Source organism: Liolophura sinensis, chromosome 4 (genome assembly GCF_032854445.1).
Source record: "Liolophura sinensis isolate JHLJ2023 chromosome 4, CUHK_Ljap_v2, whole genome shotgun sequence".
Lineage (NCBI taxonomy): Eukaryota > Metazoa > Mollusca > Polyplacophora > Chitonida > Chitonidae > Liolophura > Liolophura sinensis.
The window spans coordinates 17566238-17687129 of NC_088298.1; the positions used below are offsets into that span (position 1 = coordinate 17566238).

Sequence of the window (120892 nt, forward strand, 5' to 3'; positions counted from 1 at the left end):
ATATTCAGCCTTACTTCATTCTGCAGCCCCTATGTTCACATGAGTTTATATTCAGCCTTACTTCATTCTGCAGCCCCTATGTTCACATGAGTTTATATTCAGACTTACTTCATTCTGCAGCCCCTAAGTTCACATGAGTTTATATTCAGCCTTACTTCATTCTGCAGCCCCTTGCCCCTCGATGTTCCCGCCAATGCAGTCATTTCATCCTCTTGCACCTAAAAAACAGTTATGGTTATATCTTGTTAATTTATTTACTGGAATGGGGCTGAATGCCATGCTCCCAGGAATACTGAATACATTTGTAAGTCAATCATTACATTAGACAATCCTGAAAAAAATCTTTGCTGGCGGTATTAAACCTAAACCTATTACAAAAATAGGATAGGCCATTAGAGATTTTTTTCATTTTGACAATCAAATGATAAAAAAGGAATTGTAAAGAAATTAACACTGGGAGAGAAATAAAAAAGAAAGGAATTCCATGGAATGCCCCAGAAAAACTTCACAGTAGAGCCATGTACTTGTGAGAGTTGGGACGAATTTACATGTATTCTGAATAATGGTCTTACCATGTATGTCAAGACAGGGCATGTACCAAAACTACACATTATGCCATTCCGCGTGTTCCCAATACTACACATTATGCCAATCTGCGTGTTCCCAAGACATGTACCAAAACTACACACTATACCAATCTGTGTGTTCCCAATACATGTACCAAAACTACACATTATGCCAATCTGTGTGTTCCCAATACATGTACCAAAACTACACATTATGCCAATCTACGTGTTCCCAATACATGTACCAAAACTACACATTATGCCAATCTGTGTGTTCCCAATACATGTACCAAAACTACACATTATGCCAATCTGCCTGTTCTCAATACATGTACCAAATCTACACATCATGCCAATCTGTGTGCTCCCAATACATGTACCAAAACTACACATTATGTCAATCTGTGTGTTCCCAATACATGTACCAAAACTACACATTATGCCAATCTGTGTGTTCCCAATACATGTACCAACACTACACATTATGCCAATCTGCCTGTTCCCAATACATGTACCAAAACTACACATTATGCCAATCTGTGTGTTCCAAATACATGTACCAAAACTACACATTATGCCAATCTGTGTGTTCCCAATACATGTACCAAAACTACACATTATGCCAATCTGCCTGTTCCTAATACATGTACCAAATCTACACATCATGCCAATCTGTGTGTTCGCAATACATGTACCAAAACTACACATTATGCCAATCTGTGTGTCCCAATACTACACATTATACCAATCTGCCTGTTCCCAATTCATGTACCAAAACTACACATTATGCCAATCTGCCTGTTCCCAATACTACACATTATGCCAATCTACATGTTCCCAATACATGTACCAAATCTACACATTATGCCAATCTGTGTTCCCAATACATGTACCAATACTACACATTATGCCAATCTATGTGTTCCCAATTCATGTACCAGAACTACACATTATGCCAATCTACGTGTTCCCAATACATGTACCAAAACTACACAATTATGCCAATCTGCCTGTTCCTAATACCTGTACCAAAACTACACATTATGCCAATCTGTGTTCCCAATATGTGTACCAAAACTACACATTATGCCAATCTACGTGTTCCCAATACATGTACCAAAACTACACATTATGCCAATCTGTGTGTTCCCAATACATGTACCAAAACTACACATTATGCCTATTTGTGTGTTCCCAATACATGTACTAAAACTACACATTATGTCAATCTGTGTGTTCCCAATACATGTACCAAAACTACACATTATGCCAATCTGCCTGTTCCCAATACATGTACCAAATCTACACATTATGCCAATCTGTGTGTTCCCAATACATGTACCAAAACTACATATTATGCCAATCTGTGTGTCCCAATACTACACATTATACCAATCTGCCTTTTCCCAATTCATGGACCCAAAATACACATTATGCCATTCCGCGTGTTCGCAACACTACACATTATGCCAATCTGCCTGTTCCCAATACATGTACCAAAACTACACATTATGCCAATCTGTGTGTCCCAATACTACACATTATACCAATCTGCCTGTTCCCAATTCATGTACCAAAACTACACATTATGCCAATCTGCATGTTCCCAATACTACACATTATGCCAATCTGTGTGTTCCCAATACATGTACCAAAACTACACATTATGCCAATCTATGTGTTCACAATACATGTACCAAAACTATACACCATGCCAATCTGTGTGTTCCCAAGACATGTACCAAAACTACACATTATGCCAATCTGACTGTTCCCAATACATGTACCAATACTACACATTATGCCAATCTGTGTGTTCCCAATACATGTACCAAAACTACACATTATGCCAATCTGTGTGTTCCCAATACATGTACCAAAAATACACATTATGCCAATCTGTGTGTTCCCAATATGTGTACCAAAACTACACATTATGCCAATCTACGTGTTCCCAATACCTGTACCAACACTACACATTATGCCAATCTGTGTGTTCCCAATACATGTACCAACACTACACATTATGCCAATTTGCGCATTGCAATGAAATATTTTGGAGTACGGCAGAGAAACATCAATCAAATAAATCTTTTGCTTTCAAGGCAAATAAATGCCAAGAAAAGACACAACCCCACTGGGAGAGGTACATGTAACAAACAAACATACTGAATGTCCAAGTGTCCAACTAAATGCAGGAATGGGGTGGGAATGAAGAAAAAGTTTTGCTCTTAAAAATAGTGATACAAGTATTAGTACATTTTGACCTCCAGTGACCTGTGCTCCTTGATAAAGCTTACGTGAATACTGATGGACAGATCGCTAACTGTTCCAGAATCCTCTTTTGGCATCTCAGGGTGGATGTTTGGAGCGACGCGAACACGAGGGGCAATACAGCACAGCGACATGAGAGAACCCGGCAGGATTACCTCCCCTGATGCACATGTCGCCATGACACAAAATCTACATATACAGGGGAGAAAACCTTAATGAAAGTCACCTGGCTTCCACACTTTCTGATACATAAATCACAACAATGATGTCCTAGTACAGTATACAAAGATAAAATCCATTCACGAAAATACATTCATTAAAAATACTTCAAGTACATGTGCACTAGAATACAAGTTTGCAACCTCCAAGGTGTAAGTACATGTATAATATTTAAATTGCACGTGCCACCAGCTCCACAATTGATCAGAAAAGTTCTTCCTGCAGATGTAAAACTAAATCAAGACTTGACAATCAGAAATTATTCCCTCAATGTATCCAGCTTCAGTTGTACAGATGAAGCATCTAGGGCTTATTACCGGAATAGGAACACTGGAAGGCAAATACAGGTATATCCATGAAAACGATGAGAGAGTATTAAAAACTGCATGGAGTCGTGGCCCTTTGTACAAGTACTATACCATATTGCATGACACAGGCACTAAGACTACTGCACTGGCCTATTCACAGTTGGTATATACTGCCCACAGAAGTCAGAAACACTGGCCTATTCACAGCTGCTTTATACTGCCACCAGAAGTCAGGAGCATTAGCCTATTCACAGTTGGTATATACTGCCCACAGAAGTCAGGAGCATTGGACTATTCACAGTTGGTATATACTGCCCACAGAAGTCAGAAACACTGGCCTATTCACAGTTGGTATATACTGCCCACAGAAGTCAGGAGCATTGGCCTATTCACAGTTGGTATATACTGCCCACAGAAGTCAGGAGCATTAGCCTATTCACAGCTGGTATATACTGCCCACAGAAGTCAGGAGCATTGGACTATTCACAGTTGGTATATACTGGCCACAGAAGTCAGGAGCATTAGCCTATTCACAGTTGGTATATACTGCCCACAAAAGTCAGGAGCATTAGCCTATTCACAGTTGGTATATACTGTCCACAGAAGTCAGGAGCATTAGCCTATTCACAGTTGGTATATACTGCCCACAGAAGTCAGAAACATTGGCCTATTCACAGCTGCTGTATACTGCCCACAGAAGTCAGGAGCATTAGCCTATTCACAGTTGATATATACTGCCCACAGAAGTCAGGAGCATTGGCCTATTCACAGTTGGTATATACTGTCCACAGAAGTCAGGAGCATTAGCCGATTCACAGTTGCTGTATACTGCCCCCAGAAGTCAGGAGCATTAGCCTATTAACAGTTGGTATATACTGGCCACAGAAGTCAGGAGCATTAGCCTATTCACAGTTGGTATATACTGCCCACAAAAGTCAGGAGCATTAGCCTATTCACAGTTGGTATATACTGTCCACAGAAGTCAGGAGCATTGGCCTATTCACAGCTGCTGTATACTGCCCACAGAAGTCAGGAGCATTGGCCTATTCACAGTTGGTATATACTGCCCACAGAAGTCAGGAGCATTAGCCTATTCACAGTTGGTATATACTGCCCACAGAAGTCAGAAACATTGGCCTATTCACAGCTGCTGTATACTGCCCACAGAAGTCAGGAGCATTGGCCTATTCACAGCTGCTGTATACTGCCCACAGAAGTCAGAAACACTGGCCTATTCACAGCTGCTGTATACTGCCCACAGAAGTCAGGAGCATTGGCCTATTCACAGCTGCTGTATACTGTCCACAGAAGTCAGGAGCATTGGCCTATTCACAGCTTCTGTATACTGCCCACAGAAGTCAGAAACACTGGCCTATTCACAGTTGGTATATACTGCCCACAGAAGTCAGAAACACTGGCCTATTCACAGCTGGTGTATACTGCCCACAGAAGTCAGGAGCATTGGCCTATTCACAGCTGCTGTATACTGTCCACAGAAGTCAGGAGCATTGGCCTATTCACAGCTGCTGTATACTGCCCACAGAAGTCAGGAGCATTGGCCTATTCACAGCTGCTGTATACTGCCCACAGAAGTCAGAAACACTGGCCTATTCACAGCTGCTGTATACTGCCCACAGAAGTCAGGAGCATTGGCCTATTCACAGCTGCTGTATACTGCCCACAGAAGTCAGAAACACTGGCCTATTCACAGTTGGTATATACTGCCCACAGAAGTCAGAAACACTGGCCTATTCACAGCTGCTGTATACTGCCCACAGAAGTCAGGAGCATTGGCCTATTCACAGCTGCTGTATACTGTCCACAGAAGTCAGGAGCATTGGCCTATTCACAGCTGCTGTATACTGTCCACAGAAGTCAGGAGCACTGGCCTATTCACAGTGGGTATATACTGTCCACAGAAGTCAGGAGCACTGGCCTATTCACAGTTGGTATATACTGTCCACAGAAGTCAGGAGCCGGCTCAGAGACTCATCCTTCTGCTTGAGTCATGATAAATAAATATAGTGGCCCATACACCAATACGGCACAGTCAAAATCAGACCACTTACATGATGTGTGTATGTGAGTTCACAGAGAAACACTGATAAGCTACATGTATAAAGTTTCCAATTCTCAGCACATTTAAGTGTCTTCATATAAAACAGTCCCACAGGATGATACATGCAGTAACTCACACAGCTACTTTATCAGATTGCATCCATACACATTGTTATGAAACATGAGTTCGGAGAAAGGCAAACATATATACATATATTTAATGCACAGTCTGGGCAGTATTTATGGTTACATGTAAGTATATATATACATGTAGAGCTGCAGCCATTTTCAAAGGAAATCACGGCACTCTCAGTTAGTCCAATAGGTATCAGTACACAATCAAAAAATGTGCTCCCTCCAAGAAGTAGCACAAAGTGCTTAATTTAGCTGACCTGCATCTTTGAGACAGAGGCTTGGTATAGTACCATCTGGAAACGATCTGTTTTTATGTCCCATGTTAATTCAGTATAATTCCATGGTTCACATACATGTTCCTAACTTACACCAAACAGTAGAATCCAAGCATCTTTTCAAATATACACACTGTACATGTATATGTAGAAATCAAGGTTTAAGGTAAAGAAAAAAGTACAAGACTGCAGAAATAAAACTTCAAAATAAACTGAAAACCAATGATCCTTCCAGTATAGTATGAAAAGCCTGCATCATGTGTAATAATACATCTTCCTTTTCCAAACTTCATCTTCCCAAGTCAGTGAGCAACAGAAAGAAAAACTATCCACAACTTCAACAACCTGCATGGCCCCTATATCCCCTATAACTCCCACTCTCTGCACAGTGGCGTTTGAAGGCATACATACTGTACATTAAACACAGTTGTGTGGAGAATTCAGGTCAGTGTGAACAGAAATAGCCTCTGCACAGATATGTACCTCTGTGCTTACAAGTATGCTCACCACTTCACAACCTTACAAAGATATGCACGTACCAAGTACATATAAGTATATATGCTTACACATCTTAGGCTATCTGCTTTGTTAAATACTGCTAGTCATGTACAAAGTAAATGTATGCTGTTTTTTTTTTTTTTGTTTTGTTTTTTTATTCACTTTTTTTTTTGTCTGAGCTACGGAACATAATTAAATCTTTTGAGGCGTGAGATTCTAGAGTCCCACATGGGTGATTTTATCTGTTTATATTTCACTATCAAGCACACATACAGTGCATTCTCCACATATATACAAACACACACAAATAATAAATAACATTACTTCTATTCGTTTATTACAAATTTTATTTATCTATTTTGGACATGACTTTCGACACATTCTTTTCCGCGTCATTTTGGATGACAGCTGTATGACATATGGTAACAGTGTCTCTTGACTTGTATATTTTGCTGCCTCACTGGAACACAATGCTGAAGACACCAGACATGACACCAAATTTATTGTATATTTCATTAATGACTACAGCAAAGTTACTAAATTCACCTGATTGGAGAGTTTTATTTCTGTAATAGAAAGGCGTTTTCGGATTTATTTAGATGGTACATGGAGAATGATTTCAGTCTCAACAGGGAAAGTAATGTGTCATTTGGTTCTAAAAACGCATTTTTTGCTGCAGATTTTTGAGGCAAATACAGATAGTATCCTCAAAAAAGACAAGAACTGTGTTACCTTTCCTAAGAAAACAGCAAGAAGTCATATATTTGGTGTCTTCGACATGATTTCTTCAGTGGTGACATGGATTCGCCCTGCCACAAGAAGACACAGTAAATGCACACACACCTAATGACTCCTCGCCGTCACATGACTAACAAATTGTTTACTAAGACATTAAACCGCAAGCATGCATATATACATACTTATATATTAGTTATATGATAACAGAGGGGCCTCCATGGCCAAGGGTGTTAGTGCATCAACACGGTGCAATCACCCATGAGCCTCCCCCAACGCGGTTGAAGTCAAGTTCAGAGTGAGTTCAAGTTCAGCTCTTGGGAAGGTGTTCCAGCAACCTGCAAATGGTTGTGGGTTTCCATCGGGCTTTGCCTGGTTTCTTCTCGCCGCCGGAATGTGAAATATTCTTGAGTACGGTGTAAAACACCAATCAAATAAATAAACATGGTGACAGAATACACTGTATGTTACCCACTTTAAAATCTTGATATGGAACTACCTAGGCTTGGAATTGAACCTGGGTCTCCATCTAATAATAATTAGCACTCAGAATTAATTCTTGTGTAACATTTTCCTTCTGTACACATACAAAAAGAGGTCACTTTTAGAAACCAAAATTTTGGGATCTGCTCAGATTCCAGTAAAAAAAAAAAAGGCTCATTCAAACTCAAGTATATATTGCAATATTTAGAACATTGTTTAATTCATATGTTTCAAAGCTATGAACTTGAAATTCCCAAAATCTATTCACATTTATACACACATGTATTAAAACCTTTCCTTGGAGCAAAATCAGCCTTGTGGGGCTAGATTTAAACTAGATTTTTGTGGAATTTTATAAGACAAATGTAAGAGAATCCATTTAGATTCTGGAAAAAAACAACGAAAATGAAGGCTTGAAAAGGAAGTGCGACACATCATAATACACACGTAGCTCAGTGGTTGAGGCCATAATTGGTTGATTTTTACAAGTTTCTTGTCATTCACCCTGAATAGATTCAGAGGTTTTTCTACTACATAGTTTTGTCACACAAACAATTTGCAGACAAACGGTAAGCACAATTATGTCTGGTAAAATGATCTTGTATTGTGTTTGCTGTAAATGCTGTGGTTTCAGGGCCACATGTAATGCCATTTTAGTTCCAGAAAATGTCTGGGCCTCCAAACTGTTGGACACCCAAACTAATCATGTAAATCACACGTACACTGCACAAAAATATGGTATGCTTTCATGCATATTTCTTACACTGACAGATTTAAAAACTGTTACAAAGCATCATTTTGAGTTTCATTTTATAGACTTGTTTCATAATGTTACCTTTAAAGTTTGGGATAAGGACATTCAGTTTTTTTCAAGATATGACACTGGGTTTCTTTAACCACCTGTGCTGTTGATACTTTGAAATATTCTGAGAGAACTGTAGGGGGTAGAGAAATAGTATACACAGTCTTATGAAGCTTGTGTCATTCATGATACAAACAAATCATTTTTAATATCATCACTTTCATAATAACTGTACACGTAAATTCCATTGATAAATGTGATTTAATTGTTGAAAAGGTTGAAGACTTCCAGTAGTCACTGAATAACGTCAAGGAATACAGTTCTCATGGACAAAAATTTAGGTCAAATACACATGCAGCATTCAGACAACCTTGCCAATATTGCTTGTTTAAGTGACACAGCTCTTAATTCAAACTTCTAAATCTGAGTATATCTACAAGCCACAGACTTGGATATTGTATGATATGATTGCTGCATGATGTGTTGAGAGCAGGTTACACCAACATCTAGGAAGATTTGATTTGTATAGATTACTGAACACCATACTTAAGAATTTTTACATGTATACATGTCCAATGGTAGTCAGTTTTATGGGTGGAGGAGACCAGAGTGTCTAGCTAGCGCAATCCTAGCACAAGCCCTCCCAGCCTGGCTTTACAACCTCGCTATGGTTTAACCTGGTGGAATGGGAGATCGCAATGAAGCGGTCGCCGCCCTCTGTTGACATTATCTTCAAAGTACTCCCCCATGTATTCTTAGTAAATCCCACATATTGTTTGGCTGATAGCCTTCCTTGTTAGAAAAAGTCCCAAAGATAAAAATCAAAACTTTAACTTGATTGACTTTTTTTCCATGACCATGTTTAGCCTCATTTTGAACTGTGATAGGGTCTGGCAAGTTACTGCACAAACAAACTTTCCAATGTGATTACATGTATAGATGTACACATCATGCTGGTGGAAGACAAGTGGTCTTGATTCACACTGGGTGCAGTTGTAGAAACACCAGGGCTAAAATGAAGGTAGTGTGAGATGACTCTGATGTTTGGTTTGGCAAAAGTTCATCTGGCCAAGGATCAATCTCAGAGCGCACTCCATTCAAAAACTTGATGCAGTTATTTTGTCACATATGTCATACAGCAAGTCATTTTGAGAAACACCAAGGAATCTTGGGCCCACGAGGCCTAGGAAATAAACAGGAAGTGTCTGCAAAATCAGGGTTTTGGAGACATGTTTGATGGGTAATTTTTGTCTGAAATGCCACAAAATCAAATGCATCTGGTTTTTAAATGGACAAACAAAATTTTTGAACATCTATGACTATGGCAGTTGGTAGACAGGTTAGTTCAATAGCCATTGGAAAAGTTGCAGGTAAAAAAATTAGGTACGGGTGAGCCTCCTTTTCTTATATTGGCCTAGTGTCGTTGGAGTCTCGACGCTAACAGTATTAATTTCATACTCAACAAAGTCCAGGCCAACTGTCTGTTTTTATCGAACAAGTCTCCTGGAAGTTAAAGATAACAACCTAAAGATCAGTTTTCCGCATCCACTGCACCGCTACCAAATGTCCCTACTCGCTTTAGAACAGATTTATTATAGCCATAAGGCTTCCACGACACACGCTCCTCGGCCATGGCCGCCATGTTGAGCAGCTACATGTAGGCGTACGTGCATGTCCTGCTTCATAGTGGAGCAGTAGGAAGATGGCGGCCATGGCCGAGAAGCGTGTGTCATGGAAGGCTTCATGGCTATAATAAAACGAAATCAGAAATCGGGTTTTTAGATAGGTGTCACTTAATTGCACGAGACTTGCTCGACAACAACGAGAATCGGCCTGGACCTTCGTTGAGTACAAAATTAATACTGTTAGCATTGAGACTCCAATGACACTAGACCAACATAAGAAAATGAGTTGTAATATGTCAAGGCTAGGTAACGGTAAAGCACGCTAGCAATAATTTAACTCTTTTAACTTGAAGTGTTTTTGCTTCCATACAAATTAAAGTTGGTTTAGCACCTGTCAAACTTGTTAGCAAGCATCAAATTACACAAATGGAGTGTAATTCTGACAACTACATAATTCTGACACCACATAATTTTACACCAGCGGTACCGAAGGGCACCCAGCCGAACTAATCCAGCTGTTGTTGTTGTAACTAACTATTCAGTTCTACTACCAAAGGGGAAAAAGTTTTTGTCACGTACTTACGTCAACAGGAACTGGGAAAACAATTAAACGTTTGATCCATTTGGCTTGAAAGTTAACAAAACATTAATTCACATGATGATCCAGTCATTGGTATCCTCTAGTTGGTCCAAAACTTTCTTCTTGTTCACCACACCAAATGTCACTTTGTAACTTATGTTGTTGTTGTCGTGCTGTTTTGATGACTCGTACCTTATCACTCAAGCAAGGTACGAGGTCGGAAAGCGCTAAACGCTATCCGAGAGCTTACATGTGAATGGTCAATTTATTGTAAGTTTGATATTATCGAGTGTTTTGATTGGATTTTATGTTTCCGAATTACATGTGCGGGTTTGACCTTTGACAGTGGACAAGACATGCCGAAAGCTGGGACTATAACAGTCTCAGCCGAAAGTTAGAATTTTTGTAAGAACATACCGTATTACCCATAGTTTTACATTTACTTTCACTAATAAGCTGTTGTGGCAGTTTGAGCCATTAAGTTGTCGCGGAAATTTATAGGAGCATGGTGAGATCTGTCTGAATCGCATTCATAAAGGTTGCATAATTTTTATAAAAAAAAAAAATGGGGGAAAAATTCACTGAGTACAGTAGATGAATGAGTCTTATGAATGCCCATTAATATCTACTTGTAAGCCAGAAAAAACAACGTACCTAACAACAAGTTTTCAGTAAGGCAAGGATCTCGTGATCTTTTAATATGGGGTCGGGCGTAGAGGCCAGTGGTCCCTGCGTATCAGTATATATGGACCGAGGTCTCAGGCAAGTTTTCAGTAATTTTTTAGACAAGTTACGCAAAAGTTCATCATAATGCACCATGAGTCCAGAATTGAATTAGAGCTTTTAGATATTAGGAATATTGTACTTAGACAATATTTTCACCTCCGTTTTCATGCACCTTTGTTCAAGCAAAACAGCAAATGCCTGAAGGTTTGTATGCAGTCTCAAAAATGTTAAACATAAAGGTTAAAGATAGTTATGAGACTCACATACATGGTAAGGATTTTTCAGTATGGTCAGTATAGGGTTGTAGGTTTCCCCTGTGTTATGAATGTTTTCCTTCCATTCTGGCTGCCGTTGTAAATTAAAGTGAAATATTGTTGAGTAGGGCAAAAAACAAAAAACACCAATCAAATAAATAAATAAATGGTCAGTACATAGAATACACTTGAAAAATTTGCCAAAGTAAAGATGCATGTAAGAAAGCTGATAGCTCGCACAGACTGTGAAAAAAATTATTTTATTCTTGCCCATCATTAATTAAGATTTGCACCAACAGGTTTAGTTGCTCCCTGAAAATTTCTGCAGATTGCATAATAGTGTGTTAATTTTTAAATCCAGATCTTCTTGGGACGTAAATCTGAATGTCTGGCAACAACCTGCGGATGGTTGTGGGTTTCCCCCGGGCTCTGCCTGGTTTCCTCCCTCCGCTGTCACTGTTGTACAAGTGAAATATTCTTGAGTATGGCATAAAATACCAATCAAATAAATAAAAAAATAAATACAAACAACCAACTAAATACATAGATTTGACTTTGGAATTTTGAAGCAGTAAGCCCATCATTCATGTTAGCATCAAAGTAACCTAAAGCTTATTATTTTTAGGAATATACATGTAATTATATACATATATACATGTACGTGTTGGAGAAAAACATGAGACCAGCCTTGATGGCTCAGTTGGTAGAGCATGTGCTTCAGGGGAGGTAGATCCAGGGTCAATCCTGGGTCGAGTAACACCTAACACCTTAAAAGGGGTAGCATTAAAGGGATAACCGGTGCAACAACTTGTGGACCCATATCAGTATAATGGCTCAGGTGGGGTGGCTTACTTGCCTTTGGTAAATCGCCTCAGTGAAGCAGCACTGGATAAAAGAGCGTTGAAAATCCGTCCTGCAACAAGGAGGCACATTACATGCACTCTAAGGACTCCTTCTTCATCATCAGACTTAAAAATTGTTAAGGATGATGTGTTTTAACCCCCAAGCACTCACTCACAAACATGAAGCTTCAAAACATTTCGAGCATATATTATAATGTTTTATCAGAGTATGTAATAATTACATGCACCATTACCTATACAATATAAATCCCAAAAATTGAGCTTAATATCAGTAATTTTTTTTAAGTGATTAAGGGGAAGTTTGTCTGATATAGAAGTATTTGAGAGCGCATGGATGTACCTGTTTTAAGGTAAATGGGAGGTATATGCTCCCAAAACATAAACACAGCAGGTGTTTACATATTAAACAAAAGGTGAACACTTCCAGGATCATATACGGTATGTCATTTTTGAACTTTCGCATTATACCTTTTGACAAAATTCTTGTGGAATGCATTGGTTCCATTTAAGTATTTATTTGATTGTTAAACGTAACTTCTGATGTAATATACGTGTGGATGCAGGCGTAAATTAAGGTCTTAAAAGCTGACATAGGCTTTCTGTTCTAAAAAAAAATGACTACTTTTTTCCTTTAGTGATCATTAGTTTTCCAACTCAATAAAATATAGTGTGTGCACTTACCTGGATGATCTCCCTTTCTTAATGGCCATTTTCACCTGTGATTGAAATATGTCAAGTATTTCACAAGTGTCTCAGATGTGATCATCTTCTGCGGTTAAAATTCCTGACCTATTTAATCTTGTGTAAACTTCTCAGATCACATTAGTTGTGGGCGTCTTGTTTGTTCTTCAAGGCAGAAAACGTGTCAATTGCACCTTTTTTTTTTTTGCCCTGACCTAGAAAAGCCATTCTACTGCAGTAATAAACCAAACAAACAGATTAAACTCAGCTTTTATTTGGCCCTGTACGGAATGTGATAAACTCTGAAGATGAACTTTATTTTTATCTGGCAGGATGTTTTGTTGTACCCACTAATGTCCAGTAATAGAACATTTAAAGACTGCTTATCTAGCTATAACTTTATTCGTTTTCCAAAACAGGCCCTCTAATCTTTGAAAAGCTAGGCGAAAACTTAATACATAAGATGATTGTGGATTTTCCGCGAGTTCTGCCTGGGTTCTTTCCATGGCATGTTGCTAGCGGCTGTCGTATACATGTAAGTGAAATAGTCCAGAGTAGTATCAGATTATTTCTTTACAAGTATGAGTTGGTGTACTGTTTTTCACCTAATGTTTAGCATTTTTCACCTGACAGATATAGGTTTATTCATCCTCCTTATAGGGCCATTTATAAACTTTATGTATACGGTATTTGTGACATTCTTTTGTGAAGTTTTAAGAAAAACTTAAGTGTTGCCATCAAAAGTATCATTTTAAGGCCTTTATCTGCTTTGAATGAAAGGCAGTAATTTTGCATTTGACTTTAAAGGATTTATTTATTTTATTGGTGTTTTACACCGTACTCAAGAATATTCACTTATACGATGGTGGCCAGCATTATGGCGGCAGGAAACCATGCAGAGCCCAGTGGAAACCCACGACCATCCACAGGTTGCTGCCAGACCTTCCCACTTACGGCCAGAGAGTAAAGGATTTATGAAATACATGCTGCATGTATGATTTTCTCGTATTCAATTGTCTGGTGCCATACAGGAGTTTCCTGTTGGGCTTTAAGTGTCCTTCACAAACTTATTTGCAGCACACCTGGTTTCTTCTATCCACAAGCCAGGCCGCCATCATATTTTATTGGTTGATCTCATCACATTTTAATCAGGAAAAATATTTCAATTTATTATATAAGCATTAATTTAATTGTTTATATAATTTGCACGTCTTTGACTCCTGTGTTTGATCCATTCTTTCTCGGACAACTGAATAACTGTTTTCAAAAACACATTCATTGTTTGAATAGTGCAATTCACAGTACACATGAAAAAAAGAAAAGAAGAAAACATGTAGATGAAGGGAAATGTACATATATACACTTCTGTACTGTTGAAAACAACACTAGACCAAATAACTCACAAAAAGTTTAAAAAGAGATCTTGCAGTTCAAATTAAACCCATGTTTAAGGCCTTGTTAGAATTCCAGGCCAGGTTAAAAGTTGATTTATAGAGTTACTAAACATGAAATGACTGCTTGCTTAGGTATGTTTTGATCCATCTTCTGGAACTAAGATTATGTTATTTGTTATCTTCTGTTATAACAACTGAATATGTCTCTCAGCTTTTCAATTTATTCCAACAGATGACAGATACTTTGTTTACTTCCACAGATTACCATTTTTTATTTCAGCTTTGACAGACTCATGTGAGGAACACAGCTGAGCCTTCATGCCTGCTCATAGCCATGAAATAGCACCAGAGCAGTGGAAGAAACCCGACACCCTGAGAGACCACTTGTTCATTTTTGTTGAAGGTGGCTGGTGGTTTTCCCTATGCGGCACAGCTCTCACTACTGAAATACTGGCATATCCTATAACCTCTGCCTGTGTTAGATATGATATATATATATAGAGAGAGGCCTGGAAATTTGGCGTTTTAGCTCACATGAGTAGAGTTAGTTGGATAGATAGATGCATGGACAGACAGCATTGTGGTTGATAAGCAAATTCAACATATGCACAAGACTGAAATGTCAACCGAAATAGCTAACGGCTTTTCTCATAGATCAGAGAATTGACATTTAGGGAAGCGCATCTTATGATCCATGGTTGTAGGCCACAACTACTGCCTGTCTCCCTGGGATCTTGCAGTTGGCACACATCAAATGGCTTGGTCTGGATCTATAGGCTTAGAGACACAAGACTGTTATGTCAACAAACGATGTGACAGAGAAGAGAGCAAACTTGCACTCTTACGTAAAGGCAGTAAACTTCCCCTGTGACTAGGTGGTAGTGTGAGCTTTGCATAAGGCAATGCACCGCTCAGACAGGAAAGATGGATCCAGATAACTTGCCAGAATTCGTAAGTGTTTTTGTTGTCTTCCTGATACCTTGATAACTTCTTTGTTTTGAAACCTCATTGCAGTTTAAATTCTTACGAGATAGACAGTATATAATTGCCGTGTGAATGTGTTGTTTTGGGAAATCTGAAACATATTGAACAGCATTTTCATTGTACAGCCTGAAGTTGTACAGCTCTACATATTTTATATAACATACATAACACATTTCTACATATATGTTACATATTATGTAACATATTTATATATGCACAAATAGTTATTGTACATTACTGTAGATGTATACTTATATGTATTATACCTGTATTTGTACAATCTCACTGTACAACCAGACGCTGAACATTTAAAACCCAGACTTCACATGTTCTCGGGGGGCCTCCGTGGCTCAGTCGGTTAGCGCGCTAGCGCAGCGTAGTGACCCAGAAGCCTCTCACCAATGTGGTCGCTGTGAGTTCAAGACCAGCTCATGCTGGCTTTCTCTCCGGCCGTACGTGGGAAGGTCTGCCAGCAACCTGCGGATGGTCGTGGGTTTCCGCCGGGCTCTGCCCGGTTTCCACCCACCATAATGTTCTCGGTGATAAACTAGTGTAGTTTTGAAAATGAACATGTCAATAATGTATTTATTTATTCCATTGGTGCTTTACACCATACCCAACAATATTTCCCTTATATGAGCATTATGGCCGGCATTATGGCGTGAGGAAACTGAGCAGAGCCAGAGGCAATCCCACGACCATCTGCAGGTTGCTGTCAGACCTCCCCATGTATGGCCGGAGAGGAAGCTAACGTAAGCTGGACTTGAACTCACAGCGACCGCAGTGGTGGGAGGTTCCTGGGTCATTGCACTATGCTGGCGTGTTAACTCCCTTGGCCGGGGAGGCCCATGTTATCAATTTAGACATGCGTGTGTACATGTATGAAGTGTATATTTGCACATATAAATTCCTCATTGATGAATCATGTATAAAAAAGTATTTTTTTGATGTATTTATTTGATTGTTGCTCAGTGCTACACTCGGCAAGTTTTCACTTATGAGATAGTTTATAAACATACTGTGTGTAGTTTGATATGCACATGGAAGAATCAAGAGTGCTGAAGTAATCCGACATGTTGATGCAACACATTCAGCATGTTAAGAGATTTACACGTATTCTGGCTCAGAAAACTTGTGATTTTTTGTTTGCAGAGGCCTCCGTAGCCTAAGGGTTAGCATGCCAGTGAGGCAAAAAAATTTAATGACCCAGGGGCGTCTCACCAATGCAAATGTTGTGAGTTCAATTCCAGCTCATGCTTGCTTCCTTTTGTATGTTGTATGTAGTAATTAGATACATATTCCAGAAACCTAAGGGTGGTTGTGGGTTCCCCCTAGGTTCTGCCCGTTTTCTCCTAGCTTCCAAAATAAATAAATATTTCTGTTTTGGAGACATTAACAGCTGTTCATTTATTTGCCATACACCACTGTTTTAAAGTTTGTACTATTAGCCCATGTGGCTGCGTCCTTTCATAGCTAGATATATTGAAACTAGATAATCTCTACCCCATAACTGTGACACAGCTCAACTACATGTAGTTACTGTGGAAAGAAATATACTCTATACTGCACCATTGCAAACGAAGTTCAGTGTTCATTATAAAGTAAGTATAAAAGTTTAATAAATACATGTAATAATTAACACAAAGTGTTGATTGTGTAATATATTATACCATAACTTACAAGTTACACAATACAAAAAGTAATACTATATTATATACTATATCACATTTGTCACATTTAAAACAATATAGTAAGCCTTTATATATAATTATATTTCATTGGTGTACTTGTAGGAAGAGTTTATTAATTTTTTAATACAAACGTATACAGAGAGAAAACTATATGTACAGCTATGGAATAAAACTGTATTGGCCTTGTTAATTGGCTGTGATTCAGGACTAGGAATAAAGTTGTACAAGATCATATAAATCATGGCTCTGCAAATTGCATGTGTGAAATTGAAAGTAATACAGGGTTGTGCCCCCTTGATTGGTGGTATTCCAATTTGGTAAGTGCAGTATGCATCTTTTGATGTGTTCAGTAGTATAAGTAGGTGTATTCTTTCTGTGATTGTGTAAATGTGCATGTATTCTGTTTTTGTGACATTGTTGGAACATTTTCACCTCAGTCATTGTTCATAAAAAAAATTATGAAATTTGCATTCATGCAGGTAACTATTTTTTTGGTTTTGGGCAACTCTGGTGAAAAACAGCATAGAGGATCAATATGATATTACTGTGGATTAATGGGCGTTCCTGGGCACCCTTGGGGCATTTCACCTACGTGTAATACTATATAAGATGTTGCATATTTACATTAACAGGTAATCGCAATAAGGTTCAACAGAAACTTTAGGAGTAAATTATTCTTCCATCAGATGTGTCGTTTAAAATACACGTAAACGAAACAGTGAACAAATCCTGCAGATTTTTGGAATTTGTCAAACCAACATGCAAAAAGTTTCATTGTGCCGTGACATGCACGGATCAGAGCTCTATTTTGCTCAATGTTCGCAGGGCTGTAGAATTTTGTAGAGTTGTATGAAACCCTCACTAGGATTGCATTGGCTATAAACTTTCAACACGTACAAAAGAAATTCATTAAATTTTTATGTTTTGGGACAAATAATGGGCATAGTTTTACTATGTAGCTCTTACAAAACTGTGCAACCACTTTAATCTGCCCCATCTATGTATTTTTTGTTGGCATGTTTTTCACTGAACGGATTTGCACAAATGTGTGCATGCAGAGGTACATGTAGCGAGTCTTACCATAATTAGTCTACCATCTTAGTTTCACTTTCACTTCTTCATCTAGCATGTCTAGGTGTTTACCTTTACATGGACCACAACATTTTCACAATTGCCTTAATTTTTGCAAATTTATATTTTCCCAAAGAATCTGTTTAATCCTGCATGTGCAGATATTTAGTACAAGAATTGACAAAATATGGCTTTGGTGAAAATTTTAAGACTTCAAATATAGAAGGTTTTATGGCATTGTGAGTGTTAAAGGATACATTAAAATGTACTAGAGAATGAATGGTTTTGAGGACAGTGAAAAAAGGTATGTCCAAGAAAAAATTTCATGTTTGAGACATGTGTTTATCTTCTATTTTTATACATTTCGTCTGTCAGTGATCAGAAATTTTCTCAAATGACTTCATCAGTGAACTTACTGGAAAAGCAGGACAAACTCAAAGCCCTCAGTTCGGGCTCTTCCCACCAATAAATTTGTCTTGTCAGCTCTTATCACCACTGACGTCACCATAGTAGACTGATCATGGGGGCCTAATGAGAACTGTAGTTTACAGCCATTTTTATGCCTTAGGAAGAGAGCTGAGAAGCTTAATATAGGAGCTGAGACTACTTAATATACTCCGTATTAAGATATAAACACCAAGCATTTCATATATCCTTATATATAATTAGGCCATATTTAAAACATTCTTTGTTGGACATAACTCGACAGTGTCAAATTACAGAAGGGTCAGTCGCTTTTCTCTTTTCATTTTGGCTAAACTAATGGAAAAAAAAAAGGAATTTTACAGAAATTATTCACATGGAGAGATAAATAAAAAGAATCTTCCTGCACTATCCCCAATAAAAACTTTGGAGTAGTGCCCTTGTAGAAGGCATTTCACATTAATACGCCCAGCAGGCATATTTTTAAGGGTGGCCTTACTCCAGGCATATCGGTTTCATGAACCCGTAAACGTGACGGCTATCGTCATGTAGCTGAATAATGTGTGAGAATTGCATTATAATTATTAATGATAATTATTGCATTATTACTAACCAAATAAATAAGTAGATAAATACATGTATACCGAAGTTATTAGGAAAATATATAAATTATCAGTGAAAAAACAAGCAATCTTCATCTTCGCTTTATCTTCATTAATCACGTTAGGTGTGTTTCGGAACACATGCACTGTCTTATATCCTAGACTTAGTCCACAAAAACAGCATCAGGTAATTACATGAGGTTAAAGTAAGAGAAAAATAAGCCTTCTATCTAATTTTTTCACCGTTAGAGGTCTATAAACTTAATAAGCTGTCGGAAGGGTTTGACATTTGCTCTCAGCTAATGCAGTCAGTATTTTTTTGTCTTTTTTTCTTACCCAAAACCACTTAAGCTTAAGTAGTTTTTCAATTTTTTTTTGCAGCTGTTTATTTATTTGTAAACACATTTTTGTTGTGTTGCCTTGGATAACAGCCAACTCCCATACACCTGTGTGTGTGTAAATATAAAACTGAAGGGTATTCAAGCCTCCGGATATCAAGTTAAAAGATGTCAGAGTGATTTCGCGGTATACAAACTGTACATACATATATCTAATCTACGTATGTATAGTTCAGTTTACTGGAGAAGGATTTGAAATAGGTTATGTTTACCCAGTGCAGTTTCACTCCAGCAGTAGCTGAAGCAGGCAGAATGGTGGATAACTTTACGTGTGCATATGTTCCGGCGTAAGGATGTGTAAGGATGAATGATATCAGAGATATCAGCGTGGGAGACTTCAAGTTGACATTTCTGTGCAGTGTGTATAGTGTCACATACATGTATGCATGTTTATAGTGTCACATACATGTATGCATGGGTATTGTGTCACATACATGTATGCATGTTTATAGTGTCACATACATGTATGCCTGGGTATAGTGTCACATACATGTATGCCTGGGTATAGTGTCACATACATGTATGCATGTGTATAGTGTCACATACATGTATGCATGGGTATAGTGTCACATACATGTATGCATGTGTATAGTGTCACATACATGTATGCATGTGTATGTGGCTTTTTGACTCTCTTGTTTTCTTCATGAGTCACATAGATGTTGACTCCGGATTCAGATTCTGATGGCTCTATTGTCATTTGTGCTCTACAAGATCTACATGTAGCTTCCATTGTCAAATCAATCTAGCACGTCCTTGTAGCACTTTGTCTCGACAAAAATCAAAAGTCCTGATTCTAAATTTTGAAGGTGACGTTGTTCATTTTAATTTTAGTACGGTATAGTTAATATAGCCAACCAACAGTTTTGATTGAACGTTTTTGGAAACTGAAGTCCCTCAAAATATGGCCCAGACTTGTGACATTGTTTGGGGCTCTTTTGATTTGATAAGATTTCATCGGACTTGGTTTTGATGTACTTCCATGTGTGGAAAACCATTTCTTGACAGATAGACAAACTCATGCAATGTTAACATTGACCACAATGTTTCAGTATCTCGTTACCTACATGTACAAGTATTTCTTGTTCAATTGTAGGCTGCATTTTTATTTCGTGCTTAACGAAAGCTGAGATGAACATTGTACGCTAGCTTGGACCACAAGCCATTATTCTCCCAGCTGTCAGAATCAAAAACTTCCTGGTCATGCTTCAGGTTTACCCTTTTTTGTAGAAGGATTAGGTGACTGTCAATTAATGTCCACAAATCAAGGAAGTCAGAAAAAAGTGTCGGCTGTATTTATAGAAACATCCTGATGTGACTTGTGAAAACGCTCAAAACCTGTACGATCAGACGCTGAGTCAGTGTTTCATACTATAATACTCACAGTGGTGCTGTTGTTGTTTTGCCTGGAACATACTGTACTTTGCTGTAATGCTGAAGATCCCAGTTCTAGCATTCTGTCTGAGAATGGTTTGAAGCAGGAAGATTCCAATGTTGGATTCCTTTGACAAGAAATTTATAACTTTTGGAATTTCAACCCATCGAAATGTCTTTTTGTTGCCGAGCAATTGGCTCACCTCCAGCAGACATGTCATCCATTGGTCAGGATTATGTTGCTGTAGACAGAAAAGTAGGTATTGTTAACGTTTTCTCTGCACTAAAACTTGGTGCAATGGTATTGTCCAAAGGGATGAAAGTCTTAATTTCCCTATAACAAACCAAGTGCATGTATATACAGGTGCAGTGTTATAAAATGAGGGGGCTTCTGTGGCTCAGTTGGTTTGCGCGCTAGCGCAGCATAATGACCCAGAAGCCTCTCACCAGTGCATCGCTGTGAGTTCAAGTCCAGATCATGCTGGCTTCCTCTCCGGTTGTACGTGGAAAGGTCTGCCTGCAACCTGCGGATGGTCATGGGTTTCCTGCGGGCTCTGCCCGATTTCCTCCCACCATAATGTTGGCCGCCGTTGCGTAAGTGAAATATTCTTGAGTACGGCGTAAAACACCAATCAAATAAATAAATATAAAATGAAGTTTTACCGCATAATTTCTGTCAAGGGGGATGGGTGCATTTACTATAAAAATTACCCTATTTCTTCCAGTTTTCGGGACACCTGGTCTGCTGATTTTAGCCAGTATATATGTAATTGTAGCAGGAATATTGAGTTCCTTTTTTCTTACATGTTTAGGCAATCTAACGAACAACATACTCATATCTTTACTTTTCCCCAAGGCTGGTAAAGAAATGTAATATTCTATTTTCCACACTACCAATATCTGTTCCAAATTGTAGAAGTAGTAGGGTAATCATTGCTGCCATGAAGCAATTACACTGGTAACGTTGTTGTGTATATGTAATTAACATGTTCATTACCATTAATTTGTAACGGTTGAGCGATTTTACTACACGGATCACATCGGGATTTGAACTCTGGTCTCAGCATCCAACTGAGCTATTAATGCTTGTGTAAGCACTGGAACGTTGCTCCCTGTACACATGTACAAATGGAAAGGGATATTGACTCCATCTTCTTTGACGATGCTTAATTGTCTGTCTGTTTAATTGATCAGGTATGTCTAATGAAAGGTCAATACATGTATGTGATTGATTTTTTATTGCTGCATTAGACCTCAGATAAAATATTGTCTTATTCTTAGAGTTCTGTTGGTCTTAGAGGTTCCTTGACAGGCATTATGTGTAAATCATGTATACAAGATCGCACAGGTTTGGTGCTACTGCACAAATGAAAGTTAATTATAGGACAAAAGTAGTGTTTTATGACCTTTGCCTGCATTTGCTGCCTACAGTTACATGCACTTTTCAGATTAAATTTCAGCATTTGACTGTTATTTAGTCAAATAAATACAATTTGCTCTTCCCTGGAGCCCCTTTTACGACAGAACCTCTGACAATAAAACACGTAAATAATAAAGCTTCTGAAAGAGACCACCTTTAATTTTTGTCATAAAAATTGATCAACAGAAATCCAATCAGATTTTTCATATTGTTTCAAAATGGCCCAAAAAAAATTACCTCAAATTCAAAAATATTAGATTCATCAGTGCACAAGTTTCATTTCAAAATCGGTAATGAAGTAAAATATAAATTTTCGAAAAGCTTGTCGCATTTTAACTTTTCAAACTTTAGAATCATTTTAAATATTAAATGTTCAAGTCTGATATTTACTTAAAGGCAATGATTCGATCTGCTCATGGTGAACACAGAAAATTTGATGATGGAAATATGGATTTTTTTGCCAGAAACCTTATATAATCTCAAAATTGTGATGGAGATGATGCATGACTTTGTAAGTAGACCGGCCCCGATAGCACAGGTGGTAGAGCATCCACTTCGGGAGCAGTAGATCCAGGGTTGAGTCACACCTTAGATCTTAAAAGAGGAAGTTGTAACTTCCTCGCTTGGAAGTTCAGCATGAAGGGGACAGTGCAACAACTGGTTGACCCGTATCAGTATAATGGCTCAAGCGGGACGGCTGGCTTGCTTTCGGTAAGGCCTCTCAGTGAAGCAGCACTAGATAAAAGATCCTTTATCTTATGATTTAAAATTGTTAAGTACGATGTTAAACCCCAAGCACTCACTCAGTCACTCACTTTATAAGAAGTTATATCGTGTCTGATGGAAAGGGATACTGTCTCTCATATATTGGGCTAGTTTAATAATTTAATACATTGTTAATAGCTTGTGAATACCCTAAATAACCTGAAATTTCATCCATCACCAAGTTGCTCATTTTTTCAGATTCTGGGAGTTTTATTGATTTTTAGACAGGTGCTTTAACAGGTGTTTGGAAGGTGGGACAATATCCTACTGGGAAAATGTAGATCTAATTAGCACCAAAAGTAAGATCTCATAATATTCATTTTCCTCCAAAAATGCTTTTCTGTGGTCAGATTTTTAGGTCATTTAGGGTAGTTCAAGGTATTGTAATGTGTAATAATGACAGCTGAGTACTCTAGTGTATATCTACCATATCTACCTGTGACATTAATATCTGCAGTGAGTTTTGGTACATTTAATCTGGGATTAAGATGGACGTGTAAATACAGCAATTTGCTAACTTGGCTATTAAGCATAATTCTTCTAAATTATGCACCTGTTCAGCCCTTGACCAGTGAGTATGTTGCACTGGAAGTACAGCTATTGGTGCAGCTGCTGTCATGAGTTCGAAGGGTTATTGTCAGATACTTGGCAAAGGGGTGTGGTTTTTGTCAGGGTAGCATGGTTTCTTCCACCCATAAATCTAAAAGCATTTGTGTGAGTGTAGATTTAAATTGCATGCATGGGTACACCCATCAACACTTGTAATCAAGTAAATAAATATTTTGAAATATACATTTATTAAAGCGTTTAATAATAACTAACAGTATTTTCGTTATCATAGATGGCACAGATTTTTGAGTGCTTAAAATTGGCCAATCCGGTTTTGAACCAGAGACCTGTAACCTTGCCTTGGGGCGAGGCAGCAGGTTAGCTGTCACTAACATTAGGGGATGCTAGGTTGTAGGCAAATAACTGATATCAATCACTGATTACGAATTTCTTCCCCAAAATCTTTAAACCTAACGCATCAGTGTTGCAAGAAAGGCGGGAAGCCAAATTCTAACTGTAGCCTTACTACACTCAGATTCACTCAGGCTCACAGAATCACAAGCAACTTCCAGAAACTGTTCATACTGTGACTTAAAACCACTTTCTGAATGGTGTATTTGTGTACCACTTTGTTTCTGCAGTTATACATGTACGTCTATTTATTAGCTTATCATTTGACTTGTAAAAAACATGTTACAGCTGTGAAGTCAGTATAATGGACTGTTTAGGGCACTCATTTATAGTATGTATAGGTTTTTTTCAACATATAGAAAACATAAATAGCTGTCTTAGTCAGGCCTGTGTAGAGAAAACTGATATTTGGTCGATACATATATTAACAAAAACAAACATGTTATACTGTGGACAGATCTTATGTTTTGCTTTTTCTTGCTAACATCCCTTTGTGGTCTGTGCATAAATTTAGATAAATAAAAAATGTATCTCATTGTGGTCAGTAAATGTACATGTATAAAAAAGAAGAGCAAAATGTATCACCGTTTATTTTATACTCTAATAACTTTTTGTTCCCCCTCAATCTGAAGCCCTTGAGAAGGGTTCTTGAGAAGGGTTATAAGGCTTTGTGGTATACGTATCAGTAGACCCTCATTGCATCTTGCAAGAACATAGTGAAACAGAACTTTTCTATCCCGTTATCATATAACATCTGACGAGCCAATCAAATTAAAATACAGGTACAGTGGATTGTGTTTTGAAAAAAAAACCAAAAAAAAACACTTGTTAATTGTACTGAACAATATATAGAGTTGCAGTTTTTCTGTAAGGTATCATTTCTTCATGTGATTTAAAATATTCAGCCTTTATTCTCTCTGATTTGGAATATTTGATTACTTCTTTCAATCATACTGGATCATTTTTCACTTTGCAAGATGGCTGTCAGTCATTTGCATGGGTGGAGAAAATTGGAGTGTCCAGGGTTAACCAACAACCTTTGGCAAGCCACCATTGAGCTTTCTCACTGACTTGTGGCTTACAGCTACATGTAATACACACCACATGGGTGGAAGACAAGTGGTCTTCAAAGAACAGCTTATTTCGCCGAGGTGGGATTTGAACTCTTAACTGTTGGTTTAAAGTCCAGCATCATTAACCACTCAACCATGACCTGCACTAGAATCTGCAGTTGTCAGCTAGCTGTATATATAACTGAATATGTTTAAGTTCACTAATGCCCTCCCTGCCGCCTAAATTGCCCACCCACATACGTGTAATTAATTTATTCTGACATATGTTTATGCAGATTTAATGTCCCATAATCCCCCACCACACCTGTCAACATGGTCCAGTAACCACGACAACTACATTTTCTCGGATACTTAAAAATTCAAATCCTGTTTGTCCCGTGAGACGGTGAAAGATCTCACAAACTGTTTTGAATATATTTATTGTTTCCGGTTAAATTGATATTATTAAACTTTTGTGGTTTAGCAGTGCTGGAAAAGTTTACACTGTCCACTTTGCCTGCATAATGTATGCGGTTAATTTGCATATGATTTGACCTGAAGCTACATTGACTGTGTAGCACCATTATTTACCGTAAGTTTTATAATAACTTGTCGGCAGTCAGACTCCTATTAAGATACAAATATAATTTACAAATGTTTGTGAAAGTGTAGTTTTAATTTATTTTGAAGATTATTGTAGTCTAGAACACATTAGGAAAATAAAGAAAATAACAAAGGGATTGTTTGTCAGATGTGTTATTTTAATTTACAAAATGACAAACTTTAGACTACGTACGCTATAGGGAGTCTCATCCCTGATATTATCATCAATGGCGGTAAAGCTGCACTGGAATAAATTAAATTAACCCACCCATTCAGGTGGAAAGAATTTGGGGATGGTATGCTTCTTAAGACAACAGTTTTTATTCATCCGTCAACCGATGAGCTTATAATGGTGAACATGACGGAGGGTCCAGTGGCTGGGGCCTGAAAATAAAACTTTAACATTTACTATGAAAAGCACACATGTACTTGTGCATGTATTAGTGCTTAGAGGGAATTAAACATGGACACTGATGTTCAAAGAAATAATTTTTTCAAGCTCAGGTACATTGGGGAAGAGATGGCTTTTAATTGTAGAATTGACATCTTATTTTCACAGCCCACCACTAGTGACCCTCATCTTACCTACAGAATTCAAAGATCTTAGATAAGTTGAGTTGGGTGTAGAAAATGTGTATCTAGGTTACCTTGGAGTCAGATGAGGTGGTTAAAGGCCTTGTGTGTGTATGTGTGTTGTCATTTGATAATAGCTAGGGCAGAAGATTTCAATCCTTTAAGCACACAAGAAAAACGTGGGATTTTAGAGGCATGACAGGCTACCACTGATCACATGAGGAAATCTTGTTAGGATTTTGTGGTATGATCAAACTGCCAAAGCTGCCAGGTATCACCATGGGGAAACAAGGGGATAAGGTAATTGTTTTCCTAATTATGTCCATTTGCTGAAAATCTTTGCTGAGAATGACGTAATCATGTGTTTAATTGCTATGTGAACGCAGTGAGTACATACGCATACCCCTAATTACCTAAAATTTCGTCCACAAAAGTGCATTTTAAGAAGCAAATAAATGTCACTAAATATTATTTTTGGTGTTGAAAATTTTCCAGTAGAATATGATCCCATGTTCCATGCAAACCTGAAAACACCTTTCTAAAATCAATAGAACTGTCAGAATTAGGAAAACGGGCAAGTTAAGTCTTGGACGAAATTTATGATCATTTAGGGTATTACATATACTAACTATAAATTACCGTAATTCTTCAACCGTTTCGCAAATGAAAGAGCAACGTTCAGTGCAATTTATAAAAACATTTTTAATTCGATTTTGGAAACAATTACTGCATCAGTTGGATTGGCCAATTTTAAGGCTTCTCAGAAAGTATTATGTTTTCAGTCTACACAGAAGAATTGCCCTCGCAATATGCTTGAATAAATACCTTCTAAATATGCAAAAAGGTTGAAGAAATAGGGTATTGAATATAGTATGTAAATTAATGAATATTGTATATACATGTAAATCAGTGAATATTGTATATACATGTAAATCAATGAATATTGTATATACATGTAAAGCAATGAATATTGTATATACATGTAAATCAATGAATATTGTATATACATGTAAATCAGTGAATATTGTATATACATGTAAATCAATGAATATTGTATATACATGTAAATCAAAGAATATTGTATATCTGAAAAGTTAGTTACTACAGATACATATTCATATAAGACTTTCACATTATCTGGCTGTTGATCTTTTAGATTGATATACATTAGGACATAGCATCCAGTTGAAGTAAATTACTTTTAATTAACCATTAAATTAGGTTATAACAGTGTCCCACACTCTACGCATTAACACATGGACTTGAGTGTTTTTCAACAACATCACACAGTTAAGGTGGGTGTTCAACCCCAGCCCTGGACAGGAAGTTTGCGCTCTGACTTTTTGTTGATGATGTCATTATAAGTAGTTGGCAATGCTTGTGCTGCCGTTCGTGTATTCAAACGTTTTGTGCCATTCTGTATGTCACTCATGAGAAATTATTCACAAATTGTGAAAAACAACACTGTACCAAAAATTTAACTGGCTCTCACCAGGTGTAAGTGAAAAATTCTTGGATACGGTATTTCCTCAAACTTTTCGCATATGAAAGAGCAATTTTCAGTGCGATTTATACACATTTGTAATTTGATTTTGGAAACAAAACTACATTGGTTGGCATGGCCAGTGTCTGGGCTTCACAAAAAGTATAATTTTATCAGCCTACACAGAATGATGCCTTCAGAATATGCTTGAATAAAAAACTTGCAAACATGTGAAAAGGTTGGAGAATTATTTATTTATTTATTTATTTATTTGATTGATGTTTTACGCCGTACTCAAGAATATTTCACTTATACGACGGTGGCCAACATTATGGTGGGAGGAAACCGGGGAAAACCCACGGCCATCCGCAGTTTGCTGCAGACCTTCCCACTTATGACCGGAGAGGAATGAGCTGGGCTTGAACTCACAGTGACCGCATTGGTGAGAGGCTTCTGGGTTATTACGCTGCGCTAGCGCGCTAACCAACTGAGCCACGGAGGCCCCGTTGGAGAATTACAGTATGGAGTTAAATACCACATGATCAGATAAATAAATAAATAAAGGTTGTAATTGAACACACTGATATAGTGACAATGAAACTAGGTACAAGTATCATGCTCATAAAATGTGGAATGATGGAACATTTACATGTGTACTAATTTAACATCGATTTTTTACATCTGAGCATACAGTCCTAAACATGTATCTTGCACAATTTTGTATATTTCATGCTTATATGAACACAGTTAACTTAAATGATCTGAATAAATGAATATGGGTGTTAAACGTATGGGTACTGAAGTGGAAAAGTATTTTTAATAGCTTAAAGAGGATAACTAGGTTGTCACAAAGTGCAAAGGTGGATATATACATGTATGCATGTCTCTGTATGTATGTATGTATGTATGCATGCTTGGAATTTAATGTCAAAGGTGTATGAAGTACGACGTTAAACCCACTCATTCACTCAAAGGTGTATGAAGTACAATGTTAAACCTACCCATTCACTCACTCAAAGGTGTATGAAGTACAACGTTAAACCCACTCATTCACTCACTCAAAGGTGTATGAAGTACGACGTTAAACCCACTCACTCACTTAAAGGTGTATGAAGTATGACGTTAAACCCACTCACTCACTCAAAGGTGTATGAATTACAACATTAAACCCACTCATTCACTCACTCAAAGGTGTATGAAGTACGACGTTAAACCCACTCACTCACTCACTTAATGGTGTATGAAGTACAATGTTAAACCTACCCATTCACTCACTTAAAGGTGTATGAAGTACGACGTTAAACCCACTCACTCACTCACTCAAAGGTGTATGAAGTGCGACGTTAAACCCACTCACTCAAAGGTGTATGAAGTACGACGTTAAACTCACTCACTCACTCACTCAAAGGTGTATGAAGTACGACGTTAAACCCACTCACTCACTCAAAGGTGTATGAAGTACAGCGTTAAACCCACTCACTCACTCAAAGGTGTATGAAGTACAACATTAAACCCACTCACTCACTCAAAGGTGTATAGATATAGGCTACTGTGCTGTGATCTTTTAGGCTAAAGGCATTTGATTCCTTGTGTATATAATATAACTTTGAGATGTACCTGTACCGATTATGTTTATGGTACTTAAACAGGTGAATCATAATAACTTGATAAGAACTTTCCTAAACATCAGGCTGAAAATCCCTGAAGAACAACATGATACTCTGTACAAAATTTGTTCTACTTTAGAAATTCTTGATGATTGATGTACATGTACAGTACGTATCTCTCACAGGATCACAAATGATTTTTTGTGTGGTACGATGTACATGTACAGTATCTCTCACAGAACCACAAATGTTTTTTTTTTGTGTGTGGTATGATGTACATGTACAAGCACAGTATCTCTCACAGTACCACGAATGATTTTTTGTTTTGTACAATGTACATGTACAGTATCTCTTGCAGGACCACATGATTTTTTGTGTGGTACGATGTACATGTACAGTATCTCTCACAGGACCACAAATAATTTTTTGTGTGGTACATATGCATGAAGGCCTCTTGATCTATCCTTCATTAACATAAATGTACATGTGTATCTCTATTATACAGACATGTGCTGTACTCATATACATGTATGTGTTCAAATGTATTTCTGTATTTCGTGTTCTTCTTTGTTACATGTACTTTTGTGTTACATTTGTTTCTACATGCGTGCCTCTACACCATGTCTACACCATGCACCCTAAATGACCTAAAAATTCGACCACAAATGAGCATTTTTGGAGGCAAATAAATGTCATGAAATATTACTTCTGGTGCTAAAAATGTACATTTTCCCAGTAAGATATCATCCAACCTTCCAAACATTTCTCAAAGCACCTGTCTAAAATCAGTAGAACTCCCAGAATCTGGAAAGATGAGCAAATTTTAGGTCATTTGGAGTACAGTAGTTTACCTTTATGATATAATACATGTGCTTCTTTTTATACACGTGTTAAGGTATTAAAATTGTTATTTTTTTTTTGTCGAGAGCAGCATGACATGCAAACATGTACATGTATGTGTGAACTAATGTGCAGGGTGTACAGTGAGTACAATGATGAATTAATGTTATACTTTTGGAATGTGTTCTGTCTAAATTTATTAAAGACCCTGCACACTGAACAGTATGAATTCGACAACCTTTCGTTTAATATTGCCATGTACTCTACAGGCTTGCTTGCAGCACATGACGAAACACAATCCAGGTGATGTGACACAGCTATGGCGAAATTATGCTGGGTATTAGACAATATGGCCATGATTGTACAAGTATTACAAATATATGCACTTGCATGTATATGATTTCAGTTAATTTGTACCATTTACAAGTTGGCTACATGCATACATGCAGTTTAATGTAACATTATAAACTTTTAGTCTAATACTTTAGCCTTGATGTATGATTTAGGGCTGGCCATATATTGAGGCGACTAGTTGTAAGATTTTGATAACGCAATTATGTTTTTTTCCATTGCTCACAGGGCGGTATTCGGGTGGTGTGCAGTTCAAGGATTACAGGCACCGATCTGGGCACAGTTGCCCTCGTCATAAGCAGTTTTACCACAGCAACTGATCTGGTTGCCATGGTAATTACAAAATGCAAAGTGATAGGAATCAACGCAGAGGATTACTGTGTTGTCATGGAAACAGGCTACAAAGAGAAAGGTAAGCCAATTAAAGTACATCCCTCTAAAAAAACATGATCTGTACGGCTCAAGACATTAATTGTTGTTGTTGTTGTTGTTGTCATTCTTGGTGTCTTTCTTGAATGTGGGTGCTGCTTTACACTGCATATTTTTTCATTTTTTCTTGCTTTATGATCAGCTCTTAGAGGGTTAAACACCCCATAGTAGTATGTTATTTTATTTATTTATTTATTTGATTAATGTTTTACACTGTACTCAAGAATATTTCACTTAGACAGTGGCAGCCAGCATTATGGTGGGAGGAAACCGGGCAGAGCCCGGGGGAAACCCACGACCATGCGCAGGTTGTTACCAGACCTTCTCACATATGGTCGTAGAGGAAGTCAATATGAGCTGGACTTGAACTCACAGCAACCACATTGGTGATAGGCTTCTGGGTCATTACACTGCACTAGCGTGCTAACCAACTGAGCCGCAGAGGCCCCAAAGTAGTAAGTGTAGTCGTGTTTGTAACAATGGCATCTGGCTGATCATTAATTACACCACTTGAGGCGTTCTTATCGACCAACTATTGCTTGTTAAGGCCATGTTTAGATGGGTATATTTAATTATGGCCTGCTCACTTTAATACCTGAGCATTTTTACTTAAGAAGTGTGCCACTCCAGGTAAAATGTTGACTCAGTGAATCCAAAAATTAAAACTTTATTACAATGCTTTGTATATGGTTGTTAAACTTCTAAGTAGTATACAGTTAAGTTACCTGGCGAACTGAAGCCGTTTGCAGATCAGGTGTATATATATATACATGTAATTCTACGTGCTCCTTTTAACCTGTGAGAAAAAGAGGTCATCAGATCATGAACAGAGGGAAATGAATCGTGATGACAAACATTATGAATGTTAAAAATGGAAGTCGTGTGAATTAAAATCTAAATTCGACTGGACTCTTTGATGTCCGCTTAATGGATGACCAACATCTTCTGAGCTCTTTTACGAATGTGGAACTGCTCTGGCTTTACCTCCGTTAATTTTTACTCCTAACAGCCGTGTTGACTTGTGTTTACCGTAAACTTTGTAATTATACGTTGTAAGGGATGAACGTGTATACATGTATATTCATTGTTGTTGGATTGATAATGATAAACTTTATTTATTTATTTATTTTAAAATATAAATTACAGATGTAGTTGTACACACTATTAAGCCAGGTATAAATAGTTTAAATATTTCCAGCTTCTGGGAAATGACACTGTCAGTTTTGGTAATATATAGCAATAAATGAGCAGTGCTCCTCTGCGCGGTTTTACATGAATTTCATTGATCATTTGCCTTCCAGTATATGTACATAGTATGGTATATACACATATACACATTATCAATTAGTTTTGCATCAGTTGATCTAGCTGAATAGTTTAGGCACTGATATTTGATTCACAAAACTCTCGGTTTCACCATTATTATACATGGAAATAAGACAAGTTTATCAAAATTGTATTAAAAGAAGAATTTGTAACTTCCTTGTGTGGCGTTCAGCATGAAGGGGGTAGTGCAATGACTAGTTGACCCTTATCAGTGTAATGGCTCAGGCGGGGTGGCTTACTTGCCTTCGGTAAGGCGTCTCAGTGAAGCAGCATTGGGTAAAGGAGTGGTGGAAATCCGTCCTGCAACAAGGAGACACGTTATATGCACTCTAAGGTTTCCTTCGTCGTCATATGAGTGAAAAATTGTTAAGTACAACGTCACACCTCAAGCACTCACTCATTCACTCAAAGTTGTAACATTTGGTATCCCAAACTTCTGACACTCAAAAATGTCATAGATCTGGTCGAACTTGGTTTGCGGATGAAAACATGTGTGGATGAAAGCGTGTGTGCTTACATATTTAAGAAAGTTGCCTGGTTTACTTTCAGCCCTCCGTTATCTATATTTTTAGAGATTGCACACGTGTATTTGTTTTACAAAGATACATGTACAAGTTTTCCCAGCAATTTTATATCTTGCGAAATAATCATGTTTTGATCTTAAAAATGCAGAGTGAAAATTAGAAGTTCTGTTACATCTCTGATTTGTATAATTATCTTTTACACATGTTTGCACGTAATTCAGTGTCATACATACTGTACCAGTAACAGTAGTTTTCTCTTGTGTATTTTTAAGCTTACAAGTTCTGCCTTTCAAGTTAGTCTCACATGAAGCATTACAAAAATGGATATGACTGTTACACTAGTCTAACCACAGTACATGTAAAACCATGGCTGCGTCATACATTTTAATATACTACAACAATAGCTGGACTTACCCTGAATATATTTATTTATTTATTTGATTGGTGTTTTACGCCGTACTCAAGAATATTTCACTTATATGACGGCAGCCAGCATTATAGTGGGTGGAAACCTGGCACAGCCCGGGGGAAACCCACGACCATCCGCAGGTTGCTGACAAACCTTCCCACGTATGGCCGGAGAGGAAGCCAGCATGAGCTGGACTTGAACTCACAGCGACAGCATTGGTGAGAGGCTCCTGGGTCATTACGCTGCGCTAGCGCGCTAACTGACTGAGCCACAGAGGCCCCACCCTGAATATAAATGCAAATTAGCAATAGCTACAACAACCCGCCAAAGAAATGACTTGGTGTCATCTTGTGCACGGTCTTGCGTTGAAAAAATAAAATTAAAATTGAAAGTAATATGTCAAAGAATTTACGAATTGACAAACTAAGCAAGTTATTTTAAATAAAACAGTTTGTTTATATTTACTTGATTGATGAAGTAATCAAGAATACTTCACTTGTATGACGGCATTATGGTGGGAGGAAAGCAGTGGCAGAGCCCACGGGCAACCCCGGAGGAGAAGCCAACCTGGACTTTTAACTCATCAAACAATTTCTCGAAGTAAGCTAAAATTGGCATGCATGAATGTCTCCTTTTTGTAATATTGAAGACTTGGGTAGAAAACCTCCATTTTTCAAATAATACACTATGTGTCATTTTTTTATCATATTTGGAGGAATTAATATGCAGCTTTCCATAAACAATTTTCTATTGACATTTCAGGTCTTTTATTGTTTAACTATAAACAAGTGGCTGAATTTGTGTACACTGTGCATGTTTATCATGGCTGTATGCATTTTTAACTTAGTCTTCCGATCAAATAAAAACACAGTCTGCTTGATTTCCTGATCTTTTTTCATCCAAAGTCATGATCTAGTCATTTTTTAAAATACAGCTTGAATGAAGATCAAGAACTCTTGTTTGTCAAAGAGCTTTTTGATTCTTTTTGATTCTGACTCATGGGTGGATTAAAGCGAGTTGTCATTTGTACAGACATCAACTGTTGTGTGCTGTTATCAAAGTTGTCCAATACGAATAAAAGAGATCTGTTTTCTTTGTGTGTCAGACTGACATCTGTAGTAGGAAAAACACAATCCCATGTACTTTTAAATTATATACCTGTTTTGACGCACAGGTACGCGTAATCTGTTTGTCCTTGTAAAAGCCATGTGATCAGGTAGACTAAGTTTCTGTTTGTCCAGTGCCAATACGGTCAAATTAAGACAGGAGAAGCTCTGTTTCGCACAATTTGTACATTTTAGCGAAAATTAATTGGGCACAAGACTACACCAGCAGTTGTGCTTAACAAATTTCAGTGCAAGCCAGACTCAATAACTCTCTTCAAAAACCTGTATAGTCACTATCTTTGTACAAGTGAGAAGAAGAAAAAAAAAACATACAAACAGACATGGAGTAAAATACATCAATAAAGTCTATTCATCGCACATAGAAAAGTTTGTCAGTATAGCTTAACTGACATGACTAAGGTCAATAGTTGACCTTACATGGAGACTCTATCCTGTTTCCTCCGCCCAAAAACTGACTGCCGTTGTGTTTAAGTAAGGAATTCTTGAGTGCGTGGTGTACATGGAGCGACATCCAATTACAGTTTATGACCAAATATATTATGCAGATGCACAGCTCATTTTATTGAAAAATGATGACACATTTACAATGTACGTGAGAAAAGTTAAAGAGGCTATACCAAAGATTTTGGGCCAAAAATTTGTATTAGCTAATCAAATCCAACTCTTTGTCTTTAACAACATGAGCTCAAAGTATTACCTCTCAGAAAACATCAGACTTATATTATTTATAGTTTTGAAATAATTCTAAACTTATGATGCAGCCTGCTTTTGAAAATTATAGGAGCTTCATTACCGGTACTGTTTTGGAATGGTAATATATGTATAGGCGATGCTGATATTTTGTGAAAAATAATTATTTCAGCTAATTTCTGAAACAATATGCTAATTCTTCAACTTTTTCAAATGCCTCTAGAATTAATATTATTCTGAAACATTCTGAGAGAATTATTGAGTGTGGAGACATTATTGGCACACTTTTATGAAGCTTGCATCTTTAGTGATACAAAAAGTATATTTTTCATGTCATTTTTATAATAATTGCATGCATAAATTTCACTGAAAGAAGTGCTTTTGAGGTCGAAAATGTTGAAGATTTTCAGTAGTAATAATTCCATTGAATTTGTGGTGATCGCATTTTTGCCAGAAATATCTGAAATAAATATAGCCTCTATTAAACAATCCAGGTATAATAATGATGGATATGGTACTGATAAAGGCACAGTTGGTAGAGCGTCTACTTCGGGAGCGGTAGATCCAGGGTCAGTCCTGGGTCGAGTAACACCTAAGGCTTTAAAAGAGGAAGTTGCAGCTTCCTCGCTTGGCACTGAGCATCAAGGGGATAGGGCAACAAGCACTCGCTCACTCAATGATAAAGGTTGTAGTGTTGCAGTTGATCAGGTTGATCAAGATGTTATGCCAGATACTGTTATCTGAAGTTTGGTTCGTTGATCACAGGCTATATGTGTACCTTATAGACAAAAACGCGCATTCCATGCATGAGTCACAACTGATCGACGTTGTGATGCTGTACAATTATGGAGAAACGTGACACTTGTTATAACGTGGTAATATTTTGCCACTGTTGCAGAGATGCAGGGCCTATGTTTTCTAATTTTAACATGGCACCTTCTCAGCAGGGTGAGAGCTGTTAAGAATATACTAGTATACATACCTGTGTGAACTTCTAGTATTTAAAATTACCACTAGCCCTTCACCATTGAGGTGACTTGCTTGACACTTAATTCCCTCTGGACTTTATTGTGTTGACTAGTAGCTTAATAAATGTCACAGTCAGCAAAAAAAAAAAAAAAAAAAACATTTGGGCACCCAAAGTCTTGGCCAGCAAAAATCATTAGGACAACCTTAAAATTCAGGCACCAAAAATCTTGACCAACAAAAAAAATACACATATACACACACAAAAATATCTTGGCCAGTATAAAAAAAGACTGGGATCACCCAAAATCTTGACCTTCATGAAACATTGGGAAAGTCTTTTTTTAGTTCGTTAATTTTAAGTTATTTAATATAAGGCGGAATAGATATAAGGTGAAAGTGTTCCATGTTGGCTCACAATTTTTTTGAGAATTAAAATGCATGTACTATTTTAAAGCTATCCTCCTGCACCTGAAAATAGTTTAAGCTTTTTCGGTGTACATGTATGCCCTTGTCTTTATGAATAGTTCTTTATAAGTTTTTATCACCAATGAATTAAACTTTTTTGTATCATATCTTCTCACCTCTACATGTATCAAAAGACAGGATACCAAGAAATACCAAAAATTTGGCCCACATTCATTATTACACATGAATTAACTCAGCAGTAATAATGACTGGGTACTAAATTTTGAGTATGTGTATCTTGTCCTTTTAAAGTAAAAAGTAGGCTTACAAAGTCAAACTACACATACACGTTCTAAAAAAATTTTCATTGAACCTTTAATTAGCTTCCTGTAGTGATAATGGCACATTATGCTCCAACAATACAGGTATTTATGGTTGGGTCTGGGTTTTTTTTTTACAGTTATTAAATACTTATCTAGCGATTTGTTTCCACCTGATACCAGTATCACTATAGTAACAACTTAAACGGAAATCTGGGTTATCAGCAGATAGTTACAAGTAATTAAAGGTAGAAATAACATGGCTCTTGTTATTTCAGTAATACAGTGTCATTAATCTGTTTTCTGAGGCATTTAATTGAGTAACAATTTAATACTATGATGTCTATGTACCTGATACTGTTTATAGGCCTATTACTGTTAGCGTATAAATGGAAATTTGAGCTATCAACATTTACGTAATTGTTATACTAAACCGTTCTAAACGTTTACCCATGGCCATTATGATTCCATGACCGACATCTAATTATTGTCTGAACATTCATGTATATTCATGTGGATAAAGCAGAGATATTGGAAACATCATTACAGCTGGTGTGTTTATATTGCATCTAAATACATGTACATGTATGTACAGTTTATATGCACTCTGCAGGTGTAAGTTTGTGAACATGTATAGTCTTATCTCTTATTCTAGTAAGTATATACTTTGTTTCTTCAACCTTTTCTCGTGTTTTCAAGGTGTTTATTCAGGCTTATTCTGAAAGCATTACTTTCTGTGTTGACTGATAAAAGTATACTTTTTGCGAAGCCCAGAAATTGGGCATTCCAACCAATGTAGTTTTGTCTCCAAAATCAAATTATATATATGCATAGAATTCAACTGAAAGTTGATCTTTCATTTGTGAAAGGGTTGAAGGATTAGGGTGCATATGTTTCTTTAACTGTGTTTGAATTTTTTTTATTTATTTGATTGGTATTTTACACCGTACTCAAGATTATTTAACTTCAGCATTCAGGTGGGAACGATGTTATGATGGATGAGGTATTATTTAAGACCCCAAAACATTTTCTGGTTTTCTGCATATACAACCGTTTTTTTTCTCAGAATTGTGAGAGCGACTTCCTCCGATTTTTAGTTGTTACATCTTGGATTGCAACTCCTAACCCGTCACACCAGATTAGGGTTGAATCTTGATGACACTAATTATTTTACAGAGTTTCCGTAGATTCCCTGCTCTTGCTTGTGAGAAAGTTCTTGAGTATGGCATTAGTTTAGCACACTGTGAAATAAGACAAATTATTGCTCTTGACAGCTTGATGACAGTATTAAATGGGTTCAGTATGTATGCCGCATTTCATTTTATTCTGTGTTTTGTCAGTTTGCACAATTCGGGTCTGAAGTGGCTTGAATTAAATTAACACAGCTTATTCCATTCACTGCATTCCCAGTGTAGCACAGTATGTTTGCAAACTCAACTACATTACAGTCACATCAGTTATGAGTGCGAAATTTAATTCAGTCAAATTTGTGGGGAGCACATTGGCAAACAGAATGATCATGTCTTAGCGACGAGGTAATTAACTTTTCTGAACTGGTCACCCACTGACCATTGTGTCGGTCACTCGTTGGTCAATATAAGTGACTGCAGGAATTTAATTCAGTCCAGTTCAAACAAACCCTTCTCTTCAGGTGTAAGGGACCATCTTAAACATCCCACTTCTTATGTTCAATTCACTCATGGAGTCTGCAAGCATGGTTTTTAGAAGGACCTGTAGTGTGTGAACCTTCCACATTTTCACATCGAGTGAATTTGTGATATTCATTAATTGCGATATGACTAGTTTTCTACTGGTAATTATGGAAAATAATTGTAACAGGCTTCATAAGACGTTTTCACAGTCTGAATCCAGCTGTTGTGGGTTATTAGTCTTCACCAATTGTGCGTGGGAGGGTCTGCCAGGAACCTGCGGAGGGCAGTGAGTTTCCCCCAGCCGATTTTCATCCACCATATAATGCTGGCCGCATGCATCAATTACACATGTACGTGCCATTTGGGCCGTAATTAGCTGTGTTGGACAGCAACGGTTACATGAGGGACGTGTATTTTTCTGTATCCTGTAACTGTGTCCATGTGTCTGTTGGCTAGTTTATCTCCCTTTGTTCTGCTGTGAAGACAATAATATTACAAAAAGTGATTTGCAGGTCCATAGACATTCAATGCTGAACCAGTGATGGTTTTTTTGCAGGATACCTTTGTTACATGATTATTCATTGAGTGGATATGGACATTTCTGACTACTGGTTAATATGAGAGTGACTGGCAGTGTATATTTCCATATTCCCTCACTGAGTAACCATGCAAATATATTATCCACCACACATGTGTGCAGAAATTTGTAATTTTCAACAAACTGTTTGATCCAGAGCTGCTCATGTACATCATATGATTTTCAGCTGAGATCATACTTTAACATTTTTTGTTGTAATTAAGCTCTTAATTATTCTTATTAATTGGAATGACGATGTGTGCTAATTGAAGCGTTGAATATGAGTTTTGTGACAAGCTCGTCACGTGTCTCTAGCATGGCTGACCATGCATGCAGTTGTGTAGGGAATAAGAAGAAAAATCTCACGGGATTGACTTGGTAAGCTAGCTAAGACACAGTGACAACATTAACTGTTTTGGCATATTAATCATAAACACTGTTGATCTCCAGTTATTATAGTGTCTCTCACGGTGCCAACATATACGAAGACTCTTTGCAGTACCGTTTTCTAAGCTTTGATAAATTTCTGTTTTTGAAAATATCAGATTAAACAGACATGCAGCAGACAAAACTAAATGGATAATTGAAAAGGGAAAGTTCCAAAGTCCCTCAAGCATGGTGCAAGCAGGGCAATTATTCGTTCAACAAAGTTATATATGTACAGCAATTGCTTTAACTATTACTCGTACAATCAAAAAAATAAATAATATTTATATCTAAAGAATATTGGTTGGAAAGACACTGCCAATATAGCTTTTATTCTTGGACATAATTTAAACATAAACATTGTTGTCCTATTTGTCTGTAGTTTGTTTGATGCATTATTGTCATTTGGAGATGGTCCCTATGATTTTAAGGAAAATTAGGCTAAACTCCTTCAGGTTTGTGCAAACAGTGCTGTACCCCACCCATTATCTGTATCACAAACTCAGGTAGTTTAACACCGTGTACCTGCACACTCAGACTAATTAGTATTTCCCTTGTTGATCTTCCTCCTAGGTATTGGTGAGCAGGTCAGCTGATCAACTTACCTGTAATCAGACCCTCCGCTCAGGTGGGCAGGTTGAGAATAAACCACTCTGGGTGTTCACAGTTGCACCGAAGGTGTCGCCTAATCTTGTGATAATAATCTAATGATCCCAGCTTTCTGTTTACTATATCACTGTTTTGAGTTGACATCCATGCAGTGATACTGTACAGATCATAAGATGCGTAAGATTGAAGGAAAGTTACCTAAAGTATTGACGTCATATATACTTTATATTTGTACCATTGTGTAGGTCAACTATGACTTCAGTACTCAATATGACTTCAGTAGTTACTTAAACTTCCTTCTGTTTTTGAAGTTAAATTCATATTTGTGCCTGTAAACTATTCATGAGAATTGATATTGTACAGTATATGACAGTTACTTGTACATGTATATGACAGTTACTTGTATGTGTATATGACAGTTACTTGTACGTGTATATGACAGTTACTTATACGTGTATATGACAGTTACTTATACGTGTATATGACAGTTACTTGTACGTGTATATGACAGTTACTTGAAGATGTATATGACAGTTACTTGTACGTGTATATGACCGTTACTTGTACATGTATATGACAGTTACTTGCACGTGGATGTGACAGTTACTTGTACGTCTGTATGACAGTTACTTATACGTGGATAGGGCAGTTACTTGTATGTGGATATGATGGGTACTTGATATGACAGCTTGTACATTTCCGGTAGAACTCTTCTTTCCAGAAGGTAGCGAACAGTACAGTTCCTTTTTCGCTTGATGATTGGGAAACGCGTATGTTGGACATAGGTTCCTAGTTTACACAAACAAGCCGGCAGTTTTAACGACTCTTATTGGCTGAGAGGCAACACACCCCCAGCATAAATTACAGGGTATTAAAGATGGAGGATGCGATGGACTCAGAGATTTATGCCAGCTTTGCCGTTTTCAGGCTCTATGTGTATTGCAAGGAAAAATGGCAAAATTATGCAGCAGGCACCACCAGATTTGCTCTTTTCAGCTTATAGTGTCATTTTTTTTTAAATTTTCTTCTCCTTTAAGTTACTCCACTGAGGATTGAAGTTATCTCCATGAGATATCCCCTAAAGTTGATGCTACTCTTGAGAACTGATGTATATGTAATCAAAGGAATCAAAGTTACTCGTCAGAATTGTAAATTTGTACTCCACTGAGAACTAAAGTCATACCTACTGAAAAAGAATTGAAATAATTTCAGTTGTAAATACTGTTGACTTTAGGAAACAGCGAGTATATATTTGTGTTATTCTATTTAATTCATCGCCACGACATGGCTGAAAAATTGTTGATGTGGCGTAAAGCCATAATCATTCATTCTGTTTTATTCAGACAACAGTTGCAATGAACTAATGCACATATAGAGATATTTCTTTAATTCATTTGTGTTTTATGTTTTGATGAATGTTTCAATAACGGGGACATTTAGAAAATAAATTTTTGCAAGGTTTGAATCCACAACTGAGATGTCTGTACACACAACTACAGATGTTACGTATGAAGGCACGCTTATGCATATGTAGTGACTGGGTATTCTTAAAGCCTCTGAGAATCAAAACAACATGTTGTCTAAGGTGTATCTGTACCATACTACTTGTAATTAGGTCACCACAAATGCGTTCAGCCATAATCATTCTCATTAGGATAAGAACCTAGCTAATACCACAAAACTGTCAATAATATGAATAAATCTGTCTGAAACTAACCAAAGACTTATTCTTTTGTCCTATAATTTTATATTTTTCTTTTTTTCCTCTAGCTACTTTACTCCAGAGTTTTAATTTTTATATATACAGGGTATCCTAAATCTGTTAATCCCCTCAGTGGGGATTAACACGATATAATTATAGATAGAATGAGATTTTGTTTTCCCCTTAATGTTTGCTCTTAACTGCCTAAACTACTATTTATATGGATACGTACAGTATATAGACTCTCAGCCATTTACATGTAGATTCATCTAAAATACACGTATTTGGCGATTCATTTTCAAACCTATTTAATTCATTTTTTTTAGCCATTAATATATTATAAAATACTTCATTACCAGGTGATTTATTCAAAGCCAATTGATCTGGAGATAATTCTCCCCCTGCCTTCCTGCCTTCTGTAATCATAAATATAAATATGCCCTTAATCTTCTTGTTAATCTTCATAATCCACCCCCTAATGTTATGCGCTTTAGGGGGGTCTTAGCTAGGCAGGGTCTAACATGCTATATGGCATGTCAGCGTGGCTACCGCAGATCTGCATTGTTCAGCCCTGTGTGAGACTCAAAACAGTCACTGGCTTAGAGAGTATGTTGACTAAGGGCCAGTTTTGGTTATATTGTTGAGGTTACCTGTTATCTGTGATAATCCAAGTATACCAGTACCTGTCCCTCATGACAAGGCTGTGTAAAGCAGGCTCAGGGTCGGGCTGACTCACTGGTACCAGTTAGAGCTGTATGGACAACGTACCTGTGGTTTTCACATGTGAACAAGTTTACCTGAGATTGTGGACTTCATTTTCTTGGTAACCTTACGTGGATTATAGCGGTTGGTTTTTGACATCTGAAGCTGTGATCTATATCTGTTCAAGCCCCATGTAGATTTGTATATTCAGCTGTGCATTTGTGGTTTCTTCCTGTGGTGATTTAAATTTAAATATTTTTTAAGCGAACAGTCTGTTCATTGACCAGCTGTATTAACTACTGTACAGCACACCTGTGGACTTCAGAGACCTGTTAATTCTTAACTCATCTAGATTCTTCTGATAGCTAGATTTTCGGCCAAAATTTAAGCTCGTTGACAAGGCTTCAGAGCAGTTGCATGATAAGGTTTAATAAATAAGTTTCTTTTTGTGTGTTGTTGTTATCATTAATATTGGACGTATCATCCATCGTCTGGAAATAGTTGGTGACCTTTTTAAAAGAGAGGAAATTCAACAGTACCGGATCATCTTCTGGTGTTCTTCTATGAGAAGTGTACGGTAAAGTGTTAAATTCTGGATGACTTTGGGCACTGGTGACAAATGCAACGATGAGAATGTACTTTTGTTCCTAGGACATGCTGATAGAGTGCTTATTTCACCTGGAATTGTGTGGATTTGAACTTTGGCCAAATGTTGAAAAATTTCTTCCGATTGCTTTTCAACAAACATGACAAAGGCCAGTGTGTTCCTGACAAAAACAAAGACAAACCTGTCAAGCCTGGTAAGTCCTTGTGAACAAGAATGTATATTGCGTATGGACTGTGTTTAATCTGACATGAATTTGATGTTTTTGTCGAGTTTTGCATATACACTATATACCTGTACACGAGAAGAAAAATGGTGTCAAAAGCTTTAAATTTTGGTACACCCTTATTCTTTAACCTTTTTAAGCGCCTCTGCAACCAATATTTTGAAACATTCTGGGGGGGTGGGGGGGGGGGGGGGGAAGAGAGCTAATTTGCACAGTTTTATCAAGCTTGAGTCTTTAGTGACATAAACACATCAGTTTGGCAGCATTTTTGTAACAATTGTATGCTTAAATTGCACTGAAAAAAAAGTGCTTTTGTGGTTGAAAGTTGAAGATTTACAGTACATCTTCAGGTCATTTGACAAAACAAGTGGTTTTTGAGTTGCATGAGGCTTGTATATGTATATATGTAAAATCAGCAAGAAATATTTCTTGACAAGAGTAAAAAAAATTAATATCCAAAAATGAATAATTGGAGTATCAGTGCTTTATAATCATATTTGGGTGCTTACAACATTCAGTAATTCAATGCTGGAGGGAATCTAGATGTGGCTCATTAAGTTTCTTAGATCATAACTTGTGTTTAGGGGTGGCTCCGCGGGCTCAGTCTTTCCCACCTCTACATTCCTTCACATTCTTTGAAGGCAGTTTAATTGTCTTCCACCAGTATTGTATACATAGCTGTTCATCAGATGTGTAAATGAGTAAACTGCCAAAGGTTAGTGGTTTATGCTGGACACTCTAGTTTGCTCAACCCATAAAACTGACCATCATATGAACGGAAAATGTTTGAGTATGGTATTGAACAACCATCAGATAATGAATACAAAAAAAAAAATTGGATAGCTGAATTGCTGTATGTACATTGTGTTTGTTTATGGCATATTTTGAGGTTTTAAAACCTGAGTGCATTAGATGAGTCACTGTGAACGTTTTAGAAATCCACCTTTTAGAAATGATTTTAAGAAAAAAAAGCCAACAGCACAGCGAAAAAGTTTTGTGGCAAGTTTAAGGCGTTTTCTTTGCCAGATTGTATAAAATCTATTTGTAGTTGCGTGGGAAAATCAGTTAACCACATTTGTAGAGAAGTCTTAACATGCACCTGTAATGTTCAGACTCATTGATCTGTTAAAATGTGTTTCAGTGAGTCGGCATTTTCTCATGACCCCATGGATGTTTACATTTATATCTGTCAACACAGTATAAGTACATATTATCTTGCTCATTGTTGTTTGAGTATTTCAAATTTGCACAATATGAAAAGTAGCATTGGTATACCTCTTTGCTTTCTGTGGTGAGATCATTGTGAGTATACTTGAGGGATAATAAAAGCAGCTGTCCATAGAAATGGGTATAACAGTACAATATAATGATATCAGAGGTTATACATGTATAGGCAGATGTAATAGACCTTTACGGTGGCCTCATAGTTAGATTATCTGCCTTCAGACCCTTCAAACCCACTTCAAGTCACACCAAAGGCATGGACTCACCCTGCCATGAGAAGACGCAGCTGTTGCAAGTCCATGTGCACACACCTATAATGACGGCATATGACTGAAAAATTGTTAAGTAAGACATAGAAACCCTAAGCATACATATACCCAAATATAATATTTTGGGCCCAGCTTTTCAAAAGTATATAAGGACTTAACGTTTTAGTTCAATACCGACTTTTAAGGTTGGAGTAGCAGGATCATGGCCAAGTGGCGAAGATGGGTGTCATTCATTGGGTAACATTACCCATGGCAAATTAACAATTGTTCAGCAAGAGTGAGTGAGTGCTTGGTGTTTAACGTTGTACTCAACAAGTTTTCAGTTATTTGACGATGAAGGAATCCTAAGGGTTAATGTAATGTGCCTCCTTGTAGCAGGACAGATTTCCACCGCTCTTTTATCTAGTGCTGCTTCACTGAGATGCCTTACTGAAGGCAAGTAAGCTGCCCTGCCCGAGCCATTATACTGATATGGATCAACCAGTCGTTGCACTATACCCTATGCCGAATATCAAGCGAGGAAGTTACAATTTCCTCATTTAATGTCTTAGGTGTGACTCGATATCCCTATAGCAGTGGCCAGGTTGGGGTTCAATCCCTGCATTTGGCAGAGAATTTGTAGATTTTCGTAATCTTGCTGTTCGATGGGTCATGGTGACCATAAGCATATGACTATATTCACGTGTGGTATTCTAGCTGTTATTCAAGGTCAAATGTTTTCAGCCGTAATTAAGTGTACATGGATCTGTATGTTACGCTTGAAAAACTTTGTCGCGAGCATACCAAAGGTCGGGTAATGACCCAGGAGTCTCCCACCGATGGGGTCGCTGGCTTCCCCTCCGGCAGTATGTGGGAAGGTCTGTCAGCAACCTGCGGATGGTCGTGGGTTTCCCCCAGGCTCTGCCCAGTTTCCTCCCACCATAATGCTGGCCGCCTTCGTATAAGGGAAATATTCTTGAGTAAGGTGTAAAACACCAATCAAATAAATAAATAAATAAATACCAAAATCATTGGTTTACCCCTGGTACTTTTACCACTCTTTCATTATAACTGAAAGACTTGATCTTAAGTATGACCTAAAACAATAATCGAATAAACAAAGTAAATATTAACTTTAAAAATTGGAATTAAAATTCCATTGGTGTAGATATCTCTATGTGTTGGATGTAATGTTGCATGAGACTGATATTAAGATTTTCCACCATTGTATTAATTAAATTAAACTGTTTTTTTTCATTCAAACATATTCATTTTTTTGTAATTGTGAAAATGTAAATATCCGCGCTGTTTAATAATCTTAAATCTATACACTGTCATAGTTCAGACGCATCTTGATTTTAATAATATGATCCAGATAACACCAATTCAAACACCAATTGAAGCGCAGATACAGTTTGGTACATGTAAATCATTAAGTGTCAGGGTGTCAGAACCTATGAATATTCATGAAATGCAGTTATACACATGTTTGATACGGCGGCTATAGCGTAGAAAGATCCTTATTTTGGATCACTTTTGACCTTATCCTAACCCAGTTCACATGTCAGGTGTAATACACTGTATGGATAGGGTAAAAGATGCATTTAATTCATTGTCTCTAAAGCGACATTGAAAACACTCCTTTGTGTACATAAAAAAAGTTGACAGCTCAATTTCAAGATTTGCTCTAAGATTATGAAAAAAATTTACTGAATGGTTTATGTTGAATGAAGATCCATGCATTGTATTGTACAAGCTGTTTTCAGTTATATAAATTAAAGTTTCCCAGGGGCCTCTATGACTGAGGGTACCCCGAAACCTCTCACCAATGCGGTCGCTGTGAGTTCAAGTCCATCTCATGGTGGCTTCCTCTTTGGCCAATTTATGTGGGAAGGTCTATCTGCAAGGTGCGGATGGTTGTGGGGTTCCCCGGGTTCTGCTAGGTTTCCTCCCACCATAATGTTGGCCTCCCTTGTATAAGTGAAATATTCTTGAGTAAGGTGTTTTTTTTTTTCTTTTTATTGCTGTATAATGATTACAAAGTTGTTCCCTCCTTTTTATTGTTGATAATGAGTACAAAGTTGTTCTCTCCTTGTTATTGTTGTATAATGATTACAAAGTTGTTCTCTCCTTTTTACTGTTGTATAATGATTACAAAGTTGTTCTCTCCTTTTTACTGTTGTATAATAATTACAAAGTTGTTCTCTCCTTTTTACTGTTGTATAATAATTACAAAGTTGTTCTCTCCTTGTTATTGTTGTAAAATGAGTACAAAGTTGTTCTCTCCTTTTTACTGTTGTATAATGATTACAAAGTTGTTCTCTCCTTTTTACTGTTGTATAATAATTACAAAGTTGTTCTCTCCTTTTTACTGTTGTATAATAATTACAAAGTTGTTCTCTCCTTTTTACTGTTGTATAATAATTACAAAGTTGTTCTCTCCTTGTTATTGTTGTAAAATGAGTACAAAGTTGTTCTGTCCTTTTTACTGTTGTATAATAATTACAAAGTTGTTTTTTAAAGTTTTTTTTATTGCTTTTTAACAAAAATACGAAGTTGTTCTTTGACTTGGTTAACTCTGGTTTCGGTTTCGTACACTTTTTCATATTTTCCAGGCTACTTGGAATGTAAATTGACCTTTATTAGTTAAACTCTGGCTTTCACTTATGCCTTAGGCACTGTATAAAGCAATTAGAAATATACGCATTCTTTTACCTGTAAAATGTCCTTTGTTCTTTTCCAGACTGAACAACAACAACAAAAAAACCCCTAACCCTGTTAGTTTTGCATTTGTGGAATTATCAATTGCATGTTGCAATCTACATGTAGATATACTTGTATAAATGCCCAAATGCAGGAAAATGTACTGTACAAATCAGTCTGACATTTTCCCACTGCATGTCACAGTTGGTAGAGCATCCACTTTGGGAGCCGTTGATCTAGGGTCAATCCTGGGCCAAGTCACACCTAAGACCCCTTAAAAGAGAAAATTGTAACTTCATAGCTTGGTGTTCAACATAAAGGGGTGCAACGACTGGTTGACCCATATCAGTATAATGGCTAGGGCGGAGTGGCTTACTCGTCTTCGGTAAGGCATCTGAGTGAAGCAGTACTAGATAAAAGAACGGTGGAAATCAGTCCTGTAAAAAGGAGGCACATTACATGCACACTAAGGATTCCTTCGTCGTCATATGATTCAAAAATTGTTAAGTACGACATTAAACCCCAAGCACTCACTCACTCACACACTCATGTACTTGTAAATAAAATTGCATGAAAAAGGGTAGTGCGGAAAATCCAGATAAGCTGTACCAATTAGAGTAAGCATATTTCTCCTTAACACATGTACCATAAATGATATCAAACAGCATTAACTATAAATATCCATGTTTCCGACACTAGCCAGCTCTTACTGCCTCAGACTTCGGCGCCTTTCAGTATATACACCTGTATGAGTTCTCATCCAATTGATTAATTAAGTTCACCTTGATTAATTGCTATTCTAAGAAGCACAGGTATGTTGACCAGGGTTGATCAGTGCTGTAATTAATGCAGAAAAAGACATGAAAGAATGTGACCATGGCGTGTTCAGTATATCGAGTTATCATCAAAGTATACACTGTAATTCCAGTATGATAAAAACTCCTTAGGAATAGATCTTATTGGATGATATTGAACCAGTGTACTCACACGCACAAAGGTATACCCACCTGTAAATGATTACAAAAGCATTTGGAGACGGCATTGATCTGGTGTGTCAAAGGACATTGCAATACGGATAGGAACACATACGCATACCTGCCATGCAAAGTTTCTGAATACAGGTAAAAGTTTAATGACATGCCTTTGAACCTGACATCTTTATAATCCGGCACAGATAGGAATTTGAGTTTGACTTTAACAGATTGCTCTTTCATCAGGTCTGATAAGAGATTGTTTTGTTTGTGTATGGATGAACAGGTTTTTGATACTTTCTTTGCTTTATACTGCATATGTGCACGAATATAAATCATTGCTGTGTGAGCTGTACACAAAAATTGTCAGGTATCGGTACACATGTACTTCAAAGGGCCACATCAGGTGTCAAGGCCTGTATGTCTTGAAAGCAGGGTTAAATGATAAAAATCGAGATGGTCTGAATTGCTTTGCTATATCTTTCAAAAATTGCATGAATTATGATTACTGTTAATATAGTTTTCAAAAATGATATGGAAACAAAAGTTTTCTGTCAATTCCAATTTTTCCGGACGTGACCTCATGCAGGAACTCTTGACATCACCCATCGCACAAAATTAATTACGTTGTACTTTCAAACGCGTTTGCCGTCATTCCAGCATGACTACCTTACTTGATGTCATAACTGCCTGATTCTTCATCACATAAGATATATTATCATGTCCCCATATGTGGAAAGGTCTGCCAGCAGCCTGCGGATGGTTGTGGGTTTCCCCTGGACTCTGCCCAGTTTCCTCCCACCATGATGCTGGAAACTGTTGTATAAGTGAAATATTCTTGAGTACAGTGCAAAACACCAATCAAATAAATAAATTAATATTTTATTATTGTTCACCTGAAATCTTTTTGACCTGAGGCATTAGCTCTGTTCTATAGAGTATCCTTCGTATCATTTGAGATTTTAATATTTCCGCAGTGGCTTGTCTTGCGACTGAAGTAGTGCTTCAGTTGTTACGGTGTTCAAATGCATTCAGGATTGTTGAAGATGTTTTACCTCTTTGCTCAGCTCTACATGTGTGTGTAGTATTGTGTTCATCTTTGCTGATTCTTCTGTGTTTTAGTCAGGTAGATACATGCAGTTATACACTTATTATTTGTAGTTGTATACTAAGCATTTGTAGTTATACACTAAGTATTTGTAGTTATACGCCAAGTATTTGTAGTTATACACTAAGTATTTGTAGTTGTATACCCAAATTCCTCAACTTCTTCACATATCAAAGAGCAACTTTCAGCACAACTTATGCTCATTTTTAATTTGATTTTGGGGACAAACTACATTTTTTGGATTGGCCAGTTTCAAGGCCTCACAAAAAGTATCACTTTATCAGTTAAAACTTTTGTAATATGCTTGAATAAACACCTTGTAAATACATGTATAAGATGTAAAAAAGTTGAAGAGTTGCAGCATTCATTTTTCATGCTTTTTAGTTGGGTTTCCATTAGTAAATGGAATATAAATGTAAAATTGTGTCTGAATTTAATATCGAATTACATGGTCCTTAATCTTCAGGTTTGCATATCCGTGCCATGTGCAGTGGGAAAAGTTGTAACCTGAAATTTAACTTGAAGGCTGAATTCAAAAGTGCTGGAGCACTGACAGGATAATATTGCCAGACATCATGTACATGTGTGGAGATGGCTTCCGGCAACATGGTTGTGGGTTTCCCCCATGGCTCTGCTCGGTTTCCTTTCACCATAATGCTGGTGGCATGTGTGACATATTCTTTAGTACTCACAGCGATACATCATGGATTTCTGCTGTGTTATTTTTTTTTTGTCACCCACATGAGACTTTCAGTAGTTTTGTCTCCTCTGATTTGTAGAACGAAAACTCTCCTTGATAGCTAACACAAAATTTTCATTCATATTTTGCACAGTGAAATTTCAGTGACATTACCTGATGTATGCATTTTGTGAAAAAGAGTGCATGTAAGCATCTGTCTTCCCATTTTTATCCCTTTATTTACACCTGGCGGAAATGGGATGGGTGGGTCTCTTTCCTTGTTTTTGAAGATTTGAAGTCATTAAGGTTTTGGGGACTTAAATATGCATTTACAAGTTTTTATTGATGGTAAGACTTAACAGTTACTGGTATCCCCCCCCCCCCCCTCCCCCTCCCAACACCCACGCATAAAAGTAAATTGTGAAGTTTTTAGGTAAAGTTTTTCACAGTTGTGAGCACCCAGACCCTTTCCAAAAATTTGTGGATTATACTCCGGATTTACAAACACCTAGTGCAGCTTTATGCAGTCACTACTCTCTAATAGTTTCCTTTGTTTTCATCTTAATGAGAAATGAGCATTCATTTTAATAAGAAATCTGGTAAGGTGTTGCTCATCACTGAACAGGCAATTTACACCTCAGTCAGCACAGGTATAATGTAGGTTTTACTTCATGAGGTAAAAAAAAAATAATTCTTGAAGAGAAAAACCCAAAGTGTATCATTTATACTTGGGTTAATTTTGTTTTATTCTGCTCACGAGGTCATGTGACATACATGAATGTTTTTGCAGCATGATCCTGAGGATAATGACACTATGTTGACATCAGATATATACATACAGGTGTAGTTGAACTCCATCATAGAATTAGTCCCGAGATTATAATATTATATCTATGCGACAGCATTGTGAAGGCCTAGCTAATGGCTTAGTGTAAGAATTTTTCATTTATACAGTGACGGTCGTTTTTATGAATTTAGGAACCTGTTCAGAGGTAAAACATGGACCATTGGCAAGTCACTAATACACCTATACCACTGAGCTAGCAGAGTTAGCTCCCTTCTTGGCAAGAAAATACTTGGATCACTCTCATAATCTCTTCACCACTGTCAGAGGAGTGAATTAGGCTTGAGTATCATACAGAATGGTAGTCAAATAAATTATGAAATAAGTATGATTTATGGATTAAAATTTTGATAATGTTTTACAGGTGGTGGACTGGAGACAAAGATCTTAGAAGATGAAGACAACCCACTAACAATGCAGGCCAGCAAGCCCAGAGGCCAAGTCAGGTGAGTCTGTGTACATCTTCCATAGTGTTCTCATTCAGTATGCCACTCCATACTCTCTCTACAACAGACCGTTCAGATCTGTCGACCTAATGTTCTGTCGCAAGGTATCTGAATTGACTGGTGAAAAGTGACATAACCTAGGTTAGACGACAGATTGGCTATCGATGGTGTTTTCAGCCAATCACTGGCTTTAATTCCAAAGTACTTATTGATGAAAAAAAAAACGTCTTCATATGAAGACAGTAGGGGCGGAGCCAAAGAAACCGTGCACCGAGTGAGCAGACATTGATTGACAGGTCACCGACCATGTGACATAACAACGGCTGTTGGGTTGAAACACTGACAGACCAGTGACAGGAAGAGAGGGCGTGGCTTTGCATGAAAAAGCCAATCAGTCGTCTCTATCCTATACTTATCCAGTGAATGCTCTGTATGAGGCAAACAAGTACAAATTCTCATTGGTTGAACTGGAGGTGTGTCTTAATTTATTAATATTGACATAACTTATAACGAGCCAGGGTGTTGACTACCAAATTTTCCATTTCAAATACAAAATTATTTCAACAGTACCATGCGTCACCAAAATTGTCCACAAGTGATGCATAATTATAATCTCTATACCTAAAACCGTGGCTCAGTTGGTTAGCGCGCTGGTGCAGCGTAATGACCCAGGAGTCTCTCATGATTGCGGTCGCTGTGTGTTCAAGTCCAGCTCATGCTGGCTTCCTCTCCGGTCGTACGTGGGAAGGTGTGGCAGCAACCTGCAGATGGTCGTGGATTTCCCCCGTGCTCTGCCAGGTTTCCACCCACCATAATGCTGGCCGCCGTGTTATATAAGTGAATTATTTTTGAGTACGGCGTAAAACACCAATCATATAAATAAATCTAATCTATACCGAATAATAATCTATCTATATGAACATGTAATAAAATAATAGATTGGTAGTTTCATATGCATTTTCCAATGTTCTTTCCACTGAGGTTTAATACTTATAGTTTGGGTGTTCTTTCACTTAAAAGATTTGTTGAGGCTTAACTTTAGTCCAGACCTGTTTATGTAAGCTACTATCAATCACAACTGAAATAAACATCTCCATCATACGGACCTAGCATCTTCAGTACATTTATTTTCATGGTTTACTTTTCAGACAAGACTAGCACTGTTTCTGTAAATTTCAAATGTGTTGAGTTTTAATAATTTCGCCAATGTCATATTTCATTTTCGGGTCATTTGCTGTGTAATATTAGATACTGAATCTTAGTCTGATGCATCATGTATTTTCATGATATTGCGTGTGGTGTTCAGATTTTAATATCTTGAAGTCACGCTAAGGAGATCAAGGGGAGTAACTCTCTTGTCAGAGGCATACTAAGGGGGAGATAACCCCCTCTCCCAAAAAAAAAAAAAAAAAAAAAAAAAAAAAGAGAACAGCCAATATTACACCACATTGCACGTACATATGACTTTGAATAGATTGAGAAAAATATTTATATTACACAGATGAAGCATCTTACTAATGCTTCTGCAGAATTTATGATTTAGTGTACATCAGGAAACATTTAAAAATGTGGTTTCATTCAAACATTTTCAAAATTGTGAAAAAACAAAGCTTCTTATATTTTGAAAAGTTCAAGATTGATAATAGTAGTACTGGATATATACTTGTATATTACTATAGAGTTAAGTTTTATTTTCCATAGTTTTTACATAGATTTTTTTACATAGTTTATGTACCTTCAGTCGTCACTCTGGTTATCTTTACTTTGGTGTATTTTGACCTGAGTCTGGTTTAAATCAACATATAATGCAATAGTACTGTTGCATTGACCCGCATTTTTGTGTAACGTGTCAACTTGACCTTACTCAGTCTGGTATGGTATTTGTAGCTAATTTATCAGACTTTGTGGCTGTTTGTGAGCAAAATTTTTGTCCTTTTTGTTTTCCCTCGTACAGCTTTACCAAGAAAGACATATATTTCTCATTTTGTCACACATGGTGTCCTTGTCTGCATCAGCTTGCCTTCTGTTTCCAATTCACTCATAAAATTCTAACGAACATCTTCCACCCATTTGTGTTCTCCAACCATTCACCTGACAGACATGTGGGTGAAATATTTTTCAACCTGTACAGCTTAAAAAAAGGGTATTTGAAGTAAATGCCAGCATATCTGGTATTCTTTCTTTTGGTAGACACTTGTATATACATGTACAGTAATGTAGTTGACCTAAAAAAAATTTCCCTGACCATAAAAGTGCACATAGTGTATTTCACCTAAAGTTTAGCAATTTTTCAAGTGACGCATTTTGCTTGATTCTGATTTATTCATTCACCTGATATAGTGCCACTTCTGAATCACCTTATATAGTGCCACTTCTGAATCCCCTTATATAGTGCCACTTCTGAATCACCTTATATAGTGCCACTTCTGAATCACCTTATATAGTGCCACCTCTGCATCACCTTATATAGTGCCACTTCTGAATCACCTGATGTAGTGCCACTTCTGAAAAACCTTATATAGTGCCACTTCTGAATCATCTTATATAGTGCCACTTCTGAATCACCTTATATAGTGCCACTTCTGAATAACCTCATATAGTGCCACCTCTGCATCACCTTATATAGTGCCACTTCTGAATAACCTTATACAGGGCCACTTCTGAATCACCTTTTATAGTGACACTTCTGAATCACCTTATATAGTGCTACTTCTGAATCACCTTGTATAGTGCCACCTCTGCATCACCTTATATAGTGCCACTTCTGAATCACCTGATGTAGTGCCACTTCTGAAAAACCTTATATAGTGCCACTTCTGAATCATCTTATATAGTGCCACTTTTGAATCACCTTATATAGTGCCACTTTTGAATAACCTTATATAGTGCCACTTTTGAATCACCTTATGTAGTGCCACTTTTGAATCACCTTATATAGTTCCGCTTTGAATCACCTTTTATAGTTCCACTTTTGAATAACCTTATATAGTGCCACTTTTGAATCACCTTATGTAGTGCCACTTTTGAATCACCTTATATAGTGCCACTTCTGAATAACTGTATATAGGGCCACTTCTGAATAACCTATATAGTGCCACTTCTGAATCACCTTATATAGTGCTACTTCTGAATCACCTTATATAGTGCCACCTCTGCATCACCTTATATAGTGCCACTTCTGAATAACCTTATACAGGGCCACTTCTGAATCACCTTTTATAGTGACACTTCTGAATTACCTTATATAGTGCTACTTCTGAATCACCTTATATAGTGCCACTTCTGAATCACATTATATAGTGCCACTTCTGAATCACCTTATATAGTGCTACTTCTGAATAACCTTATATAGTTCCGCTTTGAATCACCTTTTATAGTTCCACTTTTGAATAACCTTATATAGTGCCACTTTTGAATCACCTTATGTAGTGCCACTTTTGAATCACCTTATATAGTGCCACTTCTGAATAACTGTATATAGGGCCACTTGTGAATAACCTATATAGTGCCACTTCTGAATAACTGTATATAGGGCCATTTCTGAATAACCTATTTAGTGTCACTTGTGAATCACCGTATATAGTGCCTTCTGAAGCTTTATTGATTTCGTATTCTGGGTTGTTATCAGAAGAGACATTTTAAGGCCTCTGAGTTCAGCTAGTCCATATTTATACATATATTTTTTCAAACTGAAATACAATAATTTTGAGGAGTTCTATTGTTAGGACGACACATGCATCCTTCTGGAAGAATATAAGCTTTATCACCAGTGTGGCGTTTACTTTATTTATTTCCCCTTGATCCAAGATACAGTACATGACTGTGTTCTTCATCTTCAGTGTGATTCTGTTATTTCTACACATATGTGTACTTCCCCTTATACACTTGTGAGTGGTCAACAGCTCTAATGCTGTGATTTATTTATGCACTGGCACATCCATATATGGTCATTTCTGTTTTATCACCTGGGCTTTTAGCCTGTACAGGTATGTTCCTTTATGAATCTGAATGGTGTTTTCCCCCACTCACAGAGACCTATACACATCCTGAAGAATATGTCGGTCTCCATGCCATGACTGAATCATATGATCTTTGTATAAACACGTGACCTGTTTACTCTCACGCACCTGAACTATTTTTTTTTTCTAACTGCATCATAATCAAAACCCCCAAGCGTTTTCCCACCCTAGTTTTCTCGTGCTGTGTGCACACAGCGGTGCAAAGGTCGGCGACGGCTCACAAATCTCTCTTGCTAAGCGACACCTGACAAACAACTCTGTGATGTAAGATGTGTTGAGATCTCTTGTTGTGGCTGGTGTGAAAGTAACGCACTGTACACACTTCCAAGTCTTCCCGCATTGTGATCATTCCGATGATAGATCATCATTGCTTTACACATCATGATACTTGTTGCAGCATGGATTATAACACTGGTACCGTAATATTAAGAAAGAATCATTTTTTCTTACAGTGTACATGTACATTGTCTAATATACTGTATATCACCTGAAGTTCAGTATGTAAAACTACACTGTCAGAAGCATACATGTATAAAGATCTTAAAATGATACTTTTGATGCCAACAGTGAAGCTTATCTTCTAGACAGTAATTGCACTTCTTCAAAAAAAAAACAAAAAAACTCTTAGTTGGTCCTGTAAATTGGATGAATGATTCAGAATCAAGTAAAAAATGTCATTTGAAAAATATTAAACGCTCAATGAAATGGTATCTTGAATCCTACAGTTTCTGAAATACAAAACCAAAAATTGAAAATGAAATCAAGCTGTTTGTATTTTTACCGATTAAAATCTAGATTTCGGTCTTTGCCAAGACTTTTGTCACGTCAGGTTTATTTTAAATATTTTAAGTTCAGAATTAAGAAACTTTTTCTATCAACGAATCATTAAAAGTGTACATACAATGTAAACCACACCATACACTGTACACATTGATAAACTTGGTATAAAATAAATTATATTGAAAGGATAATTCAATTCTACATTAGCAACAAAAAAAAGTAAACAGCTATATTTTTCTATATGTAATATCATGCATGTAAGTTTGTCAATAATATTTTGTCACGAAATTGTATATCGACGTTTCCCCTGCAGTTGTCTTGTCTATTTAAACGGCAAAGTACAGTATTCTGCATACATTGATAAAGATGGTATAAAATATACTGTTGAATTAATGTATAGATTCATTGCATATAACATTAGCAAAAATAGAAACAAAGTCGCTGTATTTTTATATCAGATTTCATACATGTAAATTATTTTTTATCAAAAATATTTTGTCACGAAATCGTAAACATATGTTGTTATTTTTAAGCTCCTGCAGTTTTCTTGTCGGATGCTTTCTGCAGCCCCTGTGATACAACTTAGATGCACTAAATGTATCGCACACTTATGTAACATAGTTTTTTTTAATTTAATTCGATACACGATCAGACAAGAATAACAATACATTAATAAGACGTTGCGGTTAACCAGGAGCATAATAATTAATAGATATGTCATGCTTGGGCACAAAATACCTGTATTGTGTACAACTTGTTCTTTGTCACATGTACATGCCAATATGCATGAAGATTTCCCTGTACAGTCATTGCATACTTACATGTAGGCAACGCCAATTTTATTTTTTGTTTCCCATATTTTACTGGCAAATTCCTTGCCTGTTTTCTTGATACTTCTCTCTCAGAACAAAAACATCTGCTGTACAGACCAGATCAAAAGACACAGGTATTAACAGGTAGAAAATTGCAATCAGCAATCCATTAAGGAGATCTGTGATACAGAGGAGAATGAAATGCTGGCTTCTGATTGGCTGGGAATTGTATTGCAAGTGGGACAAACTTTCCCTTTGATACTGCTGATTATTCAGAATACCCAAACATGTATGTTGGTATATGAGAGCATGTTACATGCTTGTGCTTTGTATGCAGGGCTCTGTTGGAGTTATCAACACCATCTGTGTGCTTTTATATGTTTTACTGGCAAGCCAACTCTGTGTAATTCAAAAATGTTAGAAAGGTAACAGAAAATTCACATTTTTTATTTTGTTTGAGATGATTTTATGGTTTCCCTGGTTTTGAAAGCTTTTCAACCATATAAATAGGTGTAAATAAAATTCTTTCATATCTTAACATTTGCCACAAATTGAATGATTTCCAAGTTTTATTTTTATACCCTTTTTTCCACTTTGGAAAAAAAAGATTTATTCTGCCCATAAAACAACAATTTAAATTGGTTTGGCCCTATATCAATTAAGTGAATGAAATATTCATGATTATGGGGTTAAAAAAAAAACCGATCAAATGAATAAAAGTGAAATTCCTGGATTTATTCACCCTTGAAGAAAAAACCTGACTGCTGCTTTGAGAATTCAGACCATTCTCAAAAATTTCCTTGTTAAACCATTTTGATCAGAAAAATGCCAAGTAGTTTGGTATGGAGGGAAGTAGTTTTGTATTCTTGCTAATGAAAAAGATAGAGATTTAAAAAAAATAATTAACATTGAGAGAAAAGCATAGAAGTATATATTTAAAAACATTAGCTAAAGCAGCGAAGGATTTATATGTATATTTTGTTAGTGCATTGTGTTGATATTTACCTGAGTTTTGTCACTTGTACTCAGCAGGTAATCTGGTTCAAAACCTTTGAAGATGACTTCAGTGCCTATTAGTCATTCTAAGTTTTACCTGTATCAAAGCTTTACCTGCACCGGCACACTTACACATACCTTGTTCATATACCTGTATATTTATTTTGATTCACCCCCCACTGAAAACTACTTTCTTCCTGCTTCACCGGAATAAGACTCTATTGTCACCAGGTCTTGCCCATAATACATGTATCACAGCTCTAGCCTATTCATTAGGATAGCTTACCTGTGATCAGAACACTTGAGACAGCTAGGCTATGTAATACAAACACTTAAGAAAACAATGTGGAGACGTAAAATTTCCAAGTTACCTGTAATCACTTTGTAATCAGATTTCCGACCTGTGGTGATGACTTAATATCTTTTATCTTTTATCTAAACATCTAACTTTCACCACTGGCACATGTTTAATACAAGTCCATTTATATACCAGCTTATACTCTGCCACCCCTTGCTGTTAACTTCCCTTATCCATAAATACCTATCCCGCTGTGATCAGATTTTTTTTACCTGCAATGTGCCAGGTAGCTTTTAATTTAATGAAATTGACTCTTACCTTCTCCACAGGTCACTTTGAGGTGTATTAGTAATTCAAGAATAGCTATGTGTCAGACAGAAGTGGTATATAGATAACCTGTTAAACCTTTACTGTTTGGTGTAAAGCCCTATTAAACTACAAGTAATTACATGCATTAGACCACCTGTGTTTTACCTACATTTGTATGTAGAGTAAGAATATGTTAGGCAGGTAAAAAGTTGTATTTTTAATATAAGGAAAACTACCAGAATGTAGGCATTACTCACTGTATACATGTGTATATACATGTATGTTTTAATAGTTTGCTAAAAGATTTCTGGAGAGATGATCACTTACAAAGTTAAAGCGACATTGTTTCATTTATATATATATATATATCTTTTGAAAAAAAAATTTTATGTGTGTGTTATAGTGACATTTAGTTTGATAACAGAGATACATTAGCAAAGTTTATATTAAGAGTTTGTAAATTTATAGGTTTGTTTAGAAAAGTTGATGGTAATATTCTGATTAGTTTTTAGTGAATCTTTAAGTACACTATACATATATATATATATATGAACTTTTTTGCTTAATCAACAGTTACATGCAATGATTGTAAGAAATTTCAGTTGATCATAAATCTGTTTAAATATCTAGGTATTTTCAAAATTCAGTTAAGTAATAGAAATTTAAGTGTTAATGGTTTGTGAATTATAGAAATTAATGACTAAAGTAACGTTTTTGCAGGATTCAAATTTTGGTGTACATGTAATTTGATTTGATTGAAAATGTAAAATTTGTTTGCTATATTATATCGATCAAAGTATTGAAAATATTTCTCCTTTATTTGCGGAATTGTCAAAGTGTGTTTTTAGGAGAGTTTTATTCTGGCATTGCCTGTATTTTGGTTAACCTGAACTCTACAAGATTAATTGTGTTTTTTGGTTAAAGCTATCAAAAGGGCATCCAGCCTGTTTTCTTGACACTTCTCTCTCAGAACAAAAACACCTGCTGTACAGCCCAGGTAAAAAGATACAGGTATTAACAGGTAGAAAATTGCAATCAGCAAGTGACATAAATAATAACTCCATTTAGGAGATCTATGATCCAGAGGAGAATGAAATGCTGGCTTCTGATTGGCTGGGAATTGTTTTGCAAGTGGGACAAACTTTCCCTTTGACACTGCTAATTATTCAGAATACCCAAACATGTATGTTAGTATATGAAAGCATGTTACATGCTTGTACTGTGTATGCAGGGCTCTGTTGGAGTTATCAACACCATCTGTGTGCCAGTAAGAGGGTGGAGCACGTGTTATATGAAAACTGTGAACAAACTGGCTAGTTTTCATTTCCAGAGCATAGCACATCAATGCAGATGGTTATCTTGTTGAGGGTAGCATATTCAAGATAAATATCTGTGATCGTGTGTACATGGACGTGAGTTGATGAAAACATACAGGCAAGGAGCAGAAAGTACTTTTACATGTTCATTTACCCGATCAACCTGTGGGTTGGTTTGAACTTAGTGTATCAAGAAGAAAACTGTACCCGGATACCATTACTGTACATGTACCTTTCAAGGTGTTGGCTAATCTAAGAATGGACCTATATAGACAGAACCAGTGAGTTTGCCAAATACGGTATGCATCAAATTAGTCCGTTCCTCAGCAGAATTTGACCAAACATTTCCGGTTAAGTCCAAAAGATCTCCGACGAATGTGATGGATTACTACTGTGGTTTCTGATCTGTGGACTCCGGAGAAATAGACAGTTTTCTTGTGTCTCTTGTATATTGGACACATTCAAAGTGTTTGAGATCCCACAAACTCCTAGAGTGCTAGGAATTTACAAATTTCAACGCAAAGTGGGATTAAGTCACGAATTCATCAAAACAGATCTGAGTTGTTGGTTCATCAAAAAAGTTCTGAGTTCTCTGATTTTACAAATTTCAAAGTCTTGGCATTGATCAGTGGTCTAAGCTACAAATTTGTAAGTGGATTCAAGAAAGTTTGGAGTTTTAGGGATGAATTCCTCTCCGTTTTAGGATGATGGATTTTTATGTTGGGGGGAAAATGCACATATAATACCATAGGCATGAAGTGCGTGCAATGCAGAAATCTCAATGGTGTGCTAGAGATCGAGTGACAGGAGAAAATTTGCATATATACCGGTTCGAGTCATTCTATATGTGAATGGATCAAATAGGACGCATCTGCTACAAATCCGTTTTCCAGCCAGAGGACAAGAATTTTGATTTCAAGACATTCCAGGACTAGATACCAACAACATGATCTTTGGCCTGTAAGAGCACCTTTTATATTTATTTTTATGTTTTAAATTTTTTTTGGTTTTTTTTTTTTTGGTTTTTTGTTGAAATATAGAACATTTCTTTATGAAACGCATAGTCTCCGATTATCACAAACTAGCATGGTACAAGATTTGAGTAGCGTACATGTACAGACTTCATTCATTTGCCTAGAACGTTCCTTGCACCGTGCCGATGTCATTGAAAACTGTTGACTGCTTTCTCTTTGTGTGAATCTGTCTTAATTTTGTACTTAATATATTCCAGCGCAGTTCTCAGGTGGTTTATATTGAACGTAGGTTTCTTTGGTAATTGGATTTGCGATTACATGTATCGACCGTGGACATTGATTTGAACTGACGACTGGTTTGATGCCTAAATTCACTTTTTTTTCCCCCCACATTTTGTGTCATTTATATTATCACAGTGTTCTTATAAAAGTGATGTGCTCTAAATGTAAAGTACCAAGCCAGTTAAAATCTTAAGAATTTCCATTTTATTGTGATAATTATACAATTTAATATTCGCAGGTGATATATTGCATATATATCATCATAATTTCACATCTTACTATGTCAATCATAAGAATTATCATTAATAATTTCCCTTATTACAAGCAATCAGTATTGTTTCTCCTTGAAACTTTATAATCAGCATGTTGTTTGAATTACTAATCAAAGAAAGTCGTTACTTGTGCACTTAATTATGCGAGCACATTTTTATTGCTCTGCTTTTAAATTAACAACAGCAATTAAAGCTGCATAACAGAAAATGGTGATTCATTTCATTTTTAACCTTGACGTGGCTTGTCAATGTTTGGGAATCAAATGACTAAAGTTGACTTTAATCTTGGGCCAATTTTATCAGGGAACTGACTGTAGATTTAACATTTGTTACAGCTTCATGCAATTTGCGTTAAGCAAGCAGTTAGCCATTTCAATTAGCTGGCAGTTTTATTTGTTAAGCAACATGCAGCCTGTGCATGTAGAAGGTTTTGGTACAGATACGACCTTGAAAAGTTCATTTGGCCGAATCGTGAGCTTTTCTAGAACTCACCCTGTAGGACGATTTAGCCAGGGGACATGCATTGTTTAAATTTTGCAGAGCTGGGCAAAGATTTGATCAGGAACTTTTGAATTGTGGGAGGGATTTTGGGGAGTCGATAATAGAGCTGCGTTCCGGCAAACTGTTTTCTTTGCTCGTAAAGCTGAATGCCTTCCATAAATTGTAAACTTCTCGGTGGTCGAATACGCGAGCTGTCCTCAACTGCATGGCGTCAACAACAACAAAAAATTCAGCCGCTTATTTTCTGGCTGTGGCCCTGTGTCTGAAAAGCTGGAGAACTCTATCTTGTGACTTCACTGAACTCTTCTCAGGATTTTTTGTCTTGTTCAAATGTGGATTTATTACACGAAGATTTGAATTCTGAATGGATTTGAAGATATTCTTCTCTGTCAAATTTCATGTGGAGATTTGCACTTGAGATATTTGGATTCAGTTCAGGAAACCTATAGATTCCAGGATATGATTTATGTGTGTTTGTTTCCAAGATACATGTAGTTTTACTCCATCCATTGAATATTCCAAGGATATTCCACCCATTGAATATTCCAGGGATATTCCACCCATTGAATATTCCAGGGATATTCCATCCATCGAATATTCCAGGAATATTCCACCCATTGAATATTCCAGGAAAGCTACATAGTATGTAAGGAGTTCATTTGAACTCAGGAGGACAATTGAGAGTTCGATCATTATCTGTTCGTGAAAGATTTCAAGAAGATAGATTAATTCATGCATGATGCTTTATTGGGCTTTGATTGAAAAGTTCACGAGCTTTGCACCATTATAATATCATTAATTGATCATTATAATGTGATTAAATGATCATTAAGATGTGGCTTCATGTATTAAGCCTATAAAAAGCTAGCTTATGCATTTACATGTATTGGTAGAGTTGACTAACCTGGGGTACTGTTAAGTAACGCAACAAGAATTTAATTTTGTGTTTTGTGGCCAAGTATACATCGAACAAATTCAAAAATGGAATAAAAATAAAACTGAAATCTGATCTTTTTATTTTGTCCGACCTGTTGTTTTTTTTTTAACTTCAGGACCTTGTAAATATGTCCTTATCTGGAAAAATGGCTGTTAGTTTTTAATTTTCCACAAAATTGATGATTTTCACATTTAATTTTTTATTTTTATATCCTCCTTTGACATTGAATAGAAGATTAATTTTACCATGAAAACAATGATTTTAAGTGGTGAGGCCTAATTATGATCTGCAAATGTTGTAAATGAATCTTGAATATTTTTCACATTGTGGGAGAATTTGGTTTGTACAAATTAAGGTATATGTGTACATATACATGTATATGAGTCTGTGGCTATATAGCCTGTTGGATGTGTGCAGTTTTTCTTAAAGTTTTGCACCATTGCTATATAAGTTAAATTTGTTTAAGCTGTGAATTATTGATTAGTACACATGTATATGAACATGTGTCTAGAAAGATTTGATTCTATCTTCCTTAGCTCAAAGTGCTCAAAGAAGTTCAGCCTCAAACTATTGATTATTATTATCGTCCATTTTTAAGATCTTGACTTTTGCACTGTCTACTGCAGAGGTAGCATTATTCTAAACACACAGCCAATGCATAGGATGTGCGTCTACACTGAGACTGTCTGCCATATGTTTGGTTTTGTGTGTTTACAGCCCGACACTTTGGAAAATTTAAAACACTGAGTGTCGAATACTTTATTTGCCTTTTATTCAGAGGGTATTTCACCTGATGTTTGTGGAGTGCAAATTACCTGTGTTTTCCTTTGAGTTTCTCCTGCACTTTTTTTTTCTTGAAGCATAGCACTTTTTTTTTTGTCTCGCTCGTTTTCCAGTCAGGAAAGAAGCCAATATTTATCCTATATCTGCATCTAGGATTTAATCAATTTCTTCCACGTGCTTTCTATCTGTATTTTCATCAACTCATTTGTGGCGTACCTGGAAGTTGTGAATGTTATATTCATACCTGTCCGCTACGGTTGTAGATTTCCACAAAGATACACCTGTGATTTAGTTTACCTGGCTATCCATCTCTGTATTTTCCAATGAGTAGTTTCTGTTCATGTTTGCAGAACTGAATGTTGTGTGCATATTTTCCATGCCAACATCAAAGGGCTTTTTCACCTGGATCTCACTTTGTCGTTATCTGTACACTAACAGAAACAGGTGAAAAATTTCACGCCTGATGGACTGAGCATGCGGCCTGGAAAACAAGCCATCTGTAAATTTGTTTCCTGTTGATTGCTGTGAGAAAGAATTCTGCTTTTTCTTTGTTTTCTCTGGTGTTGATAAAAGCAAAGAGAGTGCAGTGACAATAGACGTATAGACAATAATAGAGAGACAGAATTGGAATGTTTCTCTGGAAGCTACTGGTATAATTATGTCAAAGGGGAAAAGTTTGTAAAATTCATGTACAAAGGCAAGAATTTTAGTTCTTTTCTTTAAAAACTTATAATTTAATTGGGGGTGAATTTTGGCTTTTTCGATTCTGTCCCAATTCTATATTTATACTTGTCAGTATAAATTAAGTGGAAAGGTTGACAAAATGTTTTAAAATTTACCCATACCTCTTTTTTTGCATTCAAGCTATAGAGTAAACTTTTTTTTTTTAAATTTTGTTTTATTCAATTATAAAAAAAAACATTCTGAACCAATTTGTTGTATAAATTTGTTTCTTGCCCATAAAACCAACTGAACTCAATTCTACCATGTACTAGCATTTAATCTGCACTATTGTGGTTTACAGACATGCACCTTTCTCTGTTAGATACATAGTACTCTTAAGTAATAGTATATTTTACTATAAGTGCAGTATTCTTACATGTAGGTGTGTGTTACAGGGTGAAGTAAACTGGTTTGCCTTTTAATAGCTCACGTGTGACATTTCTTCATTTACTCTCAAAGTTGGTTCTTGTTTCCTGTTTGCTCATACATGTACTTACATATCATTTATCCAGTATGACACTACATGTTTATTGTTGGGGCCAGTGGCTTTGGCTTGAAGCCTATAATGTTCACAGGCACATGACATCTGATACTTGTCAATGACTTTCTCAGTCACAACACGTGGGTGGGTGTGTACACAAGTTAGGGGTGTGTAATTACCTGGATTTTACCGCGATAACGAGTATATACCTAGGCACAGGTGCGTACCAGCAGTTGAGACTTTGATAAGAACGGAGATTTCGTGCAAATCTGAGTTGATCACACTTATGGTACATGTGTATAAAGCCTATCATAGTTTATAATCAGATCTGTATATCACTCCACATTTACATTGTAGTACAGGTAATTTAGGACAATATACTAGATACAACCACATCTTGGCTTTGATGTTAATTTGCCACTTTAAACATTTAATTTTGTTGTACAGTAGTCTAGAGTGGGATTATGTGACCAAAGTTTTGTTGTGATGTCACTGTTTTAGCTAGGTCTAATAACTATACAGTGGAGTATTCACTTTAAATCCCCACAAAACTGCATTTTTAAAGGCAAACAAAAAGTTAAAATAACAATTTTTTTAAACATTTGATGACTTTTTTACGTATTTCTCCTAAAGTTTAGCATTTTCCAGGTAAAACATTTTGCCTAATTCTGATTGATCCACCCAACTGATAAGGCCACTTAAGAGTTATTTTTTCCAAAGTTTGTTTGATTTCTTATCAGGAAAAGTTAAGTGTTGGCATAAAAATAAACATCATTTAAGACCTTTATGTTTTTCTGAAAGCACATCTTCAAAGATCAGTCTTTTTTCCTCATAAGCTTGGTTTTTAACAGCTTTTCATGGTAAAAAAGGTAGCTCAGTGACATATTAAAGTTCTGTACTTTATATGATATGTGAAATTTCTTTTAAAATTTATGAAATTTGGAGGGAATATTGTGAAAAATATTTACATATACTTGATTATTTGATGCCAAACTCGGTTTGTTGGTGTGAAAAATTGAAATAGCCCATTGAATTTCTTTTCCAAACTTATGTACAACAACTTATATTCTTGCATGTATTAGTTAGGCTATAGTCACAATTGGTATATATATATATGTTTTTTTTTCAGTTTGAATAGTCCTGTTTATTTACATTGTAACAAGATTCTTCTGTAACCAAGGTTCAACAAACCAACATATCAATATTGACATGTTGAGTAAGCTGTGCTAATGTGGGTCAGGTTCTGGAGAAAGTCACCCTACAGAATTACGTCTGTGTGTTTACTGACATCGATGTGTGGGAGCTAGGTGCTCCTCGGGGTGTTGCAGAGAGCCATGGGACGGATCTGACATGAATGGGGAGTTAAGGAAGTCATGCGAGCCTGAAGTATGACGCCACACCTAGACAGCCATTCTTAATGATCAGTTGGCAACTTTTCGAGCATAATACTCTTTTTAGCTGTGAGGAAATAGACTGAACGACTCTGGCTTTTTTAAGGGTTTGAATTTACCACAAAGGGATGTTTTAACTGAGACATATTTCAGCTTGAAGGAAGTATAGTGTTAGTACGAATCATACTGATCTGCTAGCCATAGTACGTACATGTACATATTGCTGCATTCTTACCCTAGAGGTGCTGTCATCATTAAAGTATTGCAGAAGAAATTTTCCATGTGGATTACGTCAACTTGTTCATACTTCTACCTTCAGGAATGGAAAGTGTACGATGAAAAGTTGATTACCTTTCTGGAGAAATTGTTTACCCCTGTTACGCTGTTTTTGCATGGGGACTATAGACTCCTGCATATATACTTTTCATTATGGAGCTAAATTACCTGTGGAGCACCATGTGCTTGGGTTAAATGACTGTAGCTACAGGCCCTACAGATATGGAAAGTCTGCAGAGATAAAAACTGGATTACCCTTTAGTGGATGAATTTTGACCACTATTACAGGTGTACAAGCGTGTTTTATTTGGCTGATTTGGATGCGAATATACGGATAAGGCTTGATGTGCTTGGACTGTAAGATCCCCGGAAGAAACATAAGCAGTAAAATTGCCAGTTATATGGACATGCTGGACTGAATCCCAAGAAGAAAATGAGCAGAAAACTGCATTGACAGTTAGACGGATATGGCATGAAGTTATTGGACTAAAATCTCAGGAGGAAAATGACAGTTTGATGGACATTGCTTAATGCGGTTGGACGTGAAGATCCCAGAATTCAGCCTGAAAAGTGGTTTAGTGAGACAGGAGTAATCCCAAGATATAGTTTGTTTGTGGTTTTGGATTAGAAGTCATGAGTCAGAAGTTGCATTTCATAGAGTTTACATGCGACGTCCCTCTACACAAGTTTACCCATGAAAGCAGTGTGACAAAAAACTAACTGTTCATTTCAATGGAAAAAGCTGCATATATACTTGTAACAAACAGAAGACTAGACGGTGTGAATAGTGCACACTTGATGCTATTTTGGGGGATTAAAAAAAGAGTACAGTTACAAAAAATAACTCATGGATGACTTTTTTGACTGTCAGAAAAACCACAAACTGTTTATTGTGTAGACTGAAACTCAAGATGCATGCAAGACAGTTGATTGTTCACGCAGGAAAATTAAGGCTTTGTGAAACTTTATCAGAGAGCATAGAACTTGTACCTTTATACTTTACTTATGTGAACATGAAGTGCAGTATTTTACAGTGTGCTTGTGTTTTGAGTGCATACGTTTAATTTTTGGCAGTGAAGAACAGCTTGCTTAATGATCTGGAAATGAATATTTTATCTGAAATGTGAAGGACTGAATTCCCGCTCAGTCCAGCACTTGATTTGACAAAAGTGTGCAGAATCGATGTCACAGCACTGTCAGGACAAGTTAATTCAGTATTAATTTAATGTTCTTGTGACACAAAACAGCAACAACTTGTGGAGATATATCTTCCCCAGTGGTTGGATGATTCTACAAAATGCCGATGCTAAGCAACTCTGTACCCCACTCCCCGAGGACATCGTCTAATGGTCATGTGACTTATGGTGTGTTTTGTCTTGTTGGCTGTGATAGGTTCGGTGTCCAGCCCAGGAACGGCATTGTGGTGAAAGTGTACGATGGAAGGGTGTGGCCTGTGGTAAGTAATGCTTTTATGCATGCATAAATTTACACTATAATTAGAGCTAAGTAATTTAAATTTCAGAGCACTTCAGGGGGCCTCTGTGGCTCAGTTGGTCAGCGCGCTAGCACAGAATAATGACCCAGGAGTCTCTCACCAAGGTGGTCGCTGTGAGTTCAAGTCCAGCTCATGCTGGCTTTCTCTCCAGCTGTATGTGGGAAGGTCAGTCAGCAACCTGCGGATGGTCATGGTTTTCCCCAGGGGTCTGCTCTGTTTCCTCCTGCCATAATGCTGGCCACTGTCGTATAAGTGAAGTATTCTTGGGTGGGGCGTAAAACACCAGTCAAATAAATCAGAGCACTTCATGAAGGGATGGTTAAGACAGCTGTCTTCGAATCGCATTCAAGCCCACACAGTCTTAAACAGATGATTTGTAGATCAGTTCTCTCAAGCAGTCATGTAGACATTTGCAGTGTAACATTTATTCAAGACCTTATCTTCCACCAACATATCCGACGTACTGTGCTCATCTCTTCAGCATCTTGCCCAGTTAACTGGCTCCGAAGTCTCAGTTGGTAGAGCATCCGCTTCAGGAGCGGTAGATCCAAAGTCATCCTCAGGGTAGAGTCTCACCTAAGTTGTAGCTTCCTCCCTTGGCATTCAGCATTAAGGGGATAGCGCAACGAATGGTTGACCTGTATCAGTGTAATGGATTGGGCGGCACAGCTTACTTGCCTTCTGTAGGTTGCCTCAGTGAAGCAGCACTACATGTGTAGGTGAAAAAAAATTTGTCCTGCAACAAGGAGTCACATTACACGTACATGCACTCTAAGGACACCTCCGTCATCATATGACTGAAAAATTATTACGTTAAACCCTAAGCACACACTCACTCATTCACTCACTCGTGCCCAGTTAAGAGTCGGTGGTTTACTAAAGGCGAACTCTGGTTTCCTGAACTCAGAAATCTGACTGCCAGCGAACATGAGGGGGAAAAAAGTTGTCACTTGTCAACTCAGTGTCAGCATGCTGTGACTGAGTGGGGTGTCATGTCTGGTGTCTTCGACATGATGTCCCATTGAGGAAGCATATAATTATTGGTGTTCATGGAGCCATCTGGGCCTGGTTGTTCAACACTGTTTCAAGACTTAATATCAGATTTAATTTTAACCCCAAGTCTTCAGTTTTGTACTTAGGCCGAAAATAATTGTGTAACAGTATATTAAATATGAACTGTATCTGCTGCTTTTCTACTCTGACTCTTGACAACTATATTGGCTGCATAGTTGGGCTAAAATCTTAAATTATAAAATAGGACTTAATACCAGTATTGGGTAATACAAAGATATGGACATAAATTTATTGTGAAGTGATTTATATGGGTTTGAAAGGGGGGTCAAACAGTTTAATATAATCACAAGTTTGTGTGGTAAAAAATATTGATTTTATGACATTCATTATCATGTATGTATTAACAAGGCTGATATTTTGTGATGGTCATTATCTGAGCTATTCTAAAATAAAAGCAAATATTTGACTCAGTTTGCGCTGATCAATTCAAAATAAAATTCAAAATGAATTCAATGAATTCAAAAGATCAGTGCAGAGAATGTAAATTCTTTTGGCAGAATACAGTGTTTCAAGGTCATGCATTGCAAGGAGCTGTATACTTTGTAATATTTGTACAAACTCTTTAAAAAATTTCCAAATTTTTGTCTAAATTATTGTGAGGATTTCTCTAAAAAAATTTTTGAAGATTGGATTAGATTATGGCATTGTTTTCAGTGACAATTTTTGGATGTTATAATGTCTAGTTTTCTTGCTAGTCTTATATGGGATGGGAGAAAATCTGTTTTACAAGAAAAGCTAATGCAGAGGATTTGCAAATAAGGCCAAATTGCTTAAACAGAAGCAAGATTCAACAAAATTAGATTAAGGATCTAAAGCCAAGCTGATCTGTCAGGGAAATTCTGGACAAAATTGAAATTCTTGCAGGAGTGGCGCTGTCATTGGCTTTGTAATATGTTGCCGTGAAAGATGTAAAACCAATTGATCGTGGGTTTATTTGCATGGAGTTTACGGTGTAGCTTTGCTCTTGCAAATATTTTCTTCATATTATGATGGGGTCATAGGACAGTTAATTTGCCTGTCATCGAGGACATTTTTGAACCCATTTTTGATCAGAAGTTTATGATCCCAAATGACAAAATTTTCAAAACTTTTATGCTATTTCCAATTCATGAACACCACAAATTAGCCAGTGAAAGGATAAACTATCGGGTTGTTGAGTATAAAAACTTTGTGACATCTAAATAGACGTGGACATTCCACACACCTATAGTTTATGTTTCCTGAATGACTCATGGGCTATGTGTGGTCTTTTTATCAGTTCTAGACCTGTCAGTATAATTTGTGTTTGAGGGCAGATATACAATAAATTTACAGTAAAGTTCCATTGTTACATGTACTATCTCACTATTGCTGTTTTAAAGTTCCAAGATAATATTTCTTCATTGGTGTTTGATCAAGTGTCAAGGAAATCTAATTACCCAATTTACTGTACCTAATTAGGAAGATAACCCATGCAATAAACCAGGATGTCTAATTGTTGCGACATGATGCACGCTAAGATAATTATATAAGCCCTCACTCAAATTCTAGTGTTTGGTTAAGACAGTTTTTAATAGGTGCATCTATTACTTTAAGGTGGGTAGAGAGTCGATAAGGTGGGTGGGTGCAGGCATTCTAGTCACTTACCCCTGCAGTGCCCTATGTGTTGAGACTTCAGATTATAATAGGTAGGTAAGAGAGTCCTTGTGTTAAAACCTGTACTGATTTGTCTTTCTCAGACGGTGTTCGGAGATGTTTACATCACCACAGAGTTCACAGCCCAGCTGGTCATCCACCATCTCCTGTCCAGTTCCTTACCCAAGAAGCAACTGGTCAAGTACACACTGGCTGTGGGGACCAGTCAAGGCAAAAGTAAGTACACTTTCGGTTTATGATGAACTGAAACAACAACCCCTTTCAATTTCTTGGTTTTTTTTTTTTTTACTTTTTTGCATATGAAATTTTACGAGCAACCTTCAGTGCCATGCTATGCACAGTTGTGTTCCCCTGGTGTTCAGTATTGTAACCACTATGTTTCATTTCCCTTCCACTATGTTTCGTTTCCCTACCCCTATGTGTCATTTCCCTACCGCTATGTTTCGTTTCCCTACCACTATGTTTCATTTCCCTACCACTATGTTTCATTTCCCTTCCACTATGTTTCGTTTCCCTACCACTATGTTTCGTTTTTCTACCACTATGTTTCATTTCCCTTCCACTATGTTTCGTTTCCCTACCACTATGTTTCATTTCCCTTCCACTATGTTTCATTTCCCTACCACTATGTTTCGTTTCCCTTCCATTATGTTTCGTTTCCCTACCACTATGTTTCGTTTCCCTTCCACTATGTTTCATTTCCCTACCACTATGTTTCATTTCCCTTCCATTATGTTTCATTTCCCTGCCACTATGTTTCGTTTCCCTACCACCATGTTTTGTTTCCCTACCACTATGTTTCGTTTCCCTACCACTATGTTTCGTTTTTCTACCACTATGTTTCATTTCCCTACCACTATGTTTCGTTTTTCTACCACTATGTTTCATTTCCCTTCCACTATGTTTTGTTTCCCTACCACTATGTTTCATTTCCCTTCCATTATGTTTCGTTTCCCTACCACTATGTTTCATTTCCCTACCACCATGTTTCGTTTCCCTACCACTATGTTTCATTTCCCTTCCACTATGTTTCGTTTCCCTTCCACTATATTTCATTTCCCTACCACCATGTTTCGTTTCCCTACCACCATGTTTCGTTTCCCTTCCACTGTTTCGTTTCCCTTCCAAGATGTTTCATTTCCCTACCACCATGTTTCATTTCCCTACCACTATGTTTCGTTTCCCTTCCACTATGTTTCGTTTCCCTACACCTACTTTAATCAGTAGTTTTAGAGATGTGGGAACTTAATTCCTATAAAAGTGGACCTTTTCAAATGTAACCATGTGTATGTGATGTCAAGGAATGACAGGTAATTGCATTTTACAGGTGAGCAAAATCATTCTACATTGAAAGAAATTTGCTAGGTATTTGCAACTTTTTGAGCATCTGTATCAACACAGTAATGTACATGTAGATGCATACTGGGGTAAAGACCAAGTGTTTTAACAAAAACAGTCTGCCAAGTTTTGCCCAACCCTAATCCGTCAGCCTTTTTGCATGTGAAAGAACAACTTTCAGTGCAGTTTTTGCACATTTGTAATTTGATTTTGGAGACAGACATTTAATTGGCCAGGGCTTAATTCATAAAAGAAGAATGCCTTCAGAATATATATAAACACTTTGCAAATATGCAAAAAGGTTGACGAATTACAGTAATAGATTTTGTTCATGTAGAAATATGTACGCCTTTGGTATTTGGCGTGTGGATGGAGGTGGTAATTTTTGCTGGGGTGGGGGGTGGGGGGTAGGGGTATATCGGTGATTTTAGATTGATCAGATATATCTAAATATATGGAGGCTGCAATTGTATGTGAAAAAAACTTCTGTGCATGTACTTACCAGTGATTTGTGAGTGGCAGTTTTTTTAAGTGGTAAAACAAGAGCCCCAGTGTTTATAGTCAGCCTTATCAAACATCACACAAATATCCGGGTTTGTATGGGAACCACTTGTTGATGGCGTTTCTCAGACACTTGACTCCCTTCAGCAAATTGATATCAAAACCACGTGCTAAATAGTCTGTGAAGTAGCAAATGTCTTAATGGCATAATAATTCCAAACTCTGCATTGAAAATGGCCGGTAAATTTAACCACACTTCCTGTTAAGCTTTGTAGAGATTAAGGTTGCACATGGCTCCAATGGGTGAAGACAAAATTAAGTTAAAAGTCTTTTGATGGTCATAACATCATTTGTATAACCTGATTAGAAGAAACTCTAAGTTTCTTGGGGTCAAACGATTCCATATGGCTTATAAGTTCTCTTGAGTGGTAAAACTTCTCTAATTGAATAATCTGTGACTTTGGTGGGAGAGTAACAGCTACATGTAGGTAAAATTGAATTATGCACAGTAGTTGCACTTAAGACAGGGATTGGGTTTGGCGTTAGCCTTTGAGGCACATGCAGATGTGTTACAAATCTTTCGGATATAAACAAGCACAGTGTGCAAACATGTGTACATCAAAGAAGTCTTAATTTTGTGTGATAATGATATTTCCAGTCAAAAGAAGCTTAGTTATTGGTGGTATATGTGTATGTATGTGTAGTAGTCTAGATTCGGGGTAATGCACAAATCAAATTTAAAAAAATATACTGCTCCAGTGTTGACAAAAAGAGAGGAAAAAAAGTGAACATGACCCTTACTTTAATGTTTCTTCAGAGAATGTGTCTTGCCTTGTTAGCTTTATGCCAGCCTCCTGTGAATGGTGTTTTGAAAAGAAATGTATATTTAAAATCCCCTGTAAACCCTAGCTTTCCCACTTCCCCGCCACTTCCAATTCTCACCCCAGATTGCAGCAGCTTTTGTAAACAACACATCCCCTTGGCAGCCAGTTAATTTGTCAACACCAGCCTTTTTCAGATTTAGCAGTCTTTATGTGGAGAAATTGGATACTGTTTAATGGTGTGTCCACCAGGATTTGTCATGGAATGGTTTATTTTGGGGGTTTGTTTACAGCATAGAGTGTAAATGGGGCGAGTTTGTTTTAAAGTACATGTACTTTACTCTGGCATCATTTCTAGAACTGCAGTGATTTAAGAACATTACAAAATTCAACAGTTGATACACATCCTGTGCCTTTGAAACAGAGATCTAAAGAATTTATGAACTTACAGTTCCTCTCATTTGAAAAATGTATGGTTTTTTGTCTTGCGTGTCTTTATCTAAACAGTTTGATTGAAGTATAAAAATACAAAAACCTTCAGTAGTGAATGACCAATGGGGGTCACCTGGCAGTAAGACTGTAACGCCATTTGGTGTTTCTTTCTTAGTTCATCATGATGAGGTTACATTAATGACAGTAGAAACTGATACATTGTAACATTGAGCATCCTTGATGTAACATTGGCTCAAGATTCTGGGGCCTGTGTAACAAAGTGCATGTAACGTTACATGCCACGACAAACAGTTCTGTAGGTATTATGTTACCATGGTAGTGACATGAACCTAACTGTGCTTCTTCAAACAGGCCTCCAATAATGCTGATCGCTGTCCTATAAGTGAAACATTCTTGAGTACGGCGTAAAACACCAATCAAATAAATAAATAAACCGAACAGGCCCCAGCTTCCAATTGCACAACCTCACTTTAAAATATATACCGCTTTCAATTTAATTTAATACAATTTAAAATATAAGTAAACGAATGTGTAATATAAATTATACATGTATTTTTATTTTATGTTATTGTTGGCTATTAAAGTAGGACATATGCAACTGTGAGTGGTGCCTGGGCAGTTGGAATTGCCTGTTACAGTAAAAAGCCTTCATCCTTCCATTCTGTTCCAAGAGGCATTTATTTGTGCATCAAGCTACTCTTTGAGATTAATGTTTGTGTCTATAATTAATCAATGGGAATTTAAGTGCTGAAAATTCCCTGAAGATCCGCAGTCATAAATCACCTGACGAAAGCCTCAATTTACATGTAACCCACAAGTTTCACAATCAAGCTTTTTTGTCAACAGGCCAATTGTTACATTCTTATCTAAAAGATATTAGAATTAAATGGCTTTTTCAGGGATGGCAAGCTTATTTCCGTTCCCTTCTAACTTGTTTGAATCCTGTTAGTGACCCTCCCTACACACAGTAGTGGTAGGTTCCAGGATCCACTCCTGTAGCCCTAGGGCTAGCTATTGTTTGCTTTATTTGAGGGTGGATAGGCAAATCCTGGTGATAGTGGGCAGGCTCTGGGTTGAAGTACCTCACAATGAATGTGACATGCAAGAATGTTAAAGGCCTAAAGGCCAGTTTGTGAAAACAGCAGTGAATGAGGACCATTGTTATACATTGCACAAGGCAGCAGAGTGAGGACCTGATTGAGAGCCATGTCAGTTTTCTTCTGGTTGTATTAGGGAAAGGAAGCTAGGCTAGTTTTATTAGCAAGACTTTTAATAGATGTACATGAAGGTGTCAGTGAAAGAGCTGAAAAGCCCCTCACACTGTTGGGTGTCAAAAGTGTAGTTTAACTTGCTGTTAGACAAGGTAAGCTGAGGTGTTTTACTTTCTTACACTTAATTACTTTTTTGAACTCCTTCTCCTTTTTATTGATCATTGCAATGCTTGGCCATATTTCAACTACATTTTTTTTTTTGGACATTTGTAAATCTTTCCAAATATTTTTAAAAAATTTAAAAAAAAAAGAATTTTATTGTGTTAATTTAATCGACCTAATTAACATTCAGCTAATCTTACATACAATATATCTAATGTTGATCTCGACATCATGTTTCTCTTTTAGCTGCACTAAGTTTCTCCATGCTTAGGTTGAGTTAAAATACAGGTTTATACCTGTGCCTATTAATGTATATGAACATGTTCATGTATTTTACTAATCGCCCTGAAAATTATATATTTATATACTTTGCCATTTTGTACATATGTAAATGAACGTGAGTGCAGGGTCAACTGAAAAATTTCCAGTTAAGTTTTCTTACACATTGCATCGGGTTTTCTTTAGTTAAAATGTGTACAACATACAGTATGCAACTCCCCATGGGACATCATCCAATTAAGCTGTTTTTACATGTACATGCTATATGTATTACTCAGCTCAGCTGGATGCGGTAATTTTTTTATGCTGATACATATGTTTATACTATGTTATAAGAGTTATATAAGATTTAAGAAAACATGAACATTATTCACTAGGGCTTTGCAGCTTTTTAGTGAACAAGTTATTGTGTTCTTCAATATGAACACCTGTTTTAAAAATGTCTTGAAACCGCCCATGTACTCTTTCGTCACTTTTATATGCGTACTGGTATTTTGCATCAGTGCATTAATGATGAATTTGTGATGTGTGTGTTGGGGAGTGGGGGGGGGGGGTGTCAGCCGATAGTGGATTTGCTTGGCTCCAGCAGACAAAAAACAAGTTTTAACTCTTTCATCAGAGTTATTTTCCTGCCCCTCCATAATTGTCTGCATTTTCAACACACATTTCTGGTCCAGTATTCAAATCTTGTTTCCACCATCTTGGTTGATGGGACCCCAAGCTTTTGTTTAGACCTGTGGAGATCTTCAGAATGTTTGTCTATGTGGTCAGTTTTCTAGGTTGTCTTGTGGTCAGTTGGCTGGACATTGTTGTGATCACTGTAGCCAGAGTTTAATGTCAACACAATCAACCTGACCAAGGTCAGGTCTCCATGGCAACAAGCCAGCTCTGGAATTTCAACTCTTCCTCATGTTGGTTTGACACTCTTTTGTTCACCACATGCAGTCAAAGTGACACAGGATGACTTCTAGGTAAATTTTGATAGCAAATAATTCAATTAACTATTTGTCTGTTAGCAATTAAGGTCTCTTCATTTTCTGTTATGGAATCATAACTGGATGCAATTCTTCTTTTAAACTACATGCATGGAGATAGTTGCTAACATGGTTCCATATTTGTTAAATTCATACACTGTTTCAAAAACTGGATGTCATCTATTTAAATATTTAAACAGCTCTAGGACTTTGCTTCAGACAAAACAATTAAATTTGCTTATACAGTGCATTTCATCAAATTGTAGTAAGGCGTCATTGGCAGACTCTCTATACTCATAACGCATGTATGTTCCTTAATTCAGTCATCTTTAAACTAGCCCAAATTAAGAAATTTTTAAAACTTGCACCAAAAAAATATCCTTGTATTTAGCCTATTTCTAACCTAATTACAACACCGTCTTGAGTTTGACGTCTTTAATTAAGGGATTCATAAAGGACCACAGGTTATGAAAGTGTAGTGGAGACCTGGTAACAGGCATCAAATTTCCATAACCAGATAGCCCTAATGATTGTGCGAAGCCCGGGATGATAGTCAGAGCTGTCAACAGGAAGTAAAGTATCCTCTCCATTCAGGCTGTCAGAAAAAAAATAAAACGAATTCACATGAAAAATTCCGGCCATACCGTCACATCTTCGGGTTAACCCCGGGAGACACATGTACATCAGAATTGTTTGGGAATACCTGACTTAACAAGGGTAGCGAGTTCTCGTTAGCTGCCTCAGGTAATCACCCCCGGGTATCCCAAGGGAGAGTTTGTTGTTGTGTGTTCCGTAAACAACTGTTTGTGCCATGGAGGAGAGTTTCTCTGAAATCTCTGTAGCGTTATTTTGTTGATCTGAAGATGCAGTGACCTTCATGAAATTTGAAGCTGTCATCACATTGTCCTCCTGACCGGTCGGATACCGGTTTTAACCTCAGCAAATTCGTTCAGGGGAATTATATTGATTGGTTTTACGAAAAATGAAATCTGAAACAAAACAATCTGTATCTCCGAACTTACGTGTGAAAACTACAGAAGCAAAGAGAATTTATTTTTGTTATTGTTTTTATGTATTGTATGCACACCTGAGTTTGTTTACAATCAACAATGTTACAGTTAACAATGATAGCCGTATCCCTATAGTACATGAACTACATGCATGTGCTGCAAAGTTCATGATAGAGTCACACCCACCTGGCATGCAATAAAGTTGTCCTCAACTCTGACAGCTACGTAGGATTTATTTATTTATTTATTTATTTATTTAGTGTCATACATAAGAGTATTTCACTTGCACAATGTTGGTCAGCATTATTGTAGAGGTTAACGGGGGGGGGGGGGGGGGTGATGGTGAGAGGTTCCTGGGTAATTGTATATGACAGACATCAGATTCCCAAACCTGTCAGCTTACAAGTCTCTCAACAGCTTCTAATTCTCCATATATCAACAGCCCTCATTTCAAAGATAATGCATGTGTTTTGAACGAAATTATAAAGTTGCAGCTTTCTGATGAAAGAATTGTTTTGTTTTTCCCAATGGCATAAAACCTTGGTTGTTTAACGTTCTGAAACTGATTTTCTCTTTCATTTTCAAATTCTGTACTTTTTCTTGTGATAAAGTCATTCACTTGCTGTCAACACAGCTGACTTTTTTTTGTGAATTTTGTTTTCAAAGAAATATCAAGCGCAAGTCAAAATTCAATTCTTTGTCCTGAAATATCTCAATACTGATCATGATGTATTCGTGTTCTAAATTTTTGTCTATTAATGAGCTGAAGAGTATAGACGTAGCTTTATAGCCTACTCTTCATTCACTATATATATATATATATGTATATATATGTATATATATATATATATATATATATATATATATATATATATTTGGACAGGCTTTTGTAGACATCGTTGACTTATTGGCTCGGCTACCATTAAATACTCAGGTCAGCTTGTGAAAGTGAATAAAATTGATTGAGACAATTAAAGAAGTTGAGAATAAATCAGGATAGTTTTAAATAAAAAGTAATTTGTCTAATTAAGTGAAAGACCCATCTGTATTTTTTTTTTTTTTAGTTATAATGATGAAAGTTGCTTGAAATGGGTGAAACTTTCAAGTTAAACGTAAAATATTACATTTTGAAACAAGAAAAGAACAATACATGCAGTCATCCATGGCCAGACAGTTTTAAAACATTTTGCTGGAGGGTTGACATGATTTTTGGGCCTTCCAGTGTTCCGGTAAGAAATTAATATCTGTGATGAGAAAGAAACGCTAATGACTAATTGTGAATTTTTTTCTGAATCTTGGATTGAAATGCTTCTTCATTTTAAGTTGTTCAGGTCAGTTTTATGAACTCATTACTCAGTGTCATAGTTGCTTCAGGCTGAAAATCACGTGGTGTTTGAAAAGGCATTACAAAGGCAGTTGTGTTCATATATGTGGCATTAAAAAAAATGATAACTGGTATTGAAACAAGATTTCATAATATGTGGCAGTATGATGAAATTTAAAAATGGATGTGAATTAACACATGATATATACATATTAAAGTATAGATTAAATTTTGTGGATTTAACTTCATTATTTAAAAAGAACGTCTCAGCACGTTCTTTTCTTTTCGCTTTTACGAAACTGTTAGAATGTGCACGTAACATAACAAGGAAAGATAAAACTTGTGGGTTGAATAATTTATTTGCAGAAATTTGGAGTTGTATACATGGACAATGAAATAATATGTCAGGATCAGTTAGGGCTGTTCTTTCAAAGAGCAATGTCACTTGAATAAGACGTCAACATTGATAGCACCTCTGCAGTTTCGTAACCTAGTACTGAAACTGTGGTGAAGCAATCTAATGCATTATATCTACGGGGTTTTGTCATATATATTCGTGCTTGCATAAATGCATGCACATGTACTGTAGTTGGCTCCATTTTGACAAGAAATATATATACATTTATTTATTTGATTTATTTCATTGGTGTTCTACACCGTACTCAAGAATATTTCACTTATGCGACGACGGCCAGCATTATGGTGGGAGGAAACCAGGCAGAGCCCGGCGGAAAGAAATATATGCATGAATATACCTGTATATTTATAATGGCATACATTAAATAAACACATATTTTTACTGAATGAATTAATAATGCCTATATTAATACTAATAATGCCAAAATTATAACTATAAGCACAGAGGTCAATAAAGCATGTTCAGAACATGCTTTCACGAGCTAATTAAGCCACATGTACATGCTGGGATATCACACGTTAATTGATAATGCATTAATTAAGGTATATATATATGTGTGCGTATGGTAAACATTTTCGTGCCTTCAGATATCATTTTATTCACCATTTCTGATTGTTAATTGAGCATTTCAAGGCAGAAAGTAACAACACTGGAACACAGGTGCATATTTGTGATTAATTTGATGTAAACATTCTTTATTTGTTAGATGCATATTTTCGAGAATTTGATTTATTTATTTTATTTATAAGATTGGTGTTTTACACCGTGCTCTAGAACATGACTCTTAATTTGACTAATATGAAATTGCAAATAAGATGATGTATACAGCATGAAATCTTTCCTTGCACCTCTGTTAAACATAACAAGATTATGTTGTGTTACTTAAATAACTATTATATTCTTTATGTCAGTGAAACACCACAGGCAATTAAATTAATAATAATTATTATTGGAAGTATTAAATCTATGGGTAGCAACAGACATTCATATACCAGCCGTCAACCAATAAGGACGTTCCTGGTAAGTAATCGCAAGGCCAACTCCCAGCGCGGCAGACAGGAAATGAAACCATGTGCAGTTTGCTTTTTTAGCTTCCAGACATGTGGATTTATATAGGGTATTCTTTCGTACATTCTTACAGTATAATTTGGCTTTGATATTCTGCTGATAATTTGGTACCTCATTTTAATATCCCTATATCTGTAAAAACAATTCATCAATGTTTGATCGGCGATCAGCAAACGATGATGATGCACACATCAAGATATAAAATCCATCACTGGGTAATTAGCAACTGTTTATCAACAGCAGGTTTATATTTGACCGGTGGTGGGTCATCAGATTGCATTAACATACCGCGTCTACTAAACACTGCTTCGCCTTTCTGTTTACACTTAACATGTGAGCCAATAACTTGGGGTCTGCCAGCATGGCATGGTTGTGGGTTTCCCCTGGGCTCTGCCCGATTTCCTCCCACCATAATGCTGGCCGTCATCGCAGAAGTGAAATATTATTGAGTACGACGTAAAACACGAATCAAATAAATAAATAAATAAATATCAACTTGGTTTGGGTATACATGAATAAACAAATACAATGAACTGTGGAATCAGTGGTTAATAAGAGCCCGAGACAGTCAGTCTTTAGCGTATGTCACAGGTACACTTGTAAATCAAGATCTTTTTACAAAATGCTGTTCTTTTGTTTGCCAAGCTTTTCTAGCTGAGTGTTTAAATCTGGTTCCCATTTGCACAGCTGTATAAATCTGGTTCTAACCTGCAGTTGTATAAATCCGGTTCTCACCTGCACAGTTGTATAAATCTGGTTCTCACCTGCACAGTTGTATAAATCTGGTTCTCATCTCCACAGTTGTATAAATCTGGTTCTCGTCTCCACAGTTGTATAAATCTGGTTCTCATCTCCACAGTTGTATAAATCTGGTTCTCATCTCCACAGTTGTATAATTCTGGTTCTCATCTCCACAGTTGTATAAATCTGGTTCTCACCTGCTCAGTGCCTATTTTATTCCAATTCCTTGCTTTAATTATTTAACTGAACCGTTCAGTGTACCATGAGGCAAAAATGTCTTTTGTCAATTTCTCCCAAAAAAAATATTGCTTGCATTGGGCCAGAATCGATCACTTTCCAGCACGTTACAATCCTATTAAGATGTCTTCTTTGGATAAGTGGAAATGCGTACATGGATATGGATATATATATATACATATATATATTAACAGAAAAAATAAGAAAAAGTGAAACAACTTTTAAAACACTTTGTAAATCATTTTTTTTGTAAGTTTCCTGATAATTAATGTTGCCTTACATGTATGGTTCTAATTAAAGAGATCATTTATAAAATCTGCACAACTAATTGGTTTTCTGGAATTTTGTGAAAGTGGATCACTTTGATACCCCATTTATTGGTAACCATTTTCTGGAATTTTATATTGATCTACATGGTACATTGCAGTAGGAGGCAACAATTTTCTTTGATTATTCTTAGAACTCAAGATGATATTCTCACCCTTTGAACTTTAAACGTACAGCGGACAAAAGCCGTGGATGCATGGGCTAATCTTCAAACAGCACATGTTATAATGCTCCCTATGATAGATTAAATGTGCTAAGATTGTACCCGCCAAGCTCAAGAGAAAGACTGGCTGTGAAACAGGCATTGAGACGTCGTGACAGAAAAAAAAAAACACTTTTGTATGTTTTCTGTGGAATTCTTTTTTAGAATTTGGTGTAATAAAATAAGAGATCTTAAAATTTAATGGCAGCTGTAGGTATAGCCAGGTCATACTGTCTTGCATTAGGATACAGCTTGAATCAGTGCTTTATAATGGCTTAAATATGCCACATCAGCAATACTGGAAACCATATCCTGGCTGGAGATAACAGGAACTTGAAATCTCCCTCTCGCCGGTATCAAGATGGTTCAAAGCTGTGAACTCACTTGTTCTTTCCTTTATTACGTCACAGTTAGTGGTGTATGTGTGCTGATCAAACCTATATGACATACACATGCGCTGTACTTTTCACAAAGGAAAGCGTTGTGTTGAACTGTCATTTGGACCATCTGTGTCTTTCGTCCTCGAGTCTCTCATTGGTCTGCTGTATGATGTACTGGTAATGTTAAAAGGTCCAGAATAATTGGAATGTACATGTATCTGTTTTTAGATGTATTTTTGATCATTTTGTTTAAACAAACTGTGTCCTCAAGTACAGTTATTTCTCCTAAAATTGTTTTTATTTATTTATTTATTTGATTGGTGTTGGGATATTTTTTGATTTCGACCAGAATTGTGGTTGAAGGAAACTGGTCGGAACCCCGGGGGCAAATCCCAAGACCATCACCAGAACAAGCAGTTCACAGTACATGTGCTTGACTGATATAAATGTAGGAGCTAACTCTTGACAGATCAGCCCATAGAGAAACTAGCCATTGTGGAAGAATAATGGCTGATTTTAATGATAGCCAAAGAGCCTGGTACCTGTTTTTAATGGCCTTTAGCTGGACAACACGTACAAAGGTGACATTCTCCGGCTTGCCTGTGATTTGGTACATTTGCACACTACTGTATACAGGTGTGCCTGATTGACAAGGGTTATTGACATTGTAGATAATCATATTCAGTATGCTTAGAACTCAAAATAGCTCAAACATATAATTGTCCGAATGAATTCAGCAAGAAGAAAGTTGTTTTGATGGTACAGAGATATTAGTTGCCATTAGGTATGCAAGCTATAGGCAATATTAAGTGAGTTAATGTTAGTGAAATTCTAACTGTGTTGTATATGTTAACTATAGGTAAGGTCTCTAACCTGATGGCCGCTCTGACATCAGCTGAATGGACTGGATGTGGACAATGGGAATTTGATGGCATGCAATGTGTCTCAGGCTATTTTTGGAAGGTTATGACTAATAAATGAACGAACGTGCCACACCAAAGAGTCAAAATCATAGTAGCTAGAAAAATCGAGAAATTATAGTTGGCAATATATATATATATATATATATAAAGTGATCCACAACACTGTTTTAAGGTGTTTTCACAAGTGAAGTTGATTGTGATCACATGTCATCAACCATTTGGGCATATTGGATTCATTCGGCAGGTAAAAATCTTTAGTCAAATGTGGGCAAGTTTGTTAATTACTTGCCAAAGGTTTGTGGTATACAACTCCAAGTACTTTCCACATTTCTCCTTCCATATGAAAGCACCGTAATGTTATAAAGAGAGATATTCTTGAATATGGTGTAAAACACCTATCAAATAAATAATAATAAATCCATGAGACCGACTGACACTACTGCCGGAATACCAGAAAAATTTTGCTTAAAATTTTCCAAACAGCGCACGGGACATTGTATATGACTAACTAATAACTAATGGAGAATATTGCTTTTTTTACCCATTTTTGTTGAAACTGAACAAATAAATTTTGCCTGTAAAAGAATTTATAAGGGGCAGTTATATGCGTCTGCCCAGTTTTCAGCTTTTGATTTTTATTTGCCTCTTGTCATTCACTTATTTATGCAGAGTTTTGAGGGCAAACATAAAAATCTGCCTGAAAAAGTGGCCTCGCACCCATTACTGCGTGATGTTATGTGCAAGTCTTTAGCCATTATTACTTGACAAAATTATTTATCTTTTAGTCAATATTTTTTAGTCGTTTGATTTAATTCCTGTCCGTGTTTTATCATCTGATTATGGTTGTAATGTGATCATCTGGATTATACTTTTCTGTCTTAGTTTAGTTTTAAGCCAGTATATATTTGTTTAGTGATTGTGTTTTCACTGATGTCATAGGTTTGTGATTGTTTGACCTTTGGGTTACTGTGAGACTTAGCTTACCCGTCAAACATACTTTTGTGTGTTTAAGTTACAGTTGTGCAAACAATTGTGAACACTACACACAGTTATCAAAATACAAATTCGGGCCTTAATTCTGGAAAGTGTGTAATTCCTGGAAACTTGATTATTGCCTTAATATTACATGGCTTATAACCTTGTTGTACAGGAGTTCAGATCCTGCAAGGTTAAATTATACAGGCCTGTAAATCTGGAAGGATATATATGTAGCAGAAGCCCTCGTGTTGAATATTCCATTGATTCCGATCTGGATGGATGTCAAGTCACCCCTCACAGTCAGGGTCTGTTTACCAATACAATAGGACAACAACAATGTGGGTAGCCATGCTCCTGAGAGGCTCACTAGTGTCAACAATAAGGTTAGCCTGTACACATATCCTGACTATGATTTTGGCCTAGGCTTTATGCAAACACACACACACATTCAAGACGTACATTTTCATTGTCCGCATAACTGCAGTGGTCTGCTTAGATGACCATAGACAAACTGGCCTCCAGAAGTTTGGATTTTGATTTCTATGCATCTTGATGACATTGGATCTGGTAAGTAGTTGCTAGTATACATGTATGATGGCCAGTAGTGCTGTCTGAAAAAAAAAATGTTGAAATGTTCTCTGTTCTCTTTATTTATTTATTTATTTTATTTGATTGGTGTTTTACGCTGTACTCAAAAATATTTCACTTATACAACGGTGGGAGACCCATGGGAAACCCATGACCATCCGCATGTTGCTGGCTGGCCTTCCCACATATGGCCAGGCTCTGTTCTCTTTAACATTTTCATGAAAATGTATGTGCATGTGTATATATATACTGTAGTGTACATGTGCTCAAATGCAGGTCATAGCAGAACAAATTGAAATTGTGTGAGTAAATTGATTTCACCATGAGAGTAACTCGGGAATAAAATCTGTGGCTGACTTCATTCAGACGAAACTTCCTGTCTTCGGTTTGCACCTTTATGTAGTGTAGGGATTTACCTATGCAGAACACGTAAATTTTGTGTCAAGGAGTTTTTTTTTGTATATTATATGGACAAGAATATAGTTGATGCAAGCTTGTTTGTGAATCTATCTGTACTAGTATATTAGGTGGGTTTAAGGGGTTTTTTTTCCTCTTAAAGGTCATTGTCTCAACCAGCACAATGGCAGCCATTTTTGTACGTGACTGGAGATCTAACTGAAGACCCATTGTTCTCCCCTCCAATACAAAAGAGCTACGATAGAAGACGCAGTGTTCGTCTGTTCAGAGCACATGAACAAACATCTACGCTCTTTGTAAAACCATCAGGCTCCCATTATTTACACAGTTGATGTCTCTTTGTGGACTTCTCTTACACTTTTAACCAATTTTGTTTCTATCGTCGTTTATTGCCCTACATCTGAGAGTAGCAGTCTGGATTCATATTTCTGTGTTTCTTCATTAATTATTTTGCAGTTATGTATGAATGGGTGCGGCTTTTTAATTACATTTATTTGCAGAACTTTAAAAAAAAAATAAAATCATAAATGAAATTTTTCATCTTAAAAAAAAATAAAATTGTTGTCTGTCATATGTGTACAAAAGGAGTGACAGCGCTTCCAATTAATTTGCTCCATCCCAATAAACCCTATTTGCATAAAGCTGTATACGTATGAATTGCAGAACTCGTGAAGTCATTAATATCTGAAACTTCCACAACTTTTCAGATTATTTTCAGTTATATAATAACATTATTAATGCTTCACATTATTTTGCTCCATTCTGACTTGAGTCCTGCAGTTGCAGGTCTTCAGTGTGCCTTGCATGTGTTTCTGCAGAAATCATAAAGAATGAATCAACGCTATATGTAACTGTCAGATATACTATTGACATTTTCATATTGACATTATAACAAATATGTTTTCAATTTAAACAGTTCCCCACAGCTCAGATGCCCCTTCCACCTCTCCCCTACCCCATCATCTCTAGTGTACAAATATAGAACCCTTAATCCTGTATGTATTTTGTGTGGAGACTCTCCCAGATTACATCTGGCATAGGTTAGCTTATTCTTCACCTGTTGATCCATGTAGACCGCTCCGTTTGTTTACATGGCAGAGTCCATGGGGCCTCCATTAGGGGTGCATAATGGTCAGAGATTGTGGATAGGTTCAGCCCAAACCACCACATGTGGAATGTCCAGCCTACTGGAGCTGGTTGACAGATTTGAGGGCAGGAGTGGATAATCAGGAGGGTGGGGGGTAGAAGTCTTAGTAAAGCCTGAGGTGAACCATCATATGGCATATGAATGTTGGTGTATATATCATACATCAAACATAGATAAACAGCCACATTGGAGACAGGCTAGCTTCTGTTGACCAAGGCTTATATATCTGGGAGATCCACCCAGACATGGTGTTGCCCACATGGATGTAGACAGTAAGTCTTATGACTTACATGATGGGACTTCACAAATAGTGGGGAAGAGTCATATATTATCCTCGTTGTCATCAAAGTGAAGTCAGTTCAGGATTCTTCATAGACCGGCCAGGTGAGAACATGTGACAGGTATGATCTAGGTCTGTTTCGTTATATTTTGGTCCAAACTTGTGGTAATGATTTTGTAAGGATACATGAGAAGGTACTAGAAAACAAAAAGCATTGTTTTAAGGAACATGAAGAAAGGTATACCAAAAGAATGAGAATTTTTTTCTTTCATTTTGAGGCATGTTTTATATTTCATAATAACCTCTCTATTTTATGCATATTTTCCCTCAGTGGTTGAAAATAGTTGAAAATACTAAGAAATGATGTCATCCATGAACATACTGGGAATGGGGGACCAACTTAGTGCCCCTAGTTTGGGTTCTCACCCCCCAACAAGGGTGTTTTGACAACTGTCACCTCTGCCCTGACAACAACAGGATGCTTCAGTTCCAGATTGACTGCTTCAATTCCAAACTGACTGCTTGGGCCTTAGGAAAACTGTAGGTGAAAGCCATTTTTACGCCCCAAGAAGAAAGGTGTTCATAAACTACTGGTGTTGTTTTGTATTGAGTCCACTGGATTGAGAACTACCGGTATTTTTTATATTGAGTCCACTTGAATGAGAACTACTGGTATTTTTATGTTGAGTGCACTTGAATGAGAACTGAGTGTGTTTTTATGTTTTGTGTATACTTGAATGATTTTATTTTTTTTGCGATTTTTTTGGTTTTGGCATACCTTTCTTCATTTTCCTTAAAAGCATTGCTTTCCTTTTATAGTTTCTTTTCATGTATCCTGTGAGCTATGAGTACATATGTACTTGTTTACTGTTACATATGTGCTTGTTTACTGTTACATATGTACTTGTTTACTGTTACATGTGTACGTGTTTACTGTTACATATGTACTTGTTTACTGTTACATATGTTCTTGTTTACTGTTACATATGTACTTGTTTACTGTTACATATGTACTTGTTTACTGTTACTACTTCCCGTGACAAAATACACATCCACCAGACTTTGTTTACAAATGATTTACACTTGTCTTGTGTATATAGTTGTATTCATAGTTTCGAACACCCGGGTTTCTCGCAGGAGGTGATATGCAAATACCGTGGAGCTGAATGGGCAAAAAACTTCTTAATCCTAGCTCTGTAGGGCTGTGATTACTTATACTAGCACACCCTGTCTTGTTCCGTAAGCAAGGCAAGTATAGAGGTGTTCAAGGGTTCATTTGGGTTAAATTTGGTTTGTTTTCATCGCCAATACTCTAGTCACACGACTAAAGAGCGTGCTGATGATTGGCTCAAAGTATACAGTTATGACATCACTGCAAAACTATGAATTGGATGTTCCGCATGACTGGCTCACTGGTTTTTGAATAAATCAATGGATGCATGCATTCTCCTATCAGTACATGTATATTTGAAGTCAAATTATCATCTGGTTTCAGTCTATTTCTTATCAGCTGTTTGTAATAACACATCTGTTTCATTAAGCTGTTTAGGGATTTACAGTAGACATTACCTACAGTCAGTGTGGTGTGGATCACCCTCTTTCTGTCCCCCCTCTCCAACCCCCACCCTCAGCCTTCCTGTCCTTTACCCCTCACAGAATCTGTTGGTACCATTTCCTGCTTAGGGTGACTGCTGTGGGGGCTTGAGGTGTGAAACTACAGTGCCCTATCCTGACCCCCAAGGGCATACTTTCCACCCCATTGAATGTGTAAGCCCCTCCCACAAATCATTAAAAAGTTAATACCCTTCTTTATAGGGCTGACCTTTAAAACCTTGCTCCACCACACTGACAGTAGTTAAGCTAGTTGACTGTGTCAGTGTAAAGTTATAGCCCTGGGTAAGTGACTTTTTTTTAAGCTTTTAGGAAATCATTTTGATGTGTTACCATGACAGTTTTAGGCAGCTACTCATATATTTATATTCACCATGGGAGAATGCTTTCAGACTGTGGGAAACTATTGGTATATTTATAGACTACAGTGGATTGACTGATGATAGAGGAAAGAAAAAACGGTCTTGTCAGCTGCAGTGGTCAAGTACAAATAATACCTGTGGTCTTCATAGTTGACTGTAGTCTGCAGGTATTATTTTGCAATGGAACAACTCCTGTGAAAGGCAAAGAAAACGCTAAAATGAAGTACAGATGAAAAACCCATTATTAACCATGTCGGGGGGGGGGGGGGGAATAGTTTGATGTATTTTTTAAGAAAATTTTCCAACCCAGTCAAATGGTTTTAAAAGATCAGATCTTTGGTGTTCTCTACAGTGACCCAGACGGTATCAGTGATGTCATATCCATGCGTGTGGGCTTGAAATGGGTTCAAGGCCTATTCAGAGAAACCATGCACAGATCTATTTGTGTATCCATTTAGAACATTGAAATATAGCTGTCTGTGTGTTATTTGTCTGTGGCAAAAAGTTAATGTGGTCCCAATATGGTTAGAAAAGGCCAGCATAGAATCCAATGTTTCAGATTCATTTTACTGGGTTAAAAAAAATAACTCCATATATTTTGTTGGAGTGGTGTTTTATATGACATACATGTATGTCACGTAGGTGTTTTCTTTGTCTTAAAAGCATCAAGGTTCACCTGAAGATTGGCCAAATAGATGCAAGGTGTCCCAGGAATAACGTTTCAGTTGTTACTATGTAGTATCAAGCGTTGATTATTTTGAAGTCATTTTAGGAAAGAGTGATTGAGTGATGAGGGATCAGGCTGAAGGTGTCTTCACTGAATCTACACCATAATGTCTTCATGCTTCACCGAATCAACACCATAATCCCATAATCCGTGTGGTCGCAGGCATGCTATTTATTTGATTTGATTGGTGTTTTACGCCGTACTTAAGAATATTTCACTTATACGACGGCGGCCAGCATTATGGTGGGTGGAAACCGGGCAGATCCCGGGGGAATCCCATGACCATCCGCAGGTTGCTGACAGACCTTCTCACTTACGGCCGGAGAGAAAGCCAGCATGAGCTGGACTTGAACTCACATTGGTGAGAGACTCCTGGGTTATACGCTGCGCTAGCACTTTAACCAACTGAGCCACGGAGGCCCCCCCCCCCCTCCATCGCAGGCATGAATCCAATACAGGCTGGGGTTGGATTTCAGCTCATGTCAAGAGGTATCAGGTGCATGTGGATGGTGAAGTACCTTAGTTCACTTCAGGCAAGTTCCACCACCATAACCTGAAACTTTAACCTGACAGCTTTCACTTACTCTAAATGCCCTAAAATTTCGTCCAGGACTAAGTTGCTCATTTTTCCGGATTCTGAGAGTTCCGGAATGAAAGTGTTTTAAGACTTTTTGGAAGGTAGGTTGATATGTTTACTGGCAAAGTATAAATTTTAGCACAAGAGGTAATATTTTGACCTCTATTTGCTTACAAAAATGCACATTTTTGGCTGACAACTTTTAAGTCATTTAGGATTTGTGAAAAATTTTCCAAAACACCAGTGGAAATAAATGTATTAAAAATATTTGGGTCATTGCATTAATATGTTAATGTGGCCTGTTAATTGTCACATGTAATGTACACTTTAATTTGATTCAAGTACACTAAGCTTTTGTTGAGGAAATGTTTGTTTCAGGCTGGATTACCTGTATTTGATTAATACGGAAGTAATTATATAAATCAATCTTTTTTTTCAAGAGGTAATTATAATATATCAGCCCGTTTTTAATTGCTTTAAAATCCTTTTGAATTATGTACTATATGTGGAATAATTTTTTTTTTAAAATGTTGCTAAAGGTTGATCAGCCATAATATTAACTTCAAAATCTGATGATGTAATATTTGTAAATAAATTGCAGAAATTTAGTATGAAGTGGCCTGTGTTGACATATATTGATTATGCAAGCATGTCTCTCACCCTCTACCCCCCTCCACCCGCTCCCACACACCAAGTACCTCCCCCTCGTTAGATTTATCACCTGTTGTGTCAGAACTCACACATTTATTCTGTCCAGACGGTATTTAAGTAGCTTTGGCCTTTCTAATGCCAGGGAAATGGGGGCTGGATATGCCACACTTAACACGTACCCCTTGGCACACTTACCTTTGTTAAAGCATGTACCTGTTAAGTGTCACTTGTAAGTGTTCTTGTTTACACCTGGTAAAGTCCAATTAACAGCTCGTTAACCTGACACACTTGCCACTTTCTTGTCATACTTGCTCAGGTAACCTAGAGGTATATACTAATTTGTGTCGTTAGAGGCATTTAGTAGACTGGAATTCTCAAGAGGCCAAACCTTGACATTGATGTCATTCACTTACTACTGCAGGAAGAAATTTAGACCTACACTAGAACTGTTTTGTTCAGTCAATCCAAGAAGGTTTTTATTCAGCCATCTATACTACTTGTTTACTGGATTGTGCTAAATATGTGAAAAGGCCTCCCTGGCTCAGTTGGTTAGCGCGACTAGCGCAGCATGATGACCCAGCAGTCTCTCACCGATGCGGTCGCTGTGAGTTCATGTCCAGCTCATGCTGGCTACCTCTCCGGCCATATGTGGGAAGGTCCGCCAGCAACCTGCGAATGGTCGTGGGTTTCCACCCACCATAATGCTGGCCGTCCTATAAGTGAAATAATCTTGAGTATGGTGTAAAACACCGATCATATAAATAAATAAAATAAATAAATAAATAAAATAAATATGCGTAGATGGAAATATGTTTGCAAAAATGACTTTTTCATTTTGGTAATTGTAGAAAGAACTCAAATAGATATTTTGATTATGGCTAAAGAATTATAATATTTACCAAATTTCTTTTGTGGTGGGAAATCTCATTTCCTCAGCCTAGTAGGAGCTGTTTGTATTTATTGGTTGTAGAATTTGGATTGAGAATTGACATTACTAAAATATGCAATTATTTAAGTTCATTGTGTATTATATTTATGTGTGTGCTCATAAGTCTCTCTAGATACATGTAGAAAGCTGGAAGATTTCCTGTTGTAGATACATGTAGAAAGCTGAAAGATTTCCTGTTGTAGATACATGTAGAAAGCTGGAAGATTGCCTGTAAGTTTAGTTATTACCTCTGAACATCATAAGAAGTCTCCCAGCACAAATACCAAAGCTGTTTTTTTTTTAAGAATTTAAAATAATAAGACTTGTGTAAGATTTTTATGCTCTTGCACTTGGTCAATTAAGTAACCATTTTATTTTTGGGGTGTACACATAGCTGTCATGTTGTGTACATATATCTATTTATTGGTAGATATACATGTATGTATGCCTGTTATTTATACATGTATTTGACGTAATTACCTGACCACTAATGAAGGCTGTGAAACATTTCATACCTGGAAGCTACGTAAGTCACTCATGCATTAAATATGCTCCTGTAGGGTTTGATGTTCTGTACAGTAGGTCAGATTTGTGCCATTATTACAGGATCATGCATGTAAATGTGGGCAGAAGGGAGGGTTGTGATGTCAGTCTTGACACGCAGATCGTTGTCTATAATCGATCAATCACCAGTGTGGAACAATGTTGCCGTTGTACAGATACAAAGGCTGTTGAGTTGTGTTATGGAAGAAGCGGTTTACTAATTTATCAAGGTTCGGTGAAAACTGTGTCATTTGACTTCATCAGTAACCATAACTGTTTATGAAACACCATATTTGCTTTAATAATTTGCCCCCCCAAAAAGTGTATGTCAAGGTCAAATAATATTTTGTTTGGTCATGAAACTTACAGTTGTTCCATAAGGTTATGTCATCTTACTTTCCATGCAATCCCCAAGACACCATTTTAAGATCATTATGGAACTTAAAATCGGACCTCAAAAAACCTTTCTAAGATGAATACGGAACTCTTGAAAGTAATCACGCAAAATGAGTAAACCTGCAGAAGGTCATGGATTTCTCTTGGGTTTTGCCCTCTTTCCTCCCACCATAATGCTACCTGCCGTCGTATAAGTGAAATATTCTTAAGTATGGCATAAAACGCCAATCAAATAAAGAACTAAATCAAAATGAGTAAGTTGGTAAAATCAGTGCTCAAGTATTCTTAGTAAGTTTACTGGGTAATGATAATTTAATGGCACTCTCAAATAGTAGGCTGGATACTAGTATATGTGCTTAATTTAAACTGATTGTTGTTATGAAGTGTGCTCTAATTTAGCTCAACTTTTCCAATTTTTCACTAGTTTTGACATTCAGTGACACTGTATATACTTTTGTAAAATCTACAGAAAACTTGTTGTAGGATGCATATATTTTACAACAGATCTAGGGTTGTTTGACCCCTTGATTCAGTCTGCTTTTACTTAAGGCCCTCTGAAAGACTGCCAAGTGTGATCACAGCTGAAAAAGATTGGTTGTAAACCAACAAGCTAGTTGGAGATAAGATTTCTTGCTCCCACAGAGGTCTTCCAAGATAAAATCAAATCTCACTTACCAACAACAACATGCTTGGTTATTTACGGGATGGTTTTTGACATATAGCCCTGAAGCAAACCTTTCTTATCTTCATGGGGCCAGGTCTGGAATTCCAGGCTCTTTCTGTACCTTGTTCCCATGGGCCCATATCAGATACAGCAATTAGTCCAGGGAATTCCAGATAGCAACCACACCTAAGGGGTGATAACAGTACTCAGGTGGGATTGAGGGTGAACCACATGTTGATAAAAGCGGTTGGGCTTAGGTAGAGGTTACATGGGTCTGTAAAGGGCAACCTGTCATTTCGAGGGAATCTCTAACATGTAATGTACATTTGGATTTACCTTAGAAGTGCTAAAAATGACAAAAAGTGCTAAAATGACAGAAAGATATGTTTGAAGTACTTAGTTTCCTCGTTTTTACCTCAGTGTTTGTACAAATGTCTCATCAATGTAGTACTTATATCCTTGTATCAAAGCCAGGTCTGGATAGTTCAAGTTTTTTTCGGTAAATCCATCGAAGTTTATAAATCTATCTGGGCCATATGTAGTGTCACTTTGGTTGTCGAAAACATCTTGGACTCCCAAACTAATAAGTAAATTAAACAAAAATATTGGTTTACCAATAAAAAGTTAAATTTTCATATAAATTTCTATTATTCACAGACTTCAAAGGTCTTAGAAAATATCATGTTGAGTTGCATTTTTAAAATTTCTTTATGCATAGTGGCAATGTCACTTATAAAGTTTAGGGTCAGAACATTTAATGCTTTTTTCTACATGTGGCCCTGTATATATATACATTAAGTCCAGCACCTCTCTGTGGGAAGGTCCGTCTGACGGATGTCCTGTAAGTAAAATATTCTTGAATATGGCGTAAAACAACAATGAAATAAATAAATAAATAAAAGTAAATGTGCATGTATATATATGTATGCGTATGTCTTCAAAAGATTATGTATTTGTTCAGGCCGGCCATATGTGGTAAGGCCTGCCAGCAACCAGCGGATTGTCGTGGGTTTCGCCTGAGCTCTGCCGATTTCCACCCACCATAATGCTGACCGCCGCCGTATAAGTGAAATATTCTTGAGTACGGCATGAAACATTAATCAAATAAATAAATCGAATTTGTTCAGGATATACTACTGAATTGTACAGTTGTACAGTTGTACATGTAACTGTAACGCCTTCCACAGTTTTGATCATAAATGTTATCATGAGGATTAAAAGCCAGTGATATATACACGCTTGATAATACAGTAGTGAATGTAGATCTGTATATTTGTACATAAACTGGTCCATGCTTACAGCCTCGCTAAAGATCGCCTCCCGTCATCCATGTTTACATATATGCAGTAGCTCTACGTTCACCTGTGTGCACTCCATCACACATGTACACCTGATGGTTATCAGCTGTAAGTTACGTCTGTATCTCCTCCCCACCTGCCTGGCGGCACAGGTAAATCTTGTTTATTTTTACCCCAGATATGATGTCCAACATATAACCAAGATAGATGTGCTGGTTGACGTAGCATTTATCACTGTCTAATGTGACCTCATATTTTTTGCCCTCGCGGCCAGAACTAGACAATAATCATCACGCAGAGCAAACAAGTCATCACAGGTTCTTGTACAGCAATAATCATCAACTCCAAACTCGTTTAAGTTCTCCTTGCCCACGTTTTTTTTTGTTGTTGTTGTTTTTGTTTTTTTTTATATATGCTTGCTTGTTGCAACAAAATTTTTTTTTATATCTGGTATGTAGCCATGACAGATATAGGTATCCTAGCGTACGGCTTTGTTTTCTTTTGTGCTGCAAAAAAGCAGCTTAATACAAAGCTTGATCAGTATTTCTCCGGGTCAAACAGTTGCTCAAATTTGCGACATCATATCTTTAAACATGTATGTGCCATAATTCATGGGAAGAGAACTTCAGTGCAACATGACATTGGCTTTGTACAGGATTTCACGAGAGTTGCAAATTTCCACCTGTTATCTTTCAAGTCTAGAATTCATGATTACTGGCTGTTAAATTTAACTGCTTATGTGACCATTTTAAACTAGAATTACAGTGTATTTCAAAGCCTCAAGATATAAAAGCCAGTGTAATAGCACTGACTTCTAACAAATTATTGGTGAAAAATCTAGTTTTGCAAATCAGTTTTGAATGTCAGAATATTACATGCAGTATTTTCCTGCTTAGCATGGTGTGCATTGTGGTGTTTTACCAAAAAATCACTTGTTCCTTTATTACATGTGTTTTGTAAGTCTTTAAAGTGGACAGACTTTTAGGGTCTTTACATCTTCACATGGAGTATTTAATTTTCTCATTAGATAAGTTGGATTTGACTACGTCTTTTGCAGTACACTGTATATTTGTACTTTTGAGGTCAAACAGTGACAAAACTGTCACCATTTGTGTTTTAAAGGTGTAACTTTTTTCTTTTCTTGCCTTTTTTTGTTGCTGTATTCTGCACATTTTAAGGCAGGATTTTCTTGATTCTCATATTTAGGACATTTACGGTGTCCTTGTATTTCTATAGCCCTAGAGCTGGATTAAGCCCTGTACAGGCATGGCCAGGCACAGTGTACAGGTATGTGAGGGCCAGTGGGCCTGTGTACAGTTAAAGTTGAGTGGCACTGTTAGTTTTGAGTGGGGTCCAGGTGTACGTACAATGTGTGTCTAAACCTGCACTCAAGTCTAGGCTCCTGACGAGAAACCATACAGGTGAGAAAAGGGCACTGCCCTGTACCTGGTCTTCGCAAGTGGGCCTGGCTAGCTAGGCTGTCGTTTGTGACTTCCGCTGACAGAGTTACGTGGAGCTTCGCAGTGAGTAACTCCCGTTATAGCTGCTCCATGGACCTATATTTATATATATCTTTACCTGAACGAGAGGTTGACAACAAGGCTCTGTGACAGCGTCTGGCTAAAAATACCCACTCTAAATGTAATGTGTGCATGTGTGTGCTTTTGACGTGAATGCTAAGGCGGATACAATTTGGACAGCTTTTGTGGAGAGATGTTTTCATCACTCTCTGGTACAGCCACTCATGCAGTTCACATATAAGGGATGCATACCTACACATCGTTGACTCACCGGTCAGTGAAGGAAGTTATAGCTCCGTCATGAGATGAACAGACTTTGAAAGTATACCTGTACAGGTGTATATATAAAATGCGCACATTAAGCGAACTTTAGTTTTGCTGTCAAGTTTCCCAGTGTTGTTGTTGGAGAAGCGTTCGGTCTGGCCTTAAATACAGGTAATGTTAAAAGCTGATATGCCGTTGATGTAACTGTTAATGAACTTTTAAAGACTCCTAGTGACTATTTATAACCATATTTAGAACTTTGAAGTAAGAAAAATTATAATACTTATTATAAGCTCTATTCATAGGCATAGAAGTGGTGAGCGGGGATGGTGTTGGTGAATTTGAGACACCCTATTTGGACAAAAATTTAGGATGAATGGGAGTGATTGGAAGAAATAGGGGAAATGAGAAATCCTGATTTCCAAATCAGTTCATATCTAGGTGGATGGAATTCTACGCATGTTTGTTTTTGCAAGACATATATTTGTACGGATAGTCAGATACGTGAATGCTTTACCTACATGTAGTTTGAGTTAAAGGTTACAGTTTGGGTTGTGATCAAACTACAGCTTGGGTTTGATGCAGATCGTACATTTAAACAAGTAAATATTTAATATTTAATTAGTATTTATTTATTTATTATTTCTACTTGCTTCAGTGATATTGTTTGAATATTAAGGATTTTAGAAAACCTATGTTTTCAGGCTTGTTCAGGTTAAAAAAAATATTTATAGCCTACCTATTTCGATTAAACAGTGTTCTCATTGTACATTTCTAGCTTGATTTCGATCGCCAAGATATGACTAAGAGATTGCTGATGTGGCTTTAAGCCATAATTATTCATTCGTTCTTAGCTGAATGGGACATGAAATTACTTACAACCTGATTTTATTTAGGGAAGGCTTCTGTTGATTTCACTTTTTCACACACACACACTGGGCACAAAAAGCAAGGTGAACGGAGAAAGAAAACCCTCTTAACCAGTGGAACAAGTGCAATTACCTCTTATTGAATAGTGAAGTAATCAAGACAATGTTTTTCTCTCATGTAATTGGTAATAGCTGCTTCGAAAAGAAAGCAAATCGATGAAACGTGGTGTTAGAAACATTTTCCTAGTCATTTCTGTTAATTTGCTGTGCATACTTGATGTAATGTTAAACAGGTTTTTAGCTGCATGGCTCGTTTGTATTGTGCCATCATTAAAGGGATTGTTATAATCGGTTTGGGTAATAACAGCCTTTAATGTACGTATGACAATAGATCTTCTAGTGCTTTTCATTGCTTTTTGTTTATTTTTGTCTCTCAAAATACCAGTCATTAATGCAGTATTCCTTAGGAAATGTTCCGTGTGGAATTGTTTGCTATATAACTTTGTGCGAAATAAAACTAGCAAAAACAAGCCAAATAATTTGTACACAATGTTTGTCAAATGTATTCTGGCAAAAACCATCATACTTAACAAGAAATTTATAGCTTTAACCTTTACTTTTTAATGTGATTAAAGGCTCTGAAAATGGCTCCATGGTGTTTATTGTCCATATTGCCCTGTGCTTACAATACGTGTCCATCTGACCCATGGTGTTTATTGTCCACATTGCCCTGTACTTACAATACATGTCCATCTGACCCATGGTGTTTATTGTCCACATTGCCCTGTACTTACAATACGTGTCCATACGACCCATGGTGTTTATTGTCCACATTGCCCTGTACTTACAATACATGTCCATCTGACCCATGGTGTTTATTGTCCATATTGCCCTGTGCTTACAATACTTGTCCATCTGACCCATGGTGTTTATTGTCCATATTGCCCTGTACTTACAATACATGTCCATACGACCCATGGTGTTTATTGTCCACATTGCCCTGTACTTACAATACATGTCCATACGACCCATGGTGTTTATTGTCCATATTGCCCTGTACTTACAATACGTTTCCATACGACCCATGGTGTTTATTGTCCATATTGCCCTGTACTTACAATACGTTTCCATACGACCCATGGTGTTTATTGTCCATATTGCCCTGTACTTACAATACGTATCCATACGACCCATGGTGTTTATTGTCCACATTGCCCTGTACTTACAATACATATCCATACAACCCATGGTGTAGGCTGCTGTTTATGTTTATCAAGGTTCTAGTGTAAGCCATATTATCGTTAAGTTACCCAATTCAAACTCCACCCCACCCGTCAAGCTTCAAACCACCCTTTACCCCCTGTCATCCACTTAGTGTATTTTGCCTTAGGTTTGGCCTTAAGTATGTAGGCAAAAATACTCTGTCAGAAGCACACTAAGGCCTTAGAAATATAGTTTTGGTACTCTTGCATATTCTTTTTTTTATAAGAAATTAATAGCTTCACAAACAGCTCTTAAGTGACTCTATAAAGTGGATCAGTAAATCAGAATCCAACGGAGTGTGCGACTTGAAAAATAATAGACTTTAGGTGATATACTCTACTTCTTAAATTAAATTTACGCAGTTAAGTCAAACCATACAGGGCATCACAACTTCCTTAAACTTTTCATCATCGGCGATAAACAACCATCCCGATCTGATTATTAAGAATTATTGTTTTTTGTGAAAGGATGTTCCTGAAGCATTTGATGAAGAAAAATCCTAAGGCACTGAATGTAGTTATTGAATTTAAGGGATATTATAAAGCTACATGTAGCTACTTAGAAAATTAATGCACTGAAGGATTATAAGCATACCATATGACATTTAATTCACTGAGATACGTTCGTGAAATAGGTCACCCACATGTGATAGAACATATTCAATATGTTAATTCTGTTACGAAGTTGAATATTACCACATTGAAATTGTCAGCTTTCAGTGGTAATCAATCATTGACAAAGGTGTTCTCTTGTACAAACTTTGTACCAAAGCTAAACAAGTGTGTTTCAAAGGAGATAATGCGAAACGTTCTTTATTATTCAGGACCTGAATATACGCATGTTAACATGATATACCCAACTTGTTCATAAGGGTGATATGGGGTATTTGTAGATTCAGAAAATATCTCCAATGACATAGACAGTGCCTTTGTGTCTTTACCCCAATGTAGATGGAAAATATGACATGATCATTAAAAAACAGAATGGAGAGCTTGATATAAGGCCACATGAATTTATAGTTTGTTTTAAGGGCAGACTAACTCTCTTTTTCACTGTCAGAGGAGAGTATGTAAATGAAAGTAAAACTGACAGATCATTTAATTTATGGGAAATGTGAACTGCCCCTGCAATTTTTAAAGTCATGATTACTGGATCAGAAAACCTGAGGAAAATCATAAAAATGACTGGGACAAAATAAAGAAATTCATTTTCAATTTTATTTTTATTCAAGTTTTGGATTTGTGGATTGTGGATCAGCTCACATAAAGCATAAGTCGCAATAGGTGTCTTTTATCTAGAGGTAGATTTAAGAAAATAATGAGAAAGTTAAACAAATCCACGGAATCAGACGAGATATTCAACTTTCGCCAGCAGTGCATAACCATTTACTTATATCTAGATATATGCGTCGGAACTTCCTGAACTGTACAAGATTAGCCACTTTAATCTACATCATCACACATTACACACGGATGCCAGGTTGAAAATAGAATCGTTTCAAGCAATGGTATGCAGGAGGTTTTTTTCACCAGGGAGCTTTGATATATATTTCTTTGGACAAAAAGGTTTTCTTTTCATTAAGCACCTCCTTAACAGATTAGATGTAAGAGGTATTTGAAAACCTCAGAAATGCCGAGGCTTGTCTCTGTGATCCTCTTAAGTACAGAGAAAATGTTCACCTCACATAAAGGCTAGGCTAAAATCCCTCTTTGTATTTCATGTGTTGTGTGCAGTTTATATAACAAAGTTCAATCAGTGTCATACATCCGGAGTAAATGTGTGGAATTTTCTTCAAGCGTTTGTTTACATTCTAATAGTTTTTACAAAGATTTGAGGGCTTCAGATCATTTGTTTATGACATAGCACAAGATGTTTTTTTTGTTGTTTTTCTTAATTGTATGAATAACTCCTGGATTATGAAACAGTCTTGAGAATGACAATATATTCAGCCATGATGTCTTTATGTTTATAGATGAAACTGGTGATAAAATGTTCGTTTGCCTGAATTAAGCTGCTTTATTTGCCCTAAAACCCACACAAAAAAGATATTTTACAACAAAAATAGTGGCCTCCATAGCAAGCCAGCACATCGCAACGACCCAAAAACCTCTCAAACAATGCGGTCGCTGTGAGACAGCAACCTGTGGATGGTCATGAGTTTCCCCCATACTCCCACTATAATGTTGGCCGCCGTCGTAAAAGTGAAATATTCTTGACTGAAAACACGACATGAAACACCAGTCAGATAAATAAATAAATAAATATAACAAATAAAGGTGACATTAAAAAATATTACCGTATGTTTGGAACCTTAAATCATCCAACAGTATCTTCCAAACTAACTTCAGGCATACGGGTCTAGTGGAGGTGTATCTATGTAAATGTCTCATAGTTGGCCATTTAAATGAGCTGTTACTGATGGTTAAAATTGACTACATTTGGTCTTTTTGTTATGTGTATCTCCACCAAACCTCACTTGATGAAGCTCATTGGCATGTTTAACCCTATTCCAGTCTAAACGTAGAGTGACTTTGTTAACTGGCTAGTACATGTAATTGCTGCAGTTTAAGTAAAATGTCTCAGTTGTACGGCTACATGCTCATCCTAATCAGTCTCAACTTGATAAGATACATTGTTTTCTCGCAAAACTTCAATCTTCTGCCAGAGGAGATAAAATCAGCCTTCCAGGCATGAAGGTGAGCTTATAATATGTATATCTGAATTTTTTATGCCTGTTATTGTTACAATTCAGGTGAAGTATAAATGTGTTAACTTTCATATCTTACATTTTGTCATGATGTTTTAAATACATGCTTAGACGCACATGTCAGAGTGAGAAATGATACGTGTATTTCTGCATGGTGCGTTACAAAAATGAAATGCACATACAGGTATACATTAATGATATTAGCTCGTCTTTTGACATCATTTTGGTGAGATGTTCAGTTTAGTGTCTGGTGGGGTGTCATATTTGGTGTCTTTCATGATGCTTCAACTGAGCAGATTGATTTTCATCCGTATAATCCGCACAAATGTTGGAGTGATATGTTCTGGAGTTTGCAGTTAGAAAATTCTTGAGAAAGTTTTATTATTAATTGTTAATTATTATTGTTAATTATAAAGTGTGCTTATGGCTCCTAACTTTTTGTTAATTATAAAGTGTGTTTATGGTTCCTAACTTTTTGTTAATTTTAAAGTGTGTTTATGGTTCCTAACTTTTTGTTAATTATAAAGTGTGCTTATGGCTCCTAAATTTTGTGTTACAGTTCAGCGATTTCTCAATGACGTTGAACAGCCTGTTAGAGTGTTGCAAGATCCTCAGTTAAGATCAGCTGACGACGTCTGCTTTCTGATCGTCAAGAAACCGAAAGCCGTGAAGAAGCCTGTAAGTGTTGACATTGCATACATGTAAATGTTTGTTCAACTAAACTTTTGTCAACGGTTTTAGTATACCAGAAGCATACCAAAATTGTCTCAAGATGCATGATCATCAACAATTTCTCTTGTCAAAATTTTAATTTCGATTTTGATCTGATATTGTGCAATGTTTTTCTTTTGATCTCTTTACTAGCAGCCTTTAATATTGTGCAGTGTTTCTCTTTTTTCTCTTTACTACCGGCCTTTCATATTGTGCAGTGTTTCTCTTTCTTTTCTTTTTACTGGCAGCCTTTAATATTATATTTTGTTTTAATTGCTTTGTCAAGGGTACAATGATCTAAAGCATCTTATATATATATAGATATATACATATATATATATATATATATATATATATATATATATATATATATATATATATATATATATGGAATTAGGACATAAATACAATTGATTTCCAGTATGAACAATTATTGAAATCGGACAGGATCTGTATAAACTGTGCAGATACTGTGAATTCTGCTTTTAGTTCTATTTATTTTTTAAAGATTTACACATATTTCTCAAATGTGATTTTTCAAATGTTTTGAACACTATTGTTTTTTTAGATATTTCGCACATTTTTCCCTTCGTTTTTAGATGTTTTGCACATTTTTTCTACATTTGTTAGTTCTTTTGCACGTTTTTCTCAACAATTTTTAGATGTTTCGCACAGTTTTTCTACATTTGTTAGATGTTTTGCACATTGTTCTCTTCATGCTTTTCAGATGTTCCGTTCCTTATCCTGGGCCAGTATTAACAAATCTGCTTCAAGGGAACAAATGAATCAAGGCGAAGGATTGTTCTCAACGGATGGCAGAAAACAGAAAAAATATAGAGTAAGATTATTGAGTTTAGAGATTCTCATTCCTTCAGAACAATAATCTGTTCACAGCACTCATTGTGACGTAGACATTGACCTCGTTCAGCGCTTATTGTGACAAAGACATTGACCTCATTCAGCTTTCATTGTCACGTAGACATTGACCTCGTTCAGCATTCATTGTCACGTAAACATTGACCTCGTTCAGGTCTCATTGTCACGTAAACATTGACCTCATTCAGGTCTCATTGTCGCATACACATTGACCTCGTTTAGCGCTCATTGTCACATAGCCATTGACCTCGTTCAGCTCTCATTGTCACGTAGACATTGACCTCGTTCAGCTCTCATTGTCACGTAGACATTGACCTCGTTCAGCTCTCATTGTGACATAGACATTGACCTCGTTCAGCACTCATTGTGACATAGACATTGACCTCGTTCAGCTCTCATTGTCACATAGACATTGACCTCGTTCAGCTCTCATTGTGACATAGACATTGACCTCGTTCAGCTCTCATTGTGACATAGACATTGACCTCGTTCAGCTCTCATTGTGACATAGACATTGACCTCATTCAGCTCTCATTGTCACATAGACATTGACCTCGTTCAGCTCTCATTGTCACATAGACATTGACCTTGTTCAGCGCTCATTGTCACGTAGACATTGACCTTGTTCAGAGGTCATTGTGACGTAAACATGGCCTCATTCAGAGCTCATTGTGACGTAGACATGACCTCATTCAGAGCTCATTGCAACGTAGACATGACCTCGTTCAGCGCTCATTGTGACATAGACATTGACCTCGTTCTAATAGCAGACATGGGAATTTTCATCCATTTGGCTGCTTTCAGACTTTTTTTGAGAAACTTTAGAGTTTTTTTTTACCTTCCTTAAACGTTTACTGTGATGTCATTATATTGTGTGAGCAGTTGAGTATTTTTCAAGAATTCACACTTAGGGAGACGAGGGGGAACTGTTCCTTATCGTTTCTCCAATACATAAACATGGTCGCTATCATAAATTAAACAAAAACATTGAGCATTGGAGCGAAGATCAATCTGATAATTATGAAGAACATTAAGCTGTGGTCAAATGGAAACAAAGTAAAACTGATGCACTCTGATTAACCAGTGAAAACTTGCATTTCTGTGTTCCTTTCATTTGTTGAATAAGGATGAAGAGGTAAGGGCATTGAATAATGTCAAAATAAGGCTTATGGTCTCTGATGTAGGGAGCGCTCTACTTTGGTTTGGTTCTAGCCCGGCCTTGGAGAGGGGATTTGTTAATTGCCCTGATCTCACCATGGGGCCCTGGTGACAAAAGGGGTTGAAGATTTTATGTGCACAGAGTAGCATTAGTTTAAGACCACTTGTCTTCCATCAATATGATGTGCATATAGTGCTTCTGTAACTTGCCAAAGGGCTGCGGTTTATGTATGCTCGTTTACTCCACCCGTTAAAATGATCACCATTCCATCAATGAAAATTCAGGAGTATTACTTAATCCAATCAAATAAATAGTTAAATAATAAATTGTTCTTTTTCCCATTTTAGCTCAAGAAGAAAAAAGATGGTAAGATAACCTCATCCGATGCCCAAGGAAGCTCTGACACTACAAGTAGTGAGGAGTACCTACACCACATAGGGAGCAACTTGACGTCCACACCAATCAAGGGAGGCAACTTCACTTACTCAAACAGACATGATAAACTTGTTAAAGGTGCATCACACAGCAATCCATTGACGTTTTCAAATGGCCAGTCTACAAATGCTAAAATGCAGAGTGGCAATTTTGCACCATCTGGAATGCCCCAGAACAGCAGTTTGACGTCATTTTATAGTTGTGACGATATACGTAAAGCCGCGCCACCCAGTTCCGATTCAGAATCCGAAATGTCGTCCACAGAAATTGTGGAAGATCCGCACAGGAGCCAACCACCAAAATATTCAGACCATAAATCTAGTCTTGCCCAAGAGCAACAAGAGGCAGAAGATACGCTGTCTGATTTGCAAGTTGTTCTTCGGACACGTAGCCTCGGCGACCTGACAACGAATCAGGGTCTGTCCTTAGCTGCAGCACCCTCGGGGCTGCGAGAAAGTTGGCACGAAGGCGAGGTGCAGGAGCGGTATGTCCGCAGTGCTGGAAGTTCACGGACAGTCATTGTGAATCCACCCACGCTGAAGAGAGACATCCCACGACAGCGCCCCAGCCGGCAGAATCGCAGGAGCTGCGTTGCAAGGATTGAGGACAAGGAAAACCATGATTACCTGGAAGATTTCTACGGACGAAGTCTTCAGAAGACGCCACGGCAGCGACGGAGTTTGCCACAGATACCTAACAACGACATTGATGAGAAGAAGAGACGCTTCGCAGAGCTCATGATGCGGCGCTTGACAGTATGCAATGGGGAAATCGCGACATATTTGCAGGACTCAAGCCAGTATACGGGAAGCTTGAACGAAATTCGTGATGGCAGATACATCAGTAATGCTCATATTCATTTGACACCCAGTGACAGCATGAACTCTCAGCCAGATTTATCTCCCCCTAGTGATCAGGAATTTGACCCCCAAAATCGTTACCAGGGGTCACCAGTGCCCATGATCTCTACCCCCAGGTCCCCGGAGTCTCTCTTGCGGGGAGGCTACCCACAGAACAGTGTTCGCAGGCGCACTCCAGATCCTTTTAATGATTCGCCCAACATGCAGCGAATACCTGTATTCCAGGAGAGAGAAACGACTCATACGCCGCTCAGTCGCATTGCAAAATCAGACTCGCGCCAATATCAAATGCCTCGGTCACGTGTTGCTTTAATCGATTCCCAGACAGATCCGGATTTTCACTCCGAAAGACCCCCCAGTTACCATGGCAACAACCACCAAATTTACCAAGGAAATGGTGGCCATGATTACCCAGTAGATTTTAATTACAAAAGAAGGCCAGGGCCAAATTACTCTGGGAACTACGCATCTGGTTACTATGGAAATGATGGACAAAATTACCAAGGAAGCAGAGAGTCTCTTTACCGAGGCCGTAAAGCTCATAGTTACCATGGTAACATAACCTCAAATGTTGGTGGTAATAATCCTTATGGAACATTACCTCGAGGAATCGTGAATTCTGGGAATTATGCCCTGGAAGATTTGTCGCAGTTTTCGACGTTCCCTAGATCTGATAAAAATAGTAATAGTAATGGTAACCATGGACAGAGACCACCGGTTATCTCCCCTGGCAAGCCGCTCAGTGACACTGGCAGTGATCCAGGCCAGACGAACTTAAACTCACGCGGGAGCATGGTCGATTCTGGCTACGGTACAAATGGAGAGTCAGACTACGGGTTTGTTCCGGGTCGTCCTCTTCATCCCCAGAAAGTGTATGCCAAAGAGCATCATGGTAAACTCAAGCAAAGCAGTAACGAATTCAACAAAAGCCCTGACGGTAGTTTTGAGCGAAACTCGCTAGAATCTCCTCCAGACCCAGTGACAACAAACCCGGCTCCGTCCTTCCATCAGTTACTGAGCGCATGCAGTATTCATGCCGTGCGGCTGACGTTGCCTCCGAAAAAAGTTGCGGCCGATTTGATTCATATTCATGAGGACTCCATAAATCTGCCTAACCCGCGGCACAACAATGGGGATAAAATTGGAGACAGCCCAAAAGGGCGTTATGCCTTAGGTCTGGGAGGACCGGGAAGTGCTTTCCGCCGTGTGAGGAGTAATATACGGGATGTTAAATGTTATAATCTGGTGTCAGTGGAAAACATCAACAAAAACTGCCAGCCCAAGCAAGGGGAGGTTACCGTGGATAAAGGAGATTTCCTCATTGAGGTAGGTATTTGAACTGGTTCATAATAAAAATATTAATATCAGTACACTAATAATAACAATAATAATAAATTTGATTTAGACTCTGTAGTCCATTCAACCTGTAAAGCTGATATTCCATGGTATTGAGAAAATAAATATACATGTTTTATGCATATTTACAAGGTGTGAGTAATATCTGATCACTGACTAACTGAAAATATATGTGTTAATAAATATGAAAGGTGCTAGGACATGATATAACGGATTCGGCTAGCTTTTAAGATTCCTGTAACAAATAGGAGATATTCCTTGTATTAGTGATTCCAAGTATCGGTGATTCCAAGTATCAGGGATTCCACGCATTAGTGATTCCACGCATTAGTGACTCCACGTATCAGGGATTCCAGGTATCAGTGATTCCTTGTATTAGTGATTCCATGTATCAGGGATTCCATGTATTAGTGACTCCAAGTATTAGTGACTCCACGTATCAGAGATTCCACATATCGTTGATTCCATGTATTAGTGACTCCACGCATTAGTGATTCCATGTATTAGTGACTCCACGCATTAGTGATGCCATGTATTAGTGACTCCACGCATTAGTGATTCCATGTATCAGGGATTCCACGTATCAGGGATTTCACGTATCAGTGACTCCACATATTAGGGATTCCACATATCAGTGACTCCACGTATCGGTGATTCCACGTATCAGGGATTCCACGTATCAGGGATTCCATGTATCAGTGACTCCACGTATCAGGGATTCCACATATCGGTGACTGCACGTATCGGTGTTTCCACGTATCAGGGATTCCATGTATCAGTGACTCCATGTATCAGTGATTCCACGTATTAGGGATTCCATGTATCGGTGATTCCACATATCAGTGACTCCACGTATCAGGGATTCCACATATGGGTGACTCCACGTATCAGGGATTCCACATATCAGGGATTCCACATATCAGTGACTCCATGTATCAGGGATTCCACATGTTCAGTCCCAGCCATGGACAGGATTTTGTTGATTCTGCTGTTGTCATCGTTCATGTGTCTTGCTGACAATAAACTGTCTTAACCTTCATTGAACATCTCTGGTCTTGCACCAATATTTTGTGCCTGCATGTATCTGTATGTGTGGCTGGAAAAGTTTGTCAGTAGCTTGCCAAAGTTTGGTGGTTTTTACCCGGGACACTCTGGCTGACTCCACCCTCCCCACACACTGACCACTTGTTTGACTGAGAACAGTTTTAGCTAAATGTATGTTCTTGTCTTTTTCAAAGTTTTTAATACACACTTGTTTCAGATTAATGGCCAAGTGACTCTAGGCTTGGACTTCTCCACAGTTCTGTCTCTACTGGAGTCTGTGCAAGGGGGACAACTAGAGCTTGTGGTTGCCAGAAGAAAGCCAGCAGTAAGTTATGCCCCTTGCTTCGCCTGCAGCAAAGCTTTATAACTCTCAGAGTGCAGTCAAATTTTCTTGATAATATCCATAGCTGCTCTAGAGGCTATTTGTTTAAACTTTAACCAAGTTGAAATATTTTAAACTACACATATGTGCTACATTTGACAAAGTATATTAATTACTTTGCAAAGACAGGGCAGTTGTTTGCCTGATTTCCATGATCATTTCACTGATGGCAATTAACTATTTTGGAGCTTATAGATCGTAATGTCAATGATTGCATTATATGGATGGGAATTTGGGTTTTTATTAAAATATTTATCTTCTCCGTTTCTCAGGAACGGATCCCAGAAACTTTATCCAGTGAAATTTCCAAGCTGCGGCAACAGTGTGCCTATTTAATTACCGAAGTGAAAAGCAAGGAGCAGATAATTACGGATTTATCGACAGTTGGTCATGAAGAATCTAGTCCTCGGCAGTCCCAGAGCCTCACTCTGGATCCACCAATCAGCAGGCAGGAGACCTACTACACGTGCGAACTCAGTGAGGACGAATTCATTGTTTAGTGGATTTTACAACATGTTCGTTTATAGTGGATTTTACAACATGTTCGTTTATAGTGGATTTTTACCTCTATTCAAACTTATCAGAATTTTCATGGAGAGTTTTCAGTGATGCAGATTTTAAAGTTATCAATTTTTTTGTGGCATTTATAGTGAAATTGTGCTGTTTTTATTTGGCACAAATGGAACAGAATTAAAGAGCTCTGCAGTTTGTGTACAAAACCTGTGACCCTGTGTCAACTGTGGATGACTTACATGTGCCCACATGGAACTATGAACTGTGCTGTAACCATAGTTATATCATATTCTGATGCCTGATATGGAGCTGCTGACTTACATTAATAGGGGTGGACAAGTTGTTGTTTCTAGATGTCCAATGCATTTAGGCTGTGGTTTATTGTTGTTGTTTTTTTTTTTTCTTTCTTATTTATGTCATTAATTTGCATATCTACCACAAGATAGATTTGCCTCATTAGACATTGTGATAAGGGTACCAAGCTGCCATGTCATGTATGTGTATATTTCAATCCAAGTGTGAAAGTTTTCTCATGATTTTTGTGTGAATGTTTCATGAATTGTATGCAGTACATACAAAGTTGATCTTTCAAAAATGTGGCATAGCTCCTGGTTGGTTGATTGCTGGCATGTGATATGTAGAAAATGTTTGATTACAACAAGTGGCTTACTCCTTTCTTCTTAATATAAGTAGTAATTTTGAAAGGGGAGTGCCTGCATTAGAATCACTGTTGGGGCTTTTTGTTTTAAATGCCATTGTATTTTGGCAAAGTTAGAAAGCAAGGGTGATCCATGGTGTAGTATTAGGAAGGGTCATTGTCTTCATTCAGAAAAACACACTCTTCACTTTTAGTTCTCTATCACGTTATTTTAAACATAACAAAATTCTTTGGTTGGACGATTTAATTTCATTATGTCTAAGCCATTAAGGTAGAGAAAATTTCCTGGTTTTTAAGACATATTTAAAATAGTTTTAAATGGAGAAAAGCAACACAATCAGTAAATGGGGAAAAAACATGAAAAAAATATCCAATTTTCATGGGAAATACAGTATTTTAGTTGTCAAGATGTTTATTCTGTGCTAAAAATCAAATGGCCACATTCTAAATTTAGAACAGTTATTCAACATTAAAATCATTTTCTACTTAGAGGGAACAACATCTCTCAGTATTGGTTTTACTGATATTTTGCATTAAGCTTCTTCACTGGAGTTGGTTTCTTGCTTGAGAAGGAGTTCAAGCCTTTCTGTGTATATAAACCATGAGAATAATGTGTCTTGCTGACAGTAAACTGTCTTAACTTTCTTTGAACATCTCTGGTCTTGCACCAATATTTTGTGCATGCATGTATCTGTATGCGTGGCTGCCAAAGTTTGTCAGTAGCTTGCCAAAGTTTGGTGGTTTTTACCTTGCAGGTGACCTATATTGACCAGTGAGCTGATCAAGACTTCAGATGACAACACCTAGTCTGAATTCAGATGAGCTGGGTTAACTTTAGTTCAGCTTGACTGACATTAGATGAGCTTTTCTGACTTGAGATTATGATGTGCATGTCTAACTTTAGATGAGCTTTCCTGGCGTCAGATTATGATCTGCATGTCTGACTTTATGTGAGCTTTTCTGACTTCAGATTATGATGTTCTTGTCTGACTTTAGATGAGCTTCTGACTTCAGATTAGGATGTGCTTGTCTGACATTAGATGAGCTTTTCTGACTTGAGATTATGATGTGCATGTCTAACTTTAGATGAGCTTTCCTGGCGTCAGATTATGATCTGCATGTCTGACTTTATGTGAGTTTTTCTGACTTCAGATTATGATGTTCTTGTCTGACTTTAGATGAGCTTTTCTGACTTCAGATTAGGATGTGCTTGTCTGACATTATCTGAGCTTTCCTGACTTCAGATTATGATTTTGTTTGTCTGACATTAGATGAGTTTTTCTGACTTCAGATTTCTATGTGCTTATCTGACATTAGATGAGTTGTCCTGTTAAATACCAGGAAATGTGTTCATATTCCATGCTACCTACCAACCCTGTTATCAATCGGTACGGTGTATTTTTGGAGAAACTTTGGAAAATACCTGCACCTCTATGTCATAACTTTCCCTTACATTGTACCCCACCATTTACAATCTAAGCCTTTTTTCAGTACAGAAACGCTTTAGGGTTTTTTTCCTTCTTTTTGATGTGATAGCTCTTGCTTTTTCTTCAACTGCCTTATTTTCGTACTAACTTTCGCATAGTTTTTTTTGAAAGGTCACAAAAGCATTTGTTTCAATCGTGTGCATCACAGCTTAAGAAGGGGAAACAACTTTGCTTCTCCTGCACGTTTAGTTTTAGCCATACATTTTGCATCAGCTAGTTTAAGACATCAATGCTATTTTAATTGGGGATAATGTACAGAATTTTGTAAATTATTTGTACATTTTATTAAGCAGAATTTGTTCACTTTTTCCATCTTTGATACATTCTCTTTTGATAAATATATTATATACAAGTCGGAAACCATGTTGTAAAATAATCACTTTACATTTTCATTGTTTATATTACTGTTAAATGAATATTCCATGCTGGGAATATTAAAAATTTGACAAGTTGACATATGAGTGTTTGGATTTTTTAGTGCATTCTTGCTATTCTGAACTCAGTAGAAAGAACAAGTCTTGTTTAAATGCAGCACTGGCTGAAAAAGCATTATATTGGAAAGGTTATAGTGTTTTACTCGACATGCTGTGGATATTTTCCTTGGTTTCCTTTATTCTATAGGTCATGAGACAGCTGTGGCCAAGTGGTATATGTGCTTGCCTTCAAGGCGCAGCACAATTACCCAAGAGCCTCTCCTAGATCTGTACAAGTCAAACCCAGGTCATGTTAGCTGGCTGTCTTCTCTGTTCTTAGTGGTAAGGTCTGACAGCAACCTGCGGTTGGTCATGGGTCTGCGCAGCGCTCTGTCCAGATTCTTCTCACCATAATGCTGACGGCCATTGTATAAGTGAACGGCGTAAATACATTTAAATTAATGAATAAATAAATATAGGTTAAAAGTGTCTTTATAAGGCATTAAAAAAACAATCAAATAAGTCAAACTGTAACGGCACAGTGGGGTTGTCAGGTACCGTTGCTTGATAAGGAGCAGCAGTTTTCCCCAACCCATAATGGTAACCGCCACTGTATACAGGTAAGTGGAAAATTCTTGCATGAAGTAGCAGTCAAATTGCACGCAAATGAACAAGCACAACATCTCAATAGCTGCGACGTCCTGCAAAAAGTTGATGTGGTCTTACACCAAGGCTCGCTGTTAAGTGACAGACCAATGTTAAAAGATAAGACCGTAAACATTTTACCTCTTGTTAGACCGACCGACAAAGAGATACTACTAAGCAGTGAAATGTTTAAAGTTGCTAAGCGCAACAAATGAGCACAACTGAATGCGGTGTCCTGCAAATATTTCCAGTAACTTTATGTAACTTGTGAAATGTCCTATATTTGGTAGTTTTAATGCCTGGCTCCGACATCGGACTTCGGAGATGGGGTATAGTATGATGAGATAGGCGGCTGATGTTATGAGCGTGGCCTTGCACAAGACATTTCTCTTGAATGATCTTGCGCGAAATACGCTGGGGATCTCTTGCAACATGATGTGTTACACATGAGAGAGTTTGCCAGTGATTAGTAAATATTTTAATCCACCATTGAGATGAACAGAAGCTGTGAAATCACTCCTTTTCAAACATCTTTGACCGGCCCAGATAGCACAGTTGGTATAGCGTCCGCTTTGGGACCAGTAGATCCAGGATCAATCCTTGATCGAGTCACACCTAAGACTTTAAAAGAGGAAGTTTTTATTTATTCCTCGTTCAGCATGAAGGGGATAGTGCAACGACTGGTTGACCCGTATCAGTATAATGGCTCGGGCCGGGCGGCTTACTTGCCTTCGGTAAGTCGTCTCAGTGAAGCAGCACTAAATAAAAGAGCGGTGGAAATCCGTCCTGCAACAAGGAGGCACATTACACGTACATGCACCCTAAGGATTCCTTCGTCGTCATATGACTGAAAAATTGTTGAGTACGACGTTAAACCCCAAGCACTCACCCACTCAAACATCTTTATTTATTTATTTGATTGGTGTTTTACGCCGCACTCAAGAATATTTCACTTACACGACGGCGGACAGCATTATGGTGGAAGGAAACCGGGCAGATCCCGGGGGAAACCCATGACCATCCGCAGGTTGGTGACTGACCTTCCTACGTACGGCCGGAGAGGAAGCCAGTATGAGTTGGACTTGAACTCACAGCGACCGCACTGGTGAGAGGCTCCTGGGTCATCACGGTGCGCTAGCGCGCTATCCAACTGAGACACGGGAGGCCCACTTCAAAAAAAGTCTGTAAAGTTTAACAAAGTCCGTTGTCTTGAGTGATGCTAGAATACATCCTGTTACTTCCAGAATACATTAGCTATCACCTTTTTGACGAAATCGGTTGCTTTTTATTAGAAACCTGTGAGCACTATGCATTTCATTCCTTGAAAAGAAGTGTCATCTCCCAGGAAAAGTCTCTTAAATATGATTCTTTACAATTGAAAATAAAAGATGACAGACTTCTTTACAATTTAACGTAAATTTTTTATTTACTTTGCTGCCATTTAAAATAAAACTTTACACAGTTTGTTACAATTTAAGCAAAATTTATGCACTTGGTTACAATTTAAAATAAAATTTACACACTTCGCTACAATTTTATGTCACAATGGTCATATTATTTACATGGTGCACAAGTTCTTCTGAGCTGTTTATTTTGCCTTACTAGAACAGTCAGTTTTGGAAGCATAAAAAAGAAAAGGAATTCAAAAAACTGAATCTAACGCTTTTTTCGCCGAATTACTGCTTCCGGAACTCTATGTTATTGAACGAGGAGGATTATTGTTGTTTTACTGAATTTTACTGTGCTTCATGTATTTATCCATTTGATTAGTGTGTCACTTGTATTACGGCCAACTGTCCTTCACCAGGTACCAAACTGGATTTGAAGGCGCAGTTAAAACAGCGACAGCTGGATTCCAACAAGCAACGTCATTGGGTAAGGGCTGCACAGTCACACGGAGTCCTCTCGGTGCCATTTCAGTTGTCATACTAAAAGGGTTAGAATCGATAAAAGAAAACTACACATCGCACGTCGATCTTGCTCAAGACATGGTTTTATTTATTTATTTATTTGATTGGTGTTTTATGCCGTACTCAAGAATATTTCACTTATACAACGGCGGCAACCATTATTGTGGGTGGAAACCGGGCAGAGCCCGGGGGTAACCCACGACCATCCGTAGGTTGTTAGCAGACCTTCCCACGTACGGATATGGTTTTCATAGGTCTGGAGTGACGTCGTCTGTCATTTCAAAAGTATCTTCCTTAACTGCAATAAAACAACATCTTGAAATCATTCTGCTATATGATGGTTATATTGGCACGGTTTTGTTTAAATAGTTTTTATTTTCCTCCCATCCCGTACTCTCAAAAAATTAATCTGTTCATTGTAACATAAAGTCTGTTGTCCGAGTCATTCTAGAATGTATTCTGTTATTTTAACACAATGTTCTGTCATATTTAACATAACATCCTATTAGTCAAATGGAATCTTTATGTTAAGTTAATAGAATATATGCGTTATATATTTTTTTCAAGAGAAGAGTCTGCTGTAAAAACAGAACACATTTTAGCATCACTTACACGACATACTTTCGGTTAAAATTAACAGTTCACGCGTTGTTTTTGGATGCTTTGCGTGAATTTATTTAAGATGGAATAAAGAATGCTTGTGGGGGCAAACTCTTTCAGTAACGGATTTTCCTAAAACTCTGCTGATGTGTTGTGGATTAATGGCATACAACTGCATTTGTTTTTTGATAGCATTGAATTAATTTATTTCCAGGTCATCTTTGCGTTTAAATATGGCATATGGTCTTTATACACGAGAGCTTTACAACAAATCGTACACAGTTTTTCAACAGATTTACATCAAAACTGCATGAGGTGACCATCTGAAAATGAACGTGATTTTTGCGTTTTTGCTGTTTTTAAAGAAATTTTAAATGCCTGTAGTTAACTTTCAGTGGAGGAAGTTTGAAATGAATGGTTATGGACGTTAGGAGGATATATAATCAGTTGCTCTACTCAGAAAAGTTTCTGACCTGCTCTCACAAAACATAATCGGTAACATACGACAGCAAATATTTTTTTCTCGGTGATGCTCAATTGTATACTATCAGTGTAACAAACTATTCTGCCATTGCAGCAGAATATTTTATACAAATATAGCAGGATTGTTATTAGTAACAGGACATTATGATGAATTTGACACCTTATTATTTGTAATAATAACATACATTCCAGCGTCACTCAGGCAGCAGATTTTTTTTTGTTTGTTTTTTTCAGGGAAAGTACATAAAAGATACGATCAAATTGAATGACATGGCAATTTCATGCATTTACAATAGGAAGGATCTATTTACAAGATCGTTTAAACAATAATACCACCATCACAGTGGTAGTTTAATACACATGCCATAAATTAATCAATTAAACAAGATTTGAAGGATCTTCCAGAACCTAAAATCTTTGTAAATATATAACAGGCAAATCTGTTACAGTGTTAATATACATACTTATGAACAGGTACACTGTACTGCCAGGACTAGGGACACTTGTGAATATGCGGTGGAATTAAATTGTGGTTTTCTTGTGCATTTGGTATTGCTACAAAACGAAACTTACCAAAACAACTCTATGATTAGGCTTAGCGTGAAATAACAATTAGTCGAAGATTGAGGAAGTTTCCTGTAGAAAGATACAGGGACACCAAAGATGAATTTGTCTTAACATAGGGAAGACACAGGATGTAGTCTTCATGCATGACATGTGTTAATGCCACGTGCTACAATTTGATCATGACATACTTGGTCCTGTATTTAACAAAACGTTTGAGAGTCGGATGAGACTTGACAAGAAACGACCGCTATGATCTAGGCAAATGATATACCTCCCCTGACTTAAAACAGCAGCCGAGTCAGTTCTTGGTATAACATAAACCATGACAGCTTATTCAGTAAGAATGTAATGAATTTGATTGATTGATTGTTGTTGTCTTTTTTTTGTTTTGTTTTGTTTTTTTCACCGAACTCAAGAATATATTACACTTTTACGACGGCGGCCAGTATTATGGTGGGGCGAAACCGGACAGAGTCTGGAGCAAACCCTCAACCACCCGCAGGTTGCTGACTGACCAAAATGTAAAGGAACCTGATGATGCAACAGGCTTCTCTTACAATGGTTACTCATACATGGAAATGTATATGATTGCTGATGAAAGTCTCATGAATAACCAAGGCTCAGTCGTCGGCGACGCAGGAGTCAAATTTGCTGAGTCTCCTGCCGTCGTGGAGCAAGATCACTTTCCAGAGGCTACAGGCTAGTTTCGAACCAGACGGACACAAGTGGAACTGGAGTTCCAAATCCGCTCGTTTTAGATCCAACCACATATCGTGATTGCCGCCAGCACTGCCAAGTTTTTCGCGCAAATCTCGGAAGACAGAGTCCAGTTTCTCGCCAGATGTATATTCAGACGTCCCGACCCACAGAATGAAACCACCCACCGTTTCTTTTTGACGGAGTTGTTTCTGGAGCCGAAGAACACTCCGTAGCAGAGAATCCTCGCTGCTTTTTTCGTTCTTGATTTCAAGCGCCAACACACCTGCGTCGGAGTGCTGCGGAAGGTTTAAAAAGTTAATGAGTCCGTCCATTCGCTCTTTACGCCCGTACTGACATCCGACTTGACAATATACGCACTCATTGCCATTCTTCTTGCGAAAGCTCTGTTCGAATTCTTTCAGGTCTCCGTGAAGAGTGCGAAAAAACTCCCACTGGAAGAACTTCTCATCCCGCAAGAGGTCGGCGCAAAAATCTCCGAAGTCACCGGAAGTGCCGAAGTTCTCCGACACGGTTTCACAGGTTTCGTTAATGACGCCCACCAAATGCTCCACGAATTCGTCCATCTTGTGCTGGTTTTGTACATTGCATTTCACACCACAAATGTTCATCTTTTTGTCTGTCTACCTTCCTCGTCGCTGAGCTAAAACCAGTCACTGAATAGCACTTTAAACTTGGTTAGTCAGGTGTAAGCAGTTCGCTCCAGTTTTAGAAACCGTAAGATGCTGTATCCTACAAAAGAATTTGATTCTTGCGTCTGGTTCACGTTGGATCTGTAATACTTTAAGGCCATACAATGCCTATCCTAGAAGCTCACCTGATCAATAATTATCAGTGCTGATACGTAGGCATCGATTTCTCGGTAGGTCAACTGAAGGCTCAAGTGACCTAACTTTCGTTATCAGTACCTGAAAACATAGGGGAAATAAGTCAAGTAATATTCACTAAACAAATAGCACTTGTGATACTGCATATCCTTGTCTAATACCATCGTTTATTCACATGGAAAAGAAAATAAAGAATGACTGTTTTTAACACTGGGCGAAGTGTGAGGGTTATTTGTTTAGTTTGCACGGGATCCAAGCTGTTAGTGCATAACTGATTTGTCCCTGTATAAGATTTGCAATAATTTGGAATAATCCTTTTTTTTCTCTTTTTTTCTCAGTATTTCAGGTGTCTCGCCAGTTGACGCAGGTTTGTACGAGATAAGGTGGGGTCTCTCGCAAACCAACCTGGCTAAAGGGCGTGGCATTACCGTATTTGTTAGGTTGAATTTATCAATTAGATAGCCGGGTCTGTCTTTAGTAACTACCGTAAAATTACAACTTTTAGGCGCTTTCGAGAGCCCCCACCAACTGTCGCTTAAACCTGCGTGAATTCGCGAGACCCATGAAACGCTGATTCGGCTTATACAGGTCAAGGCGTAGTGTGTCAGGTGTTAGTATCCTGCATATTCTTGGTAGGACACCATCGGGTGTCCAGTGGAGTAGCACTATGTATCTATCGGTATTGAAAGCACTCTTTTCTAAAGAGCTACAATCGTTATCAGACCGAAATAACGTTGAAAGCCACGTGAATCCAGAGGTAAACAAACTGGTTCAAAACACTCACTTATAGCAGTAAAGACTTGCGGCCATTACCACTAAGAGCTGGTGTTTTTTAATACTTGCCTGGGGGCTAGGAAATAAATATGCATTAAACTTCCCCTTTAATGAATAAAGATTTGGATATGACGCCTTAATTTATTCAAACCGTCAACTTTTTGTATTGTCCAGGTAAATAGCAAGTAACTTGAATATGCATGACCTTGTAAAACATATGCCCGCTGCAAAACTGAATTTTTAGATGCAAGTCTGAATGTCGTCCACATAATCTACAGGACAAAAATGTACTACACATGTTTCTGTTGATTTTGGTCAAACATCGAATTCATCTTTTCCCCATCTCTTACGTATATAGATGTCTTCTTAGATGTGAGTCATCTGCTGCATATACTTCACTGAAACATTTTTATTAACCATGCATAAATTTTCCGTTTTTCACATGTGAATTTTTGTGATGTTTCAGTTATTCTTAATAGAGCAGCATACAGTACTTCAGAAAACTGTTTTTAATTGTCATTTTCTCTCACCAATGCGGTCGCTGTGAGTGCAAGTCCAGCTTATGCTGGCTTCCTATCCGGCCGTACGTGGGAAGGTCTTGCGGCAACCTGCGGATGGTCGTAGGCTTCCCCCGGGCCTTGCCCGGTTTCCACTCACCATAATGCTGGCCACAGTCGTATAAGTGAAATATTCTTGAGTACGGCGTAAAACATCAATCAAATAAATCAAATAAATAATTGTCATTTTCACGTGTACATTTCCGTGCGTTAAATGTTACTGTTAGGGTTAGCCAAGTATTAGGTGAATACCCTCTGCTTAATATTTTTTTAATAACTTCAGAGAAACAAACTGACTTTTTAACCCAATCTGTTGACTTTATGGTTGCACTTTAAATGAAATTTTACCCAGTTAACCATATATTACGTCAACGTCTCTGCACATGTCGTGAAAGGTTGCAAGCTTACAACTTGTGTCAGGCGGCTATGTTGCTAGTATGAAAACATTCTATAAATTCAGACGGTATCCGTCAGAAACTGCGCACTTTTGCACCCGGACATCATTTTGTTTAAACAACTCACTTCGCGCCTAGACTCATTTTGCATCAAGTCATTTGGTAACTACCCAGGTCATTTCGTTCAATCTGAATTAATCCCGTAAAGCTAACAAGTTCTGTACATATCTCACTTTTTACTCAGCTTTTCTGCTTATTATACACTAGCAGCCCTTATACATTGTAGATAAAAACAGATAAATATTTTAGAATTCTAGCTTCACAGTGAAAATGGCGTCACTCAGACTTCAAGCACTGATAACTTACCTTTTTCTGGACGATTGAGTCGATCCTGGGGCAAAGAATTTGTTTCGCAATTAATTCAGCTCCACAAGCAAGTCCAGCCCAAGCAAACATCTATCTAAAAGGTGTTAGAACTACCACCAAAAGGCAAACTTTTACTGATTGACTTAGGTAGCTCAACGGGAAGAGTTGGATCTGCAAAAAAATCATGCAAGGTTGTTTTGCAGCTCGACGTGGGACTAGTATGAACTCGACTAAGGCTTAGTGGATTAAGTGCGGCTTCCGTTTAGAGACGCTATTAATATCGAACAATAGGGGCATTTACCTGACAGGTAACTAAGTACTGTTTACCTACAGTTTTACCTGCAGAGTACATACCTGCTGAGACAGTTCCCTTTTGTGCTTTATTCCACATTTCATGAATGGGTGAACAAGGATTACCCGTGGAAATTCGCTCGGGCGTGCCCACCGTATGTTTACCCCCTGGGTCATACGACTTGGTTGAAATGGGAGGGGTACATTCCAGGGGTAGAACATGCATGGTCTGAGTGCGCATGTGTTTATCGAGATGTTATACAGTCCCAATACTTTATATTTCTCACCTATATTTAATGATCCTGGGTCCGATATACAAAATAATTCGTATAATTAAGACGCATAGCACAGAGAGAAAAACAGGGCAGCGACCACAGATTTCTCAACACACTAAGCTATGCGCATTTACAATGTTTGGTCACCTATCTCTTCACTATGTGTTGTCATGGAAATTTACACCAGGCACAACGTGTGTCTGCTTCGCAGAATAAACCCTAGATAGTTAAAATGCTTAAATCACTTTACAATCGCAAAATTCTTTACGATTTAATACCCCCCTCCCCTACCGCCACTTGGCCTCTGATTTCCGGCTTTGATTCTTTTCGCAACTAGAATTTTTTTTCTTTACTACACGGGACAACTTCCCTCAGCAGTTCTCCCTTCAGGCATGCATTAGTCCGAAGGTCAGTGGTATAACCATCTTCAACAGAATTAAACCAAAGCATTTCATGTTTTACCCCAAGAATAAATCATTTCTCGCGTCAGAAGTAATCCCATTAACACTGGATACCTCAGGTGTTATTCTTGATGTGTTGACAGCCCTTTCCAAATACAGGAACAGACATCTGCTTCGCAGTTATCACTACGGAAATGTCATGTGACATCACACCCTGTTTAAAATGCTTTCTATAAAGTAGCAAAAATTCTGAAATATTTACAAGATAAAAAGTGCTTTAGCTGGTGCTTCGAATGACACCTACACTCAAGAAAATCAATCTGTTAATTGAAAACAGAAGGCCTGCTGTCTGAGTGATGCTAGAATGTATTCTGTTATTATAGCATAATACTGTGTTATATTCAAAACAATGTCCTGTTAGTTTAATAGAATCTTTATGGTGAATCAATAGAATAGATTTACAGAGGCATTACTTATGGATAACAATTCCTGGATTTATTGTGTTGGTGATGTTTCGATGTAGGTTCTTACATCGGTATCAAACCATATGGACATACAGAGATACAAGACAACATATATACAGTAAGAGAGTGAGTGGTGTCAAAAACGGGCAACAATGTAACATAGATAATATCTTCAGGTTTTGACATACACACACACACACACAGATATATATATATATATATATATTCTATATATATATATATATATATATATATATATATATATATATATATATATATATATATAGAATAGATATTGTAAATATATATATATATATATATATATATATATATATATATATATATATTAAGACGTACACGACCAGTATTGTCAGCAAAATACATGGCGTCAAGCATAGAAGCCACCATGCAGCATGTTCACCGCAATGCATAGCACTAAGCATAGAAGCCAACAATACTTTCACCATAATACAGGATTAAAAGCATATCCACCACTTGTAATTTCACCAAAATGCACGAATTAAAAAAAAATTATATTAGCCACCAATATTTTGACCAAAGTACACGGCATGAAGTATGTAAACAACAAGGATTTTCACCCCAATGTACTTGGCGGAAGT

General features: G+C 37.3%; 2 protein-coding genes across 5 annotated transcripts; both read left to right on the top strand.

The window, feature by feature from the left end:
- The first annotated feature begins 15292 nt into the window (after positions 1-15292).
- On the top strand, positions 15293-52751 carry LOC135464462 (uncharacterized). Its single transcript, XM_064741886.1, has 4 exons — positions 15293-15427; positions 30902-31085; positions 51512-51593; positions 52742-52751. Exons 1-4 carry the CDS (start codon positions 15401-15403, stop codon positions 52749-52751), a joined length of 303 nt encoding a protein of 100 aa, XP_064597956.1. The 5' UTR covers positions 15293-15400.
- Positions 52752-67380: 14629 nt separating this feature from the next.
- On the top strand, positions 67381-110098 carry LOC135464735 (uncharacterized). 4 transcript variants are annotated; one of them, XM_064742256.1, is made up of 8 exons: positions 67381-68199; positions 71031-71163; positions 101666-101784; positions 102545-102655; positions 104200-106473; positions 107765-107872; positions 108202-108406; positions 109856-110098. In XM_064742256.1, the coding sequence occupies exons 1-8, from the start codon at positions 68041-68043 to the stop codon at positions 109867-109869; spliced, it is 3123 nt and encodes a 1040-aa protein (XP_064598326.1). In that variant the 5' UTR covers positions 67381-68040; the 3' UTR covers positions 109870-110098. The 4 variants fall into 4 exon arrangements, with proteins under 4 accessions (XP_064598326.1, XP_064598325.1, XP_064598328.1 ...); XM_064742255.1 differs by having other exon boundaries at positions 108202-110098; XM_064742258.1 differs by lacking the exons at positions 67381-68199; positions 71031-71163 and adding an exon at positions 74873-75423 and having other exon boundaries at positions 108202-110098.
- Positions 110099-120892: the final 10794 nt, after the last annotated feature.

Coding starts and splice junctions, on each gene's coding strand:
- LOC135464735 (XM_064742255.1), top strand. CDS start 68,041: ATGCCGATGCTAAGCAACTCTGTACCCCACTCCCCGAGGACATCGTCT. Junction 101,785..102,544: donor CGAAAGCCGTGAAGAAGCCT/GTAAGTGTTGAC, acceptor CATGCTTTTCAG/ATGTTCCGTTCCTTATCCTG. Junction 102,656..104,199: donor GAAAACAGAAAAAATATAGA/GTAAGATTATTG, acceptor TTCCCATTTTAG/CTCAAGAAGAAAAAAGATGG.
- LOC135464462 (XM_064741886.1), top strand. CDS start 15,401: ATGGATCCAGATAACTTGCCAGAATTC. Junction 15,428..30,901: donor CAGATAACTTGCCAGAATTC/GTAAGTGTTTTT, acceptor CATTGCTCACAG/GGCGGTATTCGGGTGGTGTG. Junction 31,086..51,511: donor AACAGGCTACAAAGAGAAAG/GTAAGCCAATTA, acceptor AATGTTTTACAG/GTGGTGGACTGGAGACAAAG.